This window comes from Engystomops pustulosus, chromosome 5, assembly GCF_040894005.1.
Source record: "Engystomops pustulosus chromosome 5, aEngPut4.maternal, whole genome shotgun sequence".
Lineage (NCBI taxonomy): Eukaryota > Metazoa > Chordata > Amphibia > Anura > Leptodactylidae > Engystomops > Engystomops pustulosus.
In genome coordinates this window covers 189422312-189554090 of record NC_092415.1, presented here as the reverse complement: position 1 = coordinate 189554090, position 131779 = coordinate 189422312, and the positions used below count along the sequence as shown (strand labels likewise).

The following is a 131779-nucleotide window of genomic DNA, read 5'->3' as shown; positions in this document are numbered from 1 at the left end:
CCCCTTGGGGCTCCTAAAATGGCCACTGACCGCATGGACTAGGTCCCACCCTAGCGGCCTGGGGACGGAGCGGAGAACCTACAGCATCCGCCTGCGGCTGGCACAGAGGAAAACCCGCTCCTGCGAAAAGGGCACGAAGTAGGACTGCGGCCTCTGTCAAAAATGGCTGCAATACATATTACCGGGGCAGCTCCTGACACTGCCTCAGCAGACAGAACTGCCCCCCATGTCACAGCCAGCAGAACATTGTGCAACAGGGCTGCGGGACTCATTAGAAGCCATACTTACAGTCAGTTTGTTGTCATGGCAGAGGTGCACCAACCTGCCACTGTGCAGAGTACCCCCTGCCCAATGGGACTGCCAACCTCCCAAGCTTTATTCCCTATACCAGAGCCCACACCTTCATCAAAGGGGGCGGAGGCAGACCCTTACCATGCTGGAAGCACAAGGACTGGCTTGCCCAGGGTGATAGGTGCAGGGGTTCCCCAATAGGTAATGCTCAGGTCACCATCGGGAGCTTGCCCTGTCCCACCTGGGTCCCCTGCCCAGACCCTTGTGGCTGTAACACTGTACACGCAACCCCGGATCTCACTGGAGAAGACACTGGTCCGCGAGCCTGGACCACAGAGAGGCCTGCAGTGGACACTACTACATCAATGCAGCTAGGTGTCATGATAACTGGCTCCACCAATCCACACAGTGACCCCCTCATGTTTGTGGCTATGCAGTCTCCAGAGGCAGCACCTTCTCCACAACTCTCTTTTCACAGTCTGCAGGGATCATCTCCACACCATGCGCTCATGTCTCCATGAAGGAGGTCTTGGCTGAACTACAGAATCTTAAGTTCCATCTGAAAACGATCCCTACCAGGGAAGACATGGAATGCTATGTCTTATGCCTTGAACAGTGTTATAGTACTGAGATAACTGTGTTGCATGAAGATGAACTACAGACTGTGTCCACTGAAGTGGCCGAGTAGCCTTGAAAGAACAGTTGGGCTCTCGCTCTGCCATGCTCTCCATTCATTCTTTCCAGCTATAATACTTGATAGATCAACTTGACGATGCTGAGAATAGAGGCAGGGGGAACAACATCCGTATCCAAGCACTAATAAAATCTGTAGAATCCTCTCAGCTACATGATGTCCTCCATTCAATACAACATAGTCTTGGGGGTACCAGATTCCTTCCCAGTTGAACTGGATAAAGCTCACCGCACACTCCAAGCTCACCAGACTGTTGAGGACCCCCACGTGATTTCATCTGCCGAGTGCATAGATATCAACTCAAAGACGCTATCATGAACAGGGTCAGATCCTTGGAGCAGATTAACTATCAGGGATTTACTCTACAGCTCTTGCCTGATCTATTGAGGTTGACCCTTCTCAAGACATAATGCCCACTACTTGAATATCTGAATCAATGGAACATTCCCTACACCTAGGGATTCCCATTCAGACTTCAAATCTGCAGCTCAGCTCGGCCTTCGTTTCTGACTCCAGCAGATCCAGCAATCCAACCTTGCCCTCAGTGAGTCCCTTGAAGAAGAGCTGGCAATGGTCCAGGAGGTCCACGGGGGAGGAGAAGACACCCAGATGCTCACAGGTGTGATTCCATAAAATGTTCTGCAATTCGGACTTTACCATCTTTGTCTGAGTATCCTCTGCCTTGTGTGGGTTGTTATAATTTAATTTGTTGCTGTTGATAGCTTATTCATATGCAGTTGGGTTCCTTTTGTTCATATTCATGATTATCCTCCATGTTAGGCAACGGCCCTAAGTATGGGCTTCTTTGATAGCATGCCCTGTAGTTAACTTAGATCTAGTCTTAGGTCCAGTTTCTCTTTCTTTACCTTATCTTAGCCTTTCTTTTTTTCTTCCTTTTTCTTTTCTTTTCTTTTCCTTTTCTCTCTTCTCTTTTCCCTCCATATTCGCACCCTCTCCCCCACTCAGCCTTTCTCCTCTGACCTCCTACCTCATTCTATCATTGAATCGGGTCCTGCAGCTCCACAACGTATGGCATCACTTAAGCTAGGATCAATAATTACCAGGACGCTTAATATCCCTCAGAAGCGTCACAGATACTGTATGGCATGCATAAGTTAGATATTTTGTTCCTACAGGAGAACCACTTCAAAATGGGACATGTCCCAGTGCTCCGTGATCCCTACTTCACCAAATGGGTCCATAGTACCACCCCAAAGTCACGACCAAAGGGGATGTCAATTTCCTTGCCACCCCATGGGGTCTTCCTGAAACTTTAAATTCTTAGCCTCATGGTACCTATCTAATCATTGTCGACATACAGTAGTATGGCAGTATATGATAGGATCAATCAGACAACCTAGGGTTAAAGTACCCTAGGGAGTCTAAAAAATAGTAAAAGTAAAAATAAGGAAAAGTTAAAAAAAAAAGTTATAATAAAAAAACTTTAAAATTCAAATTACCCCCCTTTCCCTAGAACTGATATAAATATAAATAAACAATAAAAATCACAAACACATTATATAGTATAGATGCATCCAAAAATGCCTGATCTATCAAAATATACTAACCTTTTTTCACTGTGTTTAATCCCGTAACGGAAGATAGCGCCCAATAGTGCCATTTTGAAAAATATAAAAAAATCAATAAAAAGTGCTCCACAACTCCGTACAACAAAGTATGAAAAAGTTATAAGCGCCAGAAGATGTCAAAATTTAAAAAAAAAAATTCTACATGAGTTTGTAATTTTTGTAAACATTATAAAACCTATACAAATTTGGTATCTAAGTGATCGCACTGACCCAAAGAATAAAGTAGACATGTTAAAGCTGTAAAATTCCAAGCCCACAAGAAAACGTAGTTAATGCGGTTTTTCACCAATTTCACAGCATTTGGAATTTTTTTCCTGCTTCCCAGTACACGGCATGGAATATTCAATACCATCACTATGAAGTGCAATTTGTTACACAGAAAACAAGCCGCCACGGAGATCTTTACGTGTAAAAAATAAGTTATAGATAGAAAAAGGGCCAGGTCCTTAATGGGTTAAGAGGAAAATAATTATGTTCCCGAGGGTTTCCCGTAATTTTACTGGCAAATATATTCTCACTATTGCTTTGTAACTTGTGGATCTCATTATCCATTGCCTTAGTCCCCTCATACACTGCCCAATTCACCACCCCCCAACATAACCTGCCCCCTCTCTGACCTGTCTACCCCTTTTGTGTCTTTTTATTTTCCTTCTCCCTCGATCCTAGTTTAAATACTCCGTCACCCCTGCTAGGATCTTCTCCCCCAGCACAGCAGCCCCCCTTCCATTTAGGTGCCCAAATCCCTCTGGTCTACATGATCTAAGCCATGCATTTAACTGCCTGAGCTCCCGCTGTCTTCTCTGTGTAGCGCATGGCACAGGTAGAATTCCAGAGAATACTACTTTAGAGTTCCTTCCGTTAAGCTTTTGATCTATTTCTTTACAGTTATTCTTCAGGCTCCTCCACCTACCATTTATTCTGTCATTGGTACCAACAAGGACCATGACAGCTGGGTCATCCCCAGCCCCTCCCAGTAATTTATCCACCCTTTCCACCACATGCCAAACCCTGGCCCCAGGGAGACAATAAAAAATATGGGCACATCTGTCGCTGCAGTATTCACCCTGGAACTCCTGCTCCAGCAGTGTATACATACGGCAGAGTGTACACTAGCACCAATCTTGCTAGCCATATCCTAGTTTAAAAACTGTGAGGAGTGTATAATGAAGAGATATAAAATGTAGATTACTTCTGTGGACTCTTCTTTTTTGAACTTTGCTTGTTTTAACTCCACTTATGTTCACAAGCCACTTAGAAACACAAGCCAAAATGAGCAAGCTCAAAACTGAGTTGCTACCCCTTAATTTATCAGCTGAGCAAACTAATCCCTCCTCCCAATTAGCAAGCCAGGCAAAGAAAGGGGGAAAAAAAGCTAATTAAATTGTGACACTAAGAAAATGCCCTTCCTATCACTTATTTACTCAGTCCACAATCACCCAAGCCACAGATTCACTCTTAGCACACACAAAATCCTCTTGTTTTCACCCCACCTATATTCACAAGCCACTTAGAAACACAAGCCAAATTGAGCAAGCTGTATTATTGGGCCTTCCATGATTGCAGCAACACGCACCTGTCCTCAACTGGCAGACTGGGGAAGTTCTTCACTGGGGTCCCGGGTGTCAGTCTCAATTCCTCATGCCTCTCCACCCGGTCAGCTCATTGTAATCCAAGCTTCTGGTGGGTCTTCCCGCTGCCCATATGGACTATGCTGATGTCTTCTCAGAGAACCAAGCAGAGATCCTTGCAGAGATCCATCGCTGTCTTCATAAAGTCACAGTGAAGAACTGGTATCCGCTAGCCCTAAACACAGAACTCTTTGACCACCCTAGTGGTGTCAAGATCGTCACGAAATTGGACATTCGGGGGCATATAATCTTATGCGTATCTGTGAGGGTGATGAGTGTAAGACCGCCTTTAAAACTTGGGAAGGCCACTTCGAGTATCTGGTCATGCCCTTTGGAATGTGCAATGCGCTTGCAGTATTTCAAGAATTTGTCAACGATATCTTTAGAGACTTTATACTTGTCTCATTGTCTACTTGGATGATATCCTGGTGTTCTCTTCAGACGTAGAGTTTCAGCAGGTCCACGTGCGACAAGTTGTGAGGCGCCTATATGCTAAACTCAGGAAGTGCCAGTTCCACCAAAAGTGTCTACCATTCCTCGGATACATCATCTCTGACAAGGGACTACAGATGGATCCTGCCAAGTTGTCTGCGGTACTTCAGTGGCCTCGCCCAGTAGGACTTCATGCTATCCAAAGATTCCTGGGCTTCGCTAATTACTTCCGGCAGTTTATTCCGCATTTCTTCTCCTTCGTGTCTCCCATTGTGGCTGAAGAAGCTTTTTCCAAGCTGAAGTCTGCCTTTACCTCTGCTCCTGTTCTCACCTAGCCTGATACTGAGAAACTATTCCTGCTCGAGGTTGACGCCTCCTCGGTTGGTGCTGGAGCCGTTTTTTACCCAGATAGGACCCAAAGGTCAAAACCCTCACATGCATCTTCTTCTCTAAGACCTTTTCAGCCGCAGAGAGGAACTACTCTATTGGCGATCGGGAGCTTCTGGCCATAAAGCTTGCCTTGGAAGAGTGACGTAAAGGATATTGTGGGCTCCTGCACTTCCTGTGCCCAAAACAAGCCATCTTGTCTCAAACCAGCTGGTTTTCTTCTGCTGTTACCGATACCCACGGGGCCATGGACTTTATCACGGATCTTCCGCCTTCCTCTGGTAATAACATCATCTGGGAGGTAACAGACCGGTTCTCCCAGATGTCCTACTTTGTGCCTCTGCTAGGTCTGTTGTCAGCTCCGCGCCTTGCCAGCTTGATCTTCATCCACATCTTCTGGCTTCATGGACTTCCTCAGCGCATTGTATCGGACCATAGGGTCCAGTTTGTTTCCAGGTTCTCGGTTCCTTGTTCAGCCAACGGCAAGTTAAGCTGGCCTTCTCCTCTGCATATCATCCGGAGACTACTGGGCAAGTGGAGAGGATCAACCAGACTCTAGGCTGCTATCTATGGCACTTTGTCTCTACTCGACAGGACAATTGGCCTACCTTGGGCAGAATTCTCATATAACTCTCTGGGTTCTGAATCTGCCGGTGCCGGCCCTTTCTTCATTGTGTATGGATGACATCCTTTCTTGCCTCTCCCTCTTGTTGTGCCTTCTGATGTGCCTGCCATGGAAGAAGTGGTGCAAGATCTTAAGTCCATCTGGGAGCAAGCTCTCCATTCTCTACAGCCCAATGGAAAATGCAGGCCTTCTCAGGTCTTCTCTCCATGTGATAAAGTGTCAAGTGCCAGATACAAGAAGTCAATGCATACCCATATTTATCAGCATGAGCAGTCACTTCCACGACGCACGTTTCAGCGTCCCTGCCTTTATCAAGGGGAATGTGTAGTGTTCAAGTGGTAAGGGAATATATACCACCTGCAACCAATGAGTGTAGTCGGAAAACAAGTGATGATGATGATAATAGCCGCGTATTACCCGGCGCATGCGGTCCCAAGTGTTCCTATTCGCAAACCGGAAGTAACGCCTGTGTGGCAGTCACATGGCCAGCAGTCACATGTTAGCAAAGCATTTGTGTTTGTTATGTTTGCCATTCATATATTTTATCTGTTTATATGTTTTAGTTAGAACATGTTTTACTGCCAAAATATCTTCCTCTGTAGTAAGTCTTTGATTTACGTAGGATCGCACTAGTTCCTGGTGTGCATATGTGCTCCCTTTCGTCCTGGTTTGCAGATGCAAGAGTGCCACCGCTTCCCGGTCATGTAACCCAGCCTCCATGTGAATGCGAGTCATGTGACTACTGCACAGGTGCTATTTCTGGTTTGTGAATGGGACGCTCAGGACCCATTGCACCAGGTAAAACCAGGCTGTCATCATCACCTCATACACTTGTTTTTCGACTATCGGCAACTTATTGGTTGCCGCTGTTACATAATCCCCTACCCTTCAAACACTACACATTCCCTTTATTAAAGGCAAGGACTCCTAATATCTGACACTTGACTCTTAATATTTTATGAATTATTGTTTTATCCAGACCGACATTATTTTAGAATTATTTATTTTCATTTTTTCATTTCTTAATCATGATCCTGTCAGATGCATCATTTCTGTTCTTTTCCTGTATACTGTTCCTTGGTACCTTGTATTTTATCTGTTTTTGTATATTTTTAATTAAATGAAATAAACACTATACATTGTATTACATTTGGGTTTTTTCCTTGCCCGCTGTGCTACTTGTAAGTTAAGAATTAATGAAACTATAATGTATAATATTAAGCAATTTCACATATCTACATATTAATAAATTATGAAAGCTGTTTTATTATATCAGCCACATAATTTTATTTTTACAATTTATTGCGTACATATTTTTCTTAAATGGTTATATTCTTTTTAACAAAATTGTTAAAATCAGTGGTACAAGTGATATATTTTATCTGGTAAAGAGCTTTTAACCCCTTTCTTCAGCTCTTATCCTTCTCTCCTTATTGAAATGCCAAAATGTTGACTCAAAAAGAAAGCAGTGGAGTGTAGACACTTAAAATGTAACATAAATCCAACACAGCTGAATATCTAATTTCCAGTGCATATAGTAAGTCCAAAACATTTTTACACATAAGCCTCAGAAATAATAAATGCTATAGAAGGAAATCAGATCATCAACCTCTAGTCTGGTCTCCAGATCTCCAACATTTGCCAACATTTTTGGTTTACAAATTTTTCCATGGATTTAAATGAGTAAATTGTAAAAAGATTGCAAATATTTCAGTATCTTAATAAGACATGTTAAGTACAGTCAAGGCATTGTTCCTATATCAAAGAAATTGCAGCATATATATATATATATATATATATATATATATTTATAATAAAGATTATTCAGGTTATGTAACCCTAATACAGTGGTTCTCAACCTTTCTACTGCTGTGACCCCGCATTACAGTTCCTCATGTTGCGGTGACCCCAAACCATGAGATTCGCAGTAAAAACGCAATAAAATTGCGGCTCCGATGGCTTTAGGCGACCCCCGGTTTCGGTTGTTCGACCCCCGCTGGGGTCGCGACCCACAGGTTGAGAACCACTGCCCTAATAGCTATGTCAAATCTTATAGAGAATTAAAGGCCCCATGGGGATGAACTGATCTGTTTTAGGAATGACTTTATATTATAGTCCCATCAGGAGTAAACTCAAGGTTAAGGGCGATCAGAGTCAAGATTTGGTGATTTATTTGAAAAAATGACCATATTGTCACAACCATCAAAATGTGTTTCTTTGATTTCATTGCCTAATATTTGCTTTTCTGCATTACTTTTATTTTTTGCAATATTATTATCCTTCATGCAACTACCAAAGAATGTTAGAAAAACAGGGAGGAAAACCAGTCCATGTACCATACCAAATGCAATAACAAGGAATATGATTTTAAAAAATGTCCTGAAGATGTAACTCTCAGCTGCAGAAAGGACTATCACCCCCAGGATGGTGGACACAGCTCCCTGTACTATAGGATACCCAAGAGAATGTAAGGCCTCGATCAATTTCTCATTGGCTTTGCTTTTGTGATTCGAGACAAAAGCATAGGAAATGTGAGCAGAGAAGTCTACGGAGAATCCAATGCAGATGACGAGGTTGATCATGGAGATGGAATCTAAGTTGACATCCCAGTAAGCCATGAAACCTGTAACACCCACTATAATAGATGCTATGGTGAATGTCACCCACAAGGAGCACAGAGGATTTGGAATTAGGAGGATTGAGATCACAAACATGGTGGCCGCAGCAACTGCAGTGTTCTGTATGGTGTTCGATATGATTACAGCATATTGGTCAAAATAGATAAACGCTGGATGATAGACAAGAACTGGGATCTCACACGTCTTTGCTGTATGTCGGACTTGGTTTAACAGGTTTCTCTCATCCACTGCTGATGTAACATTTACCGTCTGGATAAAGAAACGGGAAGCTATTATATTGCCCGACTGAATGTCCACATCTTGCTTAAAATCTGGGATTCTAGTAAATAATACTGATAAATTATCAATAAAATTGCTTTTGTCACTAATGTTCAAGTTCATCTGCTGAGCCATCTCTCTATACACTGTGAACCAGGACTCGGAGAGAGACTTACTAACATAGGGATCATCTATAAAAGACTCCATACACCTGTCAATTTTTCCCTGTACATCTAAATCCCAGTATGAAAGCTCCTCAGTCACCACAACCATCACTCTAGGACCGTACTCTGAAAAATATAAATCTTCATCATCGTAGAAGGAACGAACATAAGAGCTATCAGTAGCTAGATTACGTAAGTCAATGCCTTCCTGAACCTGAAAACACCCATATATACTGCTGGCCAGATATCCTAAGTACAAAAGAAGAACAAAAATCTTGGTCCAGATGTTATTCAGAAATGGTCCATACTGATTCCGAAAAAAATTTGTGATGGGATGATCAGTCTCTTTACCAGAGATCTGGCTGTATCCTCCTCCAACACAGCACATGTTATAGGCAGAAGATCGATGGGTGTCTTTCTCTTCTGCCACCTTCTTACAAATGAACCAATGCCTGTTACTCTCCTCTCTTCTGCCATTGAGAGCTAAGAATGCCCCAAAGCAAGTGACATTATACAGGAAGCAGAACAAGATGGCCGTCCCAGTATATATACAGAATGACTGCACAGACTGGAAGGAGGTCAGAATTCCAATGTAGAAAGCTAGAACATCTGTGAGCGTTGTGATTGTTATGGAGACAGCAGCCTCAGCGTATGTATCGGCCATTCTGTCTTCAACTTTATCCTTTACTTTAGTTTGTTGCCAGCTGGAAATCATAATGAACATATCATCCACCCCGACACCTACATGTAACAATAGAAACGCCTATAATAAATATATGTTTATATAATATTTTTATATAGTCAAAATATGTATTTGATATTTGTGATAAAAAATAAACAATAACAAATTTCCTTAGCACAATCATAAATTTTTCTTATTGCTCAAGTCCTTTAAATTTTATTTGTGTTCTGTTACCATATCTAGATCCAAAAAGCATGAAGTAGACTTTAAAAATATGAATATGATCATGGAAAAGAACTTGAAAGTTCACTAAGCCTTATGCTACCATGATGCCCTCTTAAAGAAGCATGACTTTGAGAGGGACAACTCCCTTGCCAATAATAGTCGTGGCTAGTAGCAAGGTGTGTCAATTTACCTGATTGGGTGTTCAGCATCCAATTCGACAATGGGGGCAGATTTACTCACCCGGTCCTGTTGTTATCCAGCGGCGCGTTCTGTGTGGAGGATTCGGGTCTTCCGGCGATTCACTAAGGTAGTTCCTCCGACGTCCACCAGGTGTCGCTGCTGCGCTTAAGTTCATCGGAATGCACTGAACTTCACCAAGCCGGGCCAAGTGCAGGTAAGCGGGTGTCCAGCGACACTTTTTTTAAAAAATGCGTCGGTTTCTCCGAATCCGTCGGGTTTTCGTTCGGCCACGCCCCCCGATTTCTGTGGCGTGCACGCCGGCACCGATGCGCCACAATCCGATCACGTGCGCCGAAAACCCGGGGCAATTCAGGGAAAATCGTCGCAAAATGGAAAAATTTTGGTAAACCGCCGTAATAAAGCGATTCGGGTCCTTAGTAAATGACCCCCAATACGTCTGTGTTGCACAGCCAAACCTAAACTAAAACCAGGGGTCCGCTCTTCTCTGCTCAAAAGGCATCCATACATGTACCCCAAAGACTCTAAACGTACCTAACCTAACTCCACCAAGTAATAGCTAGTAAAAAAAAAAGAATAGAGGGCTCTTGAATGGGTCAATCCAAGGATGTGACAAAAAGTTGTGGGGGCGCTGTTTGGTTATTTGACCAAACTAATCCAACAAATAGTAGGTGTAAAGTTAGATTAGACAGCGCTAACCTTTGTGAAATTTTTTACTGTACAGTTTAAAATTGTCTAGTCTATCTTTTAGACAATATTAGTAAATCTACCTATTGTTTCTATTTGTTGAAAATGATTCACCTCAATTTGTAGTAACTTACCAAGAATGAGGAACGGTGCATTCCCAACCGTAACAACAAAGGGCACTCCGCATAGTAACAACAAGCCAAAACTAGAGACAACAGCCAATCCAGAAGAAATAACTCCAAACGCAGCCACCCAGAATTTGTTCCTCACACAATCAAATCTGTAAGAGAATAAAATCCAAAATGTTGATACTTAAGAGAGCAAAATGAAAAGAGGATGCAAGAGCACTGTAAGTTAAAGTAAATCAACCACGTAATCTTTGCATGCCAGGATCAACTAGAAAACAAAGCAGCACCTAGCCTTGGACAAGATGTCCAGTGCTTCGGACTGCTAAGTATGCACACCCTTGCGCAGGAGAGCGAGGTGACGTCACTTCAATCTCTCGGCATGGGAAACAGAGGTGACGAGGTCGTGCATAATTAGCATCCCGGAGCACTTGACATCTTGTCCCAGTGCTCAGTGCTGCTATTTATATCTTTATTTTCTAGTTGATTTGGGCATGTCAAGATCAGCGACAGACAGCGCTGGGTTTAAGGTGAAGAGGAGCGGAGGTTAGTATTGATAGGCTTTTTTATGTTATCTATGTGATTGATTTCTTTTTCCTCTTTTAAACATGAAATTTTAAGGTAAGTTCATTTTTCTTTGTATGAGCCACAGTTAAACTGTTATCCAACATCATTTATAATGTAATTTATTGTGGGGGCACTGTATATAAAAATAAATTGAGGGAAATTATAAATAAAATATTTTATTAGTAGTGGGGAATTATATATCATAGAATGCATTGCCCAATCAAAATAATTTTGGGGGGCAATATAAAAAAAAAATTAATTAGAGGATGCTGACTATAAAATTATTCATAAAGAGGCCACACAATATAAAATTATAATTTAGGGAGCATAATTACAAAAAAAATCATAAGAGACCCAAATAATTCTTATATGGATGATGCTATTTAAAATAAAGGATATTAGGTCCCTAGTGTGAAATAATCTGTGTGATCAGTACATTAGTCAACCATCTAATTCTAAGCATGTGTATTTCCTTTCATACTGAATTTGGTGTATCCGTGAATGAGTGGGTGGTTTGGACCAGGAGCGTAACTACAGTGGTAGCGGCCATAGCAGTAAGGGGCCCAGTGTCAGGGGGGCCCGGCATCAGATCTGACACACTAAAGAATGGAGGATGTGCACCATTATATACATATTGTATTGTACAGTGCACATTATCCATAGTACACAGCATGAATTGGCAATTCAGATAAGAAAATTTCAGGGGAGAGGAAAGCAGAATGTCAGGACTAGGGATCTCTCATCTCTTGTTCCTGCTGTGTACTTTTCCCATGTAGTCAGCATAAACTGGGACACATCTGTGTAAGTATACAACTGTAAATATCAGCGCATAAATGTGCATATGTGTCCAAGAGTGTGTAAATGTGTGAGTTAACAAATATGTATATGAGGGTATAGGGGGCCCCAATCAGCAGTCTGCTATGGGACCCTGATGCTCCTATTTACGCCCCTTGTTTGGATGATTTGTTATTATTAGAAACTGGGGACAGGGGGGATGTGTTAGGATGAACACTTGTGCCCATGAGGAGAAATGACTAATACTTGATTTTATTAGACAAGGGATCTTACCTTATACAGGACACAATAGAAAAGAATATGGTGATAAAATAAGTAATTGCAAACAATGGAATTACGGACTTTGTGATGCCATCAAATTCCTGCTGCCGTGATAACGATGTGAAATAAGATACCTGACATACAACAGAAAAAGCAATGTTTTAGTGACACAAGAGCGATAAAAGGAACCATAATGATTAAAATATGGTTACATAGAATGTCAGCTTAACAACAAGAAGAAAAAGGTATGCACCAAAAACAGCTCAGTCAATGCAGTGTGCAACAAAATCGTATGAACTTTATTAAATGCAAAAACGGGATACATATATGACAAACATCTAAAAACATCTAAAACATGAAATTTACACAATTATCCACTGGCGACCATGGTCCCGGTCAGCACAGTAAAGACCCCTGCTAATTCACCCTGTGGCGAATAGCAAATCCTCCCAGCCAAGGAAATGTAGGGGATGACAAAATATCAAAGGTTCAGATCACAAGAAGATCCTGATGTTCTATCCCTAAAACCTAAGTAGGTCCTAATGGCTGCCAGACACCGTGTCAGCAATAGCCCACACCAGTACCACGCTTGTAAAGTGCAAGTGCATAAGCTGTATAGGTATTACCTAGATACCGGTATCTAAAGTGCTCCTAGTAGTCTGGCAGGCAGGTGGGAGAAAAGCAGGGGTAACGGGTTCCCACGTGTATCGTCGTCCTAGATATTATGTTCTGAAAGAGAGGTGAATTCAGAGAATCATTCATAGAATCTCTCGAATTCGACCAGTAAAGCAAACACGTACACCTTAAGCACAGTATAGATAATAATATCTATAATTCTGAGGAGGGGGTGAGGGGGGGGGGGGTGTTGTGTGACCTATGGGACTGCCAGCAATTAGGAGAATGGAGGTCCCCATTGGTTGTTTTATTTGTGTTGCAATGCTGCTTCTTGCAAAAGTGTTGAATGGAATAGTTGTGAAGCATATGCAGCACCTACCCATTCACATGAGACTTGGGGACCATGGAGACCTTCTTACTTGTGATAGATGGGGTCCGAGGAGAATCCATAACATAAAATTATTTATTACGCACTAATTTTAAATTATAACCCTGTATTCTGCCTCTATTATAAATAAGATGTACAGTGTCGGAATAAAGCTCCACTTTAATTCAAATTAAAGGAAGCCTACCATGAGGAATCTACCATCAGAAGTAGATCTGATAGTAGATACCTCCTGACGGCCTCTGCCCTAATCTGTAATTTAATAATCCTTATTAAAAATCTTTATTTTAGTAATACGTAAATTAATTGCAGCAGCCTCTGGGGCATGGATTTTATACACTATGAAATTTTTATTTTGGCAGATGTATGTATCCTTACTACAAAATGTTAAAAAGACTTTGATAAGATATGAAATATTTTATTTTATATATATATATATATATATATATATATACTGACAGAGTTTTACATTAAATTATTTTCATACTTGCTACAGAAATTATAGAAACTTAATTACCTTGATTTCACCGAGCTGTAAGGTATTCTTTGAGAAAAATGTGATAAATTCGTTGATCCATTGCAGACTCTTTTCTCTGTCGTTCTCATCGTCTTCTCTCAGATAATAAACTAATCTGATGGCTTTGGCTTTTTGGACAATATTTTCTGAATTCAGTTGCACTCCCCCCAGGTATGTTGCTAGAAATGAACTATTTTCAAACATGGGATATTGTATATGTATTGTCTCTATCAGACTCACATTGCCTTGTACTGCAGATAGAAGGGGATTAGATGAGATACATTTTGGTCCCTGGACCTCTGCACACAGTTGCTGAAATGTGAGAGTTGTGTTAGTTGTAGGATCCATCACGGTGAAGTTCTGCACCATCTCATCCAACTTCATGAGTTCTTCAAACGTGTTACTGTGTAGGACATTATCAGATGTGCTCACGGCCAAGAGAGAGACAAAGGAACCTTCTGTGTACAATCGCGATGCAGAAAACTGTCCCGAGTCATTGGTGGGAAAACGTGTCCTTACAAATTCTCGCTCAGTTTTAGCCGGACCTCCAATTGGTGTGAACTGTTCTTCAATGTCATTCGCTTGTCTCTGAGGTAAAAAGTAAAACCCAGCTCCCAAACCAGCAGATAAAACAAAAGGAATGAGAAGGAACCACCAGGGGTATCTTCCCACCAGCTTACCAAGCCACCTGAAGGCTCGAGAGAGAGGTCTCTGTATACAGTCTGTGTGACACCTGGACATTCTCAATCCTTGGTTATCTACAAAGAATAAAGAATTGAAAGGTTTCCAGTGCTAATACCATATACAATATAATGTAACAAGAAGAACCTCAGAGAAGTCACTAGTACAAGACACTATGAAGAAGGAGAATCACAAAGGTTTTCATTCTCAATAGACAGGATCTAAGTGAGAAGGAAGTTTCCTATATCTGGATGACATGGTAACTAATGAACAGGTGACCTTTGTATCTGTGTTCTTCAGAAAATGACGTTAACAATATCATTCGTTATAAATAAAGCAGAAATAAGATCACATGGAGATCATTTCTCAGGCAACCTGCCAAATGAAATAGATTATGCTGTAAGCTCAATTAGTTTCAAAGTTTTTTTTAATTACTAAGAACACATATTCCCTACTCATCAGGTGGAAGATAAACTGTTGATCATTGGGGAACTCCCCAAATAAATGAAGCTCTGTTTTACGTGCATCAGCAGTAAGAAAGTTTAGGTATCTTCCATGTAGACCAAAATATACCAAAATATTACTGGAAATAATGTTTTCCAGGAACCTGTTCCGTTGTCTTCAAGGGATAGGAAGATTTTTTTTTAGGTTTTACTGAATTAGAACTTTATAAACAAAGTTCTCCCTGCTTTTGGACAACATATTGTTCCAGGATGGCAATTGTGCATATCATTAGGGGGGTAACTATTTCTCTTTATTTTATATTTGCAACTTATTTTGGCCCATTTGTAAATGTGCACAAAAATATACAATCTTCTGAACCGCCCAGCGAAGTTTGCCACTGATTTATATCAGTCCGAGGGAAATGGGGGTTGATTTAAATTTTTAATTGATTTTTTTTTTTACTTTTTAACATTTTAAAAAATATATTTTTCAGATTCTCTAGGGTACTTTAATCCTAGGTTGTCTGATTGATCTGATTTACCACATCATTTATTACAATGTGCAAATCACACATTGTAATGAATGCGTTAAAACAAGACAGCCTTGGGTATTTGTATGACCCAAGGCTGTCATAGTAACCAAGGTCATCAGGGGGCGGCGATCTAATCCAATATCGACTATGCACCACTGGGATTTAAATGCCTCCGGCATCAGTGCCAGAACTGACCATCGGTGTTACGGGTAGGTGTTTGCTGCAATATGCAGCAAACACCCACCTTATATGGAGAGGTCTCAGCTCGTGAGCCCTCTCAATACAATGGAAGCTGTAAGGCAAAAATAAGACAATCCCTCCTCAAAAGAAATAAAGGCGCAAATTTGCAAACTTAACACAAATGGCTCCCTTAATCTTTTATATCCATACATGGTAAAAGAGGAGCTTGATTTGGGTTTCTATCAAGTCATAACGTTCGTGTCGTCTTCAGAGCAAGACATTTGATCATGTTGCCTCTTATAAAATAATAATGTTGATTTACTGCCAACTATGAAGGTTAAGGCCTTGTAAAATGGATATAGTGGTTGTTTCTGTTACACCTATGATTTGCTTCTTTTTATCCCTTTTTTTCTCTCCGTTTTTTTGGTAATATTTGATTTATGATCATGGCATTTTGACGTATCATTTTTTTTTAGAAGTAAGATATTATAGGCACTCAATGTAATGCAATTGGCATTTATAAATGTAAAAAAATAGAATAAAGAATAAGATAAAGAAAAGAAATCGGTATCTAAAGCAGCAAAGGTCAAAAGTGATAAATATATGCTGGATAACGCATTTGCATCCCCCTTTGACGTGGATTAATTGGAAGCTTAACATCAGTACCTTGGAATATTTTATTAGACAGTCCTTGATAAAACAGGTCATCATTGACAATAATAAGGAAGTGTGGGACAGACCAACTAATACAAATTGAGGGAATCGTAAGGCTTCTCAGCAATCATTCAATGTCCTGGACATGTAAGTACTGGGGGATCTCATTATATTTACTGAGAAATAATTATTTTTTTCATTTAGAATTTAATTTCTATATATTATTTATATGTATTTTGCCTATTGGTGTATTCTTAGTATATAACAATTCATAGAAATATTAAAATCAGTGCCATGCTCATTACAAGGTATTATTCTTTTAGAGCTAGGATTGTCAACAATGGAGGAAGCAGAGGATCCCATAGCCATAGTTGGCATAGGATGCAATTTTTCTGGAGGTAAGTGGTGGATATGAAGAACATAAATTTACTCAATGGGGGGTCATTTATCTTTAGTCACGATATTTGTGTGTGTCTTTTCTTGTTTTTTTTTGGGGGGGGTTCAGCACTTTTTGAGTTATCCTTGAGGTTGATATATCAGGCAGCCGAGTCTCTGGGGTTTTTGTGACTTTTTATTAAAAAGTCGCAGGAGAGTCACACAAAAATCTAAGACTCTTCTGCAACTTTTTCAAAAATTTTTCCTTTGCCTCTCAGGACTGGAGTTTATATGTGACTTTTTAACCACAGATTTGTGCCAAAATTGCAACTTTTTAATACATTCACTTGAAAGTTAAATTTGCTAGGCGAATGCAAAAGTTGCAAATTTAGGCACAAATATATCAAATCGGCCAAAAATTTCAACAAGTAAATTTAGGTTTTTCTTTCCCGAGGGTATGGATTTAAGATTTTTTATAAAATTTGCTGTGATAAAATTCATATGCATTAAATTATATAGAGAACTGAAACACATATAGGAATGATTTTGGTTCTGTGTAATATAATGTAAAATTCTTATTCAACAGGTGAAGGAATTGAAAATTTCTGGAAAGTCATTTTTGAGGGCAAAAATTGTACAACAGAGATACCAGAAGAGAGATTTGACCTCAAGAAATGGTACAACGCAGATCAAAACAAACCAGGCAAAATTTACACCAACCGAGCAGCTTTTGTAGAAGGGTAAGTACAGTAGGGGAGATTTATCTTTTTTTTGGTGTAAAATAGTCCCATAGAGGTTTTTATTGGACTTTTCATTGCTAAAATGTCACAAATGACTTTATTCTTGCCGTTTCACTATACTGGTGTAAACATAGAACTACCGCTAGTGCAAAAGCAAATACATGACTTGTGACTTTTTAAAAAATCGTAAAAAAGTTGCATAGTCAGTCCTTTTTTGCGACTTTTTGAAAGAAAAATCCCAGACATAAGTAGAGCATAAGAACATTTATTAAAGGGCCAAAGACACTTTAATGAATCTGATGAGGAGCGGAGCTAAAAAGACAGACCTAGAACTTCATCTATGAGGGTTGATTTGGATTTTGGGGATTAGTAGTTCTTGTCATCCTAGCATATAACAATAGGAGTCGTTCCCTAAGAGGGTCTCATACTAAAATAATGATCAAGATGGTAGAATATGGCACATAAGATTGTGATAATTTATTAATTTCAGTGGCTGCTGAAGTATAGACTGAAGGTGGCGCTGGAAATGTGCTATTTTTCCAGTTTGTGGTGCAAGGGATTAATGATTTGGCACACAAACAAAATGATCTTGAACTGTCTCCCCATTCATGTAGGCGAAATAGTACTCCAAAAAAATTTCTGCCAGTTTTCCATTTGAAAGTTGATAATAAATGTTTTTCTTCAGGATGAATGAATTTGACAATAAAGTCTTTGAAATAAATAATTCTGAGACTAACAACATGGATCCACAACACAAATTATTACTTGAATGCACATACAGAGCTCTGGAAGACGCAGGCTACCCCTCTGAAAGTATACGGGGAAGTAAAACAGGCGTGTTTATAGGTAGGTGACATTACTTGAAAAGTAAAATGACATTGTTACAAAGAGGATCGGGGAAGGAAGAGAATTGTCTAGATTGTCCTTAATTTTCCCTTGTGGTGGTGGTTAATCAGATATTTTGTGTGGGGTCTTACATGTGGCAGAAAATTCACCAAGAACTGACTGTTTTCAGAAAACTACACAAAGTAAAGAGCTACGTCTCAGAATCTACAGTCCTCAGGTAGCAAGACAAATTTATGTAGCATGTTAATACAGAATAAATAGTAATAAAAATCTTATACTGAAAATATGTGAGGAGAAAGTCTGTCTTAGCACCATCTTATCCTAGCACCAGAACCAGGTTCAGTACAAAAATGCAGCACCAGAGATGTAAATTGGTTTTATAAAGTCAAGGAGGTGGAGAGTTTAACACTGAAGTCCAGCTTTCCCTGACTTGGAACACCCCCATCGCTGTAATTGATGGTTCTGCGTCCAGGGACATCATTGATTAGATGTCCTGAAGTCCAGTGCATAACATGGGAGGAGGGGTTCAGAGGCAGAGATAGCTTGACTTCCGTGTTAAACACTCCGCCTCCCTGACTTTATACATCTAACTTACATTTCACTTCAAAGTAGATTTTTTGGATGATGCCACCACACTAGGTCATGAAAGAAACATGATCTGGAAGGTGTTCAACTGCTTGACAACACACTGGATACATGGTTCATTAGGCCAATTTCTCATGACAGGTTCCTTATGGTTTTGTCTGTGCCGCTCCGGATACATCAGGAGACTCCAATCTCCTGAAGTTTCTGGTGGGCGGCTGTGATGGCATACACTTCTACACAAGGGCATGAATGTTCGGGCTACAGTGAGTGCTTAGGCGATGGGCAGGTACACCCTGCACTGGCTTCCTCTGTCTTTGACAGTGTGTCCATTCAAGCCTCTCCACGTCCACTTGGCATAAAGGGGGAAATAAATGCAGTTGCTGATGGTTCAGGGAAAAAAAAACTGGCATATAAACCCTGATAAATGTCCCCTTTTGTGTGGTGTGTAGAAGGGTAGACAGATAGTAAATGCTATATCAAAAGCAATTTAGGAGTGCAATATTTGTGAATGGAGTTCTTAACAGCACTTCACAGGTGAAAGAAATCGTATTAGATATTAGAACATGATCATGATGATTCCTGTGTAAATTTGTTGCAGAATTTAACTGTAGATTTCACCAGATCTTCCAGTTTGACTTCCATGTTATTATTTGGGAGCTGTAGCCATGGGGTAATGTTAACTTAATTTTTTATTTTTTACATTTACAGGTCTTATGAACCGAGATGCTGAATCCATGTATAACAATTGTCCAGATAACATCAACCATTTTAATGGCACTGGGACAGCAACCAGCATAGCAGCCAACAGGATATCCTACTGCTTCAACCTGACGGGACCATCCCTATCCATCGACACTGCATGTTCTTCATCCTTGGTTGCTTTACATTACGCATGCCAAGCCATCAGACAAGGTAAAAACTATTAAATGAAATATATATCTAATATGAACAATAATGAAGATAACTATTTTTGGAAAAAATGTGACAAATCAACATCTACTGACATTCTGTACAGTAATGAAGTGTATTGTGGGGCATGGAGCTGGTGCATTGGTCAGATAGGAGGAATCGAAGGAAATCATTTTTGGGACCTACCCTTCAACTAACTAGAGAAAATGCCAGACTTCTCCATTCTAGTCTTTTGGGTTACTTTGGGGGTACTTTCTGTTTGATAATCTGCCACAAACCTAAAGGGGTTGTCCACTTTTAGCAAAACCAATAAGTTTTCTAGATCTCTGCTTGTGTCGTGGCTTGGCTCAATTAAGCCTGCCCCTAATAGCGTAACTAGAACCCCTTGGACCCAATAATATCGGGTTAAAAGTGGCATGGAGCGGGGTGTCTGACTGGACTGAGGCTCCCTATTGTAAATTCAAAAGGGAACCATTCAGAAGCCAGAAGAGCCAGCTCTTTATATTGAGCAGAGCCTGATGATCCAGCTCTCTGAAAACAGCCAGACTTCCCATCACTACTGCTTGCTGTCAACAGGAAGCTTCATTGTTTACTTCCTGTGGATAAAAACCAGTCCCAGATTGAAGTGAGTATAGCGTCTCCTTTAACCCCTTAGTGACTGAAAAGGCTCTAGTGACTGGGACATTTTAGCAAATTTTCATATGCTGTGGTTTAAGGGCCATACCTTTTTTTTTTAGTGCTACATTAAAATTTTTGGGATTGTTTTTTTTTGGGACATATAGAGCTAGTTAAAAACCTTATAAACCTTTAAAGATTTTTTTTTTCATTTTTAGTCTCATTTGGGGTTCAAATTGGAAAAAAGGCTTTTTTTTGTAATTTATAGTACATATTTTGTTTTAATTTTCGAATTAACTCAAAATGGACATTATTAATGAGGTCCCTATTTTGTTTTTGGTCGTTTTGATTTATAATATGTAAAGTCTTGGGCAAACAGGGGATTTTTTTTTACATGGGGAAATGCGATTGTATTTTTATGAATATTTATTCATATTTTTGTGTGTGTGTGTGTTAATTTTTTTTCTTTTACAAGTTTTTCTATAGCATCTATAAGAGCCTCAGTTACAGGGGGAAACAACCACCTGTGAGGACTGATGTCAATCAGAGCTGTACTGGGTCTAATAACAGTAGACCAAGCAGCTCTGGTTAACCCCTTTAGACCCAGTGTCACGTACCCGCTGGGTCTACAGAGCCTCTATGCATTGCGCTACTTCAGCCCGATGCTGTGAGGAGGGGAGAAGGGAGAAGTGTTAATAAACCACATCCACGGAAGCAGAAGAAAGACGTTGTTGCAGACTCCAGACCTGCGGTCTGAGTGGAGTTAAATAGTATAGCGTTTTCTTTTCTAATTGGAATAGTTTTGTTTCATTCTCTACATCTTCTGTTCACCACTTTTGCCTTGTTGGTATTAGAGCGCTGCACAACCAAGCTTAGCTAATGAGTTATCAATCTTGTTAGGAGATGCTCAATGCTCCTCCCCTATGGAGAAAACTGGCAAATGAGAACAGAGGTGACAAAGAAAGGGAACTGAGGTAGTCTCTGACAGAAAGGAAAAATACTATGATCCTGAGGTAAAGTCCAGAGAGTATGGCAAGAAATTAAGTCTAAAAGACTATAGGGAAGTGAAGTGACATCCACCCATTTATATGTATTTGATTTTGAACAGTTTTGTATCTCTCATACTGCCATCTTGTATATATGCCGCCTTTGTGTTCATTTTGTTCATCTTTGTGCAATGATGAAAGATGTGACTCTTGTTATAATAATCTTTATTTATATAACGCCACCATATTCTGCAGCGCTTTACAAATCATTGGGGACACACATAAAATATATATATAAAGTACAGAGTACAAACACAGTCTATGAGGATGAGGGGGTGACACAAGAGCTTACAGTCTATGAGGATGAGGGGGTGACACAAGAGCTTACAGTCTATGAGGAGGAGGGGGTGACACAAGAGCTCACAGTCTATGATGATGAGGAGGTGACACTAGAGCTTACAGTCTATGAGGATGAGGGGTGACACAAGAGCTTACAGTATATGAGGATGAGGAGGTGACACAAGAGCTTACAGTCTATGAGGCTGAGGGGTTGACACAAGAGCTTACAGCCTATGAGGATGAAGGGTTGACACAAGAGCTTACAGTCTATGATGATGTTATTGTTTGTAAGGTGATATTCACTAAAACTCCCCTCTAAGAATACTAGTAAATGAGAAATGAGGTGTGTTAAGAAGTGAATTAAGAGTTTGAGCTGAGGTAGTTTATTTAAAAGAGGTTATTAAGATAACATAATATTAAAACCTTGATGTAAAAGTCAGAGAATATGACAAGCAGGGTCTGACTGGGGTACCTGGGGCCCACCCGTGAAATTGATTTTGGGGGCCCACCTACTACTACATAGAAATATTCTGGGATAAGGGAATTTCTAATCACTAGTGGGGGCATTGAAACAACGGATAAGCTAATCCCTTTCTACCTACCTCTCTGCTAGTGCACTTCTCTTGGTTTATGTACAGGGGCTACAGGGGTAACATTACCTCAGGGCATTAATGCTAGGAATAGTATAAGAGTTACCCCTACAAGAGTTAAAAGTCACACCAGGCTCCCGCGCCCTATAGATAAACCAGAACATAAGCTGCGAGTTGTCTCATACTAGAAGGTTAGTCAGTGAATACAATAGTGATCTGACACAGGAAGAAGTAGCATCTAGTACCTCACAGGTGACATGTCTTCTCCTTCACATCCATAATCATCAAAAAATCTGAAAGGCTGGGAGAGTAAGTAAATGACAGACAGAGAGATTGTCAGGGAGCATGAGTGAGAGACTGGTATAGAGAGTGAGTGACAGGCAGAGTGGGTGAGAGACAGGCAGGGAGAGTGAGTGACAGAGAGACAGTCAGGTAGAGTGAGTGAGAGACAGGCAGAGAGACTGAGAGAGAGACAGGCAGGGAGTTATTGAGAAACACAGAAACAGGCACTGAGAGTGAGTGAGAGACAGGTAGAAAGAGTGAGAGACAGGCATAGAGAGTGAGTGAGAGACAGAGAGAAAGGGAGAGTGAGTGATTGACAGAGAGACACACAGGGAGAGTGAGTGACAGTGAGACAGTCAAGGAGAGTGAGTGAGTGACAGAGAGACAGCCAGGGAGAGTGAGTGAGAGACAGGCAGGGAGAGTGAGTGGCAGACAGAGAGGCAGTCAGGGAGAGTGATTGAGAGACAGGCAGGGATAATGAATGAGAGACAGGCCGAGAAAGTGAATGAGAGACAGACAAGGAGAGTTAGTGACAGATAGGCATAGTGACAGAGAATGAGAGACAGACAGGAAGGGAGAGAGAATGAGTGAGGGACAGAGAGATAGGCAGGGAGAGTAAGAGACAGGCAGGGAGAGTGATTGAGAGACAGGTAGAGAGAGTGAGTGAGAGACAGACAGAAAGGGAAAGTGAGTGACAGAGAGAGAGGCAGACAGGAGAGTGAGTGACAGACAGGGAGAGATAGATATATAAAAATATTTTTTGTTAACAATTCTATTTTTCTAGCTAAGAGCAATTAATTACTATCCTGGGCAACGCTGAGATCTTCAGCTGGTATAGTATATAAAAAGGGTTAATGACTTTATGTGACACCCAAAATTGGGCTTTTACAAACTAAAATTTGTCCTGAAAAAAAACCAAGACCCTATAAAGCATTAGTGACAGAATAATAAATAAAAGATATATAATTTAGAATGCATAGCTGAAAAATCTGAGAAATGGCTTAGTGCAATGCAAAAATGTTGCTATAGTAAGGAAGAAGAACCCCACAGTATGACAGATGACAGCATCATGCTGTGTAGAAAGGCTTTAATTTAGATTATTATTTCTGTACATTTACCAGGTGATTGTGAGATGGCGATATGTGGTGGTGTCAGCTGTATCATTGAACCTCGCGTCTTTGTTGCCCTTTGTAAAGCAAAAATGCTTTCTGCTGATGGAACCAGCAAGCCTTTCTCCAACACAGCTAACGGATATGGGAGAGGAGAAGGATGTGGCATAGTTCTTCTAAAATCTTCAAAAAAGGTATCAAATGTAACTTTGTGTAGAAAAACATTGGTAACGATAAGAATATGAGCAGAGACAACCCTTTGCACTAGTAAAGTCATTGTCAATCAGATTCATAATAATTAGGTTGGAGATCACTATTTATATATCCTTGCTTGACATTTATAAGTCGAGCAGCAGGCAACATGGAACAGTTTAACCAGCAAGAATACACTAAAGTGAAATATCTGATTCCAAGTAAGCCAAACTGCACATTTTTCCAAAGAAAGTTATGGAGAGGAGGTCGGAGGAGGTTGTCAAAGGCTAGAGAAAGAAAATACACAGGCCAAGCAATGGTGCTGAAGAAGTTTTAATACCACCTATTGGGGCACATTTCTTTTGGTGGAAATCAGCTTTTAGAATTATTTAAGTGTCTGCACTGCTATTCTGTCGGACGCAACCCTTTTGTGGCACAGCTGCGCTAGCCTCCATGCGTCACAAGTTAGGGGGTGTGCCAGTGGTCGGTCCGACTAGTTCGGACCAAGCTCTGTATTTAACTTTCAAATTGTGTTGCATGCCCTATGTTAAAGGTGCACCACAAAAAAGATGGTGAGTTCTGTCGGGTCAGTGCGGGGAAGCGACACATTCATGATTTTTGGCGCATGATCTTAGTGAATCACCGCAGCCAGCATTATACACGGAAATATCACTTTGAGTGCATTTTCCGACTTGTTAACTAAATGTGCCCCATTGTCTAAATGTGCCCCACTACTAAATACTTCTCAATTCAATACAAAGAAGCTTTATTATAATTAGAAATTAGCAGTCCAAAAGTTTTGCTGCTGCTGAAAAAAGGGGGCACATAAGTTTAATTTTTAAAAACTACAAAGCATAATAAAATCAGCTTTCTGCATGGAAACAACATGTAACATGTTATTAATCTCTTTAGGCTAAAGAAGAATACTGTAAAGTCTGGGGACTTATAAGTGCAAGTGCAGTAAACCAAGACGGACACTATTCATCTCCAATCACAAGGCCATCTCAACATCAGCAAGAAATGTTATTGCAACACATCTATAGCAAGATAGATCCATGCTCTGTGCAATATGTTGAGGCTCATGGTACTGGAACACCAACTGGTGACCCAATAGAAGCCTCAAGTGTTGGAAATGTTATCGGGAAGAAACATTGTAAAGGAATGAAACCTCTGAAGATTGGATCTGTTAAAGGAAATATTGGTCATACAGAATCGGCTGCTGGAGTTGCTGGGTTGATAAAAGTTCTTCTCATGATGCATCATGAAATTATCCCTCCATCTCTACATTATTCTAAAGAAAATGGCATTAAAATAATTGAGGAATCCAATCTAGAAATTCCAACCAGTCCTGTAAAATGGCAAGAGGACAGCAAATTTGGAAGAATGGCAGGAATTAATTGTTTTGGGTTCGGTGGAACTAATGCTCATGTTGTTGTCAAACAAAGCAAACAAGAATATCCGAAATATCATTCAAAAAGATCTGTTGAAATGTTTATATTATCAGCAGCTTCAAGCAAATCCCTTCAACTTTGTATTGAGGACACAAAAACTGTGCTAAGCAACGCAACATCCTTATCCCTGGAGAACCTGGTCTACACGGCAGCTTGTAGAAGAAGTCATCTAAATTACAAGTATAGAACAGGATTTCTGGCCTCTTCCTTATCTCACTTACACCAACAGCTACAAACAGTGAGCAAATATGACCCAGTAGCTAAATCCAGTCCTCATATAGTATTTGTATTCTGTGGGAATGGAGTCCTTTATAAAGGGATGTGTAAGATGTTACTTGAACATGAACCTGTGTTCAGAAAGAAATGTATAGAGATAGACAAGATGATAAGATTTTATACTTCCATTTCGGTGGTACAGTTGTTGGAGAAAGAGTCTGATGATTTCTCAAGTCCAGATGTGGCCCAGTTGCTGCTCTTCACAATACAGGTGTCATTGGTGGCTCTTCTGTCACATTGGGGGGTGAAGCCAGACTCCATTGTAGGACATTCAGTTGGAGAAGTTGCTGCAGCTCATTGTTCTGGACTTCTTTCTCTTGAAGATGCTGTTAAAGTCATATATTACAGGAGCACACTGCAATGTAAGGCTACTGGGGGAAGTATGCTGGTAGTCGGAAATCTCCCAGTGACTGAGGTATCAAAAATTGTCCATCAATATGAAGGTAAAGTGTGCATTGCTGCTTATAACAGCCCTACTTCATGCACGTTGTCTGGTGACACTAACACAATCGAAAAACTCCATGGGGAACTGTCCAAAGAATATAGCAAAAAGAATATCTTCCTCCACACACTCAATGTTCCTGCAGCATATCACAGCCCCATGATGGATCCTATATTAAACGAAGTAAAAGAGAAACTGCAAGATATACAAAGACAAAAACAAGAAGTTGTTCTTATTTCAACAGTGACAGGAAAGCCGGCATCCACAAAAGATTTTACCACTGGTAGTTACTGGGCTGAAAATATTCGTGAACCAGTTCTCTTTCAACAAGCTATCGAAATTACAGCAAAAGATAAAGAAAACACTCTGTTTATTGAAATCAGTCCACGACGAGCACTACAAAGGAACATCATTGAAGCTAAAGGAGCCAAAACAACAGTATTACCCGTTATACAACCTCAACAAGAATATGAGACCATCTTTTCTACTCTGAAAGAACTGTTTACACAAGGATATAATCCTGACTGGTGTAATGTATTTGAAGGTTATAAGTCTTCTCCATCAACAATTCCAAGATACCAATTTGATCACATCAAGCAGGATTTTAAATATGAAAAAATTAGACAAGGGAATGAAACAACATCAAGTCGCAACCATCCATTAATACACATCAAGAGTGAAGATCTCACAGAGTTTCAATGTAAAGTGTCAAATGAAGTTACCCCATATGTCTATGAACACAAAAATTGGGGGTCTGCCCTAATTCCGGGTGCATTCTATGTCGAACTTGGATTGGCAGCTGCAATGAATAACTGTAAACCTAAATTGCCTTTATGTTCTTTAGAAATCAGTGCAACATTTTCCAGGCCCTGTGTTCTTTACCAGGACTCCATGGACCTAAACATCAAGCTACACCAAGAGAGCAACGGGGGGGCCTTTGAAGTGTTAACATCTCATGTTTTTGCAAGTGGGCAAATCCAAAAACATAACAGTAGCAGAAAGGAAGACAAAAAAATCTCAGCCAAACAAATATTACAACGAAGTACTTCCATATTCAAGTCAGAACATATTTATGAGCAGCTTTCCAAATTTGGATTTGAATATGGGAAGGCGTATAAGCAACTTGGTGATGTTTATTATGGAAAAGATCTGAATGAAGGAATTGCCAGAATAAATGTCAGTGAAGAAGTCAGGGAAACAATGTATGAGTACCACATACATCCAGTCATATTAGACTGCTTTCTCCAAATGGCTGTTTGTGTAGGATCGGGTACAGAAAACTCAGCGATCTTTCCATCATCCATAGAAGGTTTAACAGTTCTTCAGCCTCTACAAGAGGAAATGATCATCTATATGAAATCTACAAAAACAACTGAGAAATATACTGAATTATGTGGATGTTTTGCTGCTAAAAACGGCTCAGTTTTAGTTGAAATCAAAAGTGCTAAGATGGCATTTGTAAAACACAGCACAAACAAACCAGAAAAACTGTTTTTTCAAGTTAAATGGACAAAATGTTCACCATCCATTCACAGACGAGAGATTGAGCCAAAAATGTTGATATACTCAGACGATCTTGGAATAGGTAAAAACTTATCAAACTACATGCAGAATGAGCTGAACTTTATAACCTTTAATGGTGGGAATTCAGATATTGAAGAACAAAGGTTTTTAAACAGTGGATGTAAAGATGTTGTGTTTATGTGGGGAATCCAAAGAGAAAACGAAGATATTCTGAACAACCTTACTCAATATCTAGCAAAGGCCTGTGAAATCTATAGACAGCTCATCTTAGCAGTAAGAAAGACAAACCCCAAGCCTTCTATCCGGACAGTGACATGGAGGACAGTTGACAATACAGTGGATCACATTAACCCTGGATTTGCTTTTATTGGAATGACAAGAACCTGTGTCATTGAAATACCAGATATAACATTCCAGCTCATTGACATTAGCTCCACAAGTCCACAAGATGTTGCGGCACTAGCCCAAGTTCTTTATAACTATAGCCCAGAGGAGCACCCAGAGATCTGGATCAAAGATGGCTCTATTTATACCAATGATATCACTTACACTGACACTGAAATGAGGACACAGCAGATGTGTTTTTTACAGAAATCTGATAATTTTACACTTTATACATCAGAACCTTATAATGTCACAAACATTTCAGCCAATCATACTAATAACAAAGTTTCTGAGACTAAAAGTAAAGATGTGAAGATTTGTGTCGATCAAATTAGCTGCCATACGGATGACTATTTTCCAGTTAGTCTTCCAAGCTGGAAATATGGGAATACTTTGTACTGGAACTCTTCCTCTAGTGATAAGCATGAACTTGTTGCTCTGGATTTTGCAGGGATTGTGACTGCAGTTGGAAAAGATGTTAAGAAAATCCAAGTTGTTGATCGAGTTGTGGCTTGCTATCCAACAACTGTGACCTCTCACATCAGTCTTCCAGAGAATGTTTGCTACTTAGTCAAAAAAGCTCCAGTGATACAAAATGCTCCCTGCATCTCATTTTTTGTCTTAGCCTGGGAAATTTTACACAATCAGCTGCCGCGTCCTAAGAATAAGCCAAAACTTGTAATTTTAACATCTGATGCAAAGTCAGTCTTATGTACAGTTTTGTCTAAAATGGCAAAACGGTGTGGATGGGAACTGGTGATATCTTTTGGCAGAAGGGAGGTTGATAAGAAATGCACCTACATGGTTATTCTTCCTAGTGCTGGAATTATCACTAGAGAAGTTTTTGAGGCATTTCCACTTCTCAAAGATGTGATTTTGGTATCAGATCACAAAAATATGAAAAACTGGCACAATCTACTTCTGAGCAGCAATCAAGATCTTCATATTCACTTACTTGACATTTCTTCTGTTTTCCAAAAGGCATATTTACAACAACATGCAAAAGAACTGCACAAATGGCTTTATTCCATATCTTCAGAAAACAATATTATTATCCCAAAAGTTTTGATTCAGACCGTATGTAGTGAACCTGGCATAGATTCTAGAGAATCCAGCTACTTTATAACTCAATCCTTACCTGTAATTGAGCTTGACAACAGTACCATCTCAAGGATACCAATATCAGTGCCTAGTCCAAAGCTTTTTAAAGAAAATGCTGTATATATTGTAACCGGGGGTCTGACTGGACTCGGATTCGAGACAGTGAAATTTATTGTGAACAATGGTGGCAGCCACATAGCAATTCTATCGAGAAGAAAGCCAACCCCAGAAATGGAACAGCAGATAGTTGAGCTCCAGAGTCAAAAGGAAACCGTCATAATAGTTGCCATACAATCAAATGTTTCTTCATATCCTGAAGTGAAAAAAGCTATGGTCTCCATAAAAAAAGTATTTCCAACCAACCCAGTGAGAGGTGTCTTTCATAGCGCTGTTGTATTTCATGATGGACTTTTGCAGAGCCTAAACCTATTACTGTTTGAGAAAGTTCTTAGCCCAAAAGTAGATGGAGCAGTGAATCTTCACCGTGCCACATTAAACATGGAACTTGACTATTTTGTTTGCTATTCATCTGTTGCTTCATTTGTTGGTAATCCAGGACAAGCAAATTATGCTGCCGCCAACTCCTTTCTAGACATTTTCTGCCAATACAGAAGGAATCTGGGTCTTTGTGGCCAATCGATCAGTTGGGGCGGCCTCAATCTTGGAGTACTACTCAATCAACCTCAAATTCATGAACTCTTAAAAGCTAAAGGAATACTTCTTCTGGATTCTGAGGAAATTCACGAGCATCTGAAGAAAAGTCTTCAAATAAACAATCAGCAGCAAGCAATAGTGAAATTTAACTTTAGAACCATGCATGAAACCCTAATGAAAGACATCCCAGCTCTGAAGAAACGGTTCTATAATATTATTGAAGAACAGAAAAACAGTTGGGAGAAAACATCAAGAGAAAAACAACCTTCTGCCAATAATAAGGAAACAGATGAAGATTACGTTTTGTTAGTAGTGGCTGAGCTTATAGGAGTGAGCCCCAGTGACATCACTACGACGACTCTTCTGAGTTCTCTAGGGATGGACTCAATGTTGGCTATGACATTACAAAGTCGTATCTTCCAAGAGAAGAATATTAACATCCCTCTGGTGAAACTGTTGGATCCCAACACAACAATCTCAATATTGGCATCACTTGTGAAAGAAGGAACTTGTGATGAAAAGGAGGATGACAGGAAAATGAAAGAGGAAACCCTTCTATGATATGACATTTGACAAATCCTTACTTTAATTTATGATGTGAAATCTTATCTGAATATCTTTTCCAAATGTTTATGGAAGATTTTTTGGGTCAACAGTAATTAGTATCTATTGTTTTTGTCATTTACAATAATGCCCATAACTGTTATTGATATCTCAACCTACTATAAATCCCCAGTTATTTAGATTTATTAAATATGGAAATCTTTTCGCTGCATATTGATCTATAGTTTTAGGGACTGTGTCATTTAGTATTTTATCTAGTTTTCCATTGATGAATATATTAAGTTGGAGTGAAGTTTTAAAATATTTTAGGAGCATAAATTATTAAACAATATGAATCTCAACTCTTCCCATACATTGATCAAGACACAATCTATTATGTTTACCCTGTATTTTTTGATCCCTGTAAAAATAGGATTTTGATCATTTTGGGTTGCCATCGGAACAAGGATTAAAGGACATCTACTATCAGAATTACGGTCGACTGCCCTTTTTACTTTATTTCTTGAACGGCCGTATTCACGAGAATTTAACGTTATAAAAATATTCAAATGAGCCTGAAACGTTCTGGATAATGTCACTTGTGCGCTACTTGGCTCCATCGTTTTCTTAATTATTCAAGCCCCCACCTCTCAATATTTACTCCTCATCCCCTCTTGGTGAGCACAGACATCCAGCTGTCTGAAAGTATTGGGCATAAGTGAGAAGACTGGTTACAGCTGGTTACCAGTGTGGCTGCGCAGGTAGCCGGGTGATGTCTCTGACTGTCTACACTCACCATGAGGGAACAATGGGTGAATATTAAGAGGCTGGAGGCATAAATAGCTAAGAAGAAGGCAGAACTAGGAGGCACACCGGTAACGTGGCTGGAGTGCCTCAGGCTCATTTGAATATTTTTATAATTTTAATTTCTTGTGAATAAGGCAGTCCAAGAGATAAATAAAAAAGGTGCCTTCCCCCACTAAAGGTAACAAGCAAGTGAGGGCAGTCTACCATCAGTAATTCCTTTAACAATAGAACTTCATTGCATAACTCTTATGTTGATGATTGCAGCCTAAGACTCAGCACCAGAGGTCACAGCAGGCAGATTTTGTAATCAAGGGTTGTCTGTAAGTCAGGCGTTCTTGTATAACTTTTAAAACAGTTTTTTTTTCAATTGAATATTATTGTTCACTAAGTGTAAGTGTTTGATTCACTCTGTTTTTACATTTGGTGCCAAAATCCTTGTATAATAAAGAATCATCTTCAAATAAACTTTCAAGTTTTTGCAGATTTTCTTTTATAACGAATGTCATTATTTATAAGTCTGAGATGTTGCCGTGTATCAAATTAAAATACCTTTAGAACAATAGTCTTCAGGGTAGCTTCTCTCTGCTTGAGCTTTTTGATAGATATCTGGTTACATGCAAGTCAGAAGATACCTATGCAGAAGTAGGGGAGAATATGCTGACAGGTTCCCTTCATTTTGTGAACAGCACTGGTGATTTTGGACAGAAGACACTAATTGTTTCAATGTCAGCACACCTGAGTGTTTCAGGGAAGAACTATGGTGCAGACATGAAAACATTTGAAAGTAAAATTTTCTGAGAATATTTGAGATCTAAGAAATCTTAAGAAAGAAATTTAAGAAATCTTAACCATTTCATGACTTGCCGACCTAAATATACATCTTCCAGTCGTGAATGGGGTTCATGGAGAGGGCTCCAGATTAAGCCCAGACTTCATACAAGGATCAGGGACTCCATACCAGGTGGGTGTCAGCTATATTATACAGCTGTCAACTGCCGGTAACTGCCGCAGTTGGTGCTGGATCGACCACTAAACCTAACAGTGCTGCTTATGGGTGCCGCCATTTTAGAAAGCTGATAGGCACCCTCAGTGATGTCATTGCAGGGCACCAATTGGTTGCCATAACAGCTGGGAGCCTTATAAAGGCTCTCATGGCTGTCTTTTGGCAATATGTATTACAGTCTGTTGCAGATGGACTTTAATACAGGAGTAGTATACAGTTTATTCACAATATGCTGCAATACAGTTCTATTGAAGTATATTGTATAAGCAATCAAACCCCTTTCCCTAGAACACATATAAAAGTAAAAAAAATGTAAAATCATAAACATGTGAGTTAGCATCCCAACTCAAAATGTTCGTTCTATCACATCCTAAAAACAATTATTTCCCATGGTATATTGCCAAAATGTTCAAACTTTGGCCTGGCTATGGAGGAGAGCGGACATGCAGCATACTAGCTCCTGTCCTAACTCGGCCCTATATCGTGCCAGCATTGAAACCCAGAAACCCAACTGCACCCACACATGGGACTAGGCCAGTAAGGAATTGTGAAGACCCACTCAGCCCTCCAGACCGTGGTCATATCGAGGGTTACAGTCCATTACCTGATGAGCCTCCACAGAGCAGGCACCAAGCCACCGGATCCCGACATGGCGCGCCCAGCCCCGCTCCACGCTTTCTGAGGCTATCCTCACTACCTGTGAGTAGTGGACCGGCTGCCCAGGCAGACAGGTACTAGACCGGGCGCTCCGAGGCTGTGTTGGATCCCCCATTAGAGATCCTCTGGCCGTGAGCACCTCGGATGCGTTGGGTCCCCTTGGGGCTCCTAAAATGGCCACTGACCGCATGGACTAGGTCCCACCCTAGCGGCCTGGGGACGGAGCGGAGAACCTACAGCATCCGCCTGCGGCTGGCACGGAGGAAAACCCGCTCCTGCGAAAAGGGCACGAAGTAGGACTGCGGCCTCTGTCAAAAATGGCTGCAATACATATTACCGGGGCAGCTCCTGACACTGCCTCAGCAGACAGAACTGCCCCCCATGTCACAGCCAGCAGAACATTGTGCAACAGGGCTGCGGGACTCATTAGAAGCCATACTTACAGTCAGTTTGTTGTCATGGCAGAGGTGCACCAACCTGCCACTGTGCAGAGTACCCCCTGCCCAATGGGACTGCCAACCTCCCAAGCTTTATTCCCTATACCAGAGCCCACACCTTCATCAAAGGGGGCGGAGGCAGACCCTTACCATGCTGGAAGCACAAGGACTGGCTTGCCCAGGGTGATAGGTGCAGGGGTTCCCCAATAGGTAATGCTCAGGTCACCATCGGGAGCTTGCCCTGTCCCACCTGGGTCCCCTGCCCAGACCCTTGTGGCTGTAACACTGTACACGCAACCCCGGATCTCACTGGAGAAGACACTGGTCCGCGAGCCCGGACCACAGAGAGGCCTGCAGTGGACACTACTACATCAATGCAGCTAGGTGTCATGATAACTGGCTCCACCAATCCACACAGTGACCCCCTCATGTTTGTGGCTATGCAGTCTCCAGAGGCAGCACCTTCTCCACAACTCTCTTTTCACAGTCTGCAGGGATCATCTCCACACCATGCGCTCATGTCTCCATGAAGGAGGTCTTGGCTGAACTACAGAATCTTAAGTTCCATCTGAAAACGATCCCTACCAGGGAAGACATGGAATGCTATGTCTTATGCCTTGAAAAGTGTTATAGTACTGAGATAACTGTGTTGCATGAAGATGAACTACAGACTGTGTCCACTGAAGTGGCCGAGTAGCCTTGAAAGAACAGTTGGGCTCTCGCTCTGCCATGCTCACCATTCATTCTTTCCAGCTATAATACTTGATAGATCAACTTGACGATGCTGAGAATAGAGGCAGGGGGAACAACATCCGTATCCAAGCACTAATAGAATCTGTAGAATCCTCTCAGCTACATGATGTCCTCCATTCAATACAACATAGTCTTGGGGGTACCAGATTCCTTCCCAGTTGAACTGGATAAAGCTCACCGCACACTCCAAGCTCACCAGACTGTTGAGGACCCCCACGTAATGTCATCTGCCGAGTGCATAGATATCAACTCAAAGACGCTATCATGAACAGGGTCAGATCCTTGGAGCAGATTAACTATCAGGGATTTACTCTACAGCTCTTGCCTGATCTATTGAGGTTGACCCTTCTCAAGACATAATGCCCACTATTTGAATATCTGAATCAATGGAACATTCCCTACACCTAGGGATTCCCATTCAGACTTCAAATCTGCAGCTCAGCTCGGCCTTCGTTTCTGACTCCAGCAGATCCAGCAATCCAACCTTGCCCTCAGTGAGTCCCTTGAAGAAGAGCTGGCAATAGTCCAGGAGGTCCACGGGGGAGGAGAAGACACCCAGATGCTCACAGGTGTGATTCCATAAAATGTTCTGTAATTCGGACTTTACCATCTTTGCCTGAGTATCCTCTGCCTTGTGTGGGTTGTTATACTTTAATTTGTTGCTGTTGATAGCTTATTCATATGCAGTTGGGTTCCTTTTGTTCATATTCATGATTATCCTCCATGTTAGGCACAACGGCCCTAAGTATGGGCTTCTTTGATAGTTAGACTACCTTCTACTAGGGGACGTGTGTCCAGCAGGTCTCTGCATGCCCTGTAGTTAACTTAGATCTAGTCTTAGGTCCAGTTTCTCTTTCTTTACCTTATCTTAGCCTTTCTTTTTTTCTTCCTTTTTCTTTTCTTTTCCTTTTCTCTCTTCTCTTTTCCCTCCATATTCGCACCCTCTCCCCCACTCAGCCTTTCTCCTCTGACCTCCTACCTCATTCTATCATTGAATCGGGTCCTGCAGCTCCACAACGTATGGCATCACTTAAGCTAGGATCAATAATTACCAGGACGCTTAATATCCCTCAGAAGCGTCACAGATACTGTATGGCATGCATAAGTTAGATATTTTGTTCCTACAGGAGAACCACTTCAAAATGGGACATGTCCCAGTGCTCCGTGATCCCTACTTCACCAAATGGGTCCATAGTACCACCCCGAAGTCACGACCAAAGGGGATGTCAATTTCCTTGCCACCCCATGGGGTCTTCCTGAAACTTTAAATTCTTAGCCTCATGGTACCTATCTAATCATTGTCGACATACAGTAGTATGGCAGTATATGATAGGATCAATCAGACAACCTAGGGTTAAAGTACCCTAGGGAGTCTAAAAAATAGTAAAAGTAAAAATAAGGAAAAGTTAAAAAAAAAAGTTAGAATAAAAAAACTTTAAAATTCAAATTACCCCCCTTTCCCTAGAACTGATATAAATATAAATAAACAATAAAAATCAGAAACAGATTAAGTATAGATGCATCCAAAAATGCCTGATCTATCAAAATATACTAACGTTTTTTCACTGTGTTTAATCCCGTAATGGAAGATAGCGCCCAATAGTGCCATTTTGAAAAATATAAAAAAATCAATAAAAAGTGCTCCACAACTCCGTACAACAAAGTATGAAAAAGTTATAAGCGCCAGAAGATGTCAAAATTTAAAAAAAAAAATTCTACATGAGTTTGTAATTTTTGTAAACATTATAAAACCTATACAAATTTGGTATCCCAGTGATCGCACTGACCCAAAGAATAAAGTATACATGTTAAAGCTGTAAAATTCCAAGCCCACAAGAAAACGCAGTTAATGCGGTTTTTCACCAATTTCACAGCATTTGGAATTTTTTTCCTGCTTCCCAGTACACGGCATGGAATATTCAATACTGTCACTATGAAGTGCAATTTGTTACACAGAAAACAAGCCGCCACGGAGATCTTTACGTGTAAAAAATAAGTTATAGATAGAAAAAGGGCCAGGTCCTTAATGGGTTAAGAGGAAAATAATTATGTTCCCGAGGGTTTCCCGTAATTTTACTGGCAAATATATTCTCACTATTGCTTTGTAACTTGTGGATCTCATTATCCATTGCCTTAGTCCCCCCATACACTGCCCAATTCACCACCCCCCAACATAACCTGCCCCCTCTCTGACCTGTCTACCCCTTTTGTGTCTTTTTATTTTCCTTCTCCCTCGATCCTAGTTTAAATACTCCGCCACCCCTGCTAGGATCTTCTCCCCCAGCACAGCAGCCCCCCTTCCTTTTAGGTGCCCAAATCCCTCTGGTCTACATGATCTAAGCCATTCATTTAACTCCCTGAGCTCCCGCTGTCTTCTCTGTGTAGCGCATGGCACAGGTAGAATTCCAGAGAATACTACTTTAGAGTTCCTTCCGTTAAGCTTTTGACCTATTTCTTTACAGTTATTCTTCAGGCTCCTCCACCTACCATTTATTCTGTCATTGGTACCAACAAGGACCATGACAGCTGGGTCATCCCCAGCCCCTCCCAGTAATTTATCCACCCTTTCCACCACATGCCAAACCCTGGCCCCAGGGAGACAATAAAAAATATGGGCACATCTGTCGCTGCAGTATTCACCCTGGAACTCCTGCTCCAGCAGTGTATACATATGGCAGAGTGTACACTAGCACCAATCTTGCTAGCCATATCCTAGTTTAAAAACTGTGAGGAGTGTATAATGAAGAGATATAAAATGTAGATTACTTCTGTGGACTCTTCTTTTTTGAACTTTGCTTTTTTTAACTCCACTTATGTTCACAAGCCACTTAGAAACACAAGCCAAAATGAGCAAGCTCAAAACTGAGTTGCTACCCCTTAATTTATCAGCTGAGCAAACTAATCCCTCCTCCCAATTAGCAAGCCAGGCAAAGAAAGGGGGAAAAAAAGCTAATTAAATTGTGACACTAAGAAAATGCCCTTCCTATCACTTATTTACTCAGTCCACAATCACCCAAACCACAGATTCACTCTTAGCACACACAAAATCCTCTTGTTTTCACCCCACCTATATTCACAAGCCACTTAGAAACACAAGCCAAATTGAGCAAGCTGTATTATTGGGCCTTCCATTATTGCAGCAACACGCACCTGTCCTCAACTGGCAGACTGGGGAAGTTCTTCACTGGGGTCCCGGGTGTCAGTCTCAATTCCTCATGCCTCTCCACCCGGTCAGCTCATTGTAATCCAAGCTTCTGGTGGGTCTTCCCGCTGCCCATATGGACTATGCTGATGTCTTCTCAGAGAACCAAGCAGAGATCCTTGCAGAGATCCATCGCTGTCTTCATAAAGTCACAGTGAAGAACTGGTATCCGCTACCCCTAAACACAGAACTCTTTGACCGCCCTAGTGGTGCCAAGATCGTCACGAAATTGGACATTCGGGGGCATATAATCTTATGCGTATCTGTGAGGGTGATGAGTGTAAGACCGCCTTTAAAACTTGGGAAGGCCACTTCGAGTATCTGGTCATGCCCTTTGGAATGTGCAATGCGCTTGCAGTATTTCAAGAATTTGTCAACGATATCTTTAGAGACTTTATACTTGTCTCATTGTCTACTTGGATGATATCCTGGTGTTCTCTTCAGACCTAGAGTTTCAGCAGGTCCACGTGCGACAAGTTGTGAGGCGCCTAAGGGCTACTTGTCTATATGCTAAACTCAGGAAGTGCCAGTTCCACCAAAAGTGTCTACCATTCCTCGGATACATCATCTCTGACAAGGGACTACAGATGGATCCTGCCAAGTTGTCTGCGGTACTTCAGTGGCCTCGCCCAGTAGGACTTCATGCTATCCAAAGATTCCTGGGCTTCGCTAATTACTTCCGGCAGTTTATTCCGCATTTCTTCTCCTTCGTGTCTCCCATTCTGGCTGAAGAAGCTTTTTCCAAGCTGAAGTCTGCCTTTACCTCTGCTCCTGTTCTCACCTAGCCTGATACTGAGAAACTATTCCTGCTCGAGGTTGACGCCTCCTCGGTTGGTGCTGGAGCCGTTTTTTACCCAGATAGGACCCAAAGGTCAAAACCCTCACATGCAGCTTCTTCTCTAAGACCTTTTCAGCCGCAGAGAGGAACTACTCTATTGGTGATCAGGAGCTTCTGGCCATAAAGCTTGCCTTGGAAGAGTGACGTACAGGATATTGTGGGCTCCTGCACTTCCTGTGCCCAAAACAAGCCATCTTGTCTCAAACCAGCTGGTTTTCTTCTGCTGTTACCGATACCTACGGGGCCATGGACTTTATCACGGATCTTCCGCCTTCCTCTGGTAATAACATCATCTGGGAGGTAACAGACCGGTTCTCCCAGATGTCCTACTTTGTGCCTCTGCTAGGTCTGTTGTCAGCTCCGCGCCTTGCCAGCTTGATCTTCATCCACATCTTCTGGCTTCATGGACTTCCTCAGCGCATTGTATCGGACCATAGGGTCCAGTTTGTTTCCAGGTTCTCGGTTCCTTGTTCAGCCAACGGCAAGTTAAGCTGGCCTTCTCCTCTGCATATCATCCGGAGACTACTGGGCAAGTGGAGAGGATCAACCAGACTCTAGGCTGCTATCTATGGCACTTTGTCTCTACTCGACAGGACAATTGGCCTACCTTGGGCAGACTTCTCATATAACTCTCTGGGTTCTGAATCTGCCGGTGCCGTCCCTTTCTTCATTGTGTATGGATGACATCCTTTCCTGCCTCTCCCTCTTGTTGTGCCTTCTGATGTGCCTGCCGTGGAAGAAGTGGTGCAAGATCTTAAGTCCATCTGGGAGCAAGCTCTCCATTCTCTACAGCCCAATGGAAAATGCAGGCCTTCTCAGGTCTTCTCTCCATGTGATAGTGTCAAGTGCCAGATACAAGAAGTCAATGCATACCCATATTTATCAGCATGAGCAGTCACTTCCACGACGCACGTTTCAGCGTCCCTGCCTTTATCAAGGGGAATGTGTAGTGTTTAAGTGGTAAGGGAATATATACCACCTGCAACCAATGAGTGTAGTCGGAAAACAAGTGTATAAGATGATGATAATAGCCGCGTATTACCCGGCGCATGCGGTCCCAAGTGTTCCTATTCGCAAACCGGAAGTAACGCCTGTGTGGCAGTCACATGGCCAGCAGTCACATGTTAGCAAAGCATTTGTGTTTGTTATGTTTGCCATTCATATATTTTATCTGTTTAGATTTTTTAGTTAGAACATGTTTTACTGCCAAAATATCTTCCTCTGTAGTAAGTCTTTGATTTACGTAGGATCGCACTAGTTCCTGGTGTGCATATGTGCTCCCTTTCGTCCTGGTTTGCAGATGCAAGAGTGCCACCGCTTCCCGGTCATGTAACCCAGCCTCCATGTGACTGCGAGTCATGTGACTACTGCACAGGTGCTATTTCTGGTTTGTGAATGGGACGCTCAGGACCGATTGCACCAGGTAAAACCAGGCTGTCATCATCATCTCATACACTTGTTTTTCGACTATCGGCAACTTATTGGTTGCCGTTGTTACATAATCCCCTACCCTTCAAACACTACACACTCCCTTTAATAAAGGCAAGGACTCCTAATATCTGACACTTGACACTTAATATTTTATGAATTATTGTTTTATCCAGGCCGATATTATTTTAGAATTAATTATTTTCATTTATTCATTTCTTAATCATGATCCTGTCAGATGCATCATTTCTGTTCTTTTCCTGTATACTGTTCCTTGGTACCTTGTATTTTATCTGTTTTTGTATATTTTTAATGAAATGAAATAAACACAATACATTGTATTACATTTGGGTTTTTTCCTTGCCCGCTGTGCTACTTGTAAGTTAAGAATTAATGAAACTATAATGTATAATATTAAGCAATTTCACGTATCTACATATTAATAAATTATGAAAACTGTTTTATTATATCAGCCACATAATTTTATTTTTACAATTTATTGCGTACATATTTTTCTTAAATGGTTATATTCTTTTTAACAAAATTGTTAAAATCAGTGGTACAAGTGATATATTTTATCTGGTAAAGTGCTTTTAACCCCTTTATTCAGCTCTTATCCTTCTCTCCTTATTGAAATGCCAAAATGTTGACTCAAAAAGAAAGCAGAGGAGTGGACACTTAAAATGTAACATAAATCCAACACAGCTGAATATCTAATTTCCAGTGCATATAGTAAGTCCAAAACATTTTTACACATAAGCCTCAGAAATAATAAATGCTATAGAAGGAAATCAGATCATCAACCTCTAGTCCGGTCTCCAGATCTCCAACATTTGCCAACATTTTTGGTTTACAAATTTTTCCATGGATTTAAATGAGTAAATTGTAAAAAGATTGCAAATATTTCAGTATCTTAATAAGACATGTCAAGTACAGTCAAGGCATTGTTCCTATATCAAAGAAATTGCAGTATATATATATATATATATATATATATATATATATATATATTTATATTTATTTATAATAAAGATTATTCAGGTTATGTAACCCTAATACAGTGGTTCTCAACCTTTCTACTGCTGTGACCCCGCATTACAGTTCCTCATGTTGTGGTGACCCCAAACCATGAGATTCGCAGTAAAAACGCAATAAAATTGCGGCTCCGATGGCTTTAGGCGACCCCCGGTTTCGGTTGTTCGACCCCCGCTGGGGTCGCGACCCACAGGTTGAGAACCACTGCCCTAATAGCTATGTCAAATCTTATAGAGAATTAAAAAAAAGTTAATGTATTGAAACAATGAGGCCCCATGGGGATGAACTGATCTGTTTTAGGAATGACTTTATATTATAGTCCCGTCAGGAGTAAACTCAAGGTTAAGGGCGATCAGAGTCAAGATTTGGTGATTTATTTGAAAAAATGACCATATTGTCACAACCATCAAAATGTGTTTCTTTGATTTCATTGCCTAATATTTGCTTTTCTGCATTACTTTTATTTTTTGCAATATTATTATCCTTCATGCAACTACCAAAGAATGTTAGAAAAACAGGGAGGAAAACCAGTCCATGTATCATACCAAATGCAATAACAAGGAATATGATTTTAAAAAATGTCCTGAAGATGTAACTCTCAGCTGCAGAAAGGACTATCACCCCCAGGATGGTGGACACAGCTCCCTGTACTATAGGATACCCAAGAGAATGTAAGGCCTCGATCAATTTCTCATTGGCTTTGCCTTTGTGATTCGAGACAAAAGCATAGGAAATGTGAGCAGAGAAGTCTACAGAGAATCCAATGCAGATGACGAGGTTGATCATGGAGATGGAATCTAAGTTGACATCCCAGTAAGCCATGAAACCTGTAACACCCACTATAATAGATGCTATGGTGAATGTCACCCACAAGGAGCACAGAGGATTTGGAATTAGGAGGATTGAGATCACAAACATGGTGGCCGCAGCGACTGCAGTGTTCTGTATGGTGTTAGATATGATTACGGCATATTGGTCAAAATAGATAAACGCTGGGTGATAGACAAGAACCGGGATCTCACACGTCTTTGCTGAATGTCGGACTTGGTTTAACAGGTTTCTCTCATCCACTGCTGATGTAACATTTACTGTCTGGATAAAGAAACGGGAAGCTATTATATTGCCTGACTGAATGTCTACATCTTGCTTAAAATCTGGGATTCTAGTAAATAATACTGATAAATTATCAATAAAATTATTTTTGTCACTAATGTTCAAGTTCATCTGCTGAGCCATCTCTCTATACACTGTGAACCAGGACTCGGAGAGAGACTTACTAACATAGGGATCATCTATAAAAGACTCCAGACAACGGTCAATTTTTCCCTGAACATCTAAATCCCAGTATGAAAGCTCCTCAGTCACCACAACCATCACTCTAGGACCGTACTCTGAAAAATATAAATCTTCATCATCGTAGAAGGAACGAACATAAGAGCTATCAGTAGCTAGATTGCGTAAGTCAATGCCTTCCTGAACCTGAAAACATCCATATATACTGCTGGCCAGATATCCTAAGTACAAAATAAGAACAAAAATCTTGGTCCAGATGTTAGTCAGAAATGGTCCATACTGATTCCGAAAAAAATTTGTGACGGGATGATCAGTCTCTTTACCAGAGATCTGGCTGTATCCTCCTCCAACACAGCACATGTTATAGGCAGAAGATCGATGGGTGTCTTTCTCTTCTGCCACCTTCTTACAAATGAACCAATGCCTGTTACTCTCTTCTCTTCTGCCATTGAGAGCTAAGAAAGCCCCGAAGCAAGTGACGTTATACAGGAAGCAGAACAAGATGGCCGTCCCAGTGTATATACAGAATGCCTGCACAGACTGGAAGGAGGTCAGAATTCCAATGTAGAAAGCTAGAACATCTGTGAGCGTTGTGATTGTTATGGAGACTGCAGCCTCAGCGTATGTATCTGCCATTCTGTCTTCAACTTTATCCTTTACTTTAGTTTGTTGCCAGCTGGAAATCATAATGAACATATCATCCACCCCGACACCTACAAGTAACAATAGAAACATCTATAATAAATATATTTTTATATAATATTTTTATATAGTAAAATATGTATTTGATATTTGTGAGAAAAAATAAACAATAACAAATTTACTGTTTTTAAAATTTACTGTTTTTAAAATAAAATGTTTTTATTGCTCAAGTCCTTTAAATTTTATTTGTGTTCTGTAACCATGTCTAGATCCAAAAAGCATGAAGTAGCCTTTAAAATATGAATATGATCATGGAAAAGAACTTGAAAGTTCACTTAGCCTTATGCTACCATGATGCCCTCTTGGAACTGGGGCATGGGGGTGGGAAAATCTGTGGCGGTTTCTACCTTTTTCTGTGCTCAAATATAGGGATGAGCAGACCTGATTGGGTGTTCGCCAGCCTATTCGACAATATGTCCGTGTTGCACGGCCAAACCTAAACTAAAACTAGGGGTTCGCTCTTCTCTGCTCAAAAGGCATCCATGCATGCACCCCAAAGACTCTAAACATACCTAACCTAACTTCACCAAGTAATGGCTAGTAAAAAAAAGAATAGAGGGCTCTTGAATGGGTTAATCCAAGGATGTGGCTAAAAGTTGTGGGGGCGCTGTGTAAAGTTAGATTAGACAGCGCTAACCTTTGTGAAATTTTTTACTGTACAGTTTAAAATTGTCTAGTCTAACTTTGCCTTGTCTATCTTTTAGACAATATTAGAAAATCGACCTATTGTTTCTATTTGTTGAAAATGATCACCTCAATTTGTAGTAACTTACCAAGAATGAGGAACGGTGCATTCCCAACCGTAACAACAAAGGGCACTCCGCATAGTAACAACAAGCCAAAACTAGAGACAACAGCCAATCCAGAAGAAATAACTCCAAACGCAGCCACCCAGAATTTGTTCCTCACACAATCAAATCTGTAAGAGAAGAAAATCTGAAATGTTGATAATTTAGAAAGCAAAGTGAAAAGAGGATGCAAGAGCACTGTATGTTAAAGGAAATCAACCACATAGATAACATTAAAAAAACTATTAATACTCACCTGTGCTTTTCTTCACCTTGATCCTGGCGGTGTCCATTGCTAATCTTTACATTCCGGGATCAAGTAGAAAACAAAGTTATAAATAGCAGCACCTAGCTTTGGGACAAGATGTCCGGTGCTCCGGACTGCTAATTATTCATGACCTTGCATGGGAGAGCGAGGTGACGTCACTTCGATCTCTCAGCATGGGAAACAGAGGTGGTGAGGGCATGCATAATTTGCAGCCCCGAGCGCCAGACATCTAGTCCCCGCACTAGGTGCTACTATTTATATCGTTGTTTTGTAGGTGATTCTGGCGTGTCAAGATTAGCGACGGACAGCGCCAGAATCAAGGTGAAGAGGAGTGGAGGTTAGTATTAATAGGTTATTTAATTTTATTTAGGTGCTTGATTTTTTTATAATGAGCCATAGTAAATCTGTTATTTAACATCATTTTAAAATTATAACTATATAATTATAAATTAGGGATCATAATTATAAAAACATTATAAGAGACATAAATAATTCTTATATGGATGATGCTATTTAAAATAAATGATATTAGGTCCCTAGTGTGAAATAATCTGTGTGATCAGTACATTAGTCAACCATCTAATTCTCAGCATTATTTCTCAGCAGTATTTCCATTCATTCTGAATTTGGTGTATCCATGAAACAGTGGGTGGTTTGGACCAGGAGCGTAACTACAGTGGTAGCGCCCATAGTAGTATGGGGCCCAGTGTCAGGGGGCCCTGGCATCAGATCTGACACACTAAAGAATGGAGGATGTGCACCATTATATACATATTATATTGTACAGTGCACATTATCCATAGTACACTGCTTGAAACGGCAGTTCTGCTAAGAAATTTCACGGTAGAGGAAAGCAGAACGTCAGGACTAGGGATCTATCATCTCTTGTTCCTGCTGTATACTTTTCCCATGTAGTCAGCAGCTACTGGGAGAGATCTGTGTAAGTGTATAAATGTATATATCAGTGCATAAAGTCGTGTATGTTTCTAAGAGTGTGTAAATGTGGGCAGTATACAAATATGTATATTTTTTGAGGGTGTAGGGGGCCCCACTCAGAAGTCTGCTATGGGGCCCTAGCTCTCCAAGTTACACCCCTTGTTAGGACCATCTGTTATTATTAGAAATTGGGGACAGGGGGGTTGTTTTAGGATGAACATTAGTGCCCATGAGCTTTTTGATGTGACCCTTAGGAGAAATGACAAATACTTAATTTTATTAGACAAGTGATCTTACCTTATACAGGACACAATAGAAAAGAATATGGTGATAAAATAAGTAATCGCAAACAATGGAATTACAGACTTTGTGATGCCATCAAATTCCTGCTGTCGTGATAATGATGTGAAATAAGATACCTGACATACAACACAAAAGCAATGTTTTAGTGACAAATACAAGAGCGATAAAAGGAAACGTAACGATTCAAATATGGTTACATAGAATGTCAGCTGACGTCCCAGTTAATTTTAATAGGATTAAATTTGATATAAATGTTATTAAAAACTCAGATATTGGGGCAAATTTACTTACCCGGTCCATTCGCGTTCCAGCGGCGGCTTCTCCGCTCTGGATTCGGGTCCGGCCGGGATTTAATAAGGTAGTTCTTCCGCCGTCCACCAGGTGGCGCTGCTGCGCTGAAAGTAAACTCATCGCGCCGGAATGCACCGAGCTGGACCAGGTGAAGGTAAGCGGTCCTTATGCGACACATTTTCGGTTTTTAAATGCGGCGGTTTTTCCGAATACGTCGGGTTTTCGTTCGGCCACGCCCCCCGATTTCCGTCGCGCGCATGCCAGCGCCGATGCGCCACAATCCGATCGCGTGCGCCAAAATCCCGGGGCAATTTAAGTACAAGCGGCGCAAAACGGAAATATTCGGGTAACACGTCGGGAAAACGCGAATCGGGCCCTTAATAAATGACCCCCATAATGTTCCAAATGAGAGGTGAGTTCAGAGAATCAGTTATAGAATCTGTCGAATTTGACCAGTAAAGCAAACATGCACACCTTAAGCATCGGTGGGGGGGGGGGGGGTGTTGTTTAATTCAAATTAAAGGAAACCTACCATGAGGAATCTACCATCAGAAGTAGATCTGATGGAAGATACCTTCGGCCTGCCTCTGCCCTAATCTGTAGTCTAATAATCCTTATCAAAAATATTTATCTTAGTTATTTGTAAATTAACTGCAGAGGCTACTGGGGTGTGGAGTAGCCTTGGCTTTATTAAAATAAAGTTTTTAACAAGATAGGTTAGGATTATTAAATTACAGATTATGGCAGAGGCAGCAGGAGGAATCTACCATCACATCTACTTCTAACAGGAGACTACTAATGGAATTTTTCCTTTAAGACACAACTAAGGAACGATTGTCGGTTCCCTGGATTACACTTTCTAATCCGATGTGATAATAGAAGGGAATTTTTATTCCTGTACTGGTGCCTTAGACTCTTGACTCGTATAGGAACATTTCCTGACACCATTTCTTTAAGAAAAATTTCAGCCTTATATAGTTTAAATGAATGAAATATTTTCAAGTTGAATCTAAATGATTGTTGTTGGGATACTCTAATAAAATAAAATTGAATGTTTCTGTCACATGTAATAAATGAATGAAAATTAAATGAAACAGCTACTGGAGACGTGAGGGGTTGGGTTGCTCCATCATTGAAGTAGGAATTAAAGCACTTACAACATTTGGCTTAAACTCCTACTATAAAGACGACTTTGCAATCTAAATAAAATATGGGGAATATACATTTTCTATATGACAGCACATAAATAATAAGTATATAAATTTGTATACTACTAATTTTTATTTTACTACTATGAAATTTTTATTTTGATGGATGTAGTAACCTTACAACAAAATGTTAAAAAGATTTTGATATATATATATAATGGCAAAGTATTACATTAAATTATTTTCGTACTTGCTACAGAAATTATATAAACTTAATTACCTTGATTTCATTGAGTTGTAAGGTATTCTTTGAGAAAAATGTGATAAATTCGTTGATCCACTGCAGACTCTTTTCTCTGTCGTTCTCATCGTCTTCTCTCAGATAATAAACTAATCTGATGGCTTTGGCTTTTTGGACAATATTTTCTGAATTCAGTTGCACTCCCCCCAGGTATGTTGCTAGAAATGAACTATTTTCAAACATGGGATATTGTATATGTATTGTCTCTATCAGACTCACGTTGCCTTGTACTGCAGATAGAAGGGGATTAGGTGAGATACATTTTGGTCCCTGGACCTCGGCACACAGTTGCTGAAATGTGAGAGTTGTGTTAGTTTCAGGATCCATCACGGTGAAGTTCTGCACCATCTCATCCAACTTCATGAGTTCTTCAAACGTGTCACTGTTTAGGACATTATCAGATGTGCTCACGGCCAAGAGAGAGACAAAGGAACCTTCTGTGTACAATCGCGATGCAGAAAACTGTCCTGCATCATTGGTGGGAAAATGTGTCCTTACAAATTCTCGCTCAGTTTTAGCCGGACCTCCAATTGGTGTGAACTGTTCTTCAATGTCATTCGCTTGTCTCTGAGGTAAAAAGTAAAACCCAGCTCCCAAACCAGCAGATAAAACAAAAGGAATAAGAAGGAACCACCAGGGGTACCTTCCCACCAGCTTACCAAGCCACCTGAAGGCTCGAGAGAGAGGTCTCTGTATACAGTCTGTGTGACACCTGGACATTCTCAATCCTTGGTTATCTACAAAGAATAAAGAATTGAAAGGTTTCCAGTGTTAACACCATATAGAATATAATGTAACAAGAGGAACCTCAGATAAGTCAATAGTACAAGACACTATGAAGAAGAAGAATCACAAAGGTTTTCGTTCTTTACAGGATCTAAGTGAGAAGGAAGATCTAAGTGAGATGGATGACATGGTAACTAAAGAACAGGTGACCTTTGTATCTGTGTTCTTCAGAAAATGACGGTCACAATATCATTCGTTATAAATAAAGCAGAAATAGGATCACATGGAGATCATTTCTCAGGCAACCTGCCAAATAAAATATATTACGCTGTAAGGTCAATGACCGATTGGTTTCAAAGTTTTTTTTTAATGGTTCTGTAATTAAACACTAAGAACACATATTTCCTGCTCATAAGGTAGAAGATAAACTGTTGATCACTGGGATTCCAACTTCAGAACTTCCCAAATAAATGAAGCTCTGTTTCATGTGCATCAGTAGTTAGAAAGTTTTAGGTATCTTCCTTGTGCACCAAAATATACAGAATTACTGAAAATAACATTTTCCAGGATCCTATTCTGTTGTCTTCAAGGGATCGGAAGATTTTTTTAGGTTTTACTGAATTAGAACTTTATAAAAAAAGTTCTCCCTGCTTTTGGACACCATATTGTTCCAGGATGGCAATTGTGCACATCATTAAGGGGGTAATTCTGGACCCACTGGACCACCGCTGACGTAAGCCGGCACCCGGGATCGGAATCGAAGTGGCACCCGCTTTTCACCAGAATTGCCGCAAAGCTGGTTGGACTTGTTGTGGCGTGGTACCACCAGGTCGTTCCACAGGCATGACTTTGTCCACAGTGGCAGCCAAGGTGAGGTACAAAGACGTTAAGCAGAGTTGTAGTCAGGGACAGGCAGGAGGTTAAGGCAGGCAGCGGAGGAGTGTAGTCAAGAAAGAAACAGGGGTCACAACGGGAAATCACAAAACCAACAAAGGGCATGGAACACAGCTTTTTATAGGGTACAAGGCACTAAGATCTGGCAGGGTATATGGAATATATATAATTCTGGTAAATGGCCAGCACCAATTAACGGTGCGCTGGCCCTTTACATTTTCTGAAGCCGGTGCGTGCACACCCTAGGAGAAGAGATAGGGGGTTGATTTGAATTTTTTATTGATTTTTTTTTACTTTTAAATACTTTTTTTTTGTATTTTTCAGACCCATGGTACTTTAATCCTAGGTTGTCTATTTGATCCTAAAATATAGTGCCATATAGCAGTATATGGGGATTTGCCACATCATTTATTACAATGTGCAAAAGCATGACCCGAGGCTGTCATAGTAACCGAGGTCATCAGGGGCCGGGGGGGAAACAAATCCAATATGGCGGCGCCTTTGGGATTTAAATGCCTCCGGCAGCTTTGTCAGATGCATTTACAGGGTTAACACGCACGATCGGTGTCAAGATCGACCGTCGGTGTTGCGGGTAGATGTTTGCTGCAACATGCAGCAAACACCCACCTCGTATGGAGGTAAAACAAAGATAAGACAATCCCCCCTCAAAAGAAATAAAGGTGCAAATTTACAAACTTAACACAAATGTCTCCCTTAATCTTTTGTATCCATACATGGTTAAAGAGGATTTGGGTTCCTATACACTCATAATGTCCTTGTCCTCTTCAGAGCAAGACATTTGATCATTGTGCGTCTTATAAAATAATAATGTTGATTTACTGCCAACTATGAAGGTTAAATGTAAAATGGATACGGTAGTTGTTTTTGTCACATGTATGATTTGCGCTTTTTTTTTCTTTCCTTTTTTTTATATTTGGCTTAAGATTATGTCCTTTTGACGTCTCATTTTTTATTACTTCTTGAGAAATGGTAAGGCACTCAATGTAATGCAATCGACTAAATAACATATATAAATGGAAAAAAAATAGAATAAAGAATAAGATAAATAAAGAGATTGTTATCTAAAGCAGCAAAGGTCAAAAGTGATAAAGATATGCTGGATAACGCATTTGCATCCCCCTTTGACGTGGATAAGTTGGAAGCTTAACATCAGTACCTTGGAATGTTTTATTGGACAGTCTTTGATAAAACAGGTCATCATTGACAACAATAAGGAAGGGCGGGATAGACCAACTAATACAAATTGAGTGAATCATAAGGCTTCTCAGCAATCATTCCATGTCCTGGACATGTAAGTACTGGGGGATTATATTATATTTACTGGAAAATGATTTTTTTTTGTTTTCAGTTAGAATTTGTAACCTACCCCAGGAATTAATAATTTTTCTTATTTTTTTTAAAGTTTCTATCTATATATTATTTATATGTATTTTGCCTATTAGTGTATTCTTAGTATATAACAATTCAAAAAAATATTAAAATCAGTGCCATGATCATTACAAGGTATTATTCTTTTAGAGCTGGGATTGTCAACAATGGATGAAGTAGAGGATCCCATAGCCATAGTTGGCATAGGATGCAATTTTCCTGGAGGTAAGTGGTGGATATGAAGAACATAAATGTACTTAATGGGGGGTCATTTATCTTTAGTGATGACATTTATGTGTGTCTTTTCTTATTTTTTGTTGGATTGTTGGATTTATCTTCAAGGTTGATATATCAGGTAACTGAGTCTCTCGGTATTTTTTGACTTTCTATTAGTCTCAGAATCTTCTGCAGCTTTTTCTAAAGTCTTTCCTTTGCCTGGTCAGGTCTAGAGTTTACGAGCAACTTATTAACCACTTCTAAACAACTCATTAACCAAAATTGTGATTTTTTTCATACATTCACATCTAGATTTTAAAGTTATATCAGACGCAACGCTGAAAAATTCCTGCGCCGCTAACTTTGTTAGGCGAGTGGAAAATTTGCTAATTTAGGAGCAAATATATCAAGTGTGCCAAAAAAATTCACAAAAATAACAGAAAAAAGAGAAAATTCTAAATGATCCCCTTTGTATTTTAATTCCAACCTGTTGTAGTTTTAATTTTAACAAGCAGATTTAGATTTTTCTTGCCGATGGGGATGGATTTAAGTTATTTTAATAAATTTGCTTAGATAAAATTCATATGCATTAAATAAGGTAAAGAACTGGAACACATGTATGAATGATTTTGGTTCTGTCTAATATGTGTATGCGTAAAATTCTCATTCAACAGGTGAAGGATTTGAAAATTTTTGGAAAGTCATTTTTGAGGGCAAAAATTGTACAACAGAGCTACCTGACGAAAGATTCGACCTAAAAAAATGGTACGACTCTGATCAAAACAAACCAGGCAAAATATACACTAACCGAGCCGCTTTTGTTGAAGGGTAAGTACTGTGTGTCCATGAACTATCAATGCTAAAGGCACAATGTAGACATTTGGGGGACATTTAGTCTGTCTTTTTAGTCGAACCTGTCTATTTTTTTAATCAAATCTGCCATTTCAAAAGATTGCAAAAAAGTCTGGTCTCTTGAAATATTTGGAGTAGGCCAATTCTACGCTATTCTATAGCACATAGAATTGCACTACAACTTGCACTAGGAACAGATACAGGTTAAAGCTAGGCCACTACTCTGCCGGGCATGTCTCCGTCATGCCCACTTGGTGGGAGGGAAGTAGTTGCAATTTCTTGCCGATGCGCCAGGAAGTGATTCTATATAAAGGCTTCTATATATTTTAATAAATGGTTGTCTGTGCATTGCATGCATGAAAAACGAAAAAAATTTGAGAGAAAATAATGGGGCAGATGTATTATTGTATCTGCGCCATAAAAGTTTCGGGAACTCACGTATATTTTTGGCGCATAATTGTTGCGGATCATTTATAATGAGTTGGCATCAGAAAGAATATTTGTTTCCGATTATCCCGACTCGTCCATATTTTTTTGGCGCAAGTAGGCGTATATTTTTCACATCATCCGCCGCATTTCTGTGGAGTTTGACAGCATTTTTAGGTGCAAATTTTGGCGTAAAACAGACCAGGAAAAAAACAGTTTGACATCGAAATTTTTTTAAAAAGGCGCAGTCCATATAAGATTTTGGCACACATCTCATTTATGTCGCCATTTTTATGGCACCCGACTGATTAGTTCTGTCTGCACATCAATTACTTTTAGCCGTGCGCTACTTTAATACATCAGTCTATGCTTTCCATAGTCTGATTTCAGATGCAGATTGTCGAGGTTGCGACAGAATTAGTAAATCCCCCCCCCCCCCCTCCCCAATGGGTCACAATAATGGGATTTTCATTGATGGCAAAAAGATGTGATGAACGCTCATCTGAATTAGCCTTTAGAATAAGTATTTAAAATATATGTTGTTGTAAGTATAGAAGGTTGTTGCACTATTTTGTGCTAAAGTTATTGAAAAAGCACAAATAATTTGTTCCATAAAAACTCACAAGCTGGAAATAAAATCCTTGAATCTGAACTCGCTGCTCTACATTATGTTCCTGTTCCCATGATTACTTGTTAGTCATCATACTGACAGCTATTATAGAGATACCTTGTTAGGACGGGGAGAATCTCCCGAATTAGTATATGAAACTTCATCTATGAGGGTCGACATTTGGATTGATCAAGGGCATCCTAGCATATAACAATAGGAGACATTCCCTAAGAGGGTCTCATACTAAAAAAATGATCGAGCTGTTAGAATATGGCACATAAGATTGTGATAATTTATTAATTTCAGTGGCTGCTGAAGTATAAACCTCAAATAATGGTCAGCATTTATAAAATTTATTAAATAGGTGGCGCTGGAAACATGCTATTTCTTCAGTGTGATATAAGTTTGTGGTCCAAAGGATTAATGATTTGGCGCACAAACAAAATGGTCTTGAACTGTCTCCTCCATGTAGGTGAAATAGTACTCACTAGACGAGCTACTATCTGCTTTAATTGTGCGCTGAAAATTGCGCCACAAAATAGGTCGCAAAAATAGAAGCATCACCATTTTACACCTAAAAAAACATAAACAATAAAAAACAATAACGGAAAACCACCGATATTGTGGCGCCAACACTTCATATATAAGGCGCAAGAGGTGTAGCAAGTGAAAAAGAATTTCTGCCAGTTTTCCATTTGAAAATTGATAATAAATGTCCCCCATTATGTTTTTATTCAGGATTAATGAATTTGACAATAAAGTCTTTGAAATGAATAATTCTGAGACTAACAACATGGATCCACAACACAAATTATTACTTGAATGCACGTACAGAGCTCTGGAAGACGCAGGCTACCCCTCTGAAAGTATACGGGGAAGTAAAACAGGCGTGTTTATAGGTAGGTGACATTTCCTTACAGAGTAAAATTACATGGTTGCAAAGGGGATCGGGGAAGGAAGACAATTGTCTAGGTTGTCCTTGGTTTTCCCTTATGGTGGTGGTTAATCAGATATTTTGTGGGTCTTACATGTGGCAGAAAATTCACCACAAGAACTGACTGTCTTCAGAGCTATGCCTCAGAATCTACAGTCCTCAGGTAGTAAGACAAATTTATGTAGCAATATACATGTTCACTACAGAATAATTAGTAATAAAAATCAACAAGTATATCTTGTACTTGAGAAAGTCTGTCTTAGCACCATCTTATCCTAGCACCAGAACCAGGTTCAGTACAAAAAAGCAGCACCAGAACTAAGCTCATTACATAAAAACAGCACCGGAACCAAGATCAGAATGAAGAGGAATGTGCAGGGGCGCGCATATTTAGCATTTTGTCCCTGGCTAATTATGAGAAATTGGCCTAATAAACCACTACCAGAATGTTGTCAACCAGATGAGCATCTTCTAGATCATGCTTGTTTCATGGTCTGGTGTGGTGGCATTATCCAGGAAATCAACTTTGAAGTGAGATGTAAATTGGTTTTATAAAGTCAAGGCGGCGGAGAGTTTAACACTGAAGTCAAGCTTTCTCTGTCTTGGAACACCCCCTTCACTGTAATTGATGGTCCTGCGTCCAGGGACATCATTGATTAGATCTCATGAAGTCCAGTGCATTACATGGGAGGAGGGGTTCAGAGGCAGGGAGAGCTTGACTTCCGTGTTAAACACTCCACCTCCCTGACTTTATACATCTAACTTACATTTCACTTCAAAGTAGATTTTTTGGATGATGCCACCAAGCTGGGTCATGAAAGAAACGTGATCTGGAAGGTACAGAGCGTTTTTGGATTTGGCGCTAATGTGTAAGTGTATAATGAGTGTTTTTGGGGGAGTCGCTGGTACTAATAGATGGTGACCTGCACCCAGTCTATAGTGTGTGTCACCTAAAGAAGGAGCCACTAAAACCAATAAAACAATGTGGTACCTGCGCCACCGATAATTAAAATGTATACACTGTATCTACAAGTGTGCAGAATAACGCAGCATTGGTATTTCTAATACATACTGAGTGACAGATATAGTCAGGCATAGATGGTAATATAAATATCTTTATGTATGGTATACATTGGTACCTTTATTGCTGCAGGTTCTTTTGTCTGGGTGGGTTCCAGGAAAAGAAATTCCGTTGCACTTGTGTTCAGGAGTCCATCAAGATGCTGTTTCTTATGAGTAATCCGCTCGATGTTTTAGCAAGAGGCTATACAGCGTTTGACTGCACGAGGAGTGGAGCTCCGGCCGGTAGCTGCACACTTCGATCAAAGTTCTGGTGGATTCCGTATGGTGACGTCACCAGGTTACGGTGGGTCCAGAGGGACAAAATTCCTCCAACGCGTTTCGAAGACTGATACTGTCTCCTTCGTCAGGACCCTGATGAAGGAGACAGTATTAGAAATGTATTAGAAATACCAATGCTGCGTTATTCTGCACACTTGTAGATACAGTGTATACATTTTAATTATCGGTGGCGCAGGTACCACATTGTTTTAGTGATCTGGAAGGTGTTCAATTGCTTGACAACACTCTGGTAGTGGTTTATTAGACCAATTTCCCATGACAGGTTCCCAATCATTATGTCTGTGCCCCTCCAGATACATCAGGAGACTCCAATCTCCTTAAAGGGCACCCACCACCACAAAACTACCTATAAAGGTAGATCGGGTGGTAGGTGGATCAATAGAACGTGAGGATAGCCCTTTTAAGGACTAATCCTCATGCCCCACGCACTGTTTTGAAAAGTTTTATAATCTCTATATTCAAATTTCCTTATGCAGCTACTGGGGCGTGGAGTAGCCGCATCTGAGGTTACATGTGGCGGCTACTCCACGCCCCGGTAGCCTCTTTTCTCCTACCGAAAATCTTCGGCTCGCGCCATCATCCGACGAATCTGCTGTCTGCACATGCGCAGAACAGCAGGCCCGTGCCTGTGCAACTCCGGCTTCGGAGCAGTGACCACGCAGCGTCCATTCAAGCGTAATGGCATAAAGGGTGAAATAAATGCAGTTACTGGCGGTTCAGGGCCAAATAACTGGCATATAAACCCTGATAAATTTCCCCTTTTGAGTGGTGTGTAGGAGGGTAGACAGATAGTAAATGCTATACGCTATCAAAAGTAATTTAAAGGGGCTATCCGGGCATAAAAATTTACTTAGGAGGGCTATTTAAAAATAATAAACGTGTACTTACCTCCTCCGGCACCGCTGATATCCTGCGCCATGGTCTGTTTGATCCATGCCCCTGTTTGTTTACAGGGGCACAAAAGCTGCACACAGGGAGCTTCCGGCCGGCGAGGTGGCCGGCTTCTCCCATCCGGCCCTATCTCTCTGAGTTGTAAGCGCTGGGTGATGGTGTCAGATGGGACTTCCATGTTATTATTTGGGGTAATGTTAACCTAATTTTTAATTTTTTTACATTTACAGGTCTTATGAACCGAGACGCTGACTCCATTTATAACAATTGTCCAGATAACATCAACCATTTTAATGGCACTGGGACAGCAACCAGCATAGCAGCCAACAGGATATCCTACTGCTTCAACCTGACGGGACCATCCCTATCCATCGACACGGCCTGTTCTTCATCTTTGGTTGCTTTACATTATGCATGCCAAGCCATCAGACAAGGTAAAACAATTAAATGCAATATGTATCTAATATGAACAATAAAATAATGAAGATAACTATTTTTGTTAAAATTGTGACAAATTGACATCTACTGACATTCTGTACAGTAATGAAGTGTATTGTGGGGCATGGAGCTGGTGCATTGGTCAGATAGGAGTACCCTGTGCCCACCAAAGGAAATCATTTTTGGGACCCACCCTTCAACTAACTAGAGAAAATGCCAGACCACTCCACTCCAGTCTTACTCTATACCTCTTATTAGTTGGTTTATTATATAAATAATAATATGCCAGATTTTGGGGTACTTTCTGTTTGATAATCTGCCACAAACTTAAAGGGGTTGTCCACTTTTAGCAAAACCAATATGTTTTCTATATCTCTGCTTGCTAGTGATGTGTTGTTCACATACGAGCCGGCTCTAAGAAGTTTATAGATTTTTTTTTTTCATTTTTCATTTTATTTGGGGTTCAAATTGGAAAAAAGGCTTTTTTTTGTTATTTATAGTGAATGTTTTTTTCAGTTATTATTTTCAAATTAATTCAAAATGGACATTATTAATGAGTTCCCTATTTCGTTTCGGTCATTTGATATATAATTTGTAAAGTCTCGGGCAAACATGGCAATATTTTTTGTAGTGTAGCAGGGGATTTTTTTTTTATATGGGGAAATGGGAATGTTTTTTTAATGAATATTTATTCATATTTTGTGCGAGTGATTTTACTTTATATGTCCCCCATGAGGCCACAAAAGACACTTGTGGGACATTTTCACTGTTAATTTTCTTTTTCCTTTTACAAGTTTTCCCCTGTAACTGGGGCATCTATAAGAGTCTCAGTTATAGGGGGAAACGACCACCTGTGAGGACTGATGTTATTCACAGCTGTACTGGGTCTAATAATAATAATAATAGACCTAGCAGCTCTGGTTAACCCCTTTAGACCCAGTGACCGCCAGGTCTATAGAGATGGCGGCAGCGCCAGCTCTGCTCCTAAGTACATCTCGCGAAGCGTTACAGTCTAAAGAAGTCGCTGCAGACTCTTAACACCATAATGACCGCCCTACCGGCTTTTTACGGCAGTCATTAAGGGTACTTCTTCTGATGCGACGCCTTTCTACGGTGGTGCGTTAGAAGAAGATTTAGGGACATCGGATCAGTCTGGTGCCGGTGTCGGGCTGTGATATCACAGCCCAGACCCAGCACTAACAGCCGGGATCGGAAAAACTCAGATCCCGAGTGTTTAACCCCTTACACGCCGTGGTCAAGCATGACCGTGGCGTGTAAGAGTCCCCACCGTGGATCGAACCCCCCTGGTGTGCTTACCGGGGGATCAGATCCCTACTGCCGGAGCCCCGGGGTGCAGTCGATTGCCCCGAGGCCGTCAGCTTCTGTCCCCGCCGGGTTCCACCTCCTGGCAGGACCCGGCTGTATGTAACTGAGCACTGTAAACTGCAACACAAGTGTTTTGCAGTGTAAAGACTTGAACGAGCGATCGGATGAATGCTTGTTCAAGTCAAGAAGAAGAAAATGTAAAAAAGTTAAAAAAAAAAAAGATTAAGTCATTTTATAATATGATTAAATAAATAAATAAATTAAATAAAAGTCCCGTAATCTCCCCAGTTACACATGAAATGCAAATAAAGTATATAAAACACAAAAACACGTACATATTTGGTATCATCGCATCCGTATAAATCTGTACAATAAATCTAAATCAATATTGCACATGCTCGGTGAACAATGTAAAATAAAAAACACGAAAAAATTCCCGTAATATACAATTTTCCATCAAACACCATCACAAAAATTTTTCTAAAAAGTGATCAAAAAAAGTTACATTCCCTAATATGATACGACTGAAAAGAACAAGTTATGGCCCTGAAAAGTTGTCAATAGTAAAAAACAATGCAATTTCTCCAATATTGGTTTTGCTCAATAAAATTGAGCAAAGATAAGAAAAACTATATAAATAAGGTATCGCCGCAATCATAATGAACCAGAGAATATTTTTTTTACATTATGGTAAGCGGGGAGAAAAACGTGCCAAAAATCCCAAATTTAGGATTTTGTTTGTGTGCCCCTTGAAATAGTTAATAAAATCTCATGAATAAGCTTTAGACCCCCAAATTTAATTATCTATACATTGTATCTCGTCCCGCAAATAATAAGCCCTCATATGTTCGCATTACCAAAAAAATTAAAATTTATAGCTTGTACAATGTGACAATACAAATCTGCTGTGAATGGCGCTGCTTTGATCCTATGCCCGGCCAGCAGTTTACCACCACATATGGAGTATCAATACACTCGGGAGAAATTGGGCATCAAACGTTGCAGAGTGTTTCATCATTTATTTTATTATGAAACTGTCAGTTTTGGCCTAAATGAATGTATTTTCCAAAAAAATTCTAAAATTTCTAAATCGCAGGTCCATATTGTTTCAACCCATGTAAAACACTTAAAGGGTTAATAGACTCAATAGAAGTTGTTTTATGTTGAGGGGTGAACTTTTTATAATTATAATTTATGGGGTTTTACTATTATTTAGGCCTTTCAAAGTCACTTGAAAGCTGAGTTGTCCCTCAAAATGTGAGTTTTGGCAATTTTCATGAAAATGAGAAAAATGGCACCTAAAGTTCTGCGCCTCATAACAAATAAAATATCATCTCAACATAAAGCAGACATTCCGTAAATGTTAATTATCAAGCTTTTTGGGTAGTTTTACTTCCTGTCTGGAAAGCAGTACATTTAAAACTTGGAAAATGAAGAATTTTTACAAACTTTTGCAAAATTTTCACTTTTTTTCAAAATGAAACACAAAACTTATCACTTAAATTTTACAACTAACATGAAGTACAATGGGGCTCATTTACTTACCCGGTCCAGTCGCGATCCCGTGGCGCGTTGTCCGACGTGGATTGGGATTCTGCCGGGATTCACTAAGGTCGTGTGCCCGATATGCAGCAGGTGTCGCTGCTGCACCGAGGTCCGCCGGAGTTCACCTTCTTCTTCCTGGTGCATGTAAGTGCTTGATCTTGCGACACATTTTGCTTTTTAAGTTCCGCATTTTTTCCGAATCCGTCGGGTTGTCCGAAGGCCACACCCTCCGATTTCTGTCATGTGAAAGCCGTTGCGATTGTGCTGAAATCTGATCGCGTGCGCCAAAATCCTGCCACAAAACGTAAAAATTTGGGAAATCCAACGGAATTGCGGCCACGGAGCATGGATATGTTAAAGCGTTCCGAAGTTATAACTAATTATCGTGAGACATGTCAGATTTGAAAAATCAAGTCTGTTCATTGAGTTGAAAACTAGTGTGGGTGATAAGGGGTTAAAGTCAGCGGGCGGTCTGAGTGGAGTTAAATAGGATTGTGTTTTCTTTTCTAATTGGAATAGTTTTGTGTCAACCTGTACCTTTTCTGTTCACCACTTTTGCCTTGTTGGTATTAGTGCGCTGCACAACCAAGCTTAGCTAATGAGTTATCAATCTTGTTAGGAGATGCTCAATGCTCCTCCCCTATGGAGAAAACTGGCAAATGAGAACAGAGGTGACAAAGAAGGGGAACTGAGGTAGTTTCTGACAGAAAGGAAAAATACTATGATCCTGAGGTAAAGTCCAGAGAATATGGCAAGAAATTAAGTCTAAAAGACTATAGGGAAGTGAAGTGACATCCACCCATTTATATTTTTCCGATTTTGAACAGTTTTGTATCTCTTATACTGCCATCTTGTATATATGCCGCCTTTGTGTTCATTTTGTTCATCTTTGTGCAATGATGAAAGATGTGACTCTTGTTATAATAATCTTTATTTAATAATAATCTTTATTTAAATAGCACCATCATATTCTGTAGCGCTTTACAAATCAATCAGGGACACACATAAAATATAATATTACATTACAGAGTACAAACAGTCATATGGAACAATAGGAGTGAGGTCCCTGCTCACAAGAGTTAACAGTCTATGAGGATGAGGGGTGACACAAGAGCTTACAGTCTATGAGGATGAGGGGTGACACAAGAGCTTACAGTCTATGAGTATCAGGGGGTGACACAAGAGTTTACAGTCTATGAGGATGAGGGGATGACACAAGAGCTTACAGTCTATGAGGATGAGGGGATGACACAAGAGCTTACAGTCTATGAGGATGATATTGTTTGTAAGGCGATATTCACTACTACTTCCCCTCTAAGAATAGTAGTAAATGAGCCATGAGGTGAGTTAAGAGGTGAATTAAGAGTTTAAGCTGAGGTAATAACAAAATATTAAAACCTTGAGGTAAAAGTCAGAGAATATGACAAGAGAGAAAGCGCAGGGAAACCTGTCAGTTTGATTTGAGACACTACATCACCCACAGTTGAGCTGAGGTATTTTTTGACAGAAAAGAAAATGACTATGATCCTGAGGTAAAAGTTATAGAATATGATGAGAGATAAAGCCCAAAATAGTAGAGGGAGGTGCAGTGACATCCAGTATTACTTTTTCATATACAAACAGTTTTATTCCTTTTATACTCCCATCTTATATGTAGGCTGCCTTTATGTTCATTTAAAATATCTTTGTGCAGTGTTGTTGAATTTGTTTTAATTTAATTTTTTTAATTTGGCTACTTATTTAACCCCTAAGCATTTACTGTATCAGCATTTTATGCTGGCTGGTCCTTTTAGGGTCCTACTTATGATGCACTGCCTTCGTATAATGGCTTTTCAGAAGAATATAGTGGGACATTTGCACACCCACATTCAGAAAAGCTTGGATCTTGAAGTATCTTCATATCTGTTTGACCCTTAGGCTGTGGTCACACGTGGCTCTTTGAACACGTTTTTGGCCTGTTTTTAAGCAGTTTTAAACGCATCAGTTTTTGACCAGTGTTAATTAAGATAATTGGTAAAACCTGTCAAAAACGGATGCCTTTTTTGACGGACTGCTTAAAAACTGTCCAAAAACGTGTTCAAAACGCCACGTGTGACCGCAGCCTTAGACCGTAGCGGGCAACGGCAGTGCACGGGGAGAGGAGGAGGTGGTGAGCGCAGCTCAAACCCCCTCTTTCTCTATAGGAAGTTATGTCCTATCTTTTTCCGGGGTACGGAGCGCTACGGTGCCGCACGTGTGCTGCACCATACCGCTCCCGTAGGGCGCCGTGCGCCCATTGCCGTCCTTGGGGGACGTATATCGGCCGTATATACGTCCCCCATACGGCAGTGTGAATGTAGCCTTAGACCATGCCATCATACATGAACTGTGATGTCTAAGTGGATTCAAAAGGGGAGAGCACACTCTGTCACCCACTTCCATCTTCAAATGTGATTGCAGGGTGCCATGTCATCACATAGCACCCTGTTACCCACTAAAGGCTCGGAAGTCTGCCTGTGACGGATTTTTTATTATAGGCAGAGGCATGGTCTAATAGAATGCCTGCCAGTTTCTATTGGTATAAGACAATGCATTACACAAGTAATGCAGTGTATTATACAAGCAACTAAGTGATCACTTTTCAGTTACCTTCTAGTAGGACAAGATAATTAATAATGGTTCAAAACTTACAAAACTAACACTAAAAGAGAAAATGCTATTATGAATACTAAGATTACACAAATGAAAACATGCAAATGTTGCTCCAAATTATAAGGGCTATTTCACACCTGTGAGAGAAGAGTCCTTGATTACAGGTGGAGCAGACTGCTGGGGACAGGATTCCTTGAATTATATATTTATATATCACAAAAGGAGTCCCTGCTTCCCCACTAATTTATAGGGTCTATTTGAGGCAAAGTTCATTGCAGCCCATTTATGTTCTTGCATCTCAGTTTTTTAATTCCCCACCTTCCTAAAGCCACTAGTTTTAGCTACATCATATTGATGGTTGACAATTAGTCATGGGCTGCACTGAGGGTGTGGTCACACGTTGCAGTTAAAACTGCATCTTTGAGGTGGTTTTAGGTGCAGTTTTGTCAATTTAACAGGTGAAAGACATAAACTGAATGGGTGAATGACATTTGTGGAGAAGGATTCCCTTTCAAAATCAACTTTACTCGTGAGTTCATGTCTTTCCCCGGTTCATTTGACAAAACTGCACGTAAAACCACCTCAAAGCTGAGTGCAATGCAGTTTTAACTGCAACGTGTGACCGCACCCTGAGGCTTATATGAAACTATAGGTTTTTACATAAGAAACAAGCCCTCACACAGATAAATGACTCTTAGAAGGAAATGATGCAGAGTTAAAAAAAAAAACGGTTTTCAATGGCAGATGTTTTCTTTTTTAAATCTTATATTTAAAGCTGAGTGTATGTGAGTGTATGTGTGGGAGGTATGAGGTAAGATGGATAGAGATAGAGACAGAGAGACAGGCAAGGAGAGTGAGAAACTGAGAAAGGCAGGTAGAGTGAGAAAGACAAGGAGAGTGAGTAAGTGACAGAGAGACAGGCAGGGAGAGTGAGTGGCAGGGAGAGTGAGTGACAGAGATACAGACAGGGAGAGTGAGTGACAGGGGACAGGAAGAGTGAGGGGCAGGGAGACAGGCAGGGAGATTGAGTGAGTGATTGAGAGATATACAGGGAGAGTGCATGAGTGTCAGAGAGACAGGCAGGGAGAGAGAATTACAGAGAGACAGGCAGGGAGAGTTATTGAGAGACAGGTTGCGAGAGTGATTTAGAGACAGGTAGAGAGTGAGAGAGGGGCAGAGAGAGTGAATGAGAGACAGAGAGACAGGAAGGGAGACTGAGTGACAGAGAGACATGCAGGGAGAGTGAGTGACAGAGAGACAGTCAGGGAGAGTGAGTGAAACACAGGCAGGGAGAATGAGTCAGTGATAGACAGAGAGACAGTCAGGGAGAGTGAGTCAGAGACAGGCAGGGAGAAGGAGTGAGAGACAGGCAGAAAGAGTGAAAGAGAGAGAGGTAGGGAGAGTGACAGACAGGCAGAGAGAGTTCCTAAGAGACAGAGAGACATGCAGGGAGAGTTATTGAGAGACAGAGAGACAGGCAAGGAGAGTGATTGAGAGATAGGTAGAGAGAGTGAGTGAGAGACAGGCAAAGAGAGTGAGTGAGAGACAGACAAGCAGGGAGAGTGAATGACAGAGAGACAGACAGGGAGAGTGAGTGAGAGGCAGACAGGGAGAGTGAGTGAGAGACAGACAGGAGAGTGAGTGACAAAGAGATAGGCAGGGAGATTGAGAGACACAGGGAGAGTGAGGGAGAGGCTGGCAGGGAGAGTGAGTGAGAGACAGACGGGGAGAGATAGATATAGAAAAATTATTTTTTGTTAAGAGCAGTTATTTACTATCCATGGCAACACCGAGATCTACAGCTGGTATATTATATAAAAAGGGATAATGACTTTATGTGAAACCCAAAATTGGACTTTTACAAACTACAATTTGTCCTGAAAAAAATAACCCTTTAAAGCATTAGTGACAGAAAAATAAATAAACTATATATCTTTTAGAAGGCATTACTAAAAAGTTCAGAGAAATAGCTTGGTGCAATGCGAAAATGTTGCTATAGTAAGGAGTTATATATTCATCCAGGTTCTCTAAAGATCAAGAACCCCTCAGTTTGACAGATGACAGCATTATGCTGTGTAGGAAGACTTTAATTTATATTATTATTTCTGTACATTTACCAGGTGATTGTGAGATGGCGATATGTGGTGGTGTCAGCTGTATCATTGAACCTCGCGTCTTTGTTGCCCTTTGTAAGGCAAAAATGCTTTCTGCTGATGGAACAAGCAAGCCTTTCTCCACCAGAGCTGATGGATATGGGAGAGGAGAAGGATGTGGCATTGTTCTACTAAAATCTTCAAAAAAGGTATCAAATATAACTTTGTGTAGAAAAACATTGCTCACGATAAGAATATGAGAAAGAGAAAGAGAGAAAACCCTTTGCGCTAGTAAAGTCATTGTCAATCAGATTCATAATAATTAAGTCGCCATCTATAATCTATAATCTGAATATTTCCCTGTTGACCAGCTTGTAAAAATAAATGATATATAAACAGTGAGATATAGGAAATCCAGCAGCAGGCAACATGGAACAGATTAGCCAGCAAGAATACACTAAATGGAAATATCTGACTCCAAGCAAGCCAAACTGCACATTTTTCCAAAGAAAGTTATGGAGAGGAGGTCGGAGGAGGTTATCAAAGGCTATAGAAAGAAAATACACAGGCAAATCAATGGTGCCACCTATTGGGGCACATTTACAAAGAGCTTTTTTCATCACTTTTAGTTCATTTTCCGACTTGCTAAGTAAATGTGCCCTATTGTCTTTAAATCATATCACCACTGCTAAATACTTCTTAATTCAATACAAAGAAGCTTTATTGGCAAGCAGAAATTAGCAATCCAAAAGCTTTGCTGGTGCTGATAAAAGGGGGGACATAAGTTAAATTTTTAAAAATATAAAGCATAATAACATCAGCTTTGTGTATGGAAACAACATGTAACATGTTATTAATCTCTTTAGGCTAAAAAAGAATACTGTAAAATCTGGGGATTTATAAGTGCAAGTGCAGTAAACCAAGATGGACGCTCTGCATCTCCAATCACAAGGCCATCCCAACATCAGCAAGAAATGTTATTGCAGCACATCTACAGCAAGATAGATCCATGTTCTGTGCAGTATGTTGAGGCTCATGGTACTGGAACACCAACTGGTGACCCAATAGAAGCCTCAAGTGTTGGAAATGTTATCGGGAAAAAACATTGTAAAGGAATGAAACCTCTGAAAATTGGATCTGTTAAAGGAAATATTGGTCATACAGAATCGGCTGCTGGGGTTGCTGGGTTGATAAAAGTTCTTCTCATGATGCATCATGAAATTATCCCTCCATCTCTACATTATTCTAAAGAAAATGGCATTAAAATAATTGAGGAATCCAATCTAGAAATTCCAACCAGTCCTGTAAAATGGCAAGAGGACAGCAAATTTGGAAGAATGGCAGGAATTAATTGTTTTGGGTTTGGTGGAACTAATGCTCATGTTGTTGTCAAACAAAGCAAACAAGAATATCCTAAATATCATTCAAAAAGATCTGTTGAAATATTCATATTATCAGCAGCTTCAAGCAAATCCCTTCAACTCTGTATTGAGGACACAAAAACAGTGCTAAGCAACGCAACATCCTTATCCCTGGAGAACTTGGTCTACACGGCAGCTTGTAGAAGAAGTCATCTAAATTACAAGTACAGAACAGGATTTCTGGCCTCTTCCTTATCTCACTTACACCAACAGCTAAAAACAGTCATCAAATATGACCCAGTAGCTAAATCCAATCCTCATATAGTATTTGTATTCTGTGGGAACGGAGTCCTTTATAAAGGGATGTGTAAGATGTTACTTGAACATGAACCTGTGTTCAGAAAGAAATGTATAGAGATAGACAAGATGATAAGATTTTATACTTCCATTTCGGTGGTACAGTTGTTGGAGAAAGAGGCTGATGATTTTTCAAGTCCAGATGTGGCCCAGTTGCTGCTCTTCACGATACAGGTGTCATTGGTGGCTCTTCTGTCACATTGGGGGGTGAAGCCAGACTCCATTGTAGGACATTCAGTTGGAGAAGTTGCTGCGGCTCATTGTTCTGGACTTCTTTCTCTAGAAGATGCTGTTAAAGTCATATATTACAGGAGCACACTGCAATGTAAGGCTACTGGGGGAAGTATGTTGGTAGTCGGAAATCTACCAGTGACTGAGGTATCAAAAATAATTAATCAATATGAAGGTAAAGTGTGCATTGCTGCTTATAACAGCCCTACTTCATGCACGTTGTCAGGTGACACTAACACAATCGAAAAACTCCATGGGGAACTGTCCAAAGAATATAGCAAAAAGAATATCTTCCTCCACACACTCAATGTTCCTGCAGCATATCACAGCCCCATGATGGATCCTATATTAAATGAAGTAAAAGAGAAACTGCAAGATATACAAAGACAGAAACAAGAAATTGTTCTTATTTCAACAGTGACAGGAAAGCCGGCATCCACAGAAGATTTCACGACTGGTAGTTACTGGGCTGAAAATATCCGTGAACCAGTTCTCTTTCAACAAGCTATTGAAGTTTCAGCAAAAGATAAAGAAAACACTCTGTTTATTGAAATCAGTCCTCGAAGAGCACTACAAAGGAACATCATTGAAGCTATAGGACCCAAAACAACAGTATTACCCGTTATACAACCTCAACAAGAATATGAGACCATCTTTTCTACTATGAAAGATTTGTTTACACGAGGATATAATCCTGACTGGTGTAATGTATTTGAAGATTATAAGTCATCTCCATCAACAATTCCAAGATACCAATTTGATCACATCAAGAAGGATATTAAATTTGAAAAAATTAGACAAGGGAACGAAACAACATCAAGTCGCAACCATCCATTAATACACATCATGAGTGAAGATTTCACAGAGTTTCAATGTAAAGTGTCAAATGAACTTACACCATATGTCTATGAACACAAAAATTGGGGGTCAGCCCTAATTCCAGGTGCATTCTATGTCGAACTTGGATTGGCAGCAGCAATGAATAACTGTAAACCTAAATTGCCTTTATGTTCTTTAGAAATCAGTGCAAAATTTTCCAGCCCCTGTGTTCTTTACCAAGACTCCATGGACCTAAACATCAAGCTACAGCAAGAGAGCAAAGGGGGGGCCTTTGAAGTGTTATCATCTCATGTTTTTGCAAGTGGGCAAATCCAAAAACATAACAGTAGCAGAAAGGAAGACAAAAAAATCTCAGCCAAACAAATATTACAAAGATGTACCTCCATATTCAAGTCAGAACACATATATGAGCAGCTTTCCAAATTTGGATTTGAATATGGGAAGGCATACAAGCAACTTGGTGATGTTTATTATGGAAAAGATCTGAATGAAGGAATTGCCAGAATAAATGTCAGTGAAGAAGTCAGAGAAACAATGTATGAGTACCACATACATCCAGTCATATTAGACTGCTTTCTCCAAATGGCTGTTTGTGTAGGATCGGGTACAGAAAACTCAGCGATCTTCCCATCATCCATAGAAGGTTTAACAGTTCTTGAGCCTCTACAAGAGGAAATGATCATCTACATGCAATCCACAAAAACAACTGAGAAATATACTGAATTATGTGGATGTTTTGCTGATAAAAATGGCTCAGTTTTAGTTGAAATCAAAAGTGCTAAGATGGCATTTGTAAAACACAGCACAAACAAACCAGAAAAACTGTTTTTTCAAGTTAAATGGACAAAATGTTCACCATCTATTCACAGACGAGAAATTGAGCCAAAAATGTTGATATACTCAGACGATCTTGGAATAGGTAAAAACTTATCAAACTACATGCAGAATGAGCTGAACTTTATAACCTTTAATGGTTGGAACTCAGATATTGAAGAACAAAGTCTTTTAAACAGTGGATGTAAAGATGTTGTGTTTATGTGGGGAATCCAAAGAGAAAACGAACATATTCTGAACAACCTTACTCAATATCTAGCAAAGTGCTGTGAAATCTATAGACAGCTTATCTTAGCAGTAAGAAAGACAAACCCCAAGCCTTCTATTCGGACAGTGACATGGAGGACAGTTGACGATACAGTGGATCACATTAACCCTGGATTTGCTTTTATTGGAATGACAAGAACCTGTGTCATTGAAATACCAGATATAACATTCCAGCTCATTGACATTAGCTCCACAAGTTCACAAGATGTTGCGGCACTAGCCCAAGTTCTTCTTAACTATAGCCCAGAGGACCACCCAGAGATCTGGATCAAAGAGGGTTCTATTTATACCAATGATATCACTTACACTGACACTGAAATGAGGACACAGCAGGTGAAATCTTTACAGAAATCTGATAATTTTACACTTTATACATCAGAACCTTATAATTTCACAAACATTTCAGCCAAACATACTAATAACAAAGTTTCTGAGATTAAAAGTAAAGATGTGAAGATTTGTGTGGATCAAATTAGCTGCCACACGGATGACTATTTTCCGGTTAGTCTTCCAAGCTGGAAATATGGGAATACTTTGTACTGGAACTCTTCCTCTAGTGATAAGCATGAACTTGTTGCTCTGGATTTTGCAGGGATTGTGACTGCAGTTGGAAAAGATGTTAAGAAAATCCAAGTTGGTGATCGAGTTGTGGCTTGCTATCCAACAACTGCGACCTCTCACATCAGTCTTCCAGAGAATGTTTGCTACTTAGTTAAAAAAGCTCTCTTTGTACAAAATGCTCCTTGCATCTCATTTTTTGTCCTAACCTGGGAAATTTTACACAATCAGCTGCCGCGTCCTAAGAATAAGCCAAAACTTGTAATTTTAACATCTGATGCAAAGTCAGTCTTATGTACAGTTTTGTCTAAAATGGCAAAACGGTGTGGATGGGAACTGGTGATATCTTTTGGCAGAAGGGAGGTTGATAAGAAATGCACCTACATGGTTATTCTTCCGAGTGCTGGAATTGTCACTAGACAGGTTTTTGAGGCATTTCCACTTCTCAAAGATGTGATTTTGGTATCAGATCACAAACATATGAAAAACTGGCACAATCTACTTCTGAGCAGGAATCAGGACCTTCATATTCACTTACTTGACATTTCTTCAGTTTTCCAAAAGGCATATTTACAACAACATGCAAAAGAACTGCACAAATGGCTTTATTCCATATCTTCAGAAAACAATATTATTATCCCCAAAAATTTGATTCAGACCGTATGTAGTGAACCTGGCATAGATTCTAGAGAATGCAGCTACTTTATAACTCAGTCCTTACCTGTAATTGAGCTTGACAACAGTACCATCTCAAGGATACCAATATCGGTGCCTAGTCCAAAGCTTTTTAAAGAAAATGCTGTATATATTGTCACTGGGGGACTGACTGGACTTGGATTCGAGACAGTGAAATTTATTGTGAACAATGGTGGCAGCCACATAGCAATTCTATCGAGAAGAAAGCCAACCCCAGAAATGGGACAGCAGATAGTTCAGCTCCAGAGTCGAAAGGAAACCGTCATAATAGTTTCCATACAAGCAAATGTTTCTTCATATCCTGAAGTGAAAAAAGCTATGGTCTCCATAAAAAAAGTATTTCCAACCAACCCAGTGAGAGGTGTCTTTCATAGCGCTGTTGTATTTCATGATGGACTTTTGCAGAGCCTAAACCTATTACTGTTTGAGAAAGTTCTTAGCCCAAAAGTAGAGGGAGCTGTGAATCTTCACCGTGCCACATTAAACATGGAACTTGACTATTTTGTTTGCTATTCATCTGTTGCTTCATTTGTTGGTAATCCAGGACAAGCAAATTATGCTGCTGCCAACTCCTTTCTAGACATTTTCTGCCAATACAGAAGGAACCTGGGTCTCTGTGGGCAATCGATCAGTTGGGGTGGCCTCAATCTTGGAGTATTACTTAATCAACCTCAAATTCATGAACTCTTAAAAGCTAAAGGAATACTTCTTCTGGATTCTGAGGAAATTCACGAGCATCTGAAGAAAAGTCTTCAGATAAACAATCAACAGCAAGCAATAGTAAAATTTAACTTTAGAACCATGTATGAAAACCTTATCAAAGACATCCCAGCTCTGAAGAATCGGTTCTATAATATTATTGCAGAACAGATAAACAGTTGGGAGAAAACATCAAGAGAAAAACAACTTTCTGCCAATAATAAGGAAACAGGTGAAGATTACGTTTTGTTAGTAGTGACTGAGCTTATAGGAGTGAGCCCCAGTGACATCACTACGACGACTCTTCTAAGTTCTCTAGGGATGGACTCAATGTTGGCTATGACATTACAAAGTCGTATCTTCCAAGAGAAGAATATAAACATCCCACTGGTCAAACTGTTGGATCCCAACACAACAATCTCAATATTGGCATCACTTGTGAAAGAAGGGACTTGTGATGAAAAGGAGGATGACCGGAAAATGAAAGAGGAAGCCCTTCCATGATATGACATTTGACAAATCCTTACTTTAATTTATGATGTGAAATGTTATCAGAATATATTTCCAAATGTTTATAGAAGATTTATTGGCCAATTGTAAGTAGTAGCTATTGTTTTGTCATTAACAATAATGCCCATAACTGTTTTTGACATTCACTGACATGGGATGGCACTTTTTTCTTTATTTCTTGAACGACTGTATTCACGAGACATTAACGTTATAAAAATATTCAATTGAGCCTGAAACGTTCTGGATAATGTCCCTTGTGTGCCTCTTGGCTCTGTTGTTTTCTTAATTATTCAAGCCCCCACCACTCAATATTTACCCCTCATTCCCTCTTGGTGAGCACAGACATCCAGCTGTCTGAAAGTCTTGGGCATGAGTGAGAAGACTTGTTACAGCTTCTGCACACCTGCAGGCAGCCGGGTGACGTCACTGACTGCACTCACCAAGAGGGAACGATGGGTGAATATTAAGAGGCTGTAGGCATGAATAGCTAAGAATAAGGCGGAGCCAGGAGGTGCTCTGGTAACGTTGGCCGGAGCGCCTGAAGGCTCATTTGAATATTTTTATTAAGTTAATTTCTTGTGCATAAGGAAGTTCAAGAAATAAATATAAAAGGTTCCTTCCCCCACTAAAGGTAACGAGCAAGTGAGGGCAGTCTACCATCAGTAATTCAGCAATTCTAACAATAAAAGTTAATTGCATAACTCTTATGTTGATCATTGCAGCCTAAGACTCAGCACCAGAGGTCACAGCAGGCAGATTTTGTAATTAAGGGTTGTCTGTAAGGCAGGCGTTCTTGTACAGTATAATGTTTAGAACAGTTTTTTAAATTGAATATTATTGTTCACTAAGTGTAAGTGTTTGAGTCACTATGTTTTTACATTTGGTGCCAAAATCCTTGTATAATAAAGAATCATCTTCAAATAAACTTTCAAGTTTGTGCAGATTTTATTTTGTAATTAATGTGAGGGTCAGGGCATTATTTATAACTCTAAGATGTTGCTGTGTATCATACCAGGTGGGTGTCAGCTGTATTATACAGCTGTTTCCTGCTGGAAACGGCCACAGTTGGTGCTGGATCGACCGCAAAACCTAACAGTGCTGCATATGGGCGCCGCCATTTTGGAAAGCTGATAGGCGCCCTCAGTGATGTCATCGCAGTTCTATTGAAGTATATTGTATAAGTGACCAAACCTCCTCGGTTTAAGTACCCTAGGAGCTCTGAAATAATAGTAAAAAAACTTTCTAAAATATGGTGCAACAAAATAATGGAGGAAATAGCCGCCAACGAGGAAAGCCCGCTTCTGTGAAAAGGGCACGAGGTAGGACTGTGGCCACCTGTCCAAAATGGCCACACTACATATTACTGGGGCAGCTCCCGACCACACAGGTCTGCCTCTGCCGCAGCAGACAGAACTGCCCCCCATGTCACAGCCAGCACAACCTTGTGCAACAGGGCTTCAGGACTCATTAGAAGCCATACTTACAGGGTTGCCTAAGCACCTGAAAAAGCTCACTTGTCAGTTTGTTGTCAAGGCAGAGGTGCAGCATCCTGCCACCATGCAGAGTACCCCCTACCCAATGGGACTGCCACCATCCCAAGCTTAATTCCCTATACCAGAGCCCCCACATTCATCACAGCGGGCGGAGGAGGACCCTTACCATGCTGGCGGCACAGGGACCGGCTTGCCCGGGGTGATAGGTGCAGGGGTTCCCCAGCCGGCAATGCTCAGGTCACCGTGGGGAGCTTGCCCTGGCCCACCTGTAACCCCTGCCCAGACCCTTGTGACTATAACACTGCACCTGCGAGCCCGGACCACAGAGAGACCTGCAGTGGACGCTACTACATCCATGCAGCTAGGGTGTCATGATGACCGGCTCCACCAATCCCCGCAGTGACCCCCTCAGGTTTGTGGCTATGCAGTCTCCAGAGGCAGCAGCTTCTCCACAACTCTCTTTTCACAGTGTGCATGGATCATCGCCACACCGTGCCCTCATGTCTCCATGGAGGAGGAGGGATTGGCTGAACTACAGAATCTTAAGTTCCATCTGAAAGTGATCCTCATGCCTTGAACAGTCTTATAGTGCTGTGAAAACTGTGTTGCATGAAGAGGTTCAACAACTACAGACAAAGACTACGTCCACTGAAGTGACCCTAGTAATCTTGAAAGAACCAATTGGGCTCTCGCTCCGTCATGCTCTCCACTCATTCTTTCCAGCTGCAATACTTGACAGATCAACCTGACGATGCTGAGAATAGAGGCAGGCGGAACAACATCCCTATCCGCAGACTTCCAGAATCTGTAGCTACATGAAGCCCTCCATTAAATATTCAACACAGTCTTGGTGTTACAAGATGCCTCCCAAGTTAAACTTGATAAAGCCCACTGTGGACTCCTAGCTCGCCAGACTGCTCAGGACCCACACGTGATGTCATCTGCTGAGTCATAGATATCAACTCAAAGACGCTATCATGAACAGGGCCAGATCCTTGGATTAACTATCAGGGAGTTTCTCTACAGCTCTTGCCTGAGGTTGACCCTTCTCAAGCGAAAGGCATTATGCCCACTACTTGAACTTGTACCGAACTTGTCAGACTGGCCTTCGCTTCCGACTCCAGCAGATCCAGCAATCCAACCTTGCCCTCAATGAGCCCCTTGGAGAAGAGCTGGCAATAGCCCAGGTGGTCCACGGTGGAGGAGAAGACACCCAGATGCTCACTAGGCGTGATTCCATAGACTGTACTGTACTTTGGATTTTACCATCTTTGTCTGAGTATCCTCTGCATTGTGTGGGTAGGTATACTTTAATTTTTTATTGTTGATGGCTTATTACTGTTCATCTCGGTACCTTTTGTTTATATTCATGATTATCCTCCATATTAGGCACAACAGCCCTAGGTACGGGCCTCCTTGATAGTTAGACCACCTTCTGCTAGGGGACGCATGTCCAGCAGGTCTGTGCATGCATAACATACCGCCCAGTAGTTAACTTAGACCTAGTCTTATGTCCACTTTCTCTTTCTTTACCTTTTCTTAGCCTTCACATATCTTTTTACTTCCTTTTTCTATACCTTTTCTCTCCTCTCTTTTCCCTCCCTATTCCCACCCACCCCCCACTCAGCCTTTCTTCTCTTACCTCCTACCTCATTCTATGATTGAATCGGGTCCCACAGCTCCACACCATCACTTAAGCTAGGATCAATAGATGCCAGGAGGCTTAACATCCCTCTGAAGCGGTCACAGATACTGTATGGCATGCATAAGCATAATATATTTTGTTCCTACAGGAGAACCATTTCAAAACGGGAAATGTCTCAGTGGTCCGTGTTCGCCAAATGGGTCAAAATGGGTCCATAGTACCACCCCGAAGTTACGATCAAAGGGGATGTCAATTGCCTTGCATAAGTCATTCCCGCACAAGGTACTAGGTGAGAAAGTGGACCCCATGGGGGGTTTTGTCTTCCTAAAACTTAAAATTTATGGCCAGGTTTTCACCCTAGCCTCGTGGTACATACCTAATCATTGTCGGACATCCACGGGGAGACGGATACTGGTCGAACTGTCAGACTTCGCTGAGGGGACTCTGGTTGTGTGTGTGTGTGTGTGTGGGGGGGTTTAACTTAAATGTCCAAACTTTTTCACCATTTTGCCTCCAATAAAAATTTTAATACAGCCGTACAGTTCTCAAAATGGTATAAATGAAAACGTCATCCCATCCCGCAAACAATAACACCATACACAGCTCCATTCAGTGAACTATAAAAAAGTTATGGGTTTCAGAATTTGGCGATGCAAGGCATTTTTTGATGCAAAGTTTTTGAATTTTTTAAAGATATTAAGACAAATCTATAAAACTATATACATTTGGTATTTGGTTCAAGTACCTCTAGAGCTGACCCATAGAATTAGATTGTAGCAAAAAAAGTAAAGCAGACGCATCAATTTTAGGAGGCAAATTAGTCATGGAATCAGAGCTTTGCAGATAACAGAAACCTAGACTAAGGGAGTCAGAAATCCCCTTGCCAGACACCTTTGTCTCAGCCAAGGAAACTAGACAATTTAAAGATATACTCCAGTGTCTTTTCCCCCCTTTCATTATAGCCCTATCCCTAGTCCTCCAGTATGTAATACATTAGAAATTACATGGATTTGTATATCCCACAGGTGGTCTCTCCTGTATACATTTACTTCCAAGACAATGTATGCATGTCCTCCTGGAATACCTTATATCTTTCATTGGTTGTCTCTCCAGCTGTTTCTGAAATTGTGTATTTCCCAACAATTCCCCTCACACTGTCTCCCTTTTCCTTTTACCTTGTGTATTTTTCCTTATTCGTTCTTTTGTCTATTACATGTTTGTTTGTGAATTCTTGCATGATGTGCTATTAGTGGGTTCTTGCCTCTTGGATTCACTTAATGATTGTCAATCTGATTCCACATTGTTGTTTTACAATAATTACCTATTATACTATGACTATACTATGACTGCCTACCAGCTACGTTGTTATTGTTATACTGTTGTGATTTTCCATTTGTCACAATTTATTTCTTTCAATAAATGTTTATTGACCCATAATTATGTTTGGTTATCTTGTAAATAAATACATTTGTCACCAGAAATTAAGGGCAATCGGGATCCACATTTGTTGATTTCACTGGAAAATTTGTAACTATGTTGTCATAACCATCCAAATCTATTTCTTTCATATCATTGCCTAAGCTTTGCTCATCTATATCGGCTTTAATCTTTGAAACATCATCGTGCGTCACACAATTACTGAAAAATGTTAAAAAGACGGGAAGGAAAACCAGTCCATGTACCATACCAAATGCAATAACAAGGAATATGATCTTAAAAAATGTCCTGAAGATGTAACTCTCAGATGCAGAAAGGGCTATCACCCCCAGGATGGTGGACACAGCTCCCTGTACTATAGGATACCCCAGAGAATGTAAGGCCTCGATCACCCTTTCATTGGCTTTGGTGTTGTAGTTGGAGACATAAGCATATGAAATGTGAGCAGAGAAGTCTACAGAGAATCCAATGCAGATGACCAGGTTGATCATGGAGATGGAATCTAAGTTGACATCCCAGTAAGCCATGAAACCTGTAACACCCACTATAATAGATGCTATGGTGAATGTCACCCACAAGGAGCACAGAGGATTTGGAATTAGGAGGACTGCAATTAGAAACATGGTGGCCGCAGCAACTCCTATGTTCTGTATGGTGTTCGATATGATTACGGCATATTGGTCAAAATAGATAAACGCTGGGTGATAGACAAGAACCGGGATCTCACACGTCTTTGCTGAATGTCGGACTTGGTTTAACAGGTTTCTCTCATCGACTGCTGATGTAACATTTACTGTCTGGATAAAGAAACGGGAAGCTAATATATTACCCGACTGAATGTCCACATCTTGCTTAAAATCTGGAAAGCCAGTAAATAATACTAATAAATTCCCCATAAAGTTGCTTTTGTCACTAATGTTTAAGTTCATCTGCTGAGCCATCGCTCTATACGCTGTGAACCAGGACTCGGATAGAGACTCACTAACATAGGGATCATCTATAAAAGACTCCAGACAACGCTCAATTTTTCTCTGAACATCTAAGTCCCAGTATGAAAGCTCCTCAGTCACCACAACCATCACTCTAGGACCGTACTCTGAAAAATATAAATCTTCATCGTCATAGAAGGAACGAACATAAGAGCTATCAGTAGCTAGATTACGTAAGTCAATGCCTTCCTGAACCTGAAAACAGCCATATATACTGCTGGCCAGATATCCTAAGTACAAAAGAAGAACAAAAATCTTGGTCCAGATGTTAGTCAGAAATGGTCCATACTGATTCCGAAAAAAACTAGTGACGGGATGATCAGTCTCTTTACCAGAGATCTGGCTGTATCCTCCTCCAACACAGCACATGTTATAGGCAGACGATCGATGGGTGTCTTTCTCTTCTGCCACCTTCTTACAAATGAACCAATGCCTGTTACTCTCCTCTCTTCTGCCATTGAGAGCTAAGAAAGCCCCGAAGCAAGTGACGTTATACAGGAAGCAGAACAAGATGGCCGTCCCAGTGTATATACAGAATGCCTGCACAGACTGGAAGGAGGTCAGAATTCCAATGTAGAAAGCTAGAACATCTGTGAGCGTTGTGATTGTTATGGAGACTGCAGCCTCAGCGTATGTATCGGCCATTCTGTCTTCAACTTTATCCTTTACTTTAGTTTGTTGCCAGCTGGAAATCATAATGAACATATCATCCACCCCGACACCTAGATGTAACAATAAAAACAATTATAATAGATAGATAGATTTTAATATAACATTTTTAAATAGTTTTCAAAGATCTGATGGCATATGATTGAACAAAAATCAATCCCTCCAAATCTGATTTGTGTTCCTAAAATTGTATTGCTTGGACTATATGTTTTTTAATGTAATTTTATGCTAAATCTAGCTACGAGGAAGGCCATGGAAGTGTTGCAATATTCAGGAGACCATCATGGGAACTTCCTGTGGTATGTGGTAAAGCATTATCCTGCTGAAAAATGGCAGATGTTTGCCCTGCTATAAGAGGCAACATGTGTGGTTGCAGGATGTTTTATACATATGACTGAGATGTTAATGTCAATGGTATCACTACTAAGAATGACCGAGTGTCATATATGACGACTTAGGTGGCCTGAAAATGTACTAAGGAAAGAAATTTAAAAGGTAAATTTCAATTTGAAGAAATTTAAAAAGTTAATTATTATCTAAAGGTCCAAATTGCCACTTTTTTTGTCATTTTGACACCCATAAAACTGTCAATAAAAAGCTATAAATAAATAAATAGTTGATGAAAAATCAGCTTTTCCTTTTTGCATTTATTCAAACCAGGGGCTTTGCCTCCACTGTGGTTTTCCAAATTTCTTCAGGTGAATGGGACTCCAGAGCCTAATTTGCTGTCCGGGCCCTGTTAGGGGATACATCTGGATTATATAAAATGTTACTACCTGAATTAGACTATGAGCAAAGGTCTACCGCCCTTCCCTTATGGAGCAAATACATTCCTTGTATGGACCCTCCACAGTGCTGAAAGCCCAAAGAATATGCCTATAAACCGTCCCATTGTCACGCTTCACTGAGAAGATGATATGGGTGGCTCATAGGACTTGCATATATCCCCTTAGGTACCCCTTGGGAGTGTACCTTACTGCTAACTGCCCCAAATGTGAAGCAGATATTTTCCACTGCCTATGGGACTGGCTCCAGATGCAGCTCTTTTATCTGTCCACAATTGACCAATTTGGTTCCCTTCAAACCCCAGTGGGCAATTTATGGATGGATAGACCCCTTAGACCACCACTGTACAAGAAGACTTGGTTTGAAATTCCCCTTTGATCCAATTTGGGGTATATTGGGGTTTACATGAGGTCTACTAGTATTATCGAAAATTACATAGTGTTTAATACACAAATAGCGTTTTTGAGTTTGATCAATAATAATAAAAGATTGAAAAGGGCTTAAATACTTGGATATTAGCTATTGGCGAAACTTAGTAAATAGGATTCAAAATTATGAATCCGGTATGGGTATAAAAAATCCTAATTTTGAATACTGCTAAGCAATGGAAATTATGAAAAGAGGGTTCAGGTTAAAAAATAGGAGGGAACTGTGGCTTTTTGTTTTTTACTGCTGGCATCCCTGATTGGTTGGGTAGTGGGTGGTAGTCGGTTTTTCTATAAACTTGAAAATGATAATGTTTGATATGCTCAATATCTAATCTTAATTGTGAATATACTGTATTATTTTGCATGCTGTTGTTTGTATAATAAATAAAATATAAAAAAGAGGTATTAAGATATATTAAAACCTTATAAATGTAAGAACTTCATGAATGTAAACTGTGGCAGCTACTCGTGCTTTTCAGATGATTAAACAGTCTGCTCTACTGCTGGTCTGTCTAAGCGGCCTCATATCCATTCGGCATTTGTGTGTGGCTCACATAACCACTACTCCCAAAAAGCAATTTTACGTAAACTTTTGATAAGGGCACCCCTACTGTGTATGTGCCTGAGATAGAACTACATGGCACCATTTTGCATCAATCCAGCTTCTATATATATTTATCAAAAAGTTTGAGTCTCCATGGAGAAATAGTAAAACTAATCTTCTGGTCAAAAAAAATGTCATAACTGTTATCTATGTTTTTAGTAAACTGTAGAAAAATCTGTTTACTTATTATGTGCTTTATTACATCAGCTTTATCTTTGTTTAAAGGAAATCAACCACTCAAAAAACACCAAAAAAATTTACAAATACTCACCTCCCTTCCTCTTCATCTTGATCCCGTCGCTGTCCGTTGCTAGTGTTGACACGCCAGGATCCCCTACAAAAGAAACTTATAATTAGCTGCACGGAACAAGGGGACAAGATGTCCGGCGCTCCGGGCTGCTAGTAATGCACTCCCCCGCCAGAGGCATGAATTCACACTCTCACTTGACGTCACTCCGCTCTCCCATGCTCCCAGTATGGGAGAGGGAGGTGGCGAGGGCGTGCATAAGTAGAAGCCTGGAACGATGGACATCTTGTCCCCGCACTCTGTGCTGCTAATTTTACGTTTATTTTTTTAGGTGATCCTGGTGTGTCAAAACTGGTGAAGGACAGTGTTGGGATCAAGATGAAAAGGATCAAGATGAAAAGGAGTGGAGGTGAGTGTTTTTTTTTTTTGTGTGGTTGATTTCCTTTAAATAAAGGTTATTCGTTAACCCTTTTGGGAAGCAGCCAATTTTGGTTAAAATCTACATTAGCCTCACTTTATTGTGGGCTCAGTTTTTACAGCTTTCACTGCTGCGCTCTACATTATCCAAATCTTTCTGATATTAAATTAAAGGAAAGATCTCCCATTAGCTGCACATTTCTCCAGGGAGGACCACGCTATGGAATATTTGCAGATTACTATTTTAATGGGACATTTTAAGACACAGAGTGAAAGGAAAGAATGGGAGTATAAATTAATGCTGAGATTCAACACCACAAAGTGGTCTTAACATTCATGCAACTTCATGACCTCTTATCTATGACCTGGAAGCCACAAACAGATAAGAGCCAGAGCTCTCTTGTCTTGGCTCACAGGTTTTTAGTGTATTTATTGCCCTCCTGTCGTAAATAAGATGTCCCTATATTTATCAATCTGTTGTTTAAAAATTTTTTTAATATCCATTGATGATCACTGTTTAGGGTGTATAAAATGCTGTGAATTTTCTGTTTCATGCATAACATCATGTCTGAAGAAGAGAACTAGTATTCTCGAAAGCTTACCATCAAATATAATCAGTTAGCCTCAAAAAGGTATCGCCTGATTTCTTCACTCTTCTTTTATTTTCATTCTAGTTACCTTAAATTGGGAGTGATGGCTTTCTTCTTGTCACAGGACCACTTATCCATTCTCTGGCTTCAGCGATCACAAACAAGGATAACTCCGGTAATGGAGTATTCGGACCATTTTTCAAATGGCCTCAGGTTTGAGGATCCACATCTATCCTTCGGATAAACTCTTAAATGTGGCTTTTGTTTTAAATTTTATTTTAAGAGAGAAGGAAGTAACAACTGACATTTCATCCTCAAAATACGCAATTCTCTATCATTAATCTGTGAAATGTCGAGAGGGCGTGGCTTTGCCAGAGAGGGATGTGGTTAAGCTGTCACCAAATTGTTGTAAAATAATAGGTGGTATAAGGGTACAAATAGATGCACTTGAAACACTCTTGAAAAACTCTTGAACACATCTCAACTGTATCTCAACCACTGTACCGTACCGTCTTGTTAACTGGTGAGTTTAAAATGTCTAAAATCTAAAGAGTAAAGTGTTTTCTGGGCCATTTAGCTTATTTCCCTAATTTTCCCTCCCCTTGTGTATTTATGAACTTACCAAGAATGAGGAATGGTGCGTTACCAACAGTGACAACAAAGGGCACTCCACATAGTAACAATAGCCCAAAACTAGACAGCACAGCCAATCCAGAAGAAATGACTCCAAATCCGGCCACCCAGGTTTTGTTTCTTACACAATCAAGTCTGTGAATAAATCATATAAAAAATTTAGACAAATTGGAGAGTGACCATTGTATCCTTCAACTATAATACATTACATTACATACACTCAAAAATAATAATAATAATAATAAGATAAAACTGTGCTGCTCTGGCTGCTCGTAGCACTATTTTTACACACTTTCATAATTTTCCACCATAGATCTAAATGAACCAGATATGGGATGATGAGTCCACCTTGTGGTTCTTCACAACCTTCACAGCTTCATTGACAAGTCTGTTTCTATTTGCATATTGGAGAGACTGATCAATTATTTCTAGTGAAAGTGTAAAAGCCAGATAGGGGAGTCTTCCCTTTGCTTGTAATTGCTTATAATTAGTGATGAGTGGACCAGGTAATCACTAGGTAGAACCCAAATTTTGTGCTGGCACAAATTGCGGGTGTTAACTGTTTAAAAGCTTCAGCGGCATTTAAATCAACATGGCCGCGCACACCAACACTAATGTGCCAGCAGCTTTGCTTACGTTGACATCAAAGAGTTAATGTCCAGGACTGGTGCCAGCACTGATCGTGGCTGAACCCAAGCTTCCGGGATCCGCTCAACACTATTTATAATTCTTTGGCTGCATTCACACACATGCATGGAGGAAGTATATACGGCCGATATACGTCCCCCATACACTGGGCTCACGACCCTGTATGGGAGCGGTATGGTGCTCCGTAGCCAGAAGAAAGATCGGACATGTCCTATCTTTCTACGTGATACAGCGCCGTGCACTGTATATGCCTATTTGGGGGGGGGGGGAGCTGCTCCGCAGGCAAAGCTGTTCATGTATGGCAACAATTGCCAGATTAACCCTTTCAAGATCAATCCATGACCTCTTCATACAACCCTCCACTACTGGTCGATATCATTTTACATTTGCGAGTTGTGAATGGGTTTAAGATTGTATCCACTCAGGAACTGTGTAAGTGCCTTAGACATTTGCATGGCATTATGGTCCACAATAACTACTGCGGACCACCAACCCTTAAAGGACATCATCACCAGTGTGCGCCCCCTCTGGCAGGATCTGTTCTTATTTTATCTTTCTTTGCCCTGTTTTTTATTTTTCTTTTTAAATAAAAAAGGCTTTTAAAATAATGCAAATGAACCTGAGGGTCTCCAGGCTCCATAAGAGTTAAAAGAGCCTGGAGCCCCTTAGGCTCATTTGCATAGTTGTTCAAGCCTATTTCTTTAAATAAAGGGCATAAAAAGGTAAAAGAACAGCATATCCTGCCAGAGGGGGCAAACACCAGTATGTCAGTGGGTTTACAATAATTGATCTGGTGATAGATCTGCTTTAAGCACTGTGGTCTGAAGGCTTACTTTCACTTTTAAAAGAAAGTGAAAGTAAGGAAATGTCTCTGATTCAGGGAAACTCTTACTTACTGAAGCTTTCTAATTAGTTCAAGGATTTATGAGGTTGAAGTCCTTAAATCCACACAGTGTAGAGATGTCGTAAGCAACAACACAGTACAACTGCAGGATATGGTGCAAGTCATCAGAAGATAGCAACGTCAATGAAACAAATGAAAATAGCAAAAAAATATATAGAATATAAAAAAAAGGAAAAGATTTCAAATCGCTCTACTTTCCCAAGGACATATATAAAATAAACGCATGCTGAAAATACAGATTTATTAACCCCTACGGGACACAGCATCTTTTGGCCTAAAGGACGCGGCCCCATTTTTCAAATCTGGCCTGTGTCACTATAAGTGGTTATAGCTTTGGAACGCTATGAGATATCTGGGGGATTTTGAGATTGTTTTCTCGTGACACATTGTACTTCAAATTAGTTTAAAAATTTAGATGAAATCTTTTGCGTTTAGTTATGAAAAAAAACAAAATTTGGCAAAAATGTTGAAAAATTCTTTATTTTCAACGTTCTGAATTCTCTACTTTTGATTCAGAAAGTCATAGCACCCAAATAAATTCATAACTTACATTTCCCAAATGTCTGCTTTATGTTGGCATGGTTTTTTCAGATTCCACATATTTTACTAGAATGTTATGAAGCTCAGAATTTGGGAGCCATTTTTCACATTTTTTGTAAAATCGCCAAAACCTGTATTTAGATGGACCTGCACAGTTTCTAATTGACACTGAGAGGCCTAAATAATAGCGAGACTCGTAAATTACCCCATTGTGGAAACTACACCCCTCAACGTATGAAAAACCACTTTTAAGAAGTTTGTTAACCCTTTACGTGTTTTATAGGGGTTAAAACAAAATGGAGGTGGAGTCTGCAAATTGTAATATTTTTTCACAATACACTCATTTTGGGTGGAAAATTAAACATTTGTAATGGATAAAATGAAAAAAGGCTCCACAAAGTTTGATACGCAATTTCTCCCGAGTACACCGATACCCTACATGTGGTGGTAACCTGCTGTATGGGCGCACGGCCGGGCATAGAAGGGAAGGAGGCGCCATCCGGAGCAGATTTGCTGTCACATTGTACAGGCTATAATTTTTTTCTTTTTTTTAATGAGGACCTATAGGGGCTTATTTCTTTTGCCACATGAGATGCACTTTTCTAATACATAATTTTGGGGCATCTATAGCTAATTGGTGAGATTTAATTAACTCTTTGTTGGTGGAGGAAATGAAAATCATCAATTTTTAGGAAAATTTTTATGTGTTTTTTTTTTTGGCCGTTAACCATACCATGAAAATAGTATATTATTTTTATTCTTTGGGTCGCCACGTTTATGAAAATACTTCATTTATATATATTTTTTTATTTTTTCCCATTTTTACTGAATAAAAAGTAATTTGGCAAAATTGTTGTTAATTTTAGCATCACCGACTTACATATGCATAACTTTTTTATTTTTCACCTCAAAAATCTGTTTAAGGGCTTATTTTTTGCAAGAATGATAGCTCTTTTTAGTGGTCTTATTTTAGATTGCATAACTTTTTAAAATCACTTTTTTAGAGCATTTTTAAAGGGCATTAATAAAAAATCATCTTTATCAGAGAGAGTTTTTTTAGGTTGTTTTTTACGGGGTTCACTTTGCGGATCTAATAACGATTCTGTTTTATTATACAGATTGTTACGGACGCAGGGATACCAAATATGTGGGGGTTTTGTGTATTTTATTCAATTGTACTGAATAAAAACTAATTTGGAGAAAATCTTATTCATTTTAGCATCACCATCTTTTTATATGCATAACTTTTTTATTTTTTGGCAGATAAATCTTGTTAGGGGCTTATTTTTTGCGAGAACAGTTGTTCTTTTTAGTGGGCTTATTTTGGAGTGCATAACATTTTTTAAATCACTTTTTAGAGCATTTTTTATAGGGTATTAATTAAAAATTATCTTTTTTCGGAACGTTTTTTGCGTTTTTTTCCTCCGGCGTTTACCGTGCGGGTCCAGTAACAATTCTGTTTTATTATGCAGATTGTTACGGACGCGGCAATACCAAATATGCGGGGTTTTTTTGTGTTTTTATGTTTTTTATACTTTATTAAGTTTTTTTATGGGAAAGTGACATTTTAGGGGCTTATATTTTTATGTATTAATTTTTTATTTATTATAATGTGTAGTGTTAACTGTTTTTGCATATTTTTACTTATACATACTTGAACTTAAACCAGTGATGCTCTGATCACTGGTTTAAGTTCAATACACTGCTCTACAATACTATTTTATTGTAGAGCAGTGTAAACTGTCTGAGCAAGCTTGCGCATGCTCAGACAGTTTACAGCCAGACCCGGAAGGGGTCTGGCTGCCATGGAGACCGGGCAGCTCCGGGGCACATGCCAGTCCTCGGAGCTGCCCGGCAGAGGATCGGATCCCCCGGTAAGCGGCACGGGGGATCCGATCCACAGCGCTTACACCCTTACACGCCGCGGTCATGTTTGACCGCGGCGTGTAAGGGGTTAACACCCGCGATCGGAGCCGGCTAGACAGCTGACAGCCGCTGCTTCTGGTACCGGCTCCGTTCGTGAGCCGGTGCCAGAAGCAGGACGTTATAGAACGTCCCCGTGCGCTAAGCATCTAGCCCCGGGGACGTACTATAACGTCCTGGTGCACCTAGGGGTTAAAATATAAATATAATGATCCTCTTCAGTGGACACTGCAAAATGTTAGAGAACTGATCAAACATTTCCCAAAATTGTATCAATTATTTTAAGGATTACTTTAATTGGTACTAATAGTATCAATTAAAACAACAGCTTCTGTGAACCATAAAAACAAAGACTTTGAGAAAATGAATGCTCTATTTTAGAAAGAGCAGTTTCAGTGGAGAGCTTAGTACAGTGATGGCGAACCTTTTAGCGGCCGAGTGCCCAAACTGCAACCCAAACCCCCCTTATTTATTGTGAGGTGCCAACCAAAAATTGCAGCAATAACTTATTGCTCCCTGTTCCTCAACAATGTTAGATCATATTGACCTCCTGGGGACAAGATGGAAAATCTGCATCATTTTAGCGTCTTTCCAGTGTCCCTCTGTAGCAGGAGGTCCTCCAAAGATAATTCAGCCCTGTCTACTCATTCTCCCTCTTCCTACAGTCCCAAGTAGCAAAGTATCACTTTAATATATGACCGAAACCAGCATCTTTCATGTTGCTTGGAACTGCAGAAAGATTCTTTGAATCCTGTCTGGTGTGCTGGGGTGATGGCCCGGGTGCCCACAGAAAGGGCTCTGAGTTCCCCTCTGGCACCAGTGCCATAGGTTCGCCACCACTGGCTTAGTATGTGCATAGCTTCATATTCTGTACCAACTGTATTTGACTCCACATACCTATGTTTAAAGGGTGGAAGATAACTTATTGGTATATGGGCCTAATATTGAGTCACCACCAGATATGAGGGGACCCGAAGTTTCCATCTATCTGCGTCCCGCTGTTCTACAACTGTTCTGATCAACTGTTCTACAAATCATAGTTTATATCATGAATACATTGCTCTACATATTTTCTTGCATTTTAACAAACTTCTATTATTCTTACTGTATGAATAAATTGACAACTCTGCATTACCACTCCCCTTGTTAAAGGGGTATTCCCACAGATATAATTCTAACTTGTCTCTAGCGCCCTCCCCCTGGATTCCAGAATGAGCTCACACTGATGAGCACACACAGTCACTTCCTGCCAGCGAAACAGCAGAGAAAGGAGAACTACAAGCTACCGGCAGATAATTTCTTTATCTGGGGATGGGGAGGGAGGCACCTCAGATCTAACAGTGTATGTGACAGAACAGAGATGCAGCAGAGCATGTAATATCCATCTCCTGGATTTTATGATCTGATCTCTGATTTGTCTCATCTCTCTTTCTGTGTCAGATACTAGTACAATGTTCAGAAGGTAATTGAAAGTGTATATAAACCTTGTACCCTGATAATCTAAGTACATTGTCAGCTCACAAAACTAGAGGAATCATGAAGTGTCAGCTTAGAGAGTCCCCACCCACAATCTGGTATATTACACTGACCATTACTGAGTGATAGGAGCTAAAACAGCAATAAAACTGAGTAAGTTGTTAAAAATGATCTTTATTGTGCATACATCACTAGGGGATTGAAATCTGAGAATTTTCTTTCGTGGGAAAGGTGTTGTTGTAACAATATTTCATGTAAAACACAACAATGTACTGAACCAGACATATCTTGAAAGATGAAAATTAAAAATGAAGATTGAAATTATTCGAAAAATGATCTTACCTCACACAGGACACAATAGAAAAGAATATGGTGACAAAATAAGTAATCGAAAACAAAGGAATTACAGACTTTGTGATGCCATCAAATTCCTGTTGCCGTGATAGCGATGTGAAATAAGATACCTGACATACAACAGAAAGTGGGATGACATCAGTAATTGAGAGAACTATCATGCTATTTGAATAATAGTGTTGAATAATAATGCAAAATATAATGGAAGACCTTTAGGACGCTTCAGCCCCATTTTTTGGATTCTGACTTGCATCGCTTTATATGGTTATAACTTTTAAATACTGTTACTTATGTTTTTTCCTTACATGTTGTGTTTCATTTTAATAGTAAATTTTGGCTGATAAGGTTTGCGTTTGTTTATTTAAAAAAATAGAAAAAATAATGCATTTTTTAAAAAATGTAACATTTTCTAAATACGAAATCATTGAGTTTTCAGGCAAATAGATTAACAACCTAAATAAGTTGCTGTATAACATTTCAGAATTTTTTTAATTTTTTTGTTTGTTATTGCAATGTGATATGTATTGATCTATTGTGGTCTTATACATGGGTCATGGTCGGATGTACTTATGTACTTTTTAGGTGTTTTTAATCTGATGTGGTGTCAATAAAGATTTGTGTAGATTTTTTGGCCTATACACACTTCCCTTTGTCTTTTGTTGGTGCAATTTTTTAAATGTCTGGATAACTAATTTTGATGTCACACGGCTTACATATTGAATATTGGTTTTCTGTATTTTTAGAATTGACTATTTTGAGGATAATTACAGTTTTGAATGAAATTTTAAGTATTTAACATTAAACCCCCTATATTTTTAGGAAGATTGTTAACCCCTTGAGATCTTCATAGTAATTAAATCAAAATGGAGGTGAAATTTAGATATGGTCCAATTTTGTTGGTTATACATTCATTTAATAGGTTAGACACCTGTGATCAGAGCTCACTCGGGTGTTACACCGGGGCATCAGCTGTTAGTTACAGTCAACACCTCGTGTATCCCGATGCCAGCCCAGCTCCAATCTTGAGCTGAGCCGGCATCAGCTCTGCAACCAACATATTTGACACTGAGCGCTAAGTTACAGCGCTCTGCGTCCAATATATCAGATGCAGAACGTAAAGGGGTTAAAGGGGTTGTTCAGAGGTTGAAAAATATGACTGCTTTCTTCCAAAAACAACTCCTCTTTTGCCCTTAGGTAGTGCGTAGCACAAACTATGGCCAGATGTGGTGCTGTTTTTGGAAGAAAGCTGTTTTTTTAAAAATCTCCTTTAAGAAGAAACATGTACCACTTATCCACAGGCTAGGTAACACATATATAGGAATCTAGGTATCATGAGATACAGAGTTCCATTAGTGAATAGAATGATAGTTTTACATGGACTTGTGAGCTCTCATCCTCAAATCCTGTGATTATGTGATAAATATTTGTAACGCTAACTATGGTAACAAGCTTATATAAAGAATCGAACAAAATAATAAAATATACTAAATAACAGCAGGGCACATTAGTCACAATTTTAAAACACTTAAACCACTTACTATACTTTGTCACTTTCCTTCATGCTTAAAATGCGTAAAATTTTTTAGAATATATTTAAGGAAAATGACTGTAAATCAGTAAGTTTCCCTTAGCAATGCTTCAATTAAATGTTGCGAGGGAAAATTCTTATTCACTCGCCATAATTCTCATGGTTATGGTCACTGGTAAAATACATGTATCTTATACTTTATAGCCTGTAAAAACATGTCCCATACACATTTAAACATTATATATGTTCATGTACTCCCAGAAGCATAGGGCAATGTTAATAGTGCAGCGTACCACAGCCCAGTATTTTATTTTATGGTATTTTATCTTCACAATTATAACAATTACTAGACTTCAGCTACAGAAAACAATACTCATTTTTAAATACTATGCAATTTACCAATACGTTTGCTACAAGTATCACATAGAAATAAATTACCTTGATTTCACTGAGTTGTAAGGTATTCTTTGAGAAAAATGTGATAAATTCGTTGATCCACTGCAGACTCTTTTCTCTGTCGTTCTCATCGTCTTCTCTCAGATAATAAACTAATCTGATGGCTTTGGCTTTTTGGACAATATTTCCTGAATTCAGTTGCACTCCACCCAGGTATGTCCCTATGAATGTTCTATTTCTAAACATGGGATATTGTATAGGTATTGTCTCTATCAGACTCACATTGCCTTGTACTGCAGATAGAAGGGGATTAGGTGAGATACATTTGGGTCCCTGGACCTCGGCACACAGTTGCTGAAATGTGAGAGTTGTGTTAGTTGTAGGATCCATCACGGTGAAGTTCTGCACCATCTCATCCAACTTCATGAGTTCTTCAAACGTGTCACTGTTTAGGACATTATCAGATGTGCTCACGGCCAAGAGAGAGACAAAGGAACCTTCTGTGTACAATCCCGATACAGAAAATTCTCCTGCGTCATTGGTGGGAAAATGTGTCCTTACAAATTCTCGCTCAGTTTTAGCCGGACCTCCAATTGGTGTGAACTGTTCTTCAATGTCATTCGCTTGTCTCTGAGGTAAAAAGTAAAACCCAGCTCCCAAACCAGCAGATAAAACAAAAGGAATAAGAAGGAACCACCAGGGGTACCTTCCCACCAGCTTACCAAGCCACCTGAAGGCTCGAGAGAGAGGTCTCTGTATACAGTCTGTGTGACACCTGGACATTCTCAATCCTTGGTTATCTACAAAGAATAACAAGTAAAAAGTTCCCAATGTTAATACCATATACAATATAATGAACCTAGAGCAACCTCAGATAAGTCACTAGTACATGATGCTATAAGAATTTACAAATGCTTTCATTCTTCATAGACAGATTCTAAGTAAGAAGGAAGTTCCCCAATTCTGGATGACATGGTAACGAAAGCACAGGTGACCTTTGTAGCTGTGTTCTTCCGAACATGACGGTCACAACTCAGTTCATTATGAATGCAAATAAAGCATAAATGAGCTCACAGGGAGAATTTCTCAGGCAACCTGCCAAATAAAATAGATGACACCATAAGGGTAGTGACCTATTGATTGCTTTCAAAGTATTTTTTTCTTTCTGATAGCACTGTAAATTCTCACAGCATATTTCATGTCCCCAAGATGAAGAACTGGGGAGACCGGACACCCATAAGGGTTAAGGTATCCAAACAAGAGAAAGGGAATAGGATTTATAATGCAAAACACAACCAAGAGGACCTTCAAGGGAACCTGGCATCAGAAATTGCTCTTATAAACCACTACCAGTATGTTGCCAAGCAGCTAAACACCTTCCAGATTATGTTTCTTTCATGGCCCAGGTTGATGGCATCGTCCAGAAAATCAACTTTGAAAAGAGATGTAAATTGATTGTATGAAGTCAAGAAGTCAAGAAGACGAGCTCTCTCTTCCTCAGAAAGCTGCCTTCAGTGTAATTGATGATCCTGCATCCCGAGACATCACTAACCAGATCTTCTGAAATCTGGTGCATGATTTCTATTACAGAAGAGGAGACATTTAGAGCTCCCCACCTAAGTGAAAGAAGTGGTTGTGCCCATACAAGAACAGTGAGCCCTAATTCTGAGCCCCCCCCCCCCAAAACTGTCACCTGCCTACCTATTAGATTCACAATAAACAGTGGCCAATAACTTGGTGTTGTTCACTTCCTGCATCAAGGTGTTAACACGTAACAAGACAGACAAGTAAATAACACAAAGTGGAGGTCAACAATGCACGTTGAAAAACTAGATAGCAATTAAAGTACAGAATGGAAAAGACAGAAGAATAGTCAAGAATGTAAGCAATATCAAGAAAACTGAATAACAAGAAATAGCAAAGGATTGACAGGAAGCCAGCAATAAACTGTTTGACCAGCAAGGGAAGATGGTGTACACAGGGTTTGAATCAGAGTGCTACAGGTGATGTCAGGATCGGTGATATTGGATCCCCTGTACCACCGCGGACAATGACGTAAGCCGACACCTGGGAATGGAGTTCCACAGACGCGACTTTGTCAGCATTGGCAGCCAAGGCGTAGTACAGAAACGTAAGGCAAACTCGTGGTTGGGGACAGACAGGAGGTCGAGACAGGCAGCACAGGATCAGAGTCGCCGAACATAGCGTTAGGTCAGGACAGGCAGCACAGGATCGGATTCAGGAATGGAATCGAGGTCACAACGGGAAATCAAGATAATCGCAGAGGGCTTAGAATATAGCTTTCTCTCAGGCATAGAAGCACAAAGATCTGGCAGGGGACATAGGAAGGGGTTGGAATTTATTAGAGGAGGCAGCTGGCCAGCGCTAACTAGTGGTGCGCTGGCCCTTTAAATTTTAAGGAGCCGATGCATGCACACCCTAGGAAACGGGAGCACGTGCGCTGGCGCACAGACATCGCGGGGACTGCAGCTGGAGCGTGACAGTACCCCCTCCCCTTCCACCTCGTCCTCTTTTTGGACTGGAGGAATCTTTGCAGAAGAGCAGGATCCAGGATGTTGTCCTCTGGCTCCCGAAACATCCCCTCCGACCCGAACCAAAATGGACCCTGATAGCGAGGACCAAGCTTGTAGCTAGGAATCTTGAGCCAGGCGTACAGGAACATCAGAAGGCTCAGACAGAGGAAGAGGTGGGCGTGGATGTCGCCCAAATACAACAAAACATGGATTGGAGCAGATTCAGAGTCCAGAGAGTTGTAGGAAAACTCTAAAATTGCTATTTCCGAGTATAATGCTGGGTGTGTTGATTCATTAAGATTGTACTCCAGAAATCATGAATCTGTCGCTTCCCTGCAGTGGCCCAACAGTTCACCATCTTTTTTGTGGTGCATCTTTAACATATAGCGTGCAACACAATTTGCAAGTTAAATAGGACACGCGATGTCCCCTGAGTCACAGCATGTCCCCTAATTTGTGTCGCATGGAGGCCGGCGCAGTTGTTAGAACGCTAGACGCGATATACAAGGTGCGTGGTTTCTCTGGGGAGTAATCCCATCCATGACCGCTGTATTGGATAAGCGGGACGGACCCATTTGGATGGCGTCCTTCGCTCAGGACATTAGATGCAGGGCTGTGATTCTGTATGAGCGGCTCCTGAGAAGTGGACCAACCCCCCTGAGAAGGTGGAGCTAAGATGTTAAGTAGATGCGAGTGCATGAGGGACGCGCGACCATACTAGTGCCAGCATCCAACTAGACAGCAAGCGTAGTGTGAAAATAAATGAGTTAGACAGAAAGTGTTGTAACACATTATCACTGTGAACTAAAAGGTTGCCGCATATCTGGATAGACAGCGAGGCCAGTGGGAAACCCAATGAGTCAGATAGAAAGTGTTATGACGTGATATGATCCTGAATGAATATGCTGCTGTGTATGGTCATGGAATTAGACAGCGACTGAAAAATGGGCTTGATAGCTGTGCGAAAATCAGGCACATGATGAGTTCATGACAGTTCACTGTGCTATTAGATTGCCAAATTCATCACCTCTGATGAACTGTAGTCAGCAGGGAAACGCGTCAGGTGTAAACGAGAAGGTGTGAATAAGATATTCCTATTGGTGACACCAACATCTGAATATGGCACCTTCAGGGCATTATCTTAAAGGGAACCTACCACCACGAATGGGTGGTAGGTGGATGTATGGGACGTGAGGATAGCCCTTTTTTTAGAGCTAATCCTCACGTCCCCGCTAGCGTAGCATAAACTTTATTGCCCTAATATGTAAATTTAATTAAGCGGCTACCGGGGCGTGGAGTAGCCGGACACGAGGCTACACGGCGCGGCTACTCCACGCCCCAGTAGCTGCTTTCCCCCGCCTACCCTGTGATCTTCGGCGCGCAGCTCCTGGCAGCTGCGCGCCCTCGTCCGAGAAGCCGGAGTTCTGCGCATGCGCAGTAACTCCGGCCTCGTTCCCGAGATCGCGCATCTTGGCCGGAGTTACTGCGCATGCGCAGAACTCTGGCTTCTCGGACGAGGGCGCGCAGCTGCCAGGAGCTGCGCGCCGAAGATCACAGGGTAGGCGGGGGAAAGCAGCTACTGGGGCGTGGAGTAGCCGCGCCATGTAGCCTCGTGTCCGGCTACTCCACGCCCCGGTAGCCGCTTAATTAAATTTACATATTAGGGCAATAAAGTTTATGCTACGCTAGCGGGGACGTGAGGATTAGCTCTAAAAAGGGCTATCCTCACGTCCCATACATCCACCTACCACCCGATCTACCTTTATAGGTAGATTCGTGGTGGTAGGTGCCCTTTAAATAATATATGTATTGTTTGAGTTGGAACACCGCAATATATCACTTTCATTAGAGTTTTTTTTTATATCAGATAACTCTACTAATTGCTAGTACAGGCAGTACTTAAGGATACCCGACTTACAGACGAACCATATGTAAAGATGGACCCCTCTGCCCCCTGTGACCTCCTGTGAAGCTCTCAGAATACTTTACTACAGTCCCAGGCTGCAATGATCAGCTGTAAGGTGTCTGTAATGAAGCTTTATTGATAATCCTGGTCTGGCATTGCGGCAATACCAAATATGTCACACTACATATGCCTCCCCGGCGTCCCGTCCAGGCACTTGACCTAGCTCCACTGGTTCTCTGAGAATAACGCCTAGGGTATTGTATGAGTAGGGCAGCCTAATAGTACTTTGCACTACAATACTATTGCTTTGTAGTGCAGTGTAAACTGCCTGGCATGCTCACACATGCTCACACAGTTGACCCAGAAGGGCTCTGACTGCCGGGGACATTGGTCAACCCCGGAGCACTTAGCAGGCTTTGGGGCTGCCCGGAACAAGGTCGGATCTTAGCGGCCTTAGGGGGAAGAACATCAGAGCTATGAAAGAATACCTTCTGTGTAATAATAATAATTCTTCTACAGATTACACAGAGCTGCACAGAATTTGCCAAATCTGCCCCTCTCCCCAATGGGGCTCACAATCTACTCAACCTACAAGTATGTTTTGGAGTGTGGGAAGAAACCAGAGGACCCGGAGGAAACCCAAGCAAACACGGAGAGAAGATACAAACTCTTTCACAATATATATAGCAAACTGTATGAAGGATGATGACAAATAATTTCATCTTCTATAAAGTGGTTGCAAGTAACAAGAAGGAAGTTCCCTATGTGAGGAAGGTAACTAATAAATAACTGACTTTATACTTTGTCCTTCATAGATGCAAATAAAGCAAAAATGATCTCACAGGGAAAGAATTTTTAGGTAAATCTGCCAAATAAAATAGATGGAAACCTTCTGGACATTGAACTAAATTGATTGATCACTTTCAATGATTTGTTAAATGATATTTATCTTTCAGGGAATTCCTCCTGGCAACATGTATTAACTTGTGGGCAATGAACTAATGGTTGTTTGGTTTCAATGTTTTTTTAATGATTTTTAAGTTCCCACTTACAACATTTATTACAGGGTAAGCGTTTAATAATGTACTTGATCAAGCATTTGGGTTTGGATGGACAGTGATTCTGAGAATCTGAGATAAGTCTTTTGTGTAAGGGGGCGCTGATCCACACGTATGACCAAAAGTCTCTTCTTTTCTATGAGACTGATGAAGGGCTGTTAGTCAAATATAAGTTAATACAAAGTATGCACCACATCTTCATGTAGGGGTCAATTTTGTACATCAAGAGTTAGTGATCCTTAAATTGATTCAAGGGATTTTCCAGGATACCCTAAAAATCACCTGGGGTCGGGACAGAAGGTGTAAAAAAAAGCAAAAAATAGAAAGTGTACCTACCCTGATCTGGTTCTGGGTCCCAGTGAGTGTAATATTGATCATCTGATGCTGATAGCTCGGCCCAACCTTGGGGTGTCACAAATGATGTAAGAGGAAGTGATCTCCTATGTTCCATTTCGGCAAGTGATTGGTCTAAAGTGAACCTGTCACCAGAAATGGGATTTTTAGCTCTTGACAGGTTATGTGACAGTCTCTGCTATGATAATTTAAAACATGCCCATGTCAGCATTCTGAATAATTTCTGTACTTTAGTATAATTCACATTACCTGGCTCCCTGCCAGCAGCATTTGGTGAGTCCCAGGGTGTGGGCAGCTACAGCCTGTGTGAGCCTGTGTCTCCTCATGTTTTCTTTCTCTACTCCACACCATCCCCTCACCTACCCACCCTGCTCAATGCACATGACAGGATTTGGAGAGGAAGTTGCATGAGTGTAGAGGAGACAGACACAGGCACAAACAGGCTGCTAATGCCCCCCCTCTGTTTGGACTCACCACATGCTGCTGGCAGAGAGCCAGGTAATGTGATTTATACTTATATAAAGTACTGAAATTATTTAGATTGCTGACAAAGGCATATTTAAAATGAGCATTGTCTATTGGAGCCTGTCACCAGCTAGATCTAACCTCCCAGTTGAGCAGACATTGCTAAAGACCAAAAGATCGACACAATCGTGGAACCAGCAGCCAATCCAGGACAAGTAGACTTTATTATTCTCTGTCATCCCTGCACAAGCCCCTAAAGGGTTTTACAAGAATCCTGGCTTTATAGGCAGATGTTTTAGCCTATCCTATTTTTCCGTCGGGTTTTCCGAATATTACCATTTTGCACCGAATTGCCCCGGGTTTTAGGCGCACGCGATCGGATTGTGGCGCATCGGCACCGGCATGCACGCTACGGAAATCAGGAAGGGTGGCCGTCGGAAAACCCTACGGATTCGGAAAAAACGCCGGATTTTTTTCAAAAAATGTGTCGCTTGACGCGCACTTACCTGCAACCAGGAATAGCTTGGTGAACTTCAGTGAACTCGGACTTCAGCGCAGCAGTGACACCTGGTGGACATCGGGCGCACTACCTTAGTGAATCCCAGCCGGACCTGAATCAGCGTCGGAGAACCCGCCGTTGGATTGTGAATGGACCGGGTAAATAAATCTGCCCCTATCTGTGCGCTTAAAGGCATTTTCCTACAAAGCAAGTTAGGCCTTATCCACAGGACCCCACATTCTCATGATCTGAGATCCTTACCGATCAGCAAATTAGGCCCCATCCACCAATAAAACACCTATATGTAATCAAATGCAGCAGTCACTATGGACAAAAATGTCTTACATCGTCAGATAACATTTATATTCTGCTATTAAAGGGGTATGCTCTAAACATCTAGGTAATAATATCCATGGGTTGAAACTCAGGTGCCCATATTCACATGAAGTAGCAAGAGAAACCATGTAGAGCAGTGATGGCGAACGTTTTGGGGACAGAGTGCCCAAGCTTCAACCACAACCCACTTGTATCCCGCAAAGTGCCAACATGACAATTACAGCAGTAACTTATTGATCCCAGCTGTATCACAGGTTTTATACGTATCGGTGTCTTGAGTTCACCAATACAATATAAAGATGGAGAAATTTGGATTGTAGCTTCCCCCCCAGGATCCCCAGAATCAAGGGATGCAGAGCAGGAGCTGAAATGACAATCCATCTCTATCCACACCTTCTGGCTCCTCCTGTAGTCTTGACAGCCAAGGATTTCGCTTTAATATAGCGCTGAGTATGGCACGTCCTGGACCACAGGAGAAAGCCTTGAGTCGTATCTGGCAAACTTTGTGTTGGGGTGATGGCCAGGGTGCCCACAGAAAGGGCTCTGAGTGCCACCTCTGGCACCCGTGCCATAGGTCCGCCACCACTGATGTAGAGTGTCATATCTGGGTTCTCATGAATGGTGGGTGTCTGTTCTATCGATCAGTGGGGGTCTTGTGGCAGATGTACCCTTGTAAGACAATTTTGATAAATCTGCCCAAATAAATAAATGTTGAAGTTAGATTTACCAATTAATTGCTTTCATCAATTAAGTTGTTAGTGTGTTGATTTATACATATGCTATACACTTGTTTTATTTCTTTTTTTTGGAGAAATTATGCTTTGTTAAAATGTAGTCTAGGGGAAAGAAGAATTTTTGTAAATGAATTACCCTCACTATTTGCAGGAAGAAAGTTCAAAAGGGGAGTGAATAAATAATTTAACAGTAAAAAAAAAAAAAGTTTCCATTTCAACAAGGAAGTAAAAATTGCTGACCTTAAAAAACTTGTGTATACCCCAATGAGCATACAAAATATATCTCAGCACTTTGGAATGTTTAAAATGGACAATCCCCCTCAAGCAGACAGTAGATAAGAGAGGGCAGAATAGACCAACAAATTCCAAATTAGTGAAACTTCTGAGGGTTCTGACCAGTCAGTCCATATCCAGAACATGTAAGTACTGGGGCTACTGGTTTTGCTAATGACATCACCTTGTATAGCTTAAATTCTGTAAAAATTCTGTACAGCCGGTGCCGTGGCTACATTAGTCTTAGATCTAATTACATTTTTATTGTGAGTAGATATTTTTAATATTTAAAAATTTTGGACATGTGTCCACATAATAGAAATGTTCTGCCTTTAAGCTCCACCTACTCAGTGAGTTCTGTGTAATGATATTAACATGTTAAATATTCGGGCACATTTACTAAGAACAGTGCAGTCTGTACTATGTGCAGTTGCCTGTGTAGTGTGCAGGGGGCGCCAGATTCAGGATTTCTGGCGCCAGTTCTTCATGAATCTGGCGCCTGTGCTGGGACAAAACAAGGATCTGAGGGACGTTAGTGTTACCATATTAGTGCATAAATGAAAGTCCAGGGAAGCCGAGAGGCGCTCAGGCTAACTTTGACAAAGTTATTATTTTGGCAATAAAAAATGCCAAAATACATGTAAAACACTGTTCGTCTTCTTCTATTTAGAACACTCTACCACCAGATGACTGTCCTTTAAGAACAAACCTAAAGAAACTCTGCTGTAAGTAACTGTACGCTGTAAGGGACTGCCTGTAGTTGGAGGTTATGTATGGATATGTGTATATAAAATAAGTCATATCCCTGACAACTTACTTATCTTTTCCATAGACAGGGGATTATTAGGATGGAGGAAGCAGAGGATCCGATAGCAATAGTTGGCATAGGTTGCAATTTTCCTGGAGGTAAGTGTTGTAACTGTAGTAAACGTTTAAATGAAGAAAATACATCTACTCTTTTGGGCTCATTTCCGCGGGGTTTCCCGAATTTTTCGTTTTTGCGCCGAATTCCATCTGGATTTTAGCGCATGCGATCGGATTTCGCCGCAATTGCGCCGGCATTCATGCGACAGAAATTGGGGGCGTGGCCGTCGGACAATATGACGGACTTGGAAAAACCGCGGAATTTAAAAAGCGATTTTTGTGTTGCAAGATCAAGCACTTACATCACCAGGAAGAAGCAGGTGAACTTCGGCGGACCTCGGCGCAGCAGCGACACCTGCAGGAACTTGGGCGCACGATCTTAGTGAATTCCGGCAGACCCAAAACCTCGTCGGAGAACGCGCCACTGGATCGCGACTGGACCGGGTAAGTAAATGTGCCCCTTTGTGCTTCGCTGTTATACTTTTATGTAAAAAATGTAGTTTAAAATTTTTTTAAAGCTTAAGCCATTTCCTTTACTATGCCATACATAATTAACATGAGGAAAAACCCTTTATATACCTAATTATTAACCTATTTTGCTCATTATACAGGTGAAGGAATTGAACATTTCTGGAATGTTATTTTTGAGGGAAAAAATTGTACGACAGAGATACCAGAAGAGAGATTTGACCTTAAAAAATGGTACGACTCTGACCAAAACAAGCCAGGCAAAATGTACACCAGACAAGCCGCTCTTGTAGAAGGGTAAGTACAGTATAAGTAGTATTATAACGTAAAAACGGGCCATGTATTTTTAATCAGGAAAGTTACTCCTGTCTTCATCTTTTCTTGGGCGGGTGGGCTTGTCTGATTTATGTTAGAGGGTGATAAATCTGATACAGGAGTTCGTTATATTTTTCCGGCCACACAAAAGTCACAAATGGTGATAAGCAGAGCTGATTAAATTCAGGTAGTGTTTGGTAGAGTTTGACCAAAGCCCAATTTTAATATGGCGTTTGGCCCCGCTACTAAAAAACACCCATGATTGTTGGTGACACCGATCGTGGGTGTCGTCTCTTTAAATCCAGAGGCTTTTCTGGGGGTATTTAGATGAATCTGCCATATGCCATGAAGTCATTGGGAAGCGACGATCCTCCCCAAAATGATGAGTGTACCCCATGAATTTAAGTACCCCAGCAGATTTCCAGGGAGGAGATAAAGAGGTAACAACCACGACGATCACAAGTTTTCTTAGTTGGGTGTGGAGCCAAACTGAGGTTCATAGGAAGAGATCTTTGATATATAAAAAAAAAAAACTTCATTAACATGTTTTTCTTTTTGGATTCAGGATGAATGAATTTGACAATAAAGTCTTTGAAATTAATAATTCAGAGACTGACAAAATGGATCCACAACACAAATTATTACTTGAATGCACGTACAGAACTCTGGAAGACGCAGGCTACCCCTCTGAAAGTATACGAGGAAGTAAAACTGGAGTGTTTATAGGTAAGATACATATTGGGGTTATACCCATTTTCCAGCGCAGTTTGCACATAAATACATATGCAAACTGCTTTCAAATGTATTTATGAAGTCTTTGCACCAATTTTGTGCTGCTAAAGGGGGTTCTGGTGCCGATTTGCACCATGCACCACATTTATGTAGAAAGTCCAACACATTTGTGGTGCACGCCTGTTAAAAGGGTGCGAGAGACTATTAAAGAATGTGCGGCGGTATTGAATAATCTGGAGCACTGTGCACTAATGATAAATATGGGCAAAGTATTCATATATATTCACAGTATCGCTGTGCCCACTAGTTCTCCAAAACAGTCCTGGTTGGAAATTTTGGAAGAGCTTCCATAAATATAGAAAGAACACAGGCCACAGGTGTAGAAAGACATCATAAATATATATATATATGTTTGTGTGTATAGAGCTCTGCATATTTGTGCATAAGTGGTAATAGATAAGCAGGAAAGTAACAACTTAAAGGGCTTGTCTGAGACTGTAAAAAAAACTTGCTGGCTGGGAGGGGGCTGCTTAACCCCTTCCCGACATGTGACCTAATAGTATGTCACTTGTCGGGTCGCGGTAAATGGAGAGGGCTCGCGGGCCGAGCCCTCTCCATAGCCGGTAAGTCTTTGCTGCATATTGCAGCAAAGGCTTACCGGTAACACCCACGATCGGTGCCGGCAATGGTCGCGGGTGTTTTACTGCTGATCGCCGCCGGCAAAGGTGCCGGCGGCTTCAAAAAGACGGCGGCGCGCGGGCGCCGCCATCTTTCTGAGGATCGTCGCTCCCCGTGACGTCATCAGGGAGCGGCGATCCGTCGCCATGCTAGCTTCGGGTCTCACGAAGACCCGAAGCTACTTCGGGTTGACCCATGCATTACAATGTGCTATCAGCACATTGTAATGTATGAGTAGTAAAATCCCCATATACTGCCATACTGTAATATGGCAGTATATGATAGGATCGTACAGACACTCTAGTGTTAAAGTCACCTAGGGAGTCTGAAAAATAGTAAAAATAAAAATAAAATAAAAGTTAATAAAAAAAATTATAATAAAAAACCCTAAAAATTCAAATCACCCCCCTTTCCCTAGAACTGATATAAATATAAATAAACAGTAAAAATCATAAACACATTAGGTATCGCCGTGTCCGAAAATGCCCGATCTATCAAAATATTATAATGTTTTTTCACTGCGTTTAACCCCGAAATGGAAAATAGCGCCCAAAGGAAAATCGCGCCAAAGTGATCAACAGGTCGTACAGTCCTAAAAATGATAACATTGTAAACGTCATCAAAAAACGCCACCACCCACAGCTCTGTACACCAAAGTATAAAAAAGTTATTAGCGCCAGAAGATGGCAAAATCCCCCAAAAAATTTTGTACAGGAGGTTTTAATTTTTTTAGCTCCAGTCAGTGCAAACAGGGGCACGGAAGGTGCTCAGCATTCAGCTTCCGGCTGGTCGAGGTGGCCAGCCACGCCCACCCATCCCGCATATACAGTGCTGGGAATAGAGACAGAAGTGGAACAATCAGGAAAATCCTTTCTGGAATTTCAGTTATTGTCAATGGATGGCCATTGGTTTGACCTTGGCCTTGGGGAAATAGTAACGAATTGATCTTTCAATTAAGCGCTCTACTTAAATTTTTTAACATTTATAGGTCTCATGAACAGAGATGCTGACTCCATTTATAACAATTGTCCAGATAACATCAACCATTTTAATGGCACTGGGACAGCAACCAGCATAGCAGCCAACAGGATATCCTACTGCTTCAACCTGACGGGTCCATCCCTGTCTATAGACACGGCCTGTTCTTCATCCTTGGTTGCTTAACATTATGCATGCCAAGCCATCAGACAAGGTAAAACAATACAAACGATGCTGTAGCACATCCCAAGTAAAAGCAAAAATGTTTTCTTTATTTATAAATCCATTAAAATTTCTTTGCATCAATCATTGCGCGAGAGATAGGAGAAACAATCATACGCGTCTCCACTTTTTGTTTACTCAATGCCTAAAAATCTAAAAGGGCGATTTGGGACACTATAAGACCTGTGGGTGGTTGAGTGTCCCAATTCGTCCTGACAGGTTCCCTTTAAGTGGGTACCTACCTCCTAGGGCTGGCACCCTACTCCTATAAAAAGTGATGGTGGAGCATGAAGCTGCATGAAGGGTAATATGAATATCATGGACAAAATTTGCAATCGGATCCACTTCTTAGTGTCATTTTTCATGTTTCTTATCTTTTTCCGTAGTGTTTTGCACCCCTTTATGCTTTTGGAATACTGTTCCTTGCCAATCCCTTGTAGAAACACTCCTGTCTGTGTACTGTATCTGATTTGGTAATTTGGGCCCCATGGATGATGTGCAGGCATTACTTCCTCTATAGTATATACCATATTATGAACTACCTGGAATGTGAAGGTTTTAAAGTATTAATTTTTTCACATTTACCAGGTGATTGTGAGATGGCGATATGTGGGGGTGTCAGCTGTATCATCGAACCTCGCGTCTTTGTTGCCCTTTGTAAGGCAAAAATGCTTTCTGCTGATGGAACCAGCAAGCCTTTCTCCACCAGAGCTGATGGATATGGGAGAGGAGAAGGATGTGGCATTGTTCTTCTAAAACCATCAAAAAAGGTAAAAAGAAAAGTTTCACTGGAGAAACGCAACACTTTAACTTCAAGGTTGTTGTGGCAGCCAGGGGTATTACAATGACCCCCATATTGACTGAATGCATAATAAGACATGGCAGTAGCACAACTTAAGGCTGGCTGCACACGTATGTCCTTGCATCATACATAAATATGATGCAAGGATCTCCTGTGTGCTGGCTGAACTGCAGAGTTCACCACGGTAGCAGTTAAAGGGAACCTGTCATCAGGAGCCCTTTTCTATCTCCTCCATGTCCCCATAGAGAAGTGTGTGCACATTGCCAAAGTGTTTTTATAATAAAAGAAAAGTTAGATGAAAGTTTCAAGTGTCTATTTCAAATTTTAAAAAACGCCCATATCCCACCTACTTCAAATAGACGGATGACGGCGCGGTTTTCCAAAGGTTGGAGGTGGAGCCACTTCTCAATGGCCACCCCAATGGACTTTTCTTTTATTATGAAAACACTATGGGGGTCATTTACTAAGGGCCCAAATCGCGGTTTCCCGACGTGTTACCCGAATATTTCCGTTTTGCGCGATTTTTCCTGAATTGCCCCGGGGCACGTGATCGGATTGTGGTGCCTCGGCGCCGGCATACACCTGATGGAAATCGGGGGGGGGGGAGGTGTTGGCCGAACAAAAAGCAAACGGATTCGGAGAAACCGCCGCATTTAAAAAAAAAAAAGTGTTGCTGGACACGCGCTTACCTTCACCAGGAATAGGATCGTGAACTCCGGCGGACCTCGGCGGACTTCAGCGCAGCAGCGATACCTGGTGGACGTTGGAGGAACTGCCTTAGTGAATCGCCGGAAGACCCGAATCCACCGCAGAGAACGCGCCGCTGGATCGCGACTGGACCGGGTAAGTAAATCTGCCCCTATGTGCACATTGTTCTCTATGGGGGAGCCGTAAAAAGTACTCCTGATGACAGGTTCCCTTTAACACATTATTGATGCTGCAGTTCAGCCAGCACATGAGATTCATCTTTCTGTATAATGCAAGGAATCCCGTCTTTTCCAATTTGTATGTGCAGACAATGGGATCGGGCCAACATACTGAGATGTTTCCAGGGGCTCTAAATGTTCATGTGAGGCTGAACCTACAAAATGCCAGTTGAACTGACAATTTGTAAGCATTTGTATACTGAGTATAGCATTGCATCATAGAAACTATCCGTTTTTAAAAAAACAACACACATTAGTAAATCAACAAATTAATTTTAATAAAACGTCACTTAAGCCATATGGTGCACACTATCAAAAAGCCACCTCTCCTAAAAAAAATTGAAAAATGGTATGAGTAAAAACATAATCTTGTCTCACAAAAAATCAAATTACAGGCAGTCCCCGGGTTACATACAAGATAGGGTCTGTAGGTTTGTTCTTAAGTTGAGTTTGTATGTAAGTCGGATCTGTATATTTTATCATTGTAATCCCAGCCAGAACCTTTTTGGTCTCTGTGACAATTGGATTTTAAAAATGTTGGATTGTCATAAGAATCAGGATTAACACTAAAGCTTCATTACAGACGCCTGTGATACCTGTTACAGCTGATTATTGTAGCCTGGGACTAAAGTACAATAAATTACCAATATCCAGAGGTCCGTTTGTAACTATGGGTTGTGTGTAAGTCGAGTGTTCTTAAGTAGGGGACCGCCTGAATTTTCTTGTCTTTATTATCAAATAAATTTTACAGTCCAAAACTTATGAAATCTAAAAAAAAAACATACAGGCAGTCCCCGGGTTACATACAAGATAGGGTCTGTAGGTTTGTTCTTAAGTTCAATTTCTATATAAGTCGGAACTGTATATTTTATAATTGTAGCTCCAGACAAACGTTTTTTTTGTCTCTGTGAATTGGATTTTAAAACCTTTGGGTTGTCATAAGAACCAGGATAACTCTAAATCTTAATTACAGACACCTGTGATATCTGTTATAGCTGATCATTGTATTTTGGGACTAAAGTACAATAAATTACCAATATCCAGAGGTCCGTTTGTAACTACGGGTCACTTGTAAATATTTGGTATCACAATAATCATAGATTACGATAAACCACCATCTGTGTTTAACCGGTTAACCCCTTAAGGACGCAGCCTGTTTGCAGGTTAAGGCTCGCAACTTTTTTTTGAAATTTGACCAGTGTCTCTTCCTGTGGTAATAATTTTTGAACACTGTTACGTATCAAAGCGATTCTGAGATAGTTTTTTCCCCACATGTTGTACTTCATTTTAGTGGTAAATTTTGGCTGATAAGTTTTGCGTTTATTTACAAAAAAAAGAAAAAAATTATGAATTTTTAGAAAAATTTGCCATTTTTCAAAATCACCGCGTTTTCAGGCAGATAGATTTACCACCTAAATAACTTGCAGAATAACATTTCCCATTTGTCTACTTTACATTTTCATAATTTTTGAAATGTTTGGATAATTTATTTTGACGTCACGCGGCCTACAAATCGAATAGCGCTTTTCCGTATTTTCGGAATTGACTATTTTGGGGATAAATACTGTTTGAAATCAAATTTTACATATTTAGCTACAAAACCCCCTATATAATCTACCCATTTTCAAATCTGCACCCCTCAAACTATCAGAAACAGCATTTACAAAGATTGTTAACCCCTTGAGATCTTCATAGTAATTAAATCAAAATGGCGGTGAAATTTAGAATGGTCAAATTTTGTCGGTTATACGTTCATTTAGCCCTAAAATTTACACATTTCCAAAAGATAAAAAGAGAAAACCCACCATAAAATTTGTTCTACAATTTCTCCTGAGTGCAGCGACCCCCCACATGTGGACATTACTTGTGTTATGGGGGCACAGCGAGGTGCAGAAGGGAAGGAGCACCCTGCAGCTGCCAGGATTTTAGTTTTCTGGTTGCCCCCTTTTGAAGGCTATAAAATTTTTGCTTTTCCGTTATTTGGGCCATGTGACGGCATTTTTTTGCGGGACGAGATGCTTTTTCCAGTGTTAACATTTTGGGGTTGGTATCACCTATTGTTGAAAATTTTTGAACTTTTTTTGAGGTCATGAGTAGAAAAGCATCAATTCTGTCGTGTTCACTGTCTAATAGCCTAATAATCCTGTTATCTTTATTCTATGGGTCGATACGATTACGGGGATACCAGACATGAATATTTTTTCTTATGTTTTACTAAATTTGCCAAATAAAACCCTAATGTGGGGAAAAATCTATCATTTTTGCATCGCTGTCTTCCAAGTGGCATAACATTGTTACGATTTTGGCTACAGAGCTGGTCAATGGCTTGTTTTTTGCGGGACATGTTGTTCTTTGCAACAATATCATTCTGGAGTACATATGTGTTGTTGATCACTTTTTATTGCATTTTTAGTGGGATATAATAGGTAAAAATCCTAATTTTTGGCGGGTTTTTAACGTTTTTTTTTTACGGCTTTCATTATATGGGTTCAATAGTTATTTAGTTTTATTCTATGGATTGTTACGGATGCGGTGATACTATATATGTGGGGTTTGTGTTATGATTTAGACTTTTTTGAGTGTTATATGTCTCTTTATATGTTTTGGGGCTTATGGGCATTTTTAGTGATTTATAAAGTAATTTTTTATTGAAAAACATTTTTTTTTACATTTTTTTACCTGATCCACCATGGGATATGAACAAGCAATCATCTGATTGCTTGTTCTTGATAATACTCTGCAATACTAATGTATTGCAGGGTATTATCAGTGCCAGCCTATGCAGATGCATAGGCTGACACTTTGCCTTTAAGATGACGTCACAGACGCCATCTTAAAGGTAAACCCTCCAGGCTTCTCTGGGGTCCCGATCGGACCCCAGAGGTGCCAAAACAGCGATCGCCCCCCCGAAAACGGTGCGGGGGGGGGGCGATCGTGGGGTAAAGACCCCCAGAAGGCATGTTAAATGCCGCGGTCGCGTTGACCGCGACATTTAACGGGTTAAACACCCGCAATCGGAGCCCACTCCGACCGCGGGTGTTAGCCGGGGATTTCAACGGTAGATTACCGTTGAAATCCCGCGGCTAACGATGCCGGTTCGGCTGCTATACAGCGCTGAACCGGCATCGTCTCTGCGCAGTAGCTGTACTGCGCTGAGCGCTATTCGCGGGAGTCAGCGCAGTACAGCTACGGCGCAGAGTGCTAAGGGGTTAAGGACCCTTTCCTGTTTTTTCATGTCCATTTTTCACTCCCCACCTTCAAAAATCTATAACTTTTTTATTTTTACACGTAAAGAGCTGTGTGACGGCTTGTTTTCTGCGTAACAAAGTGCACTTCATAGTGACGGTATTAAATATCCCATGTCATGTACTCGGAAGCGGGAATAAAATTCCAAATGCAATGAAAATGGTGAAAAAACTCATTTGCGCCATTTTCTTGTGGGCTTGGATATTACGTCTTTCACTGAGCGCCCCAAATGACATGTCTGCTTTATTCTTTGGGTCGGTACGATTTGTATAGGTTTTCATACATTTACAAAAATTAAAACCTCCTGTACAAAAATAATTTTTTTGATTTTGCCAACTTCGGGCGCTAATAACTTTTTTATACTTTGGTGTACGGAGCTGTGGGTGGTGTTATTTTTTGCGAAATTTGATAATATTTTCAATGATATCATTTTTAGGACTGTACGACCTTTTTAATATTTTTCAAAATGGCAAAAAGTGCCATTTTCGACTTTGGGCGCTATTTTCCGTTACAGGGTTAAACGCATTGAAATACCGTTATCATATTTTGATAGATCGGGCATTTTCAGACGCGTTGATACCTGATGTGTTTATGATTTTTACTGTTTATTTATATTTATGTCAGTTCTAGGGAAAGGGGGGTGATTTGAAATTTTAGGTTTTTTTATTATAATTTTTTTTTTTTTAGCTTTTTTTTATTTTTATTTATACTATTTTTCCGACTCCCTAGGGTACTTTAACCCTAGGTTGTCTGATTGATCCTATCATATACATAGTATATGGGGATTTTCCTCCTCATTCATTACAATGTGCTATTAGCACATTGTAATGAAGGGGTTAAAACGAAATAGCCTCGGGTCTTTGAAAGACCCGAGGCTACCATGGAGACGGATCGCCGCCCCCCGATGACGTCACGGGGAGCGGCGATCCCAGGTAAGATGGCGGCGCCGCTATCTTTTTGATCGGTAGCACCGATCGCGGGTGTTACCGGTGAGCCTTTGCTGCAATATGCAGCAAAGATTTACCGGCTATGGAGAGGGCTCAGCCCGTGAGCCCTCTCCATGCAGTGTGACCTGACCGCCGCCGTGAATACACGGTGGGCGGTCGCAAACCGGTTAAAGAGGCCCATAACCGGATATATTATCAAACGTAACTTTTAATGTCATTCCATTAAAATTTGTGGAAAATTAAATTGTAACTTTTGCTCAACAAAACGTAATAAAAATTACAGTAGCCTCAGTATTGTGTTATCGATTTTTCTTTTTGTAGGACAAGTGTCCCTATTCATATATAATGGAAATGTTTGCAATTCCACTGAGCGCCTTTACTTGGATCTGGCACTTCATCAATTCTGATACTTGGGTCTATGATTGCTCATTACAATTGTATTATACATATTCAAGTCTGATTAATTCTCAGACTATTAGACTGTCAGATATCACAAGTACTCAAGGACTCCAATCAGTCTAACACATTCCTATTGTCGCAATAGGACACGGATACGTGTCGGAGTAAAGGAGCTAGTCACTGCTGTTTCTGATCTGCAGTTAAACTCCTTTGTCAACCCACCAGTCCCCTGCAAAGTTATTGCAGGATACCGGGTGAGGGTTGAGTGGGAGGTTTGCCAAGACAACCAAAGGTCTAAACAAGCCCTTCTTGACTTCCATGAATGGAAGTGTATTACAGTTACAATACATTGCTGTAGAAAATAATACATCCCAAGTATAAGTCCCAGAGTGGGGCGGTAAAAACAAAAGTTTAAGTTTTATAAACTAAAAAAGTAAATATTAACCCCGCTCCCAGCGGATAAAAAAAAAATTGTATTTTTCCCCAAATCAACTATATAGTAGGTTAAATAACCCCCAAAATTACTGTGTAGTAATCTTTGCTAAGAGGATATTAAATAATTATTCCTGTACCATGAAGGGCATAGCAAATAAAAATAATCCAAAATTGTCATTTTAGGGCTTCCTTTGAAAAAATTGTAATAAAAAGTGAACAATTTTGATGTACCCCAAAATTGTACCAATTACAACTATATCTTTTTCTGCAATAATCAAGGTCTAATTATACAGTTTAGATTAATTAAAAGAATATGGTGATGCATATTAACATATGAGTTTTCCCCAAAAAAGTGTATTTATTTACCAAAGTAGTAAAACATAATAAACCTTGAACATATATGTTATCCACTTAATTACACTAACCTACAGAATAATTGTTTCTCTTTTTTATGTAAAATTTTTAAATTATAAAAAAAATATTTGCAGAATAGCTGTTTTTTTTCTGTTCCAACAAGGGGATCAATACATTTTAAGCTTTATGCTATAACTACTCTAAAAATTCGGCCATTTGAAAATAAAACTCTTAATACAAAAAACAAACCCTCCTATGTCTATGTCACATCAAAGAAAAAAGTTAAATCTTCTGGCATTCAAGCATAAAAACACAAAAAGTTCTCTGTCCTGAAGGCCTTGGGAAGGTGTTAAAAGAAAAATCTGCACTATTGATGTATTTTGATAACATTTTGTTGCATTTTATTTATGTTCTAAGACCATATGACCATATTTTTTGAACTGAACACTGTATCCCAAGCAGGACTATGAGCATAATTTGTGTAAGGAGTGGCTGACTCCTTGCTGGTCTACAGCCCTGTACTGAATACATAATTAAAGTATGTGGTTGTAGTCTTAAAGGGAGGTAGGGACCTATGGACCTATGACATGTGAAGGAGCTTTGGCAATAAACAATAAAATTTAACATTATTATAACATACCTTATATTTTCACCTTGTGCAGGCCAAAGAAGAATACTGTAAAATCTGGGGACTTATAAGTGCAAGTGCAGTAAACCAAGATGGACGCTCTGCATCTCCAATCACAAGGCCATCTCAACATCAGCAAGAAACGTTATTGCAGCAAATCTATAGCAAGATAGATCCATGTTCTGTGCAATATGTTGAGGCTCATGGTACTGGAACACCAACTGGTGACCCAATAGAAGCCTCAAGTGTTGGAAATGTTATTGGGAAGAAACATTGTAAAGGAATGAAACCTCTGAAAATTGGATCTGTTAAAGGAAATATTGGTCATACAGAAGCGGCTGCTGGGGTTGCTGGGTTGATAAAAGTTCTTCTCATGATGCATCATGAAATTATCCCTCCATCTCTACATTATTCTAAGGAAAATGGTATTAAAATAATTGAGGAATCCAATCTAGAAATTCCAACCAGTCCTGTAAAATGGCAAGAGGACAGCAAATTTGGAAGAATGGCAGGAATTAATTGTTTTGGGTTTGGTGGAACTAATGCTCATGTTGTTGTCAAACAAAGCAAACAAGAATATCCAAAATATCATTCAAAAAGATCTGTTGAAATATTCATATTATCAGCAGCTTCAAGCAAATCCCTTCAACTCTGTATTGAGGACACAAAAACAGTGCTAAGCAACGCAACATCCTTATCCCTGGAGAACCTGGTCTACACGGCAGCTTGTAGAAGAAGTCATCTAAATTACAAGTACAGAACAGGATTTCTGGCCTCTTCCTTATCTCACTTACACCAACAGCTACAAACAGTCAGCAAATATGACCCAGTAGCTAAATCCAGTCCTCATATAGTATTTGTATTCTGTGGGAATGGAGTCCTTTATAAAGGGATGTGTAAGATGTTACTTGAACATGAACCTGTGTTCAGAAAGAAATGTATAGAGATAGACAAGATGATAAGATTTTATACTTCCATTTCGGTGGTACAGTTGTTGGAGAAAGAGGCTGATGATTTCTCAAGTCCAGATGTGGCCCAGTTGCTGCTCTTCACAATACAGGTGTCATTGGTGGCTCTTCTGTCACATTGGGGGGTGAAGCCAGACTCCATTGTTGGACATTCAGTCGGAGAAGTTGCTGCAGCTCATTGTTCTGGACTTCTTTCTCTAGAAGATGCTGTTAAAGTCATATATTACAGGAGCACACTGCAATGTAAGGCTACTGGGGGAAGTATGCTGGTAGTCGGAAATCTACAGGTGACTGAAGTGTCAAAAATAATTGATCCCTACAAAGGTAAAGTGTGCATTGCTGCTTATAACAGCCCTACTTCATGCACGTTGTCAGGTGACACTAACACAATCGAAAAAATCCATGGAGAACTGATCAAAAAATATAGTAAAAAGAATATATTCCTCCACACACTCAATGTTCCTACAGCATATCACAGCCCCATGATGGATCCTATATTAAATGAGGTAAAACAGAACCTGCGTGATCTACAAGGACAAAATATGGAAGTTGATTTAATTTCAACAGTGACAGGAAAGCCTGCAACCACAGAAGATTTTACTACTGGTAGTTACTGGGCTGAAAATATTCGTGAACCAGTTCTCTTTCAACAAGCTATCGAAGTTTCAACAAAAGATAAAGAAAGCACTCTGTTTATTGAAATCAGTCCTCGAAGAGCACTACAAAGGAACATCATTGAAACTTTTGGACCTAAAACAACAGTATTACCTGTTATACAACCTCAACAAGAATATGAGACCATCTTTTCTACTCTGAAAGATCTGTTTACACGAGGATATAATCCTGACTGGTGTAATGTATTTGAAGATTATAAGTCTTCTCCATCAACAATCCCAAGATACCAATTTGATCACATTAAGAAAGATATTAAATATGAAAAAATTAGACAAGGGAAAGAAACTGCATTGGCTCGCAACCATCCATTAATACACATCATGAGTGAAGATTTCACAGAGTTCACATGTAAAGTATCAAATGAACTTACCCCCTATGTCTATGAACACAAAAACTCAGAATCTGCCCTAATTCCGGGTGCATTCTATGTAGAACTTGGATTGGCGGCTGCAATAAATAGCTTTAAACCTAAAGTGCCTTTAAGTTCTTTGGAGATCAGTGCAACATTTTCCAGTCCCTGTGTTCTTTACCAGTACTCCTTGGACCTTAACATTAAGCTAAACCAAACGAGCAAAGGGGTGGCCTTTGAAGTGTTAACATCTCATGTTTTTGCAAGTGGGCAAATACAAAAAAATAACTGTAGGGAAAAGACAGACAAAAAAATCTCAGTCGAACAAATGTTCCAAAGATGTACTACTATAATCAAGTCAGAACATATTTATCAGCGTCTTTCCACATTTGGATTTGAATATGGGAAGGCATACAAGCAACTTGGTGATGTTCATTATGGAACAGATCTGAATGAAGGAATTGCCAGAGTAAATGTCAGTGAAGAAGTCAGGGAAACAATGTATGAGTACCACATACATCCAGTCATATTAGACTGCTTTCTCCAAATGGCTGTTTGTGTAGGATCAGATGCCAAGAACTCTGCCTTATTCCCATCATCCATAGAAGGCTTAACAGTTCTTCAGCCTCTTCAAGATCAAATGATCATCTACATGAAAGTAACAAAAAACAAAAACTATACAGAAATATGTGGATGTTTTGCTGACAGCAACGGTTCCGTTTTAGTAGAAATCAAAAGTGCTAGGATGGTTTTTGTAGAACGAACCAGAAACAAAAAAGAAAATGTCTTTTTCCAAGTTAAATGGACAAAGTGTTTGCCATCCAGTCATAGACCAGAAATTGGGCCAAAAATGTTGGTATACTCAGACGATCTTGGAATAGGTAAAAACGTATTAAACTACCTGCAGAATGAGCTGAGCTTCATAAACTTCAATGGATGGAAATCAGATATTGAAGAAAAAAGGCTTTTAAACAGTGGATGTAAAGATGTTGTGTTTATGTCGGGAATACAAAGAGCAAATGAAGATATTCTGAACAATCTTACTCAATATTTAGCGAGGTCCTGTGAAATCTATAGACAGCTTATCTTAGCAGTGAGCAAGACAAACCCCAAACCATCTATCCGGACAGTGACATGGAGGACAGTTGACGATACAGTGGATCACATTAACCCTGGATTTGCTTTTATTGGAATGACAAGAACCTGTGTCATTGAAATACCAGATATAACATTCCAGCTCATTGACATTAGCTCCACAAGTCCACAAGATGTTGCGGCACTAGCCCAAGTTCTTCTTAACTATAGCCCAGAGGAGCACCCAGAGATCTGGATCAAAGAGGGTTCCATTTATACCAATGAAATAACTTACACTGACACTGAAATGAGGACACAGCAGGTGAAATCTTTACAGAAATCTGATAACTTCTTACTTTTTACTTCAAAACCTTATACTGTCACAAACATTTCTGCTGAGCACACTAACAAAGTTTCTGAGTTAAAAAGTAAAGATGTGAAGATTTGTGTGGATCAAATTAGCTGCCACACGGATGACTATTTTCCAGTTAGTCTTCCAAGCTGGAAATATGGGAATACTTTGTACTGGAACTCTTCCTCTAGTGATAAGCATGAACTTGTTGCTCTGGATTTTGCAGGGATTGTGACTGCAGTTGGAAAAGATGTCAAGAAAATCCAAGTTGGTGATGGAGTTGTGGCTTGCTATCCAACAACTGCGACCTTTCACATCAGTCTTCCAGAGAATGTTTGCTACTTAGTCAAAAAAGCTCCAGTGATACAAAATGCTCCTTGCATCTCATTTTTTGTCTTAGTCTGGGAAATTTTACACAACCAGCTGCCGCGTGCAAAGAATAAGATGAAACTTGTAATTTTGACATCTGATGCAAAGTCAGTCTTATGTACAGTTTTGTCGAAGATGGCAAAACGGTGTGGATGGGAACCGGTGATATCTGTGGGCAGTAGGGAGGTTGATAAGAAATGCACTTACATGGTTATTCTTCCTACAGCTCTGGCTGTCACTAGTGAAGTTTTTGAGGCATTTCCACTTCTCAAAGATGTGGTTTTGGTATCAGATCATTTAAATATGAAAAACTGGCACAATCTACTTCTGAGCAGGAATCAGGACCTTCATATTCACTTACTTGACATTTCTGCTGTTTTCCAAAAGCCATATTTACAACAACATGCAAAAGAACTGCACAAATGGCTTTATTCCATATCTTCACAAAACAATATTATTATCCCAAAAGTTTTGACTCAAACATTGTGGAGTGAACCTGGCATAGATTCTAGAGAATGCAGCTACTTTATAACCCATTCCTTGCCTGTATTGGAGCTAGACAACAGTACCATCTCAAGGATTCCTATGTCAGCCCCCAGTCCAATGCTATTTAAAGATAATGCTGTATACATTGTCACGGGGGGTCTGACTGGGCTCGGATTTGAAACTGTGAAATTTATTGTGAACAATGGTGGCAACCACATAGCAATTCTATCGAGACGAAAGCCAACCAAAGAGATTGAACAGCAGTTAGCTGAAGTTAGGAATCCAAAGCAAACCACCAAGATAGTGGCCATACAATGTAACATTTCCTCTTACACAGATGTAAAAAATGCCATTTCTTCCATTAAAATAATATTTCCAACTAACCCAGTGAGAGGCGTCTTTCATAGCGCTGTTGTGTTTCATGATCGAGTTTTACAAAACTTAAACCTTTCACTCTTTGAGAAAGTTCTTAGCCCAAAAGTAGATGGAGCAGTGAATCTTCATCGTGCCACATTAAACATGGAACTTGACTATTTTGTTTGCTATTCATCTATTGCTTCATTTGTTGGTAATTCAGGACAAGCAAATTATGCAGCCGCCAACTCCTTTCTAGACATTTTCTGCCAATACAGAAGGAATCTGGGTCTCTGTGGGCAATCGATCAGTTGGGGTGGCCTCAATCTTGGAGTACTACTCAATCAGCCTCAAATTCATGAACTGTTAAAAACCAAAGGAATACTTCTTCTGGATTCTGAGGAAATTCATGAGAGCCTGAAGAAAAGTCTTCAGATAAATAATCCACATCAAGCAATAGTGAAATTCAGCTTTAGAGACATGTATGAGAACATTATCAAAGAAATCCCAGCCGTGAGAAAAAGACTCTATAATGTGGTAATGGAAGAAGTAAACAGTTGGGAGAAAACATCAAGAGAAAAACAACCTTCTGCCAATAATAAGGAAACAAGTGATGATTACGTTTTGTTAGTAGTGACTGAGCTTATAGGAGTGAGCCCCAGTGACATCACTACGACGACTCTTCTGAGTTCTCTAGGGATGGACTCAATGTTGGCTATGACATTACAAAGTCGTATCTTCCAAGAGAAGAAAATAAACATTCCCCTGGTCACACTATTGGATCCCAACACAACAATCTCAGCCCTGGCATCACTTCTCGACACAAATTGTCAAAAAAAAGAGTTGGATCGAGAAATAGAGGATACGTTTCTATGATAGAACAATTGACATTCTACATTACTGCTTTTATTCTCCTGTTTTTTTAGGTGTGACATTATAATACCTGTATATTTTATCCTATTTTCTTCCAATTAATTATCATGGTTTTATCAATTCAAAACTGTTTCTTTTGATCCATTAACACCAACCGAAGTCAGCGTTGAATGTCTTATTTTGCAGTTGTGTTTTCCTCTTTATTAAATGATAATAACTTTACACATCACAACAATTTTACCTTTTCATTACTAGTGAGACTTTGACTTGATAGGATAGTTTGATTAATTGTTTTTCTTCATATAATTAGTAGGCAAATTGCATAAAAATTTGGAAAATATGTTTTTTGTCTTCTTTCCTAATAATAATTCCTTAATAAGCAGTTAAATTAAATAAACCATTACCACAATATGTTAAGTTACTTTTCTGGAGTAAGAGGATATTCAAATGTGCATTTTGCTCAAAACCAAGGCATATTATGCTTCTGTGAAGTAAGGTGTACATTTCCATTTTCATGTGGCAATTTTGAAACAGCACTTTAGTCTTTCCAATGACCCTATGTAGCAAAAAACGGCATTACTCCCAGAAAGACATCACTAAGTATAAAATACGCTTCAAGATATTAAACTTGTAATAAATGATAGAATTGGCATACACCCTACAAGTTACCAAGGAAAAGCATTTTAAATTTCTAATATAATAAACACTCCTGGATAAAAGTATACCCCATTTATAATGTCAATCTTAGATTTACATCAGAGAAACCATCTTCCAATGTACACTTTTTGGACATAAAATTGACAGCTTCGGTGGAACATAAAAATGTCAGTACAACAATGTTCTCCAAACCATTAGCGGGTAATTCCATTCTGTCGGCATCTAGCTGTCATCCCTCACACAACATCCATGCGATTCCGTACGCATATGCTTAAATGATGAGGAGTTCCTTAGACATGTCAAGTTCTGCCCTTATTCACACAACCTCAGGTTCTCTAATGACTGATAACATTCACAGAGTTGAGCTCAGGAGAGATCAAACCAAGACAACGTATGGTATAAAATCTCAGTCTCTGCGTACTGTTGCCATCAAAGGTAAGGCAGATGTGAGATGCTTTATTTGTGTCACCAAGTATTATACAGAAACCTGCAGTGGGGCAGGACAAAGGCTAAATTACTTAGGGATAAAGTAGTAATGTCCATAGTCCATTGGTTGGTAAATTATTACATGGGCATCGGAGACACTTCCCTGAAGTGGATATACAGTCGTAAATCCCTCTTGATAGATGTAAACATTGACTAAGAGAGATGCAAACAGCAGCTGTGGGGGGTCTTTCACTCCTTTGGTGGACAGCAGTGGACTTTGATCAGCTTCAGCCATAGTCAAACATCTTCTTAGTTTCAACACTCAGCAAGTATATGAAAAATAAAAACATTTTCATTAAACATAAAACAATACTTCACAGACAGTCAGATAAAGTTACAACTAAATTGAACAAAAGAGGATATTCCAAATCTGTTAGAATGTGCTAGGGAAAGAGCCAAAAAAATTTGCTCAAAAGAAAAAATACACTATCACCAAAAAATACCACTGACAATGTTCCGACCTTTAGTACTCCTTACAGCCTATAGTTCAATGCCATTAAAAATATTATCAAAAAATATATTCCAGTATTAAATCAGGATACTGTATTATGTGAAATTATGAAAAATGGACATAGAAGTGTCGCTAAACGGGGCAAAACACTAGGTAAGATTCTATCACCCAGCACAATTAATACTGAAACCCATATTAACACATGGTTATCAACAAAAGGGTTCTTTAAATGTGGTGGAAACCGGTGTAATGTGTGTTATCTAGCCCTCAATAAAACATTACAGTTCAAAACTAATGACGAGAAAATCAACTCGATAAAGAGGTTCATTAATTGCGACACAAAATATGTGGTATACAATATTCTATGTACATGTTGTCACGTCACATATGTAGACTGTACAATACAGAAATTAAAAACAAGAAGTGCCCAACATCTTACCAGTATTAAAAATGGCGACTCGAACGCTTCAGGAGCTGCCAGACACTTTATCGAGATGCACAACAAAGATCTCTCTTGTTTCCGTTTTGTTGGCATCGAACGAGTTAATCGTCCAGCCAGAGGGGGTAATTGGAGAAAAGTCCTTCTGAGAAGAGAGGCTTTCTGGATACTAGCGTTTAATTCCATGTATCCAAATGGAATGAACTCTAAGAATGACTTATCGTATATATATTCATTTTCTATTATGTACCTATATTGAGGTTGTTTTCTGAATAATAACAATTCATAGATTCCATAAAATGTAACATTTGCTGATGTCTTAGACCGGATGTGATGATGTGAGTAATTAATTAATTAAACAAGCTATAAGCTTTGTTTTTAACATGTTTCCCTTAGACCATCATTAAGGCTTTGTTTTAAGCTGAAACGCGTAGGTCGTATACCTGCACCTTCTATGCACGTGTCTAGTGCAATATTTTTAATGGATATTTAATAAAACTATCTGGATTTTATTCTAAATGTGCTCCTGCTTTCTTGAAAAATGTTGGACTTTCTCTATATGCCAGACACCGTAGAAGCACCACCTTGAACGGATCCACCCTGTAGACAAGCCAAAGGGTATGTGAATCTTTTTTTTTCACTACGTACCCATTTATGGGACATTTTGCTAGAATAATGAATGTACGTATCTGAAAGAAATTTTGCAACTCCAGCAGCTAGTAAAGTTACAACAAAAAAAAATATACTATCATACACACACCACACACATATATATATATAACCATTTGCAGCCATCTGTCACAATGTCAAAAGTAAACTTTTGACCCCGATCGAACAAATTTCATGAAAGACAGCAGATAGAGTAGGGTCTCTGAATCGTAGGGAATCGAACCAGTTGTAAACTGTGCATCAATTGAGTTTTTAGGTTGTAAAACATTTTTATTAATTATCTCCAGCTATTGTCCTTTTAATATTTTATGTTCTTTTAATGCTCTTCCTACAGTAATGCTGTCTAGAATCACAAAAGATGCTTTGTTTTTATTTTACTTCTGCTCTTACTTTGACGGCTCAGGGTTTTATTTTTGTTTGCATGTGATGTCATCGCTGCTTCCGGTTCCACGAGCCACGGTTACGTGTGTACATGAGGAAGTCATTTTATGTTTATACTTTGCCTGATGAAAGCTCCAGTCCGGAGCTAAAACGCGTCGCATTGAATTGTTACAATAAAGCCAGTTATAATCTACGTGACTTTTGACATACATTGGAAAGCCGGAGCACCGGTCCATCACCATTTGTTCATCTATATGGGCTTAAACTCAGGTATTTATAATCTTAGGCACCATCATGCAATTTTTAATGTGTAATTTTAAAAATTTTTACTGTGTCATTATTTATACATAAAAAGACATACAAAATTGCCAAAAGCAGAAAATGATATACATCCCTTCTCCTAAATAAAAAAGCTCAACATGTGCAGAGTCTATACACACTACATAGACTAATGCCCATATGAATATATCATTATAGAATGACTGAAATGAAAATAACCAAAACTCTATTTTTAAGCTACAAACTTATAAAAGCTATAAAACAGCCAAAATACAAAAGGCAGGCAACCTGGCACTTCCATTTATCTTGATCTTGACTGTTAAAAGCCCATACCTCTGTCACAATCTCAAGGGAAGGGAATAATTAGTGGACTTCCTGGACCACCGCGGGGGAAAACAACACTAGCCGCAACCCGGGAGCGGAGTCTAAGTGAACTCCTGGTCTTCCGCCACAGGACACCAGGACCGCCACAGGACACCACGAAACACCACAAAACACGGGAACACGAAACACCACAGAACAATGGAACTCAGAGGCGTCTGGAAAAGTTCAGGAAGGCTTTCTCCTCAAAAGAATGAGCTGAAGATCCGGCAGGGGATGCTGGGAGTCGCCAGGCTATATAGCCGATCCAGGAATGCCAGAGCCAATAAAAAGGACGCTGGCCATTTAAATTCTGAAGAGTCGGGCGCGCGTGTCCTAGAGAGCGCGGGACATGTAAGTATGGAGGAGAGGGGCAGCGGTAGTTGAGCACGGGGGCACCCGTGAAAGTACCCCCCCCCCCCCAGGGCCCCTCTTCTCTTCTTCTTCAACTCGCTGTTCTTCCTTCTTCGCCTCCTCCAATTCTTCTTGGTGATGAGACACCTTAGGAAGAGAGCAGGCACCGAGAAGACTTGGCCGCAGGCTGGTTTGGCTCCTAGCACACTGGAGCGGCCTCAGGGGAGGCCGGTGGAGACTCTGGAGTGGCCTCAGGGGAGGCCGGTGGAGACTCTGGAGCGGCCTCAGGGGTGGCCGGTGGAGACTCTGGAGTGGCCTCAGGGGAGGCCGGTGGAGACTCTGGAGCGGCCTCAGGGGTGGCCGGTGGAGACTCTGGAGCGGCCTCAGGGGAGGCCGGTGGAGACTGTGGAGCGGCCTCAGGGGAGGCCGGTGGAGACTCTGGAGCGGCCTCAGGGGAGGCCGGTGGAGACTCTGGAGCAGTCTCAGGGGAGGCCGGTAGAGATTCTGGAGCGGCCACAGGGGAGGCCGGTGGAGACACTGGAGCAGCTTCGGGGAGCCGCATAGCCACTGGAGCAGCTTCGGGGAGCCGCGGAGCCACTGGAGCAGCTGCTGGGAGGCGCGGAGCCACTGGAGCAGCTGCGGAGCCACTGGAGCAGCTGCGGGGAGCTGCAGAGCCACTGGAGCAGCTGCGGAGCCACTGGAGCAGCTGCGGGGAGCTGCGGAGCCACTGGATCAGCTGCGGGGAGCTGCGGAGCCACTGGAGCAGCTCTGGGAAGCTGCGACGACACTGGAGCAGCTCTGGGAAGCTGCGGCGACACTGGAGAAGCTCTGGGAAGCTGCGGAGTCAGTGAAGCAGCTCTGGGAAGCTACGGAGTCAGTGGAGCAACTCTGGGAAGCTGCACTTGAGGTGGTTCAAACCTGGACCGAATTTTCACCAGAAACGTGGTATATGTGGCCATGGATGGATCACCATTCTCCCACAAAGGGGTAGCCCAGGTCAGGGCCTCTCAAGTGAGCAAAGAAAAAACAACTGCCGACTTAATGCGTTCGGTGGGGTTCTGAGAGGACATCAATTTGATGTGCAGCGAACACTTGGCAACAAAGTCTCCTCAAAAATTGGGGTTGCCATCAAATTTTTTAGGCAAGAAAAAATCTGGTCTAGAGTCTGCTGCCGAAAAACATGGCTGTGATTCAGAAGCAACGGGAGGAATTGCAGGAGCCTGCTGCTGGGAGACCATCACCCGAAGAGTGGCAGTGAGTTGGTGCAAGTGTTCCTCTTGGGCAGCAATCTCTTGGGACTGCTGAGCGATGGTGCTAGGGAGATCACCCAGTGTACGGTACGGATCCTTGGAACTGGCCAGGGCTTTTGTAGGATACAAGACCTTGGCAGAGTCCATGGCCGGATCTTTCTGTCACAATCTCAAGGGAAGGAAATAGTTAGTGGACTCCCTGGACCACCGCGGGGGATAACAACACTAGCCTGGTCTTCGCCAGAGCCCGCCGCAAAGCAGCATAGTCTTGCTGTGGCGGGGAGTCACCAGGTCGCTCCGCGGGTGTGACTCGGCCCGCGGTGGCAGCCTAAGGTAGGGACACAGGAACCACGGGAAGGCAGGACCATGGGAAAGCAGGACCACGGGTAGGCAGGACCATGGGTAGGCAGGACCATGGAAGGCTGGCAGGACCTCGGAAGGCTCGCAGGACCCTTGGAAGGCTGGCAGGACCTCGGAAGGCTGGCAGGACTTCGGAAGGCTGGCAGGGCCTCGGAAGGCTATCAGGACCGCCACAGGACACCAGGAAAGCCACAGGACACCACGGAACAAGGAAACACCACGAAACACAAAATAAAGCTTAGCAGCTGCATTTCCAGCCGTAAGCTCATACAATAGTCAATAAGTTTTCCCAGTTTCTTGTGGCTTATCCTCGGGTTGGTTTATACTCCAGTATATATGGTAAATCATGGTCCTCATGGCATAATATTTCTCTCAGGATGGTGTCACATTATTGTTTAAATAACATCTCATAACATTAAAGGACATCCAGGATGAAGGATTGTAAACCAAGCGCACTGACATACTGGTGTGTGCCCCCTCTGGCAGGATCTGCTCTTCTTTTTGCTTCCTATGCTCTTGTCTTTAAGAATTATGCAACTTAGCCTCCATTTGGGCTTCAGGCTCCTGTTTGTTTCAGAAATGCTTTGACTTTATAACATTTGATGCATAAAGAACAAATACATTAATGAAACTAATTTCTACCGAACAAGGAAGTCAAATTACTAATACATCATCATTTGCATACTCCATAGGCATATAAAAAATTCTAAATTAGATTTCATCACTTTGGAATGTTTATGATTAAAAATCCCCTCAGGAAAAACTGTAAAAATCAGGGCGGGATAGACCAGCAAATACAAAAGAATTGTATCTAAGGGAGTTGTTACCACTCGTTTCCTGTGGCAGTCAAGTAAGTACTGAAGCTTCTGGGTTTGATGTCTCCTTGTGTAGCTTAAAGGGGCATCTACCACCAGGATGAAGGACTGTATGCAAATTAGCCTGAGGGGCTCCATTGGTGTCAATGTAGCCAGGAGACCCTCAGGCTCATTTGCATACAGACTTTCATCCTGGTGGTAGATGTACTTTAAATTCAGCATAACCAGTGCTGTCGTTATAGGGACCTTGAGGGACATTTATCATTAGGCGACTCCTTGGGAACTGTAGTGCTCTTCTGCCCATCAGATTTATTAAAGTGGCTGTGACCCTTTAATAAACCAGTCTGTGTGCTTACTTTTTTTTTTTAAAAGACACATAAATAGTCACAGTAAAATATTACAGGAAATGTTGCTTGGACCATAAAACAGGTTTGCTGTTTCTACTTTATAAAAAATAATCTCTGTAATACATGTAATCTGTTGTTTTTGTCTGTACCTATGTATTTATCTGAAGTAGTACAATAATAACTACATACTGTAGGTTTTGTTTGAAAAAAAATAGGTAAAAAAGATTTTTTTTTAGGGAGTTTTTTTAGTGGGGAGGAAAAAAGCAACAATTGTTACACTATTTTTTTTCTACATTATCATGCAATGCGGGAATGCATTAATGAGGCACATTTCGGAGTTCACCGAAAGTGCATTGTCCAACGATTCACTAAGATTGTGCACCCGATATATTGCATGTGTCACTACCCCGCTCAGGTTCAATAGATTTCACCATCTTTTAAGTGGTCCATGTAAGTGCATTGGATTGTGACACAATTTGAAAGTTAAATCCCACACTGAGTCCGAATCAATCGGATCGTCCAACGGTCCCCCGATTTATGTCACATAGAAGCCGACGCAGCTGCGCCACAATCCGATTGCGTGCTCCGCAATCTTAGCGCCCACACTTCTTAAATACCCATGCCAGCCGTTTTAGCCCCCAAAAATTTGCACAGTCTGACAAAAGTGTGTGCGCAACTATTAGTAAATGAGTCCCAATTTGTCGCAGGGTCACCAGTGTAAAGTTAGACAGCACTAGTTTTATCACTGTGATGAATATGTGGCACATTGTAAAGCTACTCTTAGAACATCTTCTTTTGGTTGGTTTTCTACCATCTTTGCACCATCTTAATTTTTTTGGTGCACAGTCTATTTCCCACCTGGTCACGCCCCCTTTTCTAGAGACCATGCCCCTTTTCTAGTGGTCACGGTATAGTCAGAAACGTTACAAAAAATAAATGTGGTGCAAGGCATTGTAGACAGGGTTTTTTGGACCAAATTATGGCAGGTGTCTGGCAAAAGTAGACCCCCCCCCCCTCCCAAAAAAAAAAGTTTGTTTTTCTTTTTTGACAGTCTGACATTTTGAACACTTTATTTTCTACTCCCAATTGGGTACAGACTCATTCACAGTTAATTGTAAATTAGAATATTGTGGAGGCAAAGGGGGGTGGTTTGGGATTTAATAGCATTCCTTGGATCTCATTAATAGAACCTCCTGCTCTAATACATACAGTTATGATCTCTAGCTTGTTTTTGTAACTTTAACCATGTTAGTAATTATTATTTTCATTGTATTATACTAATTTTATTTACCTTTTAGAGCTAGAGGATTGCTAGGATGGAGCAGAATGATGAACAAATAGCAATAGTTGGCATAGGATGCAATTTTCCTGGAGGTAAGTGTTATAACCATGGCAGTCTTGGGGTGGAGGGCCTTATCATGGCTTGTACGCTTCAATATCAGCGTACAAGCCATGATTTAGTTGCAATTTAGTCGCACAGAGCTTGGAATTGCAACTACTCCGCCATCTTTGCCAGTTGGAGAGGGACGGTGCCGTGCAGTGGGATAGGGTATGGCAGGGAAGTCCGGCACCTGTGGACTGGCTATAGCCTGCGCCAGGTTGGAGTACATGCTTTAGCTCAGTTCTTTGCCAGGTCGGATCCCAATAGTTTTTATGCCAACAAAAAAAATTTATCTACTCATGTTATCTATCAGGTCTGATGTGTGATCTATTTTTATGAAACAAAACAGAAAACCTTGTTTTATTTTAATTACACCAAGTAGAGATGCCAAATTTATATAGTTTGGATATATTTTAATACCTTTTAAAAAATGTCCAAAAAAAGTCATAGCCATATACTTTTTCAGACTTTCATACTGATGTACAAAGTTGTTGAAAAAGTGTTAATATGGAGACATTTGGACATTTTTTCCATTACAGCATTCACTGTATGGATTAGTAATTTTTGTATTTTGAGAGATTTTGGGATGTGTGGAAGTTGACTTTAATTTTCATATTTTGTAAAACTTTGGGAACCATTGAACCCTAGGGGGGTCTGATCACACATACAATATACTGCAATACAACTGCACTGACGTATATTGTCAAAATACTTCCCCTTAGTGACTCCAAGCTGTCATGGCAACTGATCGGCGATGTGATAGGTGGTTAATATGGCGGCACTCATGTGCTGGCACTGATTAGGTGCTGCGGTCGCAGACTCACCTAACAGGTTAACTGATGGCACTTAGTAATCCCTCGGTTAATAAACCCCTTCCAGCAATTAGCATTTTTATTCTTGATCCTATGGTTGTGGTTACATGTGGCACTTACATTGTGTTTGGAAACACAATGCAAATGCCTTGGGGAACAATGCACAATGAAAATGCCCAGGAATGGGGGAACATGTGATCAGGCTGAGCCCCATCCCTGGGCATTTGGAGTGTGTTTCTAAATGTAATGTTAACACCTTGTGTGACCGCACCCTGTTGTTTCTAATTTTTTATAATAAAGAATTCAATTGAAATTGAAAAACAAATGCCCCGGACCTGGCTTATTTTTTCAGCGGCACAACCGCCTGACAGATACATCCAGAGGCCTATGCCAATGTATCTTCTGGAAAAGGAGGTCGTGGCCTTTCCCTTACATCTATGCAGAAGCGGCAGCACATGATATACACCGCCCTATGTCACTCTGCATTCTAGTAAAAATATGATTACAGAACTTGAGCAATAAAAGTAGGGATGCTTGGTCTCCTATGTAATATGTATAGAAAATGTGTATTTAACAGGAAAATGTTTATTTAACAGGTGAAGGAATAGAAAATTTTTGGAAAGTCCTTATCGAGGGTAAAAATTGTGCAAAAGACATACCCGAAGAAAGATTTGACCTCAAAAAATGGTATGATCCTGATCAAAACAAACCAGGCAAAATATACACCAGGCGAGCAGCTTTTGTAGATGGGTAAGTACGTTATGGAAGTCATTTATCTTTATTTTTCTTCTTTCTTTTTTGAGACATTTTTTCGGTGCATTGCAATTTTTGCACCTTTTTTGGGGACATTTTGAAATGTCCACCGGACATTTGTTTTTCGTCAGTAAGACACATTTATCTTCTATTCCAGATGTGCTAAATGTCGCAAATGGCATTTATCATTTCAAATTGTCTCAAATTTGCGACATTTTTGGGCGCAAAAAACTCCAGACGAAACCATAGTTAAGAAAAACTTAGAAAATGGAAAGAAGTGACTTGAGACATTTGTGCAACATTTTTAAGACATTTGTAACAAATGTCGCAAAAAGAGATCTGAAAAAAGAAACCCATTTAACACAAAAAAAAAGTGAGAACGATAAATTACCAAAGAAGCAGACGGGAAAACAACAACGGAAAAACAAACGGAGATAAGATAAATGACCCCCTATGTTTATAAGTTATTAACCCCTACGGGACACAGCATCTTTTGGCCTAAAGGACGCGGACCCATTTTTCAAATCTGCCCTGTGTCACTATAAGTGGTTATAGCGTGGGAACGCTATGAGAAATCCAGGGGATTTTGAGATTGTTTTCTCGTGACACATTGTACTTCAAATTAGTTTAAAAATTTGGATGAAATCTTTTGCGTTTAGTTATGAAAAAAAACAAAATTTGGCAAAAAATTGGAAAAATTCTATATTTTCAACGTTCTAAATTCTCTACTTTTGATGCAGATAGTCATAGCACCCAAATAAATTCATAACTTACATTTCCCAAATGTCTGCTTTATGTTGGCATGGTTTTTTTAAGATTCCACATATTTTACTAGAATGTTATGAGGCTCAGAATTTAGGTATCATTTTTCACATTTTTTGTAAAATCACCAAAACCCGTATTTAGATGGACCTGCTCAACTTCTAATTGACACTGAGAGGCCTAAATAATAGCTAGACTCATAAATTACCCCATTGTGGAAACTACACCCCTCAACGTATGAAAAACCACTTTTAAGAAGTTTGTTAACCCTTTAGGTGTTTTATAGGGGTTAAAACAAAACGGAGGTGCAGTCTGAAAATTGTAATATTTTTTCACAATACACTCATTTTGGGTGGAAAATTAAACATTTACAATGGATTAAATGAAAAAAGGCTCCACAAAGTTTGTTACCCAATTTCTCCCGATTTCTCACCGATACCCTATATGTGGTGGTAACCTGATGTATGGGCGCACGGCCGGGCATAGGAGGGAAGGAGGCGTCATCCAGATCCGATTTGCTATGTCACATTGTACAGGCTATAATTTTTTTCTTTTTTTATTGAGGACCTATAGGGGCTTATTTCTTTTGCCACATGAGATGCACTTTTCTGGTACATAATTTTGGGGCATCTATAGCTAATTGGTGAGATTTAATTAAAGCTTTGTTGGTGGAGGAAATGAAAATCGTCAATTTTTAGGAACATTTTTATGTGTTTTTTTTTTGGCCGTTAACCATACCATAAAAATAGTATATTATTTTTATTCTTTGGGTCGCCACGATTACAAAAATACTTCATTTATATATATTTTTTATTTTTTCCCATTTTTACTGAATAAAAAGTAATTTGGCAAAATTGTTGTTAATTTTAGCATCACCGTCTTTCATATGCATAACTTTTTTATTTTTCACCTCACAAATCTGTTTAAGGGCTTATTTTTTGCGAGAAGGATTGTTCTTTTTAGTGGTCTTATTTTAGATTGCGTAACTTTTTTAAATCACTTTTTAGAGCATTTTTAAAGGGCATTAATAAAAAATCATCTTTTTTTCAGAGAGTTTTTTGAGGTTGTTTTTTACGGGGTTCACTTTGCGGATCTAATAATGATTCTGTTTTATTATGCAGATTGTTACGGACGCAGGGATACCAAATATGTGGGGGTTTTGTGTATTTTATTCAATTGTACTGAATAAAAACTAATTTGGAGAAAATCTTATTCATTTTAGCATCACCATCTATTCATATGCATAACTTTTTTATTTTTTGGCTGACAAATCTGGTTAGGGGCTTATTTTTTGCGAGAACAGTTGTTCTTTTTAGTGGGCTTATTTTAGAGTGCATAAAAATTTTTAAATCACTTTTTAGAGCATTTTTTATAGGGTATTAATTAAAAATTATCTTTTTTTCGGAACGTTTTTTGCGTTTTTTTCCTCCGGCGTTTACCGTGCGGGTCCAGTAATGATTCTGTTTTATTATGCAGATTGTTACGGACGCGGCAATACCAAACATGCGGGGGTTTTTTGTGTTTTTATGTTTTTTATACTTTATTAAGTGTTTTTATGGGAAAGGGACATTTTAGGGGCTTATATTTTTATGTATTTATTTTTTATTTATTATAATGTGTAGTGTTAAGTGTTTTTGCATAATTTTACTTCTACATACTTGAACTTAAACCAGTGATACTCTGATCACTGGTTTAAGTTCAATACACTGCTCTACAATACTATTTTATTGTAGAGCAGTGTAAACTGTCTAAGCATGCTTGCGCATGCTCAGACAGTTTGCAGTCAGACCCGGAAGGGTTCTGGCTGCCATGGAAACCGGGCAGCTCCGGGGCACATGCCAGTCCTCGGAGCTGCCCAGGAGAGGATCGGATCCCCCGGTAAGCGGCACGGGGGATCCGATCCATAGGGGGAAGACCCTTACACGCCGCGGTCATGCTTGACCGCGGCGTGTAAGGGGTTAACACCCGCGATCGGAGTCGGCTCCGATCGCGGGTGTTAGCGCAGGCTGTCAGCTGTACTAGACAGCTGACAGCCGCTGCTTCTGGTACCGGCTCCGTTCGTGAGCCGGTGCCAGAAGCAGGACGTTATAGTGCGTCCTGGTGCGCTAAGTATCTAGCCACCGGGACGTACTATAACGTCCTGGTGCGCCTAGGGGTTAAAATAATCATTAAAATAACAATATAAAACATAAAATCATTACATTTTCACATTTTAGAATGAGTCCTACCAGAGCATTTGTTATATATACATTGACCCAAGTTACTAAGAATAACATTTTGGGGCACATTTACTTACCGGTCCGAGTCGCGATCCCCGATCTGGACTCTTCGGCTATGATGCACTGTGCCGCGATCCACATAGATCCTGCGCCCGATGTCCTGCATATGTCAATTCCCCGCTCAGGTCTGATGGAGCTCACCTTCTTCTTCACGGTGCATGGCTTGCGACAAAAATACAGCCGCAGGACCCTTGGTAAATAAGCCCCTTTATGTCAGTTTAAAAGTAGTTGTAGTGATTTGTGCAACATTTATTAATGTCTCCTTTTCATCAGCAATACTGATGAGCCAAGTGAGAGTCAATTACATTTGGAGTGGAGTAATAGCTCTTGTAGGGACATCTAGTTATGGATTGCACTTGTTGGATACTTACTCTTAGGCACTAGATCTTTTTGAAAATAAAGTCAATGGTCCGCATTTATTAAAGCGTTTTCTGTCTGACTTTGCACTAGGAAGAACATGCAAACTGCTGGCACATGAATTTATAAAGTGTCAGTTTTGTTTTACGGCTGCTTGGTGTCTGACAAGATAGAAAAAATGTGCACCCAAAAGTGCATGTTAGTGGTTAGTCAGACCGTGCACCACAATAACGGTTTTTCCCAGCGTTTAACCCAGTAACGGAAAATAGCGACCAAAAAATTCTATAAAAAGTAAAAAGGCTGCACAGTCCCTAAAATGGAAGCATTAAAAACTTCATCAAACGTCACAAAAAATGACACCTCCCACAGCTCCATGCACCGAAATATGAGTTATTAGCACTAGAACATGGCAAAATGAAGAATTTATTTTAAGAAGTTTTAATTTTTGTAAATGTATGAAAACATCATAAAACCTATATAAATTTGGTATCCCCGTGATCGTACCAACCCAAGGAATAAAGTAGACATGTCATTTAGGGTGCACAAAGAAAGTCATAAGATCCAAGCCCACAAGAAAAAGCGCAAATGCATGTTTTCACCAATTTCACTGCATTTGTAATTTTTTTCCCGCTTCCCAGTACACGGCACGGAATATTAAATACTGTCACTATGAAGTGCAATTTTTACGCAGAAAATAGCCCTCACACTGCTCATTTTTGAGGGTGGGGAGTGAAAAATGGAAATGCAAAAAGGAAAAAAAGGGTCTGGTCGTTAAGGGGTTAATGTAATGTGAACATATTTTTAAATATACATCACCATGGAATTAATGCTGCTTTATAAATAATTATTATTATTAGCAGCATCATAGAACAGGGCAAATAGGATTATTATTTTTTATTGACTTTACTCACTGTTTTGGGTTTTTAGATAATATTAGCGCAGTTTTAATGGAAGGATGTAGTGTGGAATAATGTAGTGATATTTCTATGTCATATAGAAGATATTTAGTCTTTCTTTTTCTTTCTATGAATTAAGGATGAATGAATTTGACAATAAAGTATTTGAAATCAATAATTCTGAGACTGACAATATGGATCCACAACACAAATTATTGCTTGAATGCACGTACAGAGCTCTGGAAGACGCAGGCTACCCCTCTGAAAGTATACGAGGAAGTAAAACTGGAGTATTTATAGGTAAGACAATTATTTTCATAACAGTAGTTTAGTAGGGATGCAAAAAAGAATAAGAAGACCCGTGGTCAGTCTAATCCTGTTTGTATATTGTTGGAGGCGAGTTGTAATGGGAGCACTGGACTCAGGGACAACATACAGGACAGTAAGCCCTAAAACTCCAGCCCCACCTCAACATCTCTGCCTTCTTGCCTCTGTGTATCCTAGGCGATAAGGGACAACTACGAAGACAGTCCCTCCCTGCTTGAAAGTGTTGATATGTAACAAGAAAGACAAACAACACAGAAAAGCATACACAAAAGAATAGTCAAGAATGCAAGACAAATATAAAAAAAAAAGACGAGTACGGACGAATAGCAAGCAAAGTACAGACAAAAGAGCTAGCAAAAAATCAGGGGAATTTATTAGAGTATGGAGTCTGCTCTGAGAATTAGAGCGTTAACCCTTGCTCGTTTAGAACAAAATTTGCAGAGCCGAGGTAGATTTAACCGGCAGTACAGCTGTAGAGCACTGCTCAGACTGCCGACTGAAAAGAACCAGATAGAATTGAGCGTCTTCTCAGCTTGACAGTACAAATTACAGGAGACCCAGACGTAACATGTGTATTATGCCTTTGAAACAAAAAAAACTAAAATATAAGGGCAAAAAAATGGGAAAGAAAATAAAAGAAACAAACTCACCGTTTATTAATGTGTTAATTTTTGTAAGGGCCCTTATTTTAGGTACCCATCCCTACCACTATTTTTTCCGTGTACGTTATAGGAAAAAAACAAGATAAAATGGCAATATGGTCCATTTTCCATTCAATGATTCACTGTACAAACCAAAGAAAACTATGTTCACAATTAATGATATAATATAAAATGCTCTTTTTTGTACTGTCAGGTCTCATGAACAGAGATTCTGAGTCTATTTACACCAACTGTCCAGATAACATCAATCATTTTACTGGCACTGGGACAGCAACCAGCATAGCAGCCAACAGGATATCCTACTGCTTCAACCTGATGGGACCATCCCTATCCATCGACACGGCCTGTTCTTCATCCTTGGTTGCTTTACATTACGCATGCCAAGCCATCAGACAAGGTAGAGCAATTAAATAATTACTGCCAAGCTGAATGCTAACTGTTTCAAGAGCAGGATTTTCTGGTCAGTGACAGGACCCTACAGGCAGTGGGGCACATTTACTATGAACAGTGCAGTCTGTTCTATGTGTAGTTGCCTGTGTAGTGTGCAGGGGGCGCCAGATTCAGGATTTCAGGTGCCCATTCTGCATGAATCTAGGGCCCCCTGCACTGCTCCGATGGAGTGCACCACTTTTTTTTTTGGTGCATCCTTAACATGGGGCGTGTGACACTATTCTGTCGGACTTTGCATCTTAAATCTGGTGCACGGTCTGACTGAGCACCGGAACGCCCCCTTCAGTGCAGAAATTTGTGTTGCATAAAGAGTAGTGCAGCGAGCACCACAATTGTGTTGCATGTGCCACAAAGCAGTTTGCACTAAAAAGAATGTGCAATGTCTGACAGAAAACAACACGTCCCGCAAAAAATAAGCACTCATCCAGCTATAGAGACTGTTAATGAATGAGTTATGCCACTTGGAAAATGGCAATGTAAAAATAATAGATTTTTTCCCCACCTTAGGTTTTATTTGACAAAATATAAGCAAAAATATAGAAATATGGTACCTACCTATAGAATTAATATATCATGTTACTCAGGGTATATTATGAACACCAACAAAAAGTCAAAATTCAATGACAGGATTTATGTTTTCTCTACAACCTTAAAAAACTTAATAGATTTTTGTCAATAGGGCATTGCCACCTCAAAAAATGTATTGAAAAATGCATCTAATCCCTCAAAAAATAGCCCTCACGTGTCCACATGAACAGAAAACAAATATTTTATGGATCTCAAAAGTGCACCCATGAAGCAACGAAAAAACACTAAATTCTATAGGGCAAAACTGGCTGATGCATGATCCTCCTTCCCTTCTGCACCTCGCTGTGCACCCATACAACAAATGACGTTCACATGTGGGGGGTCTCCGTACTAGGGAGAAATTGTATAACAAATTTTAAGATGCGTTTTCTCTTTTTATCTTTTGTGAATGGGTAAATTTTAGAGATAAATGAACATATGACTGTCAAAATCTAAATGTTTCAATTGTTTCAATTACTATGAAGATCTCAAAGGGTTAACAAATTTCCTAAAAGCTGTTTCTGGTGGGTGCAGATTTGAAAAAGGAGTGATATATAGGGTTTTCTTATATTATTTATTTCAAATCTCATTAAAAACAATAAAATTCATCAAAAAAGTCAATTCTGAAATCTGCTTGAAAATGTTCAATTAAAAGTCACGTGACATCAAAGTAAAATATCCAGACATTTTAAAAATTCTGAAAAGATAAAGCAGACATATAGGAAATGATATTTAGTAACTCATTTAGGTGATAAAACTATCTCCTTTGAAAACGAGAAGATTTCGAATTTTGAAAATGAACGCAAAACTTAGCAGCCAAAATTTGCCACTAAAATGAAGAATAACATGTGACAAGAAAACACAACTTCAAAATCGCTTTGATAAGCAAAAGTGTTCAAAAGTTTTAACCATATAAAGCGAGACATGTCAGATTACAAATAATTGGGCTGAGCCTTAAGCTATAAACTGGCTGCGTCCTAAAGGGGTTAATGCTAAGGTCCTTTTTCTAATTACTGTATATACTAGAGTATAAACTGATTTTTTCAGCACAATTTTTGAGTTAAAAATCCCCCACTTGGCTTATACTCGGGTATAAAAAAAACAAACAAACTGAGTACTCCCTTTCTGACTCCCCGGGCAGGTCCTGTGCTGCTGACATCATAGTTTGTGCACCGGCCGTGCCGTGTCGGTGACATGGAGCTGGCGCACATGAAGTATGATGAGCACCTGCTGGCTATATACTAAAGGAGACTGACTGGCAAAATACTACAGTGCACTGACTATATACAATACTACAGGGCGCTGGCTTTATACTACAGGTAACTGGCTATATACTAGAGGGCTAGCTATATACTACAAGGGACTGGCAGTATACTACAGGAGACTGGCTACATACTACAGGGGGGTAGCTATATACTACTGGGGTTGGCTGGCTATATACTACTGGGGGCAGGCTGCTATATACTACAGGGGGCTGGATGGTTGTCTATATACCACTGGGGGCTGACTGGTTATATACTAGGGAGGCTGTGACCAATGCCTTTCTCCCCCTTGGCTTATACTCAAGTCAAAAGTTTTTACCAGTTTTTGGTGGTAACATTAGGTGCCTCGGCTTATACTCAGGTCTTGCTTATACTCGATTATATAGCGTATTTTTACAGTCTAGCATCCAAATCCATAATTTTTTTTTTTTTTATTTGTTGAGCTATTTGAGAGCTTGATTGATTTGTAACAGTGTTTACTGGATGGGATAATCATATCAATTTGGGACCCTAAACCACAGGTCCATACAGACAGGTTGTCGTTAATATTATTTGTTTTTTAAGCTTTTTAGGTCTTTAAAATTAAAGAGATACTGGGGCAGATTTACTTACCCGGCCCGTTCGCGATCCAGCGGCGCGTTCTCTGCGGTGGATTCGGGTCCGGCCGGGATTTATGAAGGCAGTTCCTCCGACGTCCACCAGGTGGCGCTGCTGCGCTGAATTTCCCTGAAATGCATTGATGTTCACGATCCTATCCTGGATGAAGGTGAGTGCAAGCTCCGCGACACAATTTCCTTTTTTAAATGCGGCGGTTTTTCCGAATCCGTCGGGTTCTCGTTCGGCCACGCCCCCCGATTTCCGTCGCGTGCATGCCGGTGCCGATGCGCCACAATCCGATCGCGTGCGCCAAAATACCGGGGCAATTCAGGTACAATCGGCGCAAATCAGAAATATTCGGGTAACACGTCGGGAAAACGCGAATCGGGCCCTTAGTAAATGACCCCCATTGTGTATAATTATTATACATATATTTTTCTGTTGTAGAGGTTTTAACTTTTTTGATTATTTCTGTACATTTACCAGGTGATTGTGAGATGGCGATATGTGGTGGTGTCAGCTGTATCATTGAACCTCGCGTCTTTGTCTCGCTTTGTAAAGCAAAAATGCTTTCTGCTGATGGAACCAGCAAGCCTTTCTCCACCAGAGCTGATGGATATGGAAAAGGAGAAGGATGTGGCATTGTTCTTCTAAAATCTTCAAAAAAGGTAAAACAAAAGAAAAAAAAAAAAATTCAAGCCAGCACTGCCATGACATAATGACAAATAATACATAGCAGAGGCAAAGCCTAACGGAATGCCAGTTAAGGTGACAGTTCATAGATCTTTATGTACTCAATATATCAATGCATCATAGAATCTTTCAGTATTAAAAAAATAAGTACACAAAAAGTAACCAAAAATAAAACAGTTTTCCATAAAAAATTGTTTCTATTTTGTAAAAACAGTAAAAGAAGAATACACGCATCTACACTTTTGGCATTGCCTGACCCCAAATGACCCAAATAATTTTTGTAAAATGACCATCAATATCAAACATGGATAAATGTAGATAGATGCAGGCACAGTGACTGCTGTAATCTATTTATATTTGTTATCCATGGCCTGCTTCCTTCTAAATTTCACTTTAAAATGTAAAATTAAAAAAATAAAAAAGTATTCTAATGAGACAAAGGGGGTTTGGTGGGTGTTTCCAGAGCCCCTCCGTGCTACAGTATCATAGGCTTTGACAATGAGAAGAACATGTCTCACCCAAACCCCTGCTCTCTCCCTCCTCACTCTGCCTGTATAAACAGCAGTAGAAAATACAGGGGTAGAAGTGAAAGACATCACCGAATAGCTCTGGAAACACCCACCAGAGCCCCTCAAGATCATTAGCATAATTGTAAACGTTGATTTAAGAAGGAAGGTAATTTAAAATGTAATACACTAC

At 40.2% G+C, this 131779-nt stretch overlaps 7 protein-coding genes across 8 annotated transcripts in view; 4 read left to right on the top strand and 3 right to left on the bottom strand.

Moving 5' to 3' along the window:
* Positions 1 to 7773: 7773 nt before the first annotated feature.
* On the bottom strand, positions 7774 to 14702 carry LOC140134277 (patched domain-containing protein 3-like). 2 transcript variants are annotated; one of them, XM_072154860.1, is made up of 5 exons: positions 14445 to 14702; positions 13765 to 14352; positions 12260 to 12381; positions 10634 to 10779; positions 7774 to 9448 (listed from the first exon to the last, which is right to left on the bottom strand). In XM_072154860.1, the coding sequence occupies exons 2-5, from the start codon at positions 14146 to 14148 to the stop codon at positions 7785 to 7787; spliced, it is 2316 nt and encodes a 771-aa protein (XP_072010961.1). In that variant the 5' UTR covers positions 14149 to 14352; positions 14445 to 14702; the 3' UTR covers positions 7774 to 7784. The 2 variants fall into 2 exon arrangements, with proteins under 2 accessions (XP_072010961.1, XP_072010960.1); XM_072154859.1 differs by having other exon boundaries at positions 13765 to 14702.
* Positions 14703 to 16332: 1630 nt separating this feature from the next.
* Positions 16333 to 31423, top strand: LOC140133650 (phthioceranic/hydroxyphthioceranic acid synthase-like). The gene is made up of 7 exons (XM_072154095.1): positions 16333 to 16402; positions 16579 to 16653; positions 17217 to 17370; positions 18056 to 18216; positions 19510 to 19713; positions 23644 to 23825; positions 24736 to 31423. Exons 2-7 carry the CDS (start codon positions 16596 to 16598, stop codon positions 30214 to 30216), a joined length of 6240 nt encoding a protein of 2079 aa, XP_072010196.1. The 5' UTR covers positions 16333 to 16402; positions 16579 to 16595; the 3' UTR covers positions 30217 to 31423.
* A 9235-nt stretch (positions 31424 to 40658) lies between these two features.
* Positions 40659 to 47311, bottom strand: LOC140134276 (patched domain-containing protein 3-like). The gene is made up of 4 exons (XM_072154857.1): positions 46368 to 47311; positions 44643 to 44764; positions 43127 to 43272; positions 40659 to 42364 (listed from the first exon to the last, which is right to left on the bottom strand). The coding sequence occupies exons 1-4, from the start codon at positions 47106 to 47108 to the stop codon at positions 40701 to 40703; spliced, it is 2673 nt and encodes an 890-aa protein (XP_072010958.1). The 5' UTR covers positions 47109 to 47311; the 3' UTR covers positions 40659 to 40700.
* LOC140134157 (mycolipanoate synthase-like) lies at positions 47224 to 69360 on the top strand. Its single transcript, XM_072154794.1, has 7 exons — positions 47224 to 47287; positions 49548 to 49622; positions 50288 to 50441; positions 52240 to 52400; positions 54919 to 55122; positions 62749 to 62930; positions 63588 to 69360. Exons 1-7 carry the CDS (start codon positions 47224 to 47226, stop codon positions 69066 to 69068), a joined length of 6321 nt encoding a protein of 2106 aa, XP_072010895.1. The 3' UTR covers positions 69069 to 69360.
* Positions 69361 to 73657: 4297 nt separating this feature from the next.
* Positions 73658 to 87714, bottom strand: LOC140134275 (patched domain-containing protein 3-like). The gene is made up of 4 exons (XM_072154856.1): positions 86824 to 87714; positions 84846 to 84967; positions 79002 to 79147; positions 73658 to 75360 (listed from the first exon to the last, which is right to left on the bottom strand). Exons 1-4 carry the CDS (start codon positions 87622 to 87624, stop codon positions 73694 to 73696), a joined length of 2736 nt encoding a protein of 911 aa, XP_072010957.1. The 5' UTR covers positions 87625 to 87714; the 3' UTR covers positions 73658 to 73693.
* An 8074-nt stretch (positions 87715 to 95788) lies between these two features.
* Positions 95789 to 112437, top strand: LOC140134156 (mycocerosic acid synthase-like polyketide synthase). Its single transcript, XM_072154793.1, is given in 6 exon segments — positions 95789 to 95846; positions 96416 to 96569; positions 97153 to 97313; positions 98986 to 99189; positions 99786 to 99967; positions 106969 to 112437. Coding segments are annotated over 6 exon segments (6228 nt in total).
* An 8161-nt stretch (positions 112438 to 120598) lies between these two features.
* Positions 120599 to 131779, top strand: part of LOC140134155 (mycolipanoate synthase-like) — a 16922-nt gene continuing 5741 nt past the window's right edge. The window contains exons 1-5 of the mRNA XM_072154791.1: positions 120599 to 120656; positions 122072 to 122225; positions 126662 to 126822; positions 127705 to 127908; positions 130874 to 131055. Of these exons, the coding sequence (XP_072010892.1) occupies positions 120599 to 120656; positions 122072 to 122225; positions 126662 to 126822; positions 127705 to 127908; positions 130874 to 131055 (759 nt within the window). The remainder of the gene's footprint in view (positions 120657 to 122071; positions 122226 to 126661; positions 126823 to 127704; positions 127909 to 130873; positions 131056 to 131779) is intronic.

Coding starts and splice junctions, on each gene's coding strand:
- LOC140134277 (XM_072154859.1), bottom strand. CDS start 14,505: ATGTCCAGGTGTCACACAGACTGTATACAGAGACCTCTCTCTCGAGCC. Junction 12,382..13,764: donor TACAGCTCGGTGAAATCAAG/GTAATTAAGTTT, acceptor GTTGTATGTCAG/GTATCTTATTTCACATCGTT. Junction 9,449..10,633: donor TGCACCGTTCCTCATTCTTG/GTAAGTTACTAC, acceptor TGTTACATGTAG/GTGTCGGGGTGGATGATATG.
- LOC140133650 (XM_072154095.1), top strand. CDS start 16,596: ATGGAGGAAGCAGAGGATCCCATAGCCATAGTTGGCATAGGATGCAAT. Junction 16,654..17,216: donor AGGATGCAATTTTTCTGGAG/GTAAGTGGTGGA, acceptor CTTATTCAACAG/GTGAAGGAATTGAAAATTTC. Junction 18,217..19,509: donor TAAAACAGGCGTGTTTATAG/GTAGGTGACATT, acceptor TTACATTTACAG/GTCTTATGAACCGAGATGCT.
- LOC140134276 (XM_072154857.1), bottom strand. CDS start 47,108: ATGTCCAGGTGTCACACAGACTGTATACAGAGACCTCTCTCTCGAGCC. Junction 44,765..46,367: donor TACAACTCAATGAAATCAAG/GTAATTAAGTTT, acceptor GTTGTATGTCAG/GTATCTTATTTCACATCATT. Junction 42,365..43,126: donor TGCACCGTTCCTCATTCTTG/GTAAGTTACTAC, acceptor TGTTACTTGTAG/GTGTCGGGGTGGATGATATG.
- LOC140134157 (XM_072154794.1), top strand. CDS start 47,224: ATGAAGAAGAAGAATCACAAAGGTTTTCGTTCTTTACAGGATCTAAGT. Junction 49,623..50,287: donor AGGATGCAATTTTCCTGGAG/GTAAGTGGTGGA, acceptor CTCATTCAACAG/GTGAAGGATTTGAAAATTTT. Junction 55,123..62,748: donor ATGCCAAGCCATCAGACAAG/GTAAAACAATTA, acceptor TACATTTACCAG/GTGATTGTGAGATGGCGATA.
- LOC140134275 (XM_072154856.1), bottom strand. CDS start 87,624: ATGGTATTAACATTGGGAACTTTTTACTTGTTATTCTTTGTAGATAAC. Junction 84,968..86,823: donor TACAACTCAGTGAAATCAAG/GTAATTTATTTC, acceptor GTTGTATGTCAG/GTATCTTATTTCACATCGCT. Junction 75,361..79,001: donor CGCACCATTCCTCATTCTTG/GTAAGTTCATAA, acceptor TGTTACATCTAG/GTGTCGGGGTGGATGATATG.